Source organism: Brachycentrus maculatus, unplaced genomic scaffold (assembly GCF_059751285.1).
Source record: "Brachycentrus maculatus isolate JH-2025_06_01 unplaced genomic scaffold, ASM5975128v1 h1tg000315l, whole genome shotgun sequence".
Taxonomy (NCBI): Eukaryota; Metazoa; Arthropoda; class Insecta; order Trichoptera; family Brachycentridae; genus Brachycentrus; species Brachycentrus maculatus.
The window spans coordinates 3,839,027-3,983,205 of NW_028281064.1; the positions used below are offsets into that span (position 1 = coordinate 3,839,027).

At 34.3% G+C, this 144,179-nt stretch overlaps 10 protein-coding genes across 16 annotated transcripts; 4 read left to right on the forward strand and 6 right to left on the reverse strand.

Annotated features, from left to right (window-relative positions):
* Positions 1-521: 521 nt before the first annotated feature.
* in (inturned planar cell polarity protein) lies at positions 522-14,361 on the reverse strand. Of its 2 annotated transcripts, XM_088268167.1 has the most exons (13): positions 13,991-14,361; positions 12,660-12,832; positions 11,189-11,382; positions 8,667-9,671; positions 7,861-8,120; positions 7,140-7,230; positions 6,446-6,626; positions 5,360-5,633; positions 3,870-3,981; positions 2,462-2,547; positions 1,700-1,882; positions 1,008-1,160; positions 522-924 (listed from the first exon to the last, which is right to left on the reverse strand). In XM_088268167.1, the coding sequence occupies exons 1-13, from the start codon at positions 14,134-14,136 to the stop codon at positions 819-821; spliced, it is 2,964 nt and encodes a 987-aa protein (XP_088124293.1). In that variant the 5' UTR covers positions 14,137-14,361; the 3' UTR covers positions 522-818. The 2 variants fall into 2 exon arrangements, with proteins under 2 accessions (XP_088124293.1, XP_088124294.1); XM_088268168.1 differs by lacking the exons at positions 522-924; positions 1,008-1,160; positions 1,700-1,882; positions 2,462-2,547; positions 3,870-3,981 and adding an exon at positions 4,932-5,137 and having other exon boundaries at positions 13,991-14,268.
* Positions 14,362-16,016: 1,655 nt separating this feature from the next.
* LOC148304516 (uncharacterized) lies at positions 16,017-42,024 on the forward strand. 3 transcript variants are annotated; one of them, XM_088268205.1, is made up of 20 exons: positions 16,017-16,538; positions 17,467-17,568; positions 18,564-18,705; positions 19,500-19,742; positions 22,857-23,062; positions 25,707-25,989; positions 26,763-26,995; positions 27,705-28,272; positions 28,386-28,579; positions 29,604-29,721; positions 31,046-31,253; positions 31,494-31,850; positions 32,991-33,258; positions 34,019-34,177; positions 35,202-35,493; positions 36,722-37,399; positions 37,975-38,121; positions 39,259-39,539; positions 40,060-40,218; positions 41,389-42,024. In XM_088268205.1, exons 3-20 carry the CDS (start codon positions 18,568-18,570, stop codon positions 41,564-41,566), a joined length of 4,710 nt encoding a protein of 1,569 aa, XP_088124331.1. In that variant the 5' UTR covers positions 16,017-16,538; positions 17,467-17,568; positions 18,564-18,567; the 3' UTR covers positions 41,567-42,024. The 3 variants fall into 3 exon arrangements, with proteins under 3 accessions (XP_088124331.1, XP_088124332.1, XP_088124330.1); XM_088268206.1 differs by lacking the exon at positions 22,857-23,062 and having other exon boundaries at positions 16,028-16,538; XM_088268204.1 differs by lacking the exon at positions 17,467-17,568 and having other exon boundaries at positions 16,028-16,538.
* Positions 42,025-51,691: 9,667 nt separating this feature from the next.
* LOC148304517 (BRCA1-A complex subunit Abraxas 1-like) lies at positions 51,692-55,445 on the reverse strand. The gene is made up of 3 exons (XM_088268189.1): positions 55,237-55,445; positions 54,214-55,143; positions 51,692-53,371 (listed from the first exon to the last, which is right to left on the reverse strand). The coding sequence occupies exons 1-3, from the start codon at positions 55,318-55,320 to the stop codon at positions 53,282-53,284; spliced, it is 1,104 nt and encodes a 367-aa protein (XP_088124315.1). The 5' UTR covers positions 55,321-55,445; the 3' UTR covers positions 51,692-53,281.
* Positions 55,446-56,540: 1,095 nt separating this feature from the next.
* ebo (exportin ellipsoid body open) lies at positions 56,541-77,790 on the forward strand. The gene is made up of 16 exons (XM_088268157.1): positions 56,541-56,680; positions 56,825-57,103; positions 58,358-58,624; positions 60,117-60,347; positions 60,934-61,104; positions 61,688-61,837; positions 62,458-62,660; positions 64,095-64,250; positions 65,166-65,251; positions 66,595-66,775; positions 67,906-68,175; positions 69,114-69,381; positions 70,713-70,976; positions 74,559-74,765; positions 76,057-76,229; positions 77,398-77,790. Exons 1-16 carry the CDS (start codon positions 56,630-56,632, stop codon positions 77,606-77,608), a joined length of 3,168 nt encoding a protein of 1,055 aa, XP_088124283.1. The 5' UTR covers positions 56,541-56,629; the 3' UTR covers positions 77,609-77,790.
* Positions 77,791-85,113: 7,323 nt separating this feature from the next.
* On the reverse strand, positions 85,114-116,992 carry kar (monocarboxylate transporter 10-like protein kar). 3 transcript variants are annotated; one of them, XM_088268161.1, is made up of 5 exons: positions 116,935-116,992; positions 116,245-116,578; positions 90,310-91,443; positions 90,026-90,103; positions 85,114-85,289 (listed from the first exon to the last, which is right to left on the reverse strand). In XM_088268161.1, the coding sequence occupies exons 2-5, from the start codon at positions 116,525-116,527 to the stop codon at positions 85,264-85,266; spliced, it is 1,521 nt and encodes a 506-aa protein (XP_088124287.1). In that variant the 5' UTR covers positions 116,528-116,578; positions 116,935-116,992; the 3' UTR covers positions 85,114-85,263. The 3 variants fall into 3 exon arrangements, with proteins under 3 accessions (XP_088124287.1, XP_088124286.1, XP_088124285.1); XM_088268160.1 differs by lacking the exon at positions 116,935-116,992 and having other exon boundaries at positions 116,245-116,674; XM_088268159.1 differs by lacking the exon at positions 85,114-85,289 and having other exon boundaries at positions 87,985-90,103; positions 116,935-116,975.
* Positions 116,993-118,910: 1,918 nt separating this feature from the next.
* Ufl1 (UFM1 specific ligase 1) lies at positions 118,911-124,681 on the reverse strand. Its single transcript, XM_088268236.1, has 6 exons — positions 124,499-124,681; positions 123,431-124,422; positions 122,028-122,475; positions 120,815-121,273; positions 120,066-120,277; positions 118,911-119,385 (listed from the first exon to the last, which is right to left on the reverse strand). Exons 1-6 carry the CDS (start codon positions 124,573-124,575, stop codon positions 119,237-119,239), a joined length of 2,337 nt encoding a protein of 778 aa, XP_088124362.1. The 5' UTR covers positions 124,576-124,681; the 3' UTR covers positions 118,911-119,236.
* A 1,004-nt stretch (positions 124,682-125,685) lies between these two features.
* AIMP1 (aaRS-interacting multifunctional protein 1) lies at positions 125,686-128,436 on the forward strand. The gene is made up of 3 exons (XM_088268238.1): positions 125,686-125,833; positions 125,916-126,428; positions 128,122-128,436. Exons 1-3 carry the CDS (start codon positions 125,765-125,767, stop codon positions 128,407-128,409), a joined length of 870 nt encoding a protein of 289 aa, XP_088124364.1. The 5' UTR covers positions 125,686-125,764; the 3' UTR covers positions 128,410-128,436.
* A 1-nt stretch (position 128,437) lies between these two features.
* On the reverse strand, positions 128,438-135,489 carry CCT8 (chaperonin containing TCP1 subunit 8). The gene is made up of 6 exons (XM_088268237.1): positions 135,333-135,489; positions 134,695-135,252; positions 131,764-132,138; positions 130,698-130,924; positions 129,528-129,723; positions 128,438-128,916 (listed from the first exon to the last, which is right to left on the reverse strand). Exons 1-6 carry the CDS (start codon positions 135,390-135,392, stop codon positions 128,692-128,694), a joined length of 1,641 nt encoding a protein of 546 aa, XP_088124363.1. The 5' UTR covers positions 135,393-135,489; the 3' UTR covers positions 128,438-128,691.
* A 500-nt stretch (positions 135,490-135,989) lies between these two features.
* Positions 135,990-136,653, forward strand: Ggamma1 (guanine nucleotide-binding protein subunit gamma-1). Its single transcript, XM_088268252.1, has 2 exons — positions 135,990-136,088; positions 136,172-136,653. Exon 2 carries the CDS (start codon positions 136,274-136,276, stop codon positions 136,484-136,486), a length of 213 nt encoding a protein of 70 aa, XP_088124378.1. The 5' UTR covers positions 135,990-136,088; positions 136,172-136,273; the 3' UTR covers positions 136,487-136,653.
* Positions 136,654-137,895: 1,242 nt separating this feature from the next.
* Positions 137,896-143,323, reverse strand: LOC148304524 (DNA fragmentation factor subunit alpha-like). Of its 2 annotated transcripts, none has more exons than XM_088268250.1 (3): positions 143,161-143,323; positions 142,347-142,839; positions 137,896-139,941 (listed from the first exon to the last, which is right to left on the reverse strand). In XM_088268250.1, the coding sequence occupies exons 2-3, from the start codon at positions 142,829-142,831 to the stop codon at positions 139,830-139,832; spliced, it is 597 nt and encodes a 198-aa protein (XP_088124376.1). In that variant the 5' UTR covers positions 142,832-142,839; positions 143,161-143,323; the 3' UTR covers positions 137,896-139,829. The 2 variants fall into 2 exon arrangements, with proteins under 2 accessions (XP_088124376.1, XP_088124377.1); XM_088268251.1 differs by lacking the exon at positions 143,161-143,323 and adding an exon at positions 142,920-143,120.
* Positions 143,324-144,179: the final 856 nt, after the last annotated feature.

A 144,179-nucleotide genomic window follows, 5' to 3' on the forward strand; every position in this document is an offset into this window, starting at 1 on the left:
GGTATATATTACTATCTATCCTTAGGAACTACTTTAAAGATAAATAAAATAATCACATTATATTATTAAATATTTTAATATTTATTACAAAATAAATAAATTCTTCATGTCTATTTTAATAAAATTAAAAAAAAACTTTTACCTTACTTCATTTTCTCTAAATGAAAGTAAAAATGGAATGAAATATAGTTTATTATTCATGCAGATGAGTGTTTTATATGTATAAATAATATAAAACAAACAGACATGTTCAGTTGACATTTTGTTGATTCTCTTTCAAGGATCTATATCTCAATTTGCAGATATTACGGTGACATGTTTGGACTTCAAAAGACTTGTACATACAAATTTCTACAAGCGTGTATGAACAAGTCTGTAGTCCCGAATACTTTAACTATATGTAGCTGCTACTCTCCCTCTCCCATATAGCAGTAATACTGTATTAGCATATTATAGTACGAACATCTTTAATAATACCACGGCATTTTCACCCTACAACTCATCACTAAATTATTGGAGTATTTTTTTAAATTATTTTTTATTTATTCATTTATTATAAGAGGTCGAGGGATCTTGCATCCCTAATGTCACTGCGACCATATTAGATCTATTGTGATCTCCCTCCGTGTCAAAACTCACTCTCAAATGAGTCATGTAGCTCACGACCTGTCTTGATGGTAGGAGCTTCACCTTCTCAGAGTCCAGTAGTAGTCCTCCAAGGATGTGAGCGAGTGCGTCGCAATTATAGAGAATGTGGATGGGTGTCTCGTTATCTTGGATACAAAACATTGTAGTATTAGATAATGTACTGAATAATATTAATAATTTAAACCGAGTCTGAAAGCTATCTCCACTATGTTCTGCGGAACGGATTCATGACAACAGACGTACACTTCTGAAGACTGCTGATTTTCAAAGAGACGCCTGCAACAAGCATGTAAAATATTTTTGATACATGGTAATACAGAATGAGTTTCAAAAAAAGAAAACAGTAAAAAAAAACTCACCCTATAACCCAGTAGCTAAATGAATCCCCAGATTTTTTACTTGATGAAGTTTGTCCAAATAATTTACTTGGGACATCAAATAGAATACCATGTTCTTTGATTGCCACCAAGGATTTGTTTACTGAACTCGACGGTGACAACATTTTCTTGAACCTAGAATAAAAATAAAGTAACAATATTGATTTGTAATTTTTACTTTCCCTAAGTACTTAAGCATAACTAATTAAGTTTATTTGTCTTTATTACTGGCAACTCTTTGGCAGTATAATCGCAACTGAATCGTACTATGCAATAGATGCAGATTTTTTTTCTTTTTTTTTTTGCATTTCACAATATATTATAATTACAAGATACATAATGAAAGAATACAATAAAAATCAGAAATATAAATAGATTAAAAGAAGTAATATAAACTGCAAATATTCGATTTTAACAGAAATCAAAAAGATGAAAATGTAAAAAGTTAACAAATAAGTATGTACTACATATATGAGTTATAAGTTTATAACAAGAAGCAACTAAGATCTGTTTTTTTTTAAATAAATAAATTAAACAAAATTTTAAATCGATACAAGTTTAGATAATTAATGTCTATCATATAGTCTTTGTGGAATGAATTAAACAGATTAGAAGCTATAAAAAATAAAAGGAAGGATTGATTGAAGCGATCGTTTAAAGAAAATGATGGTTACCTTATAGTGTTTTGTAACAGGGTGTGTATTTTTTGACTTGCACGCCTAAAGTTTGCTAGAATATGTTTGAATAATTCACTTTCTGACTGTTTTTGGACGTGGACAGTTGGCGCCAGTAATATCCCTCTTTCACAATCCAACCTTATGAAATGAAGACAAACATTGTCCGTTCCAGCTGTTATTCTGTAAATAATAACACAAACATATAATAAATGGCTAAGAATTGCATAGGGGCTATTCTACAAAAGTAATTACTGATTAATTTTTACAAGTAAAATAAAATTTTTACAAGTAAAAATTGTAAAATAAACAAGTAGAACTAACTAGTTTTAATTTTACTGCAAAAAGTTTTTCAGGCAATCCAATAAATGTGAGTAAGTGTGTGAGGTTCACAAATTGCCTTGACATTAAGTTTAAAACTTTCACATTTCAACTTCTCAACATGGATGAAGAAGAATATGGAAGTCTGAGTATTTACAGGCCTTATGATCTGTCATAGACTGGTTAAGTGGAGAAACCCAGATTTGTGAACAAGGATTTGGACATACCCAAAGATGTTGTTTAAAACATTTCAATGAAATTAAATCCGTGATTTAGAATCAACCAAGTGTGTATTTATCCGTATTAAATGATATAATAAAATAAATGATTTGGTCAGTTTTCGCACTATCCACACAATATTATGGTAAATATACAAAAGGTGTAAATCTTTTGACGTTTCCTTTTGTGCCATTTTAAAAAATCAAATAAACTCCAACTTACTTAGTTGGCAGCACTAGGTCCATTTTCTCCAGAAGGGATTGGCTCAAATCAGATAAATCATAACCTCCACTGTATTGACTGTTTGCCTGGAATAAATTAAATGTCATTAACGAAAGGAAGACTTTTTGGAGAAATCATGTGGGATAGCAGCAGACAGCAGCATAAGAGGTAACGAGCCGCCAGGAAGACCACCTAAACGATGGAGAGAAGCTGGTCTTCCACCTCCCAGGAGCGGACCGGAGAATAACAGGACACAGTCCTAACCATAGAAGACGAGATACAAATCACTATAGACTGTATTTCAGTCTCCTTTTTTATAGCGAAAACAGGATCTGTCCAAAGTTTTGTGAAACCTTAACCTTTCCCTTACGGTGCTAAAAACTTTACGCGTGCAGCAGTGATATGCATTTTGTACACCTTATGAAAATGTCATTTAAAAATGGCAAAAAAGTGAATATTCCTAAGTATTGCTTTTATTGACCATAGTTGAAGTTGAAATGTATCAATTTTGTAATGGTAAGTATCTAAAAATGAAAAAAAAATACATCGCAAGTAGCCGCCATAGCTGGTGTTGCGGCACGACCACCTGAAGCACGACATGCACATTTCACAATTTGGATGGGTGTTTTTTACGCCTGCGGACCGCTGGCGACAAGATTTGAAAATCATATATATATTGTAAGGACCTTAACAAAACATATTCATGTAAAAACATTAAATATGTAATTCATTCATTTCTGACTTTAAAATGAGGCCGGCGCAGAAGGTAAAAATACCCTTCCCGTTCTTAAGCATCAATCAACTGAACGGGTAGAAATACCTTTCCCGTCCGAAGTGTGGTACGTGTGTTGAATATTTTATACATATATGGAAACTAAACAAACAAAAAACATCAATTTTTAAATGTTGTAAATAAATTATCTGGTCAAATTATAAGCTTAATAATAAAAATGAAAATGGTATTTTCTGGCGTTTCTCATGTGTGTGATTATAATCCGGGATTCGGATCTCACATACTAATATAAGAGTTTCTGCTTAATAAAAAGCTTCTTTACATCTCACCAATAGATGTCTCTAGTGAAGTTTTAGTGATTCATGAACAAGGTTTCTAAATTGGTTCATATATATAGAACTTCCAAGAATTTGAGTAGTGTGGTTGTCAATAATGGGTAGAATTGGTGAATGTTACACGTGTGTAAAGTGATCACTCAAACCAGCCTATGACGGTCGTAAGCCCCGTAAATGCCCAGACTTCCATATTCTTCTTCATCTTTGATGAGATGTCAAAAAATAATATAAAAAACATCAACATAGTTACTTTTAGGAACATATGTTGTTCATGAAACCACTCTGTAAAATGCTTCAGCGTTAGAAAACTAATCAATTGCATTGTATATTACTTAGATACCTCACAAGCGTCCCATTCTGCGTCTGAATCTGAAGAGAGGGAGTTTCGGTTGAGTCTCTCTTCTCTTTCTCGGGCAACCCTTCTTCCTTCCACCCTCTCTTCGCCTACTTCACTAGAAGAAAAAAAATTATATATGTATTAGTCAAAGCCTAAAACAGGTCGTAGAGGTTAGTCTTTGACTGATGTGGTTTTTCTCAATTGGCAGTGTCCAATGCCTTTAGACAAAGCCAAAATAGATTATAATTTCGCCCTTTGACTGACATGTTTTAATAATATTGGCAAACCCATGGCAAAGCCAATATATTATTTGAAAAACGAATGGGTGGGAATCGGTACTGTAGTCTAGAAATTTATGTGATACCAATTCATTTTGCATAGGACTTGCTTGCGTTACTTTTTTTCTCAGCTGTCAACACAACCTCAACAACAAAAACAATTTATGTATTAATTTTAAATCAAACACAGATTTTTTGAGTCTACTAAGTTGTATTTTATTAACAAAAACACATAAAAAATCATATTGTGACAATTGTTTCGCCTTGTTAGGGCATTATCAAACGAATGTGAAGATCAAATGGACTACGGTCCTTATGTAGCTATACAATTCTAAGTGACAGTTTTAACACGTGCAGCAATAATTTATGGGAGACAACAGTAGCTAATGGGGGATGTAGGTAGGTACCCTTATATTTATTTTCTGGGAAAGGAAGAATTTATTGACATGGCCACATTTTGGAGAATTAATATTTTAAAGCTTAATACAATTGTTGGTAATATTATTTTTAAGAATTTATATATGTAGATGTAATTATTAGTTTATCAATAACGCATCATGCAAGCGTTTACATAGAGAGAGATGATGTACAGTAATAGTCTATTTAAATATGTTTAGCAGTAGTGAAGACATAAGGTTGGTTTGTTCATTAGGATGAAATTAAAATGGAGTTCTACAAATTAATTGCCAAATCAATAAATAACAAAAACAATCTTATTTATTTTCTCAGCTGTCATAAATTCCCCCACGCATAGTCCCTTTTTCTTCTTCTGTTCATGTCGTATCAGGTCCCCCTGACACTATCATTTGAGAGCAATTGTCCTTGTCTTGGGCAGCTCTAAACAGCGCCTTGGCGGTCCTGATCCCTATACAATCTCTTATGTTTTGGAGCCAAGAGATTTGTCTTCTGCCCACACCTCATTTACCCTCTATTTTGCCTTTTATGATTATAAAAGACAAAATAAAAGGTCGATTTGCATGGTTCCTGGGTAATCTATTTAAAAAAAGTGGAGAACTAGCTAAATAAAATGAATATAATATAAAGGTGGAGACTGACCGGAGCATTTTGTCGTAATGTAACACGTTACGATGCGAGCATTCAGGCAGTCAGTACACCGAATCGAGCGCTCCATCCATAGTTTTGGATGCTCGGTGATGCTCGCCGCGAGCGATGTTACGACGAAATGCTCCGGTCAGTCTCTACCTTAATATTCACCTAGTACTTTTCTGGCTGCCCGAGTCTTCAGAATAGGTAATGTCCAAATTGGACATGGAACTTGCATTTGGGTTGTGAGACCTGGCCCACTGGCTGTTGTTGACGTTACTTTGTGACTGTGTAGAAGAGGATGTTGTGAACGAATCATCATTTCCCAATGTGCTGGTGCTAATGTGTTCGCTAGAATGGTGACGTCTCTTCAAAATCGATTGAATCTCTGGAGATTTTTTGGAAACCGGGGAAGGAGCCTTCTTATTGAATGCAGCGGCAAAACCTAAAATATGACAATTTGTACATACAAACATATCCATATTTATTTTAAATCAAGTCAAATAAAATCAAAATGAGTAGATAAATATAAAATTCAGTTAACACACTAAGGACGGGAAAGGTATTTCTACCCGTTAGGTAGATTGATGCTTAAGGACGGGAAGAGCATTTTTACTTTCTGCGTCGGCATCATTTTAAAATCAGAAAAGAAGGAATTATTTAATGTTTTTTATGAATATTATATACCAATCTCTTTATCAAGGTCTTAAATATATCGCTCACTTCTTTTAACAACGTCATAAATCAAAAATTGTCAATTTTCAGCTGTGCATGTTTTCGGAATGCCCAGAAAATGCACTATATCCCAGGAAAAGAGGCATATTTTTAACTTAATATTTACCCGCTACAGGGCAAAAAGTGTTGTTTTGGCATTTTGAAGAAAAGGTATTGTTTAATTATTTTTTTAAATAAACTAAATAATTTTCAAATGGAGAAAAAACCTTCAGGTTTTACCTAAAAAGATCTGTTGCACAGTAAAAAGTTGAATAAGTGGCTTTATATTAATTTTTAATACATTGTATTATATTTTTAAACTTTAAATACGTTCTCCTGAAAAATCAAGTTTTTTGATTTATGACGTTCTTGAAAGGGGTGAGCGATATGTGCATAATTATCAAATTCCGTCGCCAGCAGTCCGTAGGTGAAAAAAATACCCGTCCGAAATGTGTTGATATTTTTAAATGCATTTTCTGAATTTATGGGTTGTAATTAATATTTGCTGAGATGTTTAGTCTTGAGAAATAGCCATATTATTACCGGAATCTTTGTTATTCTTAAGTTTCGGGAGTAAGAGTTCAGGCTGCGTGAGGACTTGAGGTCGAGCGTTGCAGACAAACCACTGTTGCAAGAACTTGTCCAAGCCAACGTCCATCAGCAGATCCAAGCAGCTCTCGCACTCTTCCACGTAAAATGGCTCCGGCAAGATTCTACCCTCGGCCTGAAACATTCATACATTGATAGAACATTATCAAACACTCTTAAGTCTGTCCTAAGAAGACGAAACGCGTCACGTATTAACATACATAAATAAATGTAGAATTCAATCCAGCAAACCTTGTTTTATTTTGGATATATTACCCAACAATTCAATATGGAATTCTACCAACTGTCTGCAGTTTCAATAAACATTTATATAAATTCAAATTCAAAGTGTCCCAATATTTTACAATGATAATATTGCTTCTATACATATTAGTAATGTTGCGAGGCGTTTGTGAAAGGGAAGTCTTAGATAGATATAAAGAAGTCTTTACAACATTTTGAGTGCACCATAATACTTGTTCACAAATCTGGATTATCTCCACTTCTCAATAGTGAAAGTCTGGGCATTTACAGGGTTTACGCAGCCTATGACGGCTCATAGCCTGTTTTAAGTGCCTTTGCTGTTGCAGGCCCGATGGTGTGAAATGGTTTTCTACTAGCAATTAGAAACAGTGATTCATCAACTCACCTTCACGGTAGCTAAACCTGCCTCTAATAATGTTACGAGAAGCAATTTTCCTTTTCCAATTATGACAATAAACCATCGACCGAATGGAATTCTAAAAAAAATATATATTGTTAGATATTTGAAAAAAAAATAGTTTGGAAATAAATTCGACGCCTTAGTACAATACATATAAGTGATTTTTTTACTCTAATATTTATTCAATATTACCCAGGAATGGTACCTAAGGCGGAGGGCTGATCACCTTACCTTCATGTTAATGATCAAGATAACACTGCGTTTATATGATGCAGTGCCCTACGCACCATTGGGATGCGGATAAGGGTTTGAAGAAGAAGAAGCACAATAAATGAAAAACATATTTTGACACATAATAAAAGGACCCCGACTCCTGCAGATATAGTAAATTCATACATTAAAATAAAATTTCAGGCGTCGCAGTCTTCCAAAGCATAGTAATAAAAATTAGGTTAACCCTTCGTGTATCAAATTTGTTACATAGCCAAAAGCTAGTGATAAAACATATATCAATATCTCATAAGGATAACCATTGCATGTTGTTGCAAATTTGATACATAAGTATTTTCTTGATTGTTCTGTGTTAAAAGTTTTTCATTATTTTTAAATTTATTTTTCCTCTAATGTTGTTGGTAAGATACAATAGATTTTTTTTTAAATGGTTTAAATAAAAAATTCATGCAATGAAGGGTTAAAAAATTATTACTTATAGATTTCAATTCCGCTAGTCTGTCTTCCAACTTCTTGCAGTCCCCTGTTGCAACTGCTGACATACACCTCCTTCCACACAATGAGATTCTGCACACTCTCATCTCTGGAGATGGACAGGAAACCTTGCATCCGCAGGAAAGAATGTACGTCTAGCAAGTCCGACTCCTGAAGGTGAGAAACTAGGAGGTGACCCGAGTAGTATAAGCAGGTTCCGATCACAACAAACAGTCGCTGACAGTCAAACGGATCATCATTCTGTAATGTTTAATGTAATAATTATTTTCGGTTATGTTTAATGCTTTTGTCTGCCTCTGTAGTGTAATAACACTGCGTAGTAACACTGCGTTTATACGAAGCAGAGCCCTATGCACCATTAGGGTGCGGATAAGGGTTTTATTATTATTATTATTAATCTAGTTGCAAAGTCAACTTTGATGCCGAACACAGAACTAAACTACAAATAATTAAAATCAGATACTACAGAAAGATTAACCAGAATGGATAATAATTAAATTTCCCAGATAATCAATTTCCAGTTTATTGCTAGAATATTGAAAAATGTACAAAAAGTGCTTTTTAAGCTTTTGCTTTTGCTCTTGCCACTTGAAAAGCAAACTGAAACCCAAAATAAAAATAAAAGTAACAGCTACATTTTTTCATAAAAGAGTGATTTCAATGACTTTTTAAATACAAAACGCCTTATATAATTCGCTACTTGGTTGATCTGACCCCGGTTAATTTAGAATCTGCTGTACCTCATTTGTACATGACAATACGAGACCAAATAAAGATTTAACTCACCCATTCTCTGTAATCCGCCGCTTCTAACTCGGTCAGAGCGTCGTCAATTTGTAACTGAGCTTCCCAGGGTAAATTCACACCCTGCGCCATCGGGAGACATTGCTCGAATAAAGGTTGCGAAGGTGCTTCGCTGAGAAGTCTTATATTTTCTAAGCGAACGCCATTCTGGCAATCCCACCCGTAGCCGCAGGTCAGTATTTGCGCAAACAATCGGGAGAACAAATGATCCAACTTCTTAACATTCGCACCGCTCTTAAAGCATTTGTCTAAAGTTTGATAGCAAAACTCCAACATTCTGACGAGTTCTCTATTTATATGTTTCAGTTCGAACAAGTTACACTTTTTATCCGGCAGTGCCAACAGTAAGAGCTCGTTCCCTCTCGATGTATACGCAATATTCACAAAACAGTCTTTCACAAATACTGTCGAAGAGGAAGGTCTCCATTGCTTGGAAATTTCGGGTATCAGATGGTTCAAAGTCACAAAAGTGCCACGCGATGTACAGAGGAAATTATGCTTCTCGGGACGCGGGTAGCAGTACAAGACTCCGTCATTCTCCGGGCCGTCTTCCGACAACCCTTCAGAAGTCAGGTAAAGCACAGAAACGGGCAAATCTCTCAGTATTTGGGTGAGGACGATCTCGTGTTCGTTGGTCGCATCGGTGAGATGCCTGACCAGATCAGAATACGAACTATTAGACTTATTGAGAATATCGGGAGAAACTTCAGTTGCGGCAACTCTCTGTAGAACCAATTTCACTTGCATCTTTTCTTCCGGATAATTACTAAGAATTTGTTCAATATTGTCAGAGGTGACATCTTGGTTGTCAATCTTCTTCAGCCAGTCACCGATTTTGATTTGCCTCTGATTTATGGCCTGACCTTCTGGCAAGATCCCCGAGACCATTACGCGTTTCCCGTCGTCAAATGTGTTGGTAGAAATACCGAACAAGGATTCTATTTGACTAATTCTTCTACCATACTTTAGTCTGTTTGCAAAATCCACCTAAGAAAAGAAGTTTATAAATTATAAATTTCAAGCAGTAAATATTGTAAGGTGTTTTTCTGTTACGTGTAACTAGACTTTTATTATTATAAAACAATTTTTGGATTGTGGACAAAAACATCTCACAAAATATTGTAACTGATTTTAAAACCCCTTAAATAATAATAAACACCTCCAAATGGTTATTATTAAAACACTTAGTACTTAACTGTGACTGTAAAAATGTGTAAAATGCAAAGCGAGATAACTGCAGACATAAGAAACAATAAACAGAGGTAAATGGAACACTTTATACTAGAGTAAGTACGAACCGGGGTAAGTATAACAGGGGCAACCACAAACAGGGTTAGGTGAGAAAAGGCACAACTGTTGAGCGGGTTTAATAGCTCTGAACTGGGATGACTTTGCAAAGGATAACAAAGAATACTGGCACGGAGCTGTCTTCAGACTGGGATCAATGCAAAGAGAGATTACTGTGACAGAACAAATATTTTGGACCTTGTAACTGCAAACTGGAGTAACAGATATGGCAGTGGTTCTGAACGTTTTTGAAGTCAGGGAGCACTTTTAATTTATGTACATATTAAAAGTTGTATTTTATTGTAAAAAAATCACATAAAAATCAATTTTGTGACAATTGTTTCGCCTAACAAATGTTGACGAATGAAGACATTCGTTTGAAAGTGCCATAACTAGGTGAAACAATAGTCAGAAAATGTATTTTTATGTGTTTTTTTAACAAAAAAATACTACTTAGTAGACTCATCGGTGTTTGATTTAACATTTAATACATAAATTAAAATGGAATTCTACAAATTAAATGCCAAATCTATAAATGACACTTTTAATCATATGGAAAATTCGTGGTATACTAAAACTAAAGATTCAAAAAACATACAACGATAACCTTTATTAAAAATTAAACTGATTATTTTATTACAGACAAGGTAAAGTTTTTTATTAAAAAAAGGTATATTATATTAATTAATGCAGGTATAATTAAAGTCTCTGTTATCGTATGTGGTTTTAACTGAACAGCAATCAATTCAGCAACCTTATATGAAGCTAGCTGTGCCTATGAAATTTTCAGTTTTTTCAAAATATTCAACTTGTTTAGCACACAACTTCACTTTGCAAGGGTGCTGCCATCTAGCCATTATACTTGCAACTCAAATGCCACAGTAAATGAGCCAACATTAAATTTGGGTTTTCATAATTTCGCGGAGCACTTGGAACTAGCGTAACTAGGAACACCTAATGATATTTTACACATGCAATGACGTTACAAAGGTTATATTTATTTATAAAAATATATAAAAGATAAGAAAAAGACTATTATACCATTAACCAAATAAAACAATAAACCTTGAGTGTAAGTCCCTCTCCAAGCACAAGAGCTCAGTCTCTTTTTTGGAGAGGCACAGCGAAACTAAAATTATAAGTTTGCCATATGTATAAATGTATATAAATTGTATTAAATTGAATAAATAAAAAAATTTATATTTGAAAATAGGTACCTCCATAACAAGCTCCTTGACTTCTCCCTCTTGGCTTTCAATGAAGGTTACTTTGGAAGCACTAGTTGCATCCGTGTTAGAGTGTTGGTTCTTTACCGGTTGATGTTCCTGGTTCTGTCCGGATTTTTGCTCTTTATTAGATTTGGGTTTTCCTCTAGAACTATTTCGGCGCTTCAAAAGTTTTAATAATTTCCCTTTTATAAAAATTAACATAAAACAAGTGAGTAAGAATAAATAACCATTTTCCGAGGAGAATTGCTGGTTAAAAAGCAAAGCCGGTTGAGAGAGGCATGCGCCTATATCAAATTCTCAGAGTGCATTTAACTCTTACCACTCTGTAGGCCAGACATTCTGGCCCGTATGATTCTAGTAGGCAGCTCCGTGGGCCACAATGTGTGGCCCGGCGCAGGTATAACTTTAATCACTTTTTTCTCTATCACCCAAGTATATTCTACGAAAAAATATTTCAGATAAATACAGTTAATCTTAATTAACATGGTCATACGAATTGCCAGACAGAGTGTCCCAAAATTAGGGAACCAAAATATTTATTTTGATGGTAGAAAAACGTTGCATTTTTTTATCAGAGTGGCTGATCAGTTATGAGAAAAAATGGTCAGAGTGGAAAAGGTTAAAAAGTAAAAACAATGATTGTGTATCAGAGTACATTAAATGCATACATAGAAGACACATGGATGTGGAAAAAGCAATAACTATGTGTTAAAAAAAGTGCTATTATGTTTTAATTGCTCTGTCCATCCCTTCTGTGAAATAGCGTAAAGATTAGATCTTCTCCGCCTTATTTCTCATTACTGAGGGTTGTGACCCTTGTGGAAGCAATGACTCTTCTCCAGTTATCCCTTGACTACACTGCACGTAGCGCTCCAACCACCGAGGTGTCTGCTGCTGCCTTAACTAGATCGGTACATTGTGTGGGGGATCTTCCTCTCCCTCTCTTCCCCTCCAGGCTACCGATCACAACCAGAAGGATCAGTTAATTAGTTAGCTTTATGATTGGGTGTTTACACTCTGGGGTGTTTGATAATGTCCTAAGAAGACGAAACGCGTCACATATTAACATATACATAAATAAATGTAGAATTCAACCAAACAAACCTTGTTTAATTTTGGATATATTAGCCAACAATTCAATATGGAATTCTACCAACTGTCTGCAGTTACAATAAATAAGATTTATGATTGCCTATGTTAGGAAGTATGTTTATTTCATGTGCTAACTTTGATATTTTGTTTATCAACAACAGTAGAAGTCAGGTACATTTTATTTAAACATTGAATCTGTGAGTTTGTTTACCGACCGATCTTCTTTTTATTCAGCTGATTAACTGTCCGAACAGTTTGATCAGTTTGATCTGATACCCGAGTATCAGATCAAACTGGTCGCTAAGTGAATACTAACTGTACTTCTTAAAAGACAACTTATACAAATGGTTTCCAAACACAATATTACCTCTGGAACTGCGGCGAACAGACTGCCTCGTGAAACCTCCCCTGTCTACTGCTCCCGAATTACTATCGGCCTTGGAAAGAAGAGCAGCTTTCCCAGCACCTTTTTTCAAGTCACACACAATGTAAACCAACTCTCCGTCTTCCTGTACACTAGGATCCCATTCTGGTACCGAACTAAACAATTAGACAATCAATAAATTACTACAAGAACATTCACTAATACAAATATAGTCAAGTAAAATCAAGTCCTTTACTTATGTGATTTCGACTTACGTGAATTTGTACATACCGCTCACTCCTTTCAAGAACGTCATAAATCAAAAAACTTGATTTTTCAGGAGAACGTTTTTAAAGTTTTAGAATATAATAAAATTTATTTCAAATAAATATCAAGCCACTTATTGAACTTTCTACTGTGCAATATATCTTTTTAGGTAAAACCTGAAGGTTTTTTTCTCTATTTGAAAAACATTTGGTATATTTCAAAAAATAATTAAACAAAACCTTTTCTTCAAAATGCAAAAACAACACTTTCTGCCCTGTAGCTGGTAAATATTAAGTTAAAAATATGCCTCTTTTTCTGGGATATAGTACACTTTCTTGGCATTCCGAAAACATGCACAACTGAAAATTGTCCATTTTTGATTTATGACGTTCTTGAAAGGAGTGAGCGATACAGGATTATTTTTCAAAGGTTTTTTTTTCGTCAAAAGTCGTTTGTTTACATAAATTTTTATTTTGATGAGATAGTCAGAGAGAAAAAGAGAGAAACGGCACTGGCACATCGCTCATTCCTTTCAACAACGTCATTTATCGAAAAACTTGAATTTTCAGGAATCGTTTTTAAAGTTTAAAAATATAATGAAACATATTAAAAATAAATATCAAGTCACTTATTGAACTTTTTACTGTGCAACAGATCTTTTTAGATAAAACCTGAACGTTTTTTCTCCATTTGAAAAATATTTAGTATACCATATTTAAAAAAATTATTGAACAATATCTTTTCTTCAAAATGCAAAAAGAACATTTTCTGCCCTGTAGCGGGTATATATTAAGTTAAAAATATGCTGCTTTTGCTGGGATATAGTACATTTTCTGAGCATTTCGAAAACATGCACAACTGAAAATTCACGATTTTTGATATATGTCGTTGTTGAAAGGAGTAAGCGATATGTACTTATATCCTTTAAAACTAGCGCATATTATTACATACCATTTTTAAAAAAAATATCTCAAAATTTTTTTTCGACTTACATGAATACATTTGGAACAAATTGATCACGTAAGTAGAGGACTTACTGTACATAATAAAAATTTAATATTTGATACCTTTCAGAATCAGAATAATAGGAACTCGAAGAGCCACCCGACCAATTATCATCGCCAGAACTTGATCCTGAGCTGAGGTCTTTGCGAAATTTGTTAGTAGATGGAATATTATTCACCAATAATGGCTTTCTCTCCTGATTTTCCATTATTTATTTTTACAAGTTGTCGAATACAAGATTTTGTTAATCACAACTTCATGTTCTGGCAAGCAAAAACCAAACTATTCTAGTAAAATACTCGACGTGAGTTCTCTCGCTCTACGTTTTAATTTCAACCGGCATCAAATGTGACAAAAATCTTCTAATAGAGCTAATTGTATTTATAATTGTCAAATCCCACAGGTACCAAACAAAAACAAAGTTTCTGGCACATTTCTGGTGCCTAGAGCATAGAGCATATTATTACCACTTACAGGTGGTTGTCGAGGTGATGAAATACGTACCTACCTGCTGCGATTATGAAAATAAATCGATTATTCAACATTTCATTTGATTATTTTAATAATTCCAACATTCAATTATTTAAAAAAAAATATGTTTAATAAGATCTACATATATATATATATATATATATATATATATATATATATATATATATATATATATATATATATATATATATATATATATATATATATATATATATATATATATATATATATATATATATATATATATATATATATATATATATATATATATATATATATATATATATATATATAAATATGACTTATGTATGTATTTTGTTTTGAAGTATTGTTAAAAATTATAAAAATTTTATATTGATGTTCAATAAATGCAAAAACATCAAACCACAGTCCGTTCATATTTATTTTACCTATAATTTATATTTAGTTAGCCAACATTGTTGTGTTACTTGTTATACTAGAGGTGCATTAGATTGTTATACTAGAGGTAAAATAACAACTGTAGATTCACTGTACAAATTATAATTCACTAGGTACCTACATATTTTTTCACTTTGCAATCGCACAATTGTTGACAATCTATGATCTACGATGACAACAGATTTTATCTTTGAATTTTGTATGAATTTAGTATTTGTATAGTGTAAATAATTAATAATGATAACATCAAAAAGTTTACAAAAAACACGAGATAACCTATTTGAAAAATGACAGTAGACAACATTTATAGAAATATACTATTTTCGTACGTGCCTACCCATTGCAGCATTGATAATAGCGATATATTTTGTTGGAGTTGTATCTGAATAAACCTGTTTGGAAATCGTAACATAAAGGGCAGACGGAACTTTGGTTTTAATTAAAATTTTGGTTTGCGTGAGAGAAGTAGTTGACCTCGTGTATACTCCCTTTGGAATAAGGAAGGCTCTCCTTTTCCCTTTTTTATTCAATTGTATTTTCTGGAATTTTTGTCTGAAATATACGAATTTGAAAAGGTTTTCTGTTTTTTTTTTATATATCTTGTATAGTTTGTAATGCTTCATCTCAAATGCGGAGTAAAACGAAAATGATGTATGCATGTCTCTAGCTGAAATCAATTTATACATATTTACATGGATGATCTTAATATTGAATTTTCTAGAATACTTACATGGAGATTTCATTCAGTCAGTTTTTACTCACTCATTTGATACACTAGATTCTTACTTTTTACTTTGTGTACCCAAAAGTACATAATTTTTATAGTGAAAACAGCTGTGTGCAAGAATACCTCAACAAAACTTTTTCTTTAGACTCCACCATCTCGAAACACATTACATTACATAATACACGTTTACAATGAAATAAATAAATGGTGGTCATGAAATACCTGCTTTGTAATATCGATACAATAATTCTGTAGATACATAATTCAACAAATTTAAATCTAAATACCATTTGCCCTGAAACAGATAAAATATATTCTTTCGGCGGGTGAATTCAAATTCCGGCTGCGGCAAGGTCACGCTCAGCCGGGAGTACGTCACATCTAGCCACGCGAATGACGTCTTATCTAGCCTTAAAATTTGGGCCGAGTCAACAGTCTTTACACAAATTAGTTAGTCTTTGTTGGTTAGTCTGTGATTGCGTTCGGGGGTTAGCTTTTAAAAATATTTATTCAATTTAGTGAATTGACTGTCATGGCGTTGTCATATTCGGTATCGGTAGAAATATTAATTAGGCACAATGGCTAGTGTATCTAAGAAGTATTATTTAAATTTTAATACTGTCAAATGCTTAGACTAAGTTAAGTTTTAATTAGACAAAAGAAATCACATAATAGAAGGTTTTTCTTCTTTTTCTAACCCTTATCTGCACCCAGTGGTGCATAGGGCACTGCATCGTTTTGACGCAGTGTTATCTTGATTGTTAATTACACGAAGGCAAGGTGATCACTCCCGCGCTTCAGGGACCAGTCCAGGGTAATATTAAATAAATATTAAAGTGTAAACTTACTAATATTCATTTTCACCCTCCCCCTCTGGGAATTGAACCTGGGACCTCCAGCCTGGCTAAACACGCTAACCATTACACCAAGGAGGCGGACTAATTGAAGGTTAGGTCGTCAAAACACTAGATGTAAGTAATTTATTTATTATTACTTTTCTTTATAATATCGTAGATTTAAATATTTTATCCATCTCATCTGGAAATAAATTGATTGATATCTTCTCAAATGTTTAAAATATTTCCTTTCTTTACCATTAAATCACTCGAAACTTTATTGTGTTGTATGGAATTTAATTATTTAAAACCAATCTTTCGTGAACTCCACAGAATACTGAAAATGCACGAAATTATGTAATGAATATTTTTTATCAAAAAAAAAGTTTTGAGGAAATGTTTTGTTTAGTTGATTAATCTGTTTCTCTTTCTTCTTTTTCCATGTTCGCTCCCTAGGTGGAGCATATGGTCAACACGAGTCGTCTCCAAGTCACTCTGTCACGCGCCATCTCCTTGGCTTCCTCCCAGGTCAGTCCGGCGTCTCGAAGTTCCGCTGAGTATAGTCGGTGAATGGTCGTCAGCGGCCTTCCGGGGCGCCGGAATCCTCGGGGTTGGAAGAAGAGACATGAGGGGTTGATGCCCTCAGGTGGCATTCTAAGGACATGTCCCAACCATGTCCACCTTCTTCTCTTCAGGACTTCCAGTATGAGGGGCTGTTGAGTTCTTCTCCTCACATCGTCATTCCTGACGAAGTCATACCACTTTATACCCAGTATTCGCCTCAGGCATCTATTTTCAAAACTTGCTAGTTTCTTGCTTTGAGCTTTGGTGAGGTGCCACGACTCACATCCGTACAGCAACACTGTTAGGATGCAGGCGTTAAAGAGACGACACTTGGTTTTTGTCGAGTAAAGCAGTGAGTCCCAGACATTGCGCATTTTATTGAATATAGCTCCTGCCATTCCGAGCCGTACATTCAGTTCCTTCTGGACACTACCATCCTCCACCATGAGTTACACCTCCACATTAATCTGTTTACATGTTGTTTATTATTTTATTTTAGTTATCGAGTAGTTCGATGTTAACCATCCTATCCATACGAACATACGTAATACGTCCACTATATTATCGCCCTAACGCAACAAGCTGTATCCCGTACGTTCAGGTACAAAAAAGTATTCCTGCAACCACAGAAATGTTTGTGATACGTCAAATTTTTTCTACTAGCTCTATGCTACGAATACGTCATACAGAACATTTACCATTTCGAGGCATTTCATCAATATCACTGGCTACCTATATTTGCAATGTTTGCAGAATATGTCGTGATTATGTTGATTGATATATAACATTCAATAAAAAATATATTTGTAAAACTATTCCATAGAATGTCATTATTAAAAAAATCCTGACAATATCTTATGTTGAGAACCTCTGATTTGCAAAGGGTCATAAATAGGTATATTGTTTAAAAGATTATCAGGTACATTGTGAATAAGTATTGTAATTAATAAATATTATGAAAAAAAACCCTAGGATTTTTCGCCTGCTTTTTGGATAATTACCCAAACATAGGGTGGTTAAATAATATAGGCTAAATGGTGTGTTATTTCCCATGGGGAGGGACAATAACATTCCATTTACCCTATATTATAAAACATTAAGCTTACAAAGCGGGACCTCAATTATTGGCCTTACTAATTTCATATGTAAAATATTAGCTGCGTTAAATTTTTGGTATTTAATTTTATGTTATGAAAATGCAGCCTATATTTGGCAAGAATATTTTATCTAAATGTTTCTGCTAGTTTTATTAACACCCAAACATCTGATTTGGCATCTTATTTTCCGATTTTTTATGTGGATTTTTAAAGACTAAGAGCGCTTGTGCAATACACGGAATTTTACTATTTTATAATTTTTACTATTTGGCAAAAATATTGAATCATATGTCAAGTGCTTTTGTTGTAAATCAATAAAGGCAAACCAAGCTCCTATTTATTGCTGTTTCTATTACTTCTAGCCTTTACCCACACCCAATAGTACATAGGGTACTACACCATATAGAAGCAGTGTCATTTTGATTGTTGAAAACATGAGGGAAAGGTGATCAGTTACTACGCAGCCAATTTTAACAAAGATAACTTTTAACATTTTTAGGAAGATGGATGAAAATAGACGCAACTTATTGACAAAAAAGCGGAAACTTATAGTAAATGACTTGGATGTAAAATATATTGAGGAAAGTCTGATTTCAAGTGGAGCATTAAAATCAAATCAAAAGTCCTTCCTTAGAGATGCAGTAAGTATTATAAGAGATTAGAAATAAAATGACTACCAAATTTTATCACTAATTTTCATTCAAATTATCATTTAAATAAATCTAGAAAACAATTCAAATAGCCAAGTGCTCCTCACTTGCGTTATATGTCGCCAAAGTAACTTGAGTGATGTTTGGAGATGCTAATGAAAGTTACGAGACTGGTACCTTTTTGAAACGCACTCAGTTTTCCCCTTTTTGACTGAAACTTTGGTGGATCAACCAAAGGTTGAAATAATAATAATTTTTATTCCAGCTTGACTAAGCGGTGAATGCAATGCGTAGTCAGGCATATTTTATGTTCAATTGCATAGTATTAAAAGATAATCTTCTGGCTTGGCGCTGTATAGCTGCCGGCCGAAGCTGCTCCGCAAGTTTAATTATATTCCCCCGGATTTTTGCATCTAAAGTCCGTAGTTTTTTGCATATTTAGAAATATAGTGATTTGTGATAAATTGAAAAAGTTAAAAGTGAAAAATGTTCTAAAGTTTAGCTGTTGTTTGCGAAAAATGCATCAATTATGCATCACTTTAATGCAACTCAAGATAGCTTGTTGCGTGACGTGGTCCATTTCCGAGAAATGGACCGTTTCCAAGAGAAGTGCTTTCGCAAAAAAACACGTGTTAAATGCATCCCTACGACCATGTCAATACAGTGAATACAATAGACAAAAGCGACCCAAAAAAATCTGCTTACTCTAACTTCTATTTGTGCAATTTATTATTAAAACTTCGCCAAATCTATAAATAGTTACGATAATTACCCTTTTTTTACAGACAACAGACAGACCGGAAAAGGTTAGAATATTACTAGATCTGTTGATCCAAAATGGTAACCAAGCGTTTGACATATTTGTTGATTCTCTAAAAAAGGACTATTATTGGCTGTGGGAAGCACTGCAGCGTCCAGAAGAGGAGACGTATACCCCAAATGAGTGTGTGCAGGAAGTATTTGAGGATGTGCTTAGCAGAGGAGATGTACCGAAGCTTCCCTTACATTATGTCCGGAGAGTTGAATTGGTAAGTCCAATACTATTTACTCATGCGGGTGCACTTTTCTTGGCCTGAAAATTATTTTCCTAGCTGAAAAAAAAATTCTTAGCTGCTGAAAATTCAGGCTGTCAAAAACTGGACTCTTTGGAAGTCTACGTGCAGAACTATCCTAACTGCGTATAATTTTTTTTACAGGTGAAGCAATTAAGCTTTTAAAAGTGAGTTCTCTCAATCATTTAGTACTATGTATTTTCTTTTGAATATTTATATTATTTATTGATTTGGTATTAACTATATGGAGTAAAATGATGATTTAAATATAATAATAAAGCACTTGTACAATACAACTTTTTTGAGTTTATTAATATAAACACGACTATTTTTGAGAGCTACAGACGTTCTCATACAAAGTTTGTATTTTAACCTGTTAATGAGAACATCTATAGTTTTCGAAACAAGTCGTGTTTACATTAACAAACTCAAAATAGTGGTCTTATACAAGTGTTTTATTTTTAAATTTAGATTAATAACGTTTATTTATGTTAAGAACTTTTTGCACAACAAATCAGTTGATTCCCAATAAATGAAGAAAAATAAAATTGAATTTTATGTGATTTAGGATTCTGTATTCAGGTGACTGTCCCTATAGATTTGAGAAAAATAAAACTTTAGAAGTTAAGTTAAAGTTATCACACTACTAGATAGCGCCTCCGCCGCCGTGGTGTAATGGTCAGCGTGTTAAGCTACCGTGCTGGAGGCCTCGGGTTCGATTCCCAGGGGGGGTGAAAATAAATATTAGTGATTTTACACTGTAATATTTATTTAATATTACCCTGGACTGGTTCCTGAAGCGCAAGAGTGATCACCTTGCCTTCATGTAAGTAATGATCAAGATAACACTGCGTCAATTCGATGCAGTGCCCTATGCACCATTGGGTGCGGATAAGGGTTAGATAGCGAGTTATGTTTCCTTTGGAATTGAAAATTTATTTAAAAAAAAAACTCTTAATTATTTAGTTACTATAAAGTTTAATGCACTTGTTTTCACCTTGGTGATTATCCAACTGAAGTGTACCCTTGTATATATTAATATGCAGCAGGACCTCTATATTCCGAACCCCCGCTAATCTGAACGCCCACTCATCCCTCCCGCGCTTCTTAAAAACGGAAATCCTTGCTACCACTGAAGCAGTAGCAAGTATACCCCTTTCAAGCGCGGTATCTGCCATAAATACGTGCCTAGAATGGATTGACCTAGCAGATATTCCTGTGCCAGAGAAGATGCTTTTACGTAAATTGCGAGACAAAGCTTTTTACTTGTCACTAAATAAATCTTATATAAATATAAAAATATTAAAACCCTTATCTGCACCCCAATGGTGCATAGGGCACTGCTTCATATAAACGCAGTGTTATCTTGATCAGCCCTCCGCTTCAGGTACCAGTCCAGGGTAATATTGAATAAATATTACAGTGAAAAATCACTTGTATTTATTTGACCCTCCCTGGGAATCGAACCCGGGACCTCCAGAACGGTAGCCGAGCGTGCTGACCATTACATTACGGAGGCGTACAAAATAAATCTCAACGAAATAAATATTTCATTTCTTTAAAAAAGTTGAATAAATACACTTAAAATTTCACAATGCACAAGACGTTTTATTTTATAAAAATACCACAATATATATTTGTTTTCTTTAATAAATATACACTACAGATTCTCTGTATTAGAATCCGAACGCTCCACTAATCCGAACAGAGGGTAAATTTTCGGCATTCGAATTATAGAGGTCCTGCCGTATTATATTATGTTTATCAATATAGTAATAAATCACAAAAGATTTTCACAAACATCCATAATCAATTAATTTGTATTTAATTATAACTACGCTTTTAATTTATTGGTATTAACATAAATGTTTTCCAAGCACCTTCCCAAAACTCGAGGATTATTTAATTAACCCTTTCCTGTGATGTGTAATAGTACACATTGCTTGTAATAACTTAATATCTCTATAAATGTAATAACTAATTAGTTCAGATTCTAGGTATGAGGAATACCTCACGCATTGAATGATAAAAAAGTAACAATTACCACTTATCGGGCACATTATAAAGATATTTTGTGAGAATTCGGAAAAAATTGGATAATATATCACGAAGATAGAAGATTAAGACTATTTTATTTTCGCTATGGTTGGAAGAATGTTGGGTATTTTACTGTACTCTGTACTGTATAGATGGCTTTGAGATAACTTTTAAATATAAATTAACTTTATAACTACTTTTAAATACGGGATAACGCGAGATCTGCCCGTAACGGCTGGATAAAATTTCCATGCTAGTTTGGGAATGGTTGTTAAGGTGTTAACACACTTTGGACGGAAAAGGTATCTCTACCTGTTTGGTTGATTGATGCTTAAGGACGAGAAGGATATTTTTACCTTCTGCATCGGTCTTTCAAAGTCAGAAAAGAAGGAATTACATATTTAATGATTTTATATGAACATAATGTACCAATCTCTTTGTTAAAGTCTTAACTATATGTACATAATTATATATGCCAGCGGTCCGCAGGCGTATAAAACACCCGTCCGAAATATGTTAATTGTTCTTTACTAATAATTATGTTCTTCAATACATAGTACTTGATATTTTTTAGCACATAGATATTGTAACTTGTGTATAGTAAAAATCATGACTTCATGTTTTTTTTTTACGCAAATATTTTTTTTTAGTCTCTAGATTAATACAGTATTTTTTAAGGGCATTTCTCACAATATTGGTACTTGGGTATAATAGCAGAGTATAATTTGTGTATCATACTGGAATATTTTTCATTTTATAACTGGACCCAATCACAATATACCTTTGCCCGTGATAATGGTTTCAGTTGTACACTGGTTGCGACTGTCTTTTACGTATACTCTGACGGCAATAGCTGTCAAGCGTAAGTTAGTGCTGTAGTCCTACAGAGTTTGATAATGATGTTAAATGCATGGAAAGACCTTGCCAAAATAAATTTAAATCAATAGTGGTATTTCCCGAGCGAAATAGAATATAGTTACACTAAGAAATATGCGTTTTATTTATATGCAAATTAAATGTCTAAATTAACCTGTTAGTATTTGTTTTGAATAGGAAAAAAACATAGATGAACATCTGAGTAAACTGAAAAGGCACAGAATGGTAGTTCTACACGGGATGCCCGGAAGCGGGAAATCCACCTTAGCCATAAGTGCACTTAGAAACAATCCCTCACTTATTGTCAACACGTTTGGAAACGTTTTCTGGATTAATGTGGGGGACTGCGATTCTGAAGAGCAGATTGTGGGCTTACAGCTGAGGTACGCACTTGCATGCTGCACATTTACTAATCATTACCCTTTGGTGGAGACTGACCAGAGCATTTTGTCGTTACGTGTTACGTTACGATGCAAGCATTCAGGCAGTCAGTACACCGAGCCGAGCGCTCCATCCATAGTTTCGGAAGCTCGCTGATGCTTGCCGCGAGCGATGTTACGACATTATGTTACGACGAAATGCTCCGGCCAGTCTCTACCTTTATGTTATACTATCTATTCTAATAGTCGCTGCTCATTGCTCATAATTCAATTGAATATTTTTTTGTACATTTTATTCATAGTGATTTACTATATTTTTATATACAGCAGGACCTCTATAATCCGAATGCTGAAAATTTACTCTCTGTTTGGACTAGTGGAAAGTTCGGATTACAGCACACAAAATTTGTAGGGTCTTCTACTTCTGCTTTATTTAGGACTAAGTCCTGTTATTCTCCGGTCCGCTCCTGGGAGGTGGAAGACCATCTGTTGCCATCGTTTAGGTAGTCTTCCTGGGAGCATGTTACCTCTTATGCTGCTGTCTGCGACTATTCTCACCACTCCATCCGAACTTGCTCTTCCCATATGATATCTCCGAAATATCTTCTTTCTCTTCCCCATCGCACAACATCTTCGACATCGCAGATTTGTCTTATTTCAGTGTTTCTTACTCTGTCGCGAAGTGTTAGGCCTGCAATGGGTGTAGAGTCTTCATTTCAGTGGTACTAAGTTATTTATTTATTGTTAACACATAGGTTACATGAAAGTTTATTTGTATTTTTATGTTATCTTTGTTTAAAAAAAAAACTTAACATTCATTTAAATTGGAATTTCCTACACCCCTCGCAAGTACTTTTCAGTACTATGCATAAAGAGAAATCATTTTATAACAAATGATCATAATGTAAAACGAACTCTTCAATTTCAATGTGATTCGGCCGCCTGCATGGCTTGTTACAAAAAAGAGTCATACAAGGGAATTACAAAAAAAAAATAAAAATTAAGATCCAGTAAACTTGAACATTTGGTCAAAATTAATTACACGGGCTCTGGATATCTCAAGTGATGAAAACATGATGTCATACCAAATGTGCGTAAACGGGCTTGTCTGTTGTCTTATAGTGATAGAATTTTTTTTGTTACCTTTGATTTTTTTAATGCATTTTTATATAAAAATTAATATACAATAAGCAAAAATAAATATAATTTTTATTTATATTTATGTTTTTAATATGGTTACATTTTTTTTACAATTTAATACAATTTTATAATTTAATAAATGAAAATGACATTAACCATGATACTTTATGCACACAAACATGTACAAAAATAAAACAAATAAATCAAATAAAATACCTCGGTGTGATAATAGATGAAAATATGAAGTGGAAACCACAAATAAATCTACTAATAAAGAGAGTTAGAAAACTTATATATGTATTTGTCAGACTCAGAAATATACTATCTCTAAAGACTATTAAAACTATTTACTTTGCCTTGATACAATCAATTTTACATTATGGAATTATTGGATGGGGAGGATCCTATAAAACTACCATAAATCCTCTATTAATAGCACAAAAATGTATTGTAAAAATTATCTTAAAAAAGCCTAGGATCTATCCATCAAACTTGATTTTCCAAGAATTTAGCGCACCTACTGTAGAATCAATTTTTCAAAGAGCATCAATTTTACAAATGTTTAAAGAAAGGAAAACATTATTGACACATAATTTTAGAAATACAAGATCACAAAATAACTTAAAGACCCCAAAATATAACACTAGTGCAGCTCAAAACCACTATTCTTTTATAGGAATAAAACATTTTAATAAACTACCTGCAAGAATAAAAAATATAATCAATTTAAAATCTTTCAAAAATGATAATGACAAAAACATATAAGGCAAACTCCCTTTTGATTACCATTTATTATTTATTATTTTTACTTCTTATTTATATGAACAAACCCTGTAAGTTTATTTTTACTTCTTATTTATATGTACAAACCCTGTAAGCGAACTCCTTAACACGAGCAATCTGCTCTCTTAGTGAGGTAGCACGTAAAAAAAATATATATATATGTAACTATGTTGATTATTTTGCCATACAATGTATCTTTGAATAAAAAATTTAAATACGATTTCTATATATTTCTACTTAATACAATCTCATAATTTTAGTTGCGCTGAGCCTCTCCAAAAAAGAGACTGATCTCTTGTGCTTGGAGAGGGACTGTTTTCTTCTTTTTTTTTTGTTTGTTGATAGTATCATGTTATACATTTAAAAAAAACATTACTGGGGAACATATATTTTTATGCGGTACGAGGAAGTTACAGTTAGTTAGTTAATTTTTTTGATATCCTGAATTGATTTTTATACGAGGAAACCTATCTACCATATTTTTATTTTTAATTTTAGCATGATTTTTTGCATATTTTTGCTCACCGTTTAAGTGGTGAGTTCTGTGTAAAGTGGTCTTATTGATAATATGTTTAATTAAAATGTAACGTTGTATGTAAGATTTTAAAGGAAAGTTAAATTTAAATTTTAAGACGGAAAATTACAAAGTCAGTGCTTCAAATATAAATTACATGATCTTATTGAATTTGGGTAATACATCGTTCATCTGTCCTTCCCTTTCCAGATTATACAGAAAAATTGGTATATCCGAATTTTTCAATGACTGTAGTACAATAGATACCATGAGTTCCAGTTCTCACTCTATGATAATTGATTCGCAAAGAAGCGAAGAATTTAAAGTCTCGCTTAAGGATGCCTTTCAAAGTGAGAGTTACAGAGAAACATTGCTAGTTATAGATGACCTGAGATCCTCCAAAGTTGCCGAAGCCTTCGATGTCGGATGCAAAATCATGATCATAACGCAAGATATCACCCTTTTTGAAAAAATTGACCATACCAAAATAAAGGTGAGTTTATAAAGCATTTGTAAATTTTCGTAATATCTTGAGAGTTATGAAGTGGCGCTTCGTGTTAAATTTGTTCAATTTCCACAGCCACGACACATATAAGTATCTTGCGAGGATATTTGAAAACCTTCGAGAATCATCTGAAGCATTTCTATATAAATATATATGTATGATAGCATGTAGTGGGTCATTGCAACCCATTGCAGAGCATAGTATTAGCCTAGATCAGGGATGGCGAACCTTTTTATGCCTGAGTGCCTTTTTTATTATTTAATATATGTCGCATGCCATTTGCCATGAAAATAAAGATGCATCAAATGTTAGTGTAACTTCAGATTTTTAATATAAACAAAGCATAAATACATAGAAAAAAATAATTAAGTACTTGTTAACAGCAAAATAAAGTAAATAAATAAAAAATAGACTTAAATAATAGTAGACTTAAAAAATGTAATTAAAAAAATGTAGAACCCTTAAAACATCATTATTAGTGAGATTTATGTTATTGGATGCCAGATGCCAAATTTTTTATATCGGGTTCATAGCTGGTAGCTTTTAATAGAATACAAACATTAGTACTTTCATCTATTAAATGTTATGAATTTTTTATACTATTTCTAAAACTTTTTTGAATTTTATGTATAATCACTTTTATTTTTTCTCTTCATTCGCGCGCCATAGGTTCGCCATCCCTGGCCTAGATAATGGACATTGCAGTATTGTCCGGAATGTATCTATAATTTGCAATGTATTTATCCCCCACTTGGTTCCAGATACCAGATAGTTTGGAAGAATCCGAGTCCTTGCAGCTGATTTCTCAGTCCGTGTGTTTGGGAGTGGAGCAGTTACCTCATGAGGCGCGTAAAATCCATCACATCTGTAGCGGGGCCCCTCTACTCATGGCTATAATCGGAGGGATGCTCGCCGACAATAAAGAGAGGCTGCAGCATGATCGCAGCCATTGGAAAGATTATATCAAAAAGCTGAATAGCAATGACTTTTTTGTGTTAGTATATTCATAAACTCACAATATTAAAAAAAATATATTTATAAAAGTTATGTAATTATTACACACACATACACACATCAAGTTTGTTTTTTAATCGAATGATTAATCTGGAACTCCAGTAAGACACACAACTCCAGAAAGACTCGCTTCTTTCAAGAAAGTCGTAAATGAAAATACTTGATTTTTCAGGAGAACGTTTTTAAAGTTAAAAATATAACACAATGTATTAAAAATAAATATTAAGCCACTTATTGAATGTTTTACTGTGCAACAGATATTTTTAGGTAAAACCTGAAGGTTTTTTTCTCCATTTGAAAAATAATTAATAAAAATAATTAAACAATACCTTTTCTTTAAAATGCAAAAACAACATTTTCTGCCCTGTAGCGGGTAAATATTAAGTTAAAAATATGCCGCTTTTGCTGGGATATAGTACATTTTCTGGGCATTCCGAAAACATGCACAACTGAAAATTGATAATTTTTTATTTATGACATTCTTAAAAGGAGTGAGCGACATGTTCACCAGCAGTGACTAATGGATGTTTTTTACATTCATTTGAGAATGGTCCATATCTCTCCAGCATTTCATTACTTTAACAGTCATAATTAATACATGGAATGAATACCATATCATCTTTGTAGCTATCATTATACCTTGTTTACAATATTTTTTTCTTTACGCAGTTGAATTAATCTTTTTTCAGCACTAAAATGTTCAAGAATCAAACTGGCCATTCAAAATTGACAATAGAAATGTGTATAATGTCACTGGGTGATCAGAAAAGCAGAATAGCATTTGAGTCTCTCGCAATCTTACCAAAGAATGTAAAGGTATCCACGCAAGCCCTGAGCGTCATTTTGGACATGCCCGAAGCTGAAGTAATACCGTTGATGAAGCTGTTGATGAAGAAATCTCTGGTCATCGAACATTTCAACATAGATCTCAAGAGCTACCAGTACGAAGTTCACGACTTGATTATGATCTATTTAAAGTCCGTCCATTCCAGCGAAGAAATAAAAAAACTGCACGCCGGTCTGATCTGCAGATACGAGGCTATGTGCTATGAAAAGTCCCTGGTTCATTTACCCGATGACGGATACATAGCTTACTATATCAGCCATCACATTCTGTGTACTGGAAACGTAGACAATATGTGGGATTTGTTCAATCTCCTCTACACCGACATTGTTTTTATAGGAAACAAAATTCGCCTTGCGGGACCATCTCATGTTGTCCGCGACATGTCAGTCCATTTGGATAAAATCATACGGGTAAACAATTATCTGTATTCATTAAGAAACTTACGCAATTGTAATTCTCGCCTTATGTACGGCCGTAATCATTAGCGGGATAGATTAATATATAATTTTTTTCATTATTTCAGAAAGCCTCTGAAGGGGATTTTTTAAATGAATTAAGCAAATTTATTTCCAACCACGGACACGACCTGCATCGCTATCCCAACACTGATATTATACAAAGTATTCTGCAACACAGTCGGAAGGGAGTTTTGGGTGAAAGAGCGCAAGAAATAGCAATGATGGGAGACAACAAGAATTATCTTTACTTCCAATTTCCGTAAGGCAGACATCTTTAATTTGGAATTCCTTCGGCAAAAATTATGTTGAGGCACTTGAACCAATCCTCATCATATTTTATTTTAATTTTTGGCAGTCAGTGAATATGTATATCGTAGTCGTACAGGAGAAAGTGACCAACTAACAATAACGTAAAATTTTCAGTAGGGCCATTTAAGTCACTTTTGCTTGGCAAGAAAATAAACATCAATGCAGTTATAGTAATTTTTAACAAGTCAAAATATTATAGTTACAAGTTTCAATTCCTTCGGGTTTTTTTTGCTGAGCAATATTAAGGTAGTAAGATATCAAATAGTCCATGATCACGTTTTTGTAAAAAATGCACTTGGTCACTTTCTCCTGTATGACTACGATATCTACACCATACGCTGACAAAAAATTATTCCTCAAATTCTATAGATTTGCTATAAATTTTTTTTGTGAATTTTTAGGTTTTAATGCAATAGTGAACACTTGATTTTAAATATCAAAATTATTAGTTTATTCCGCTTCTGTCATCTGTATCCCATCAAATATATTCCAATTCTATGTCGAAAAAATTTCAATTAAATATTCAGATCAACTCGCCTTTGTGTTAATGCTGCATCGATCCGAGGCGATACCTTATACACCATCTAAGTGCAGATAGAAGTTAAATAAAATAAGAAATTTATGTTTTGTTAACCAATCTGAAGAAATGCCTGTAAATGGGTAAAAGAGCTATACAATACATAAGAGTATTGGTGATTTTATCGACAATTTTTTCACAAATTTATTTCTGTCACTGCAAATGAATAACTTTATATTTTAATACTTTTATGTAATATGTGATTATATTACGGAGGAATACAAAAATTCTTAGCCCGTATCTACTATATTTTATATTGATATTCTCATTTTTAAAGTCGAGTTGTAGTAAATAAATATCACCGGGAGGGAAGGTTAAATAAATATGAGAGTGAAAATCATTTATACTTATTTTATATTAAAACAGCAGTTCATTATTAATTTTAGTTTTATTACAGAGGTGAAGACGATCTCGAAGACAGTAATAACTTCTTCCTTGATGTTCGAGATGCCATTTCTGTGATCAAATTTTGGCTGGATTATATACTTGTCGGTAACTCCAATGGAAATATTGCCGTAAGTCTGATTCCCAACATTTCCCTTACATATTTTTCCCTAGTCCAAACACTAATAAAACATGACTGTTTAGTTTTATCCGCAGTTGAAGGGAAGGGTCAGGATTTTTCCATAAGAGTTTTTAAAGATAAAACTTTTTTCTTTGTTAAAAATATGTAAAAATTAGATTATTTCGCTCACTCCTTTCAAGAACGTCATATATAAAAAAAACACTGATTTTTCAGGAGATTGTGTTTAAACTTTAAAAATATAATAAAATGTATTAAAAATAAATATCAAGCCACTTATTGAACTTTTCTTCAACAGTTCTTTTTAGGCAAAACCTGAATGTTGTTTCTGCATTTGAAAAATATTTAGTATATTTAAAAAAATAATTAAACAATACCTTTTCTTCAAAATGCAAAAACAACAATTTGTGCCCTGTAGCGGCTGCTTTTGCTGGGATATAGTACATTTTCTGGTCATTCCGAAAACATGCACAACTGAAAATTGTTGATTTTTGATATATGACGTTGTTTAAAGGAGTGAGCGTTTTGTATTTTTACCTTAAGGTTTATTTCATTAATTTGCAAATAAAAATTGTTCACAATCCTGCTGGAAACAATTCATAGAATTTTTTAAACAAAATCTTGAAAAAATGTAATTTGTAAAATAAACAAGTATTTGATGCAAGAAAAGTCCAAAGGATTGGTTTTTTTTATTACACTAAATAACATTGCCCTTACCTAATTAACTTTTTTCACCTTGTGTCTATTCAAATATTCAAATTAATGAATTGTTTTGTGTTAAAATTTAATGCGGATATGTAGGTACAATTATATTACTCTAATTAATTTTTTTAAAGAACTGATAACTAGAATAATATTGGGAGTGCTAAGAATTAAACCGATAGTTTGTTTTGTAATACATATTATTATCGTTGTTGTTTATTAAAGACTATAACTCAAAATCACAAAATCCATCAACATTTAACACCTCTTGCCATCAATTTTGTAAAATTTCAATCCCCCTTTTGAAAATATTAGATAAGACGATTTTTAACATCTGAAGGTGGAGACTGACGGGAGCATTTCGTCGTAACATAACGTTGTAACATCGCTGGCGGCGAGTATCTGAAACTATAAATGGAGGGCTCTGCTCGCTGTACTGACTATACGAATGCTCGCATCGTAACATGTTACGTTATGACGAAATGCTCCTTTAAAAAAATTAATCAGATGTAATCTTAATTAACTACCCAAACCTAATTATATGTTTGGATGATGTTTTTCACTATAAAAACCATCATCATCTAATATTCATATTTAGCTTTATTAATTTTTAGTTGTGGGATTCACTAGAAAACAAAAAATTAAAGACATTTCATGGTCACACTGCTGCCATCAAGAATATTGCTGTAAACCACAAGGAACCATACAAGATGGCCTCTACCAGTAATGATGGCTTTTTGAAGATATGGAACTTGGATGACTGCAATGAGGAAAATGGAGTAGAATATGAGAATGGAGTCGGTGATGCTGACTCTGAGATTGGTATGTTGGATATTAGAAGTTTAACCGGATCCACGCGGCTCCCATAACCGTATGTGTTTTCATTTACTGTACATCTATCTTGCGGAAAAGTGTTTACATACAAAGGCACCAATGAACGATGTAATTCATGTACTAAACATCTATCTTGCGGAAAAGTGTTTACATACAAAGGCACCAATGAATGATATAGTAACTTGCAGAGAATCGCAATCAAGTCAATAATTTTGTTTTTATTTTCAGGCAACTGCTTCCACGCTCATTACGACACCCAAGACAGTCTGGTGACAATCGTCCATCCCCGCGGGACACTTCATGGCATTAGTTGGAGTCGAAACGATGACCTCCTCACTCACACGGACACCTCTCTGGTACTGTACGACTCGAAGGGCTCAAAGATCAGGGAAATTACGCTGCAAGCCAATTGCATAATTACCTGCAGCATTCTGTCCCTGGACGACACGCTCGTCATCTGCGGATACCGGTGCCAGATGGAAAAAAATAATAGATACGGGATAAACTTATACAGCGCGAGTTCCGGTGAAGTCATTATGACATTCACCGAGAATGCTCCCATCAAGATGCTCGCCTTGATTCCAGGTATTTTCGCCTATAATTATTAAACATTAATTTACCTTTGATATTAGTAATGTTAGTAAATAACCACTCACCGACTACTTCTGTCTACCGGTTTCGAGACGTACCCGTCTCTTCGTCAGGACATACACTACAATTTAACAATCATGCGAACAACACTACACCACACCCACTTAGTACTATTCACATACACTATCACTACACATGCAAAACATGCAGAGCGAGTTGTTAGTCCCACCATGCTTTTGGGAAACTAAATAATAAAGTAAAAAATGTAATATAAATATACGCAGGTTGGAAACTATATTAGGATTCAAAGAGAAGGGGGTAGGTTCTGGGAAGTGGGAGGATTATTTACTAACATTACTAATATCAATTAAAATGTTTGACCACAAAGTAAATGCTTTGAATATAAATAATATTAATTTACCTTCTTGTACAGAAAGAATATAGTTACATTAGTGGGTTTATTGTTAACACATTGTTTGCGGGAAACGCTTAAAAGCGTCTTTTACATACCGTTGGTAGAGAGCGGGAGACGCTTTTAAGCGGGCTTATTGCTAAAAAGTAATGTCTTCCCAATAACCAAAAACAGACTAGTGATATTGGTCAAAACGTTAGATACTTTATATAGCTGTTTGCAATCATAAGGTAGATAGTGCTTGAACATTAAAAAAAAACATTAATTACAAATTACTGCTGTGTTAATTAAACAACCGCTTTATGTTTTATGAAATATTGATGAAAATTAAAAATTTATGATATCAAGGAAGGCAAAGGAAAAAGGGAGTTTAGGGAAGGAGTTAGAGGGTAAAGCTAAGGGATGAGGTTCGATGGACAGTTAGGATTCTAATAATAGATAGTAATGTCTCAGATGTTTCTTAAAAGTTATCAATTATTATTAATATATACTACACTTGTACTCAACACACACAACTCTAGTATTCTTATTTTTATTACACACATCGTCTAAACTCACTAAACATCATTTAATACACTCACTCTTTTTTTTATGAATGTAACTATTTTTTTATTTTATACTTTTACTAAATGTAAAGCTGTACAATTCCCAAATATGTAAATTAAAAAAAAAAAAAATTAATACGTTAGATCTTATTGTAAATTTTGTTGTTTGATTCGTAGGCCACCCGAAGAGTATTCTGGCACTGACCAGGGTTCACCTCCAGGTGCACAAATGGAACCACATAGCCCCCAGCCCAAGCCAAGCTCGCTCCAACGTCACTCAGACCAAGATAGCCGACATTGAAGCTTTGCAAAACGAATACCAGTTTCAAACGGCTTGCGTTTCAGAAGACGGGTCCTATATCTTCATTTCGACGACGGATTGCAGGATACTAATTTACAGTTTGAAAAAATATTGCTTTGTTTCGGATTTGAACAACCGTAGAGGGTAAGATAAAATGTCGCTTATTATTATTATTATTGTTTATCTTTATTCCAAACCTTGAGGTAAAGTGTGGAAGCCTCGTAAGGTTCATATGACATATGGCTCACTCCTTTCAAAAACGTCATAAATCAAAAATCGTTAATTTTCAGTTGTGCATGTTTTCGGAATGCCCAGAAAATGTACTATATCCCAGCAAAAGCGGCATTTTAACTTAATATTTACCTGCTACAGGGCTGAAAATATTGTTTTTGCATTTTAAAGAAAAGGTATTGTTTTATTATTTTTATAAATATACAAAATATTTTTCAAATGGAGAAAAAACCTTCAGGTTTTACCTAAAAAGATCTGTTGCACAGTAAAAAGTTCAATAAGTGGCTTGATATTTATTTTTAATAAATTGTATTATATTTTTAAACTTTAAAAACATTCTCCTGAAAAATCAGGTTTTTCAATTTATGACGTTCTTGAAAGAAGTGAGCGATATACGTTATATAAAATACAACGAAAAAAAAGTGGATTATAACATAAAAATTATTAATACATATTGTTTATCCATTTGATAATTTTTATAATTCAAACCCAAACCTTGAGGTAAAGTGTGCAAGCCTATAAAGCTCATGTGGTTCATATATACAATTCGTACCTATCTTCTTTGCATGCATAAAATAATGTTGATGCTGTCATTTTCCTGAAATCAAACAAATAAATATCCGTGTGAACTATGCAACTTCTTTATCAAATTAGCTGTAATATACTTTTTTAGGGTTGTGATGAGTATGGACACAAAGGGGTTTTGGGACAACGACATAAACAACACTAGCTACTACCACAATCTCATCACCAAGAGCGGGGAGGACATTCACACAGTCAAAGTTTGGTGCCTATTATCTTCGCAAATTGCGCAAGACACCGCATTATTCAAGTACGTATATTTTCTAGCACACTTACTGCTGGCTGTCTCTGTAGTGTAGTGTTTACCGAGCTTATAGCTTGTGTCGGGTTATATACCTTACTTGCTTACTTATCTATATCCGCTCCCTATGTGGAGAATATGTGCTCCATCTGTCGGTTGCCAGCTCCCTTGCATCCTCCCAAGTCAGGTCTGTGTCCAAAAGTTCAGGCAAGAACTGCCGACAGATTGTCAGCAGTGGATTTCCTGGACGGTAGGAACCTGATGCCTCGTAAGAGGGGTAAGCTTGATTAAGGCTCTCGGGAGGCATGTAAAGTATGTACATGGTCTAATTACAACCTTGGGTTGCTGCGTTCTACGCCGTATTTTCTCGTTCCTCGCAAAGTTGAACCACCGCACGCCTGAAATTCCTCATATATATCTATTTTCAAAGCTGACTATATGGCTGCTCTGGGCCCTTGTAAAGTGCCATGTGACAGCCGTGTAAGAGAATAGGAGTGATGTAGGCATTATGTAGGCGGCATTTGGTCTTCACCGAGTACTAATCCAATCTCCAGACAGCCTTCATACTGTTGAATGCGATGCCTGTGGCTGCCGTGTTTTTATTTATATGGATAGATAAAAACATGCGCATATTTGAATGCAATGTATTAAAATTTCAAAGCAGTCGGTGAATATCTTAAGAAGATTTATGATTTTAAATAAAGGGACTATATTTAAAAAGGAACTATATTTTTATTTTTAAGTAAAATTTACTCAGTAAATACTACTATTTCTTAAAATCCACTGTGACACGTGTTTCGATGCATTCCGCATTAATTTCAAATACCACGGATGCGGTAAAGTAAATTTTTATTAAAAATGGATAAGTTTTACCACAAAGTGACTGCCGAATCAATTATTTTATTTATGTAAATGGGCGGTTTAACAGGTCTGGCAACATAGAATGAGTAAACTCTCTTAAGGCACCTACCCGGTCAAGTGGAAATTTATCTGCTTATGTCGTTGGATTTGAAATTATATATTTTGTTCACAGAAAAGCGAAGCTATCCTTGAAGTTTGACTGTGTATTTGATAGAAAATTATTGAGTTCTCCGATTATATCCAATGAGCATTATCCGGAGAGTGCGAGCACACCCGTTCGGAGATCTCAAACATTGGAGAAAACTGCGGACAGTCCCAAAGTGAACGTTCAAAAGACCACCAGCTTAGACCGCCACACACTGCGACCGCTCAACTTGGTTATCGGCAACGGCTCCAGCAATTCCAACCAGCCTGTACCCAATAATCCATTCATCGCAGTTATCGATAAGAGCAACAAGATACAGGTATTTATTGTAACTGCAGACAGTTGGTAGAATTCTATATTTTATTGTTGGGTAATATATCCAAATATAAACAAGGTTTATTGGATTGAATTCTACATTTATTTATGTATATGTTAATAAGACGAAACGCGTCACGTATTAACATATACATAAATAAATGTAAAATTCAATCCAATAATCCTTGTTTAATTTTGGATATATTACCCAACAAGATACAGGTAGGCGCGTTTCGTCCACCACATTTTGTGCCATGTTGTGTTGTGTAATGCTTGATTAAGGCTCTCGGGAGGCATGCGGAGTACATGGCCAAGCCAACTTAATCGCCTTTTCTTGCAACAGTTGTGACCAAGATTTGGTGCGTCCTACGCTTAATCTCTTCATTCCTCGCAAAGTCAAACCATCGCATGTTAAGTACACTACTGCTCTGGGTCCTTGTAGAGTGTCATATCTCGCAGCCATATATTATAAGATAATTAGAGTAATGTGGACATTATATAGGCGGTGCTTGGTCTTCACCGAGTACAAATCCGATCTCCAGACAGCCTTCATACTGTTTAATATGGTGCCCCCCGAGCCAAGAACACATTCCTAGTTTTATATATACTGCCATTATCCAAACAGATTTTCTTTACTTCGGGATCACAAGCTTGTATGAATACAGTTATGCAACCCCGAGTGCCGTTGCGGCTATTCTCACTTTCTCTCCCTTATTACCTTTCCCACATATTAGTAAGTCTTTCATCCTGCGGACAGGAGGCAGATGAAAATATGAAATGATTAAATAACATTTTTAATTCAATAAGGTACTGACTTTTAATCCTTATCCACACCCAATAGTACATAGAGCAACGGGTTGCATAGATGCGGTGTTATCTTGATTGTTAGTCGGGCAAGATAATCAGTCTTGCGCTTCATTTACCAGTTCAAGGTGATATCAAATTGATATTAAGGTGGATACTGACCGGAGCATTTCGTCATAACGTAACACGTTACGATGCGAGCATTCAGGCAGTCAGTAAAGCGAGCCGAGCGCTCCATCCATGGTTTCGGATGCTCGGTGATTCTCGCCGCAAACGATGTTACGATGTTATGTTACATCAAAATGCTCCGGTCAGTCTCCACCTTTAAAATGTTATAAATCACTTTTATTCATTTTGATCCCCCCCAGTTGAAGTCTGACCTCCGGCACGGCAGCCAAGCGTGCTTACCGTATTATTTTTCATTTTAGATTTTAAAAGGCAAAAAACTGGTGGGAGAAACGCCCCTTTCGGAAGTCATAACGAGCGTGAAACTGTCGCCTTGCGGGCATTACTTAGCGTACGGGCTGAGGAGCGGCATAGTCAACCTGTTTTACCTGAACTTGGGGCAGAATGAGAAGATAATGGAGCTCAACGACGACGTTCAGTACCTGGAATTCCTGACGTCCAGCATTCTGGTCGCCGCCGGCAAGCACAGCGGGCTGATGATGTACGAGATCGTAAAGTCGGGAGGGAAATCCGCGGCTAAGATGTTCATTCTGAGCGGCAAGCAATTCGGCTCCCAAGAACTAATCAACGAGCTGAACGGATCTCGCCGACCGTGGGACAACCGGAGAGATTCGGACGAGTACAGTAAGAAGTCCTCTCCGCCTCCGCTCTCCGGTGCGTCTACCATGGATCGCAACAGCAACCGTACGTTCCCGCACATAGAACCCGGTCTGTGCGCAAACCCACGCTTTGTGAAGTGTTTCTGGTTCTGCGATATCGGCATTGTGAGCGTAGCGCTGGACGCAAGCGTCAAGCTGTGGAGTTTGCATCCGTCCTTACTAGCAGTTCTCGTTTGCCGGCAAAAGGATTTTTCCTTAACCTGCGTCACACTCCGCAATGAGAAGACCCTGGTGCTCTGCGACTACTCGGGCCGATTTCTGGTGAGTTCTCTAAATAAATTGTCTTAACTTAAACCGTACCCGCTCCCTATGTGGAGCGGGTACGGTTTATAGAGTCCACGAACTATCTTCGAACTTTTCTGTCGGTTGCCAGCTCCCTTGCATCCTCCCAAGTCAGGTCCGCGTCCTACATTTTTTAGCACACTTACTGCTGGCTGCCTCTGTAGTGTAGTATTTACCGAGCTTATAGCTTGTGTCTGGTTATATACCTTACTTGCTTACTTACTTATCTATATCCTCTCCCTATGTGGAGAATATGTGCTCCCTCTGTCGGCTGCCAACTCCCTAGCATCCTCCCAAGTCAGGTCCGCGTCCCGAAGTTTAGACGAGAACTGCCGACGAATTGTCACCAGTGGTCGTCCTGGGCTTCGCGAACCTGATGCCTTGTAAAAAAGGTAAGCTTGATTAAGGCTCTCTAACCAACTGAATCGCCTTTTCTTGACAATAGTTGTGACCAAGATTAGGTGCGTCCTACTCCTTATCTCTTCATCCCTCACAAATATATTTTTTCAATGCCATTAGCATAGTTAATTATTAATGCCTGCCGTCTTTTCCAGATCTATCAATTACTGAAAAATACTGATGGTAATTCTTTGTCCGCAAACTTATTTCACTCGGACACAGTAAAAGGATGTATTTCAAGCTGCGATGTTTCGGCAGATGGTAAAATAATGGCTTTGGGCCTAGAGAAGGGTGATATTGTGGTATGCATACTTTCATTAAATTACCCAACACCATTTTTTTAAATATTTTATTATTTTAAAAAAATAAAATAAAATTGAACCTAATAACACAGGCCAATATGATTTTTGTACTTTAAAACTTAATACCTGATTAAAACTACTTTTTCTTCCATCCATAGTAATAAGTAGCTTAGATCTATGTTTTTGTTTTTTTTTAATGAATTTTTAAATTTGGAAATCTGCTGCTAAACACCTTGATGATGATAATGATAATTTAAAAAATTAAAAACGTCAGCCATCGATCTCTGGGTGATAAGTCTGGGGTGAGAAAAAAAATGAGCCGACATATTGTTATGCCTTCTTTCCGATCTTCTCGGGCTAGAGAATGGCCAAGATGTCAGGCAGAACGCCCTCCCGAGCGATGGTCATGCTGGAGAGCAGCTTGTTGAGCTCCTCATCACTGTGGATGGCCAACTTCCGACTTCCAGACTAGCGCGGTTCAAACGGGACTTGGCTTTTATTCTCTTTTTGCTTTTAATGTTATTTGCATAATTAATTGGTCTGTATATTCCCGATAGTTACCTAAGACAGCGTCGGCATAGATTGTTTCTCATACCTATATACAGGACCAACCTGCCTATGGTTATGCCTGTAGGAAGAGCTACTGCTATACTGAACAATATCACACCGGATATTGATGTGTTCCATGTATCTAAGGGGGTATTCCGAAACGGGATTCTTCTACAACTTTAACAACTGTCTTTTTACTTACTTTGTAATTTATGTTTTTAAGATATACGTTTTAATGTATATATTTTGTTATGTATATATTAATTATTGAATAAATTTATTTGATTTGTAATTTATATTTGAAGCACTAACTTTGTGATTTTCCATTTTATAATCAAAATATAACTTTGTTTTAAAATCACTATAAATATTTTAATATAATTAATTATAATGTCTACCGGTTTCGAAGCTAACTGCTTCTTTTTCAAGACTGATTAGCATTAATCAGTCTCGAAAAAGAAGCGATTAGCTTTGATTGCGGTAGACATTATAATTAAGTTATTATAAAATATGTATAGTGATTTTAAAATAAATTAATATTTAAATTTTATGATTTCATTTGATTAGATTTGAAAATATCATTTCCAGCTATGGAACATCGCAAACAAGACTTATATCCACACACTGTCTCTTCACAAGAGCAAAGTTGGGTTTGTGAGATTTTCTCCGGGTCCCGTAGCTAGTGGTGTGGAACTGGCGCCCCCCATTTCCCCCTTTGCCCTGAAGACCTTCTCCTTCCCCTCCCCGGGAAGCTCTGACGGGGCCGCAGCAGAAACCCCCATCGTCCTCGTCTCGTTGGCTGGACAGATCGCTTGGTGGAATATCTCCCATATTTTAGCTACCAGAGTGCAGAACAAACGTCGGAGCAAGTGAGTCCAGTTATTCCAATATAATCCCATTATTCCAATAAACTGCCTGGTTTAAGTAAATTGACAAGCTTTGTCCGCCTCCGTAGTGTAATGGTCAGAACGCTCGTCTACTGTACTGGAGGTCCCGGGTTCGATTTCCAGGGAGGGGTAAATAAATAAATATAAGTGATTTTTCACTCTAATATTTATTCAATATTACCCTGGACTGGTACCTGAAACAGAGGGCTGATCATCCTTCCTTCAAGTGTTAATAATACAAGTCTGAGTATTTACAGGGCTTATGACCTGTCATAGACTGGTTAAGTGATCACTTTACACGCGTGCAACATTCATCATTCTACCCGTGATTGACAACCACACTACTCAAATTTTTGAACTCGTATCATTAATCTCATGACAATGTACATATGAGTTCACAATAGCCATCAATTTTGGATAGAGAAAGCTTTTATGTGAACAAATATTTTAACGCAATCAAATTGATGTGAATATCTATTATTATTTAATGTTTTGTTCTTAGGGGAGGCAGCATTATTCACCCCATCTCAACGCCAAAATCTATTTCTCTGCACGATATTCATGGATTCGCCGAAAATGATGCAAAAAATTCACAACAGAATTCCTCCACTGCATTCTCATTTCCCGATGTGCAATGGGAACGGTTGTGGAATAGGAAAAAGTAAGTTCTCAATACCTGTCTTTAATAATTTTTCTATATTTCGTGATATTCTTAAAATTCCCTTTGACCCCTTAAAAACATTGCCTGTTTTCTTACAAAATACATTAATTTGATCAAAATATTGATAAATAATGCTTGAATTTTCAGTGCTATTCGAAAAAAAAATAGTTTATGTAACTCCTTAACCCATTCTCCCATTCTGTTCTTCTCCGTGTTTTTTATTTGACTGTTTAGATGCTGAGATTTTTTCTCATATGGATACTGAAATTGTAAGACTTTTTTTGTAAAAATCGTCTTTTGTATTAGGTGTGATTAAACATCTATAATTATTTTATATGAAAGAAGTTGGAAGTCTGAGCAACTATCAAATAGTAGGCTTGCGACCTACCATTTGGCAAATACCAACTATAGATGAAACATCTATCTAATCTATCTGTATTAATTTTGCCATGAAAGTACATTGAGAGCTGTGAAATTGCAGTAAAGTCTAAGGGCGTTTGTCTACTACACGGAATTACATGGAATTTTACCGTCCGGCACGTCAGTTAGCGTTTTAAAATGATGATTGGGTTGGATTGATTTTGTCCATCTTTCTTTGGATCGGAGCTCTTGATCGGTGCGTGAACACGTTGCGCGTTAATTCAATCATGCTAAACTGTAGTCGTTTTCATTTTTCAAAACCGGACTGCCGGACAGTAAAATTCTGGGTAGTGGACTAGCACCCTAACACACAGGTTCTTAACCTGTGTTCGATCGAACCCTAGGGATTCAGCGAGTCCGTCTCCCGCACCCGGCGATGGTCAAAACACAGATCCGACTTATTGTACGATATTATGAAAAATGTATTAATTTATCCAATAGATCTAGTATAGTTTTTGAAAGGAATATATAAAATATTATGAAAAACTATACAACATACAAAATATTCATTTGTCTAATACATGTAGTATATTATATCAATCTAGCATTTTTTTTTTCTAATATGAAACTGGTTGTGTACGGTACCTCCAACACAGTTAAGAACCACTGGTCTAACACATATTAACATAGGCTTGCTAATTTTAAATTGCAAATATGTATTATGATACTTCATTTGGAAATCAAGCAAACAAATTGGCAGTATAACCGGATGGATTTATATGAATCGATGGTAATTAATTTTTTTTTCAGATGCAAAGTAAATTGCGCCCGTAAGGATCTTCTAGCCTGTATAAAGTTAGTGGGAGATGCAGCCGATAATTTAATGATAGATGATAAGTTTTCCAAATTTGTGACTATTGACCAAAGCGGAACGTTGTACATTATGAACGTGTTAGATAATAATAACAGTAACAATAATGGATCTTGAGATTGTACCATCGATATAATGTTGTTCCAAATAGACTGTCAAGGTTGGTGCTATGTGGTTTGTACGAAGAGCCATTTTAAAGGGTCCTAATATATAGGGTATAAGTCCTCTAATAAGTGCATTTTACAAAATTATATTACGTGAATTAAAATGTTATTATTGCATTTAATTTGCGTTTTTTTAATGGTAATAAAAAAACACAGTAAATATGTATAAGGAAAATTTTCTTGAATTTTCAAATGAAGAAGATATAGTATATTGTAGTAAAAAATATTGAAAACCTGTTTCCCATTTAATAATTCATCAACATAGCAGTTGATGTTGTGGTGTTGCAAGTAATATAAATTTTTCTGATTATTTTTTGCAAAATGCCATAGGTTTTGAAATTTTCTATCAGCGTTTAGAGGACTTATTGTATTTTTAATTTAAGTTTTACTTGGTAAAATAAATAAATAAAAGGAATAAACAGCTTCTACCCCCTCTTCAACCTTCAACGTCCCAAGGACACAACTCTAAGATTTAGAATTAGCTTCACATACGGTGTTTGAAAATGATGCAGAATGCATCGAAACATGTGTCGTAGTAGATTTTAAGAAATAGTGGTATTTATTAAGTAAAACTTAAATTAGAAATGGATAGATTTTACCACAAAGTGTCTGCCGAATCAATTAATAAAAGACTTATTGTATATTAGGATATGTTCATAATATAAATTTGAAACTTTTTTTTAACCAAAAGGACACAATTAGTTACTTTTGCTACAATAAAATTTATGCTAAAAAAGATTAATGGGTAAAATTAAAAATATGTATTTTACATAAATCAATAGAGGTTATTTTTTTTAAATTTCCAAATCTTGAAGCTATTTTAGCTGGTCAGAGGTCATAGTGGACAACTTTTGAGACCTTTTTGGTTACTAAATTTGAATGTTTCTTTTGGTTACAAAATGACCATTATGATGAAATATGAACATAATGGCCAGTTTTTGTAGCTGTTTATGAATTATATTCTAACTAGGTTTATTTAACTCGATGTAAGGTTGAACTGAACACAATGAATAATTAGGGCAGATTGTCACTGGGTGATTTGGATGTCTGTGCATTAGTGACATCTTTGTGATAGATTTAGAAACAAATGTATGATTGTGATTAAAAATTCGATTCGCCTATCACAAAAAAAATACATTCTGAGATATATGTATTTTTTTATCTTGTGACATATTACTATGGTTACCGAATCGATATATTAGCGATACTTTAATATTATTATTATTTTATAAGTTTACTGTTTAATCAAAGTATTTTTTATTACTGTTTAATAATTTTACTTTGCAATTTTGATAAAATTTAGTACTATTGTCTTGTAATGTACAGAGAAACTTATTTGAGTTTGTATCTAAAAATACATATTATTTTTCCTTATTGATACAAGCAGCATAGACAAGTGACTGACAAAGATATGTGATATTCGTATTTGGAATGAAGCATTAAAAACTTTTTTTCCAAACAAATGGACCGTTTCACTTGTGGTGACTTTGTTTGACAAAGGATTTTGTGTAAAATCACAGAGTACGGTGCGGTACGACACAAGTATGCTTGCGCAAATTTACATAATTGTAGCAAAAAGTTTAGATTTCTTTGCGAAATTGCCAGGTTTAATTACCATGGGAAAATATAAAGAAAATAGGTGCATACTTACCTTGAAATACATCATTGAACCGGTTTATTTTTTATCACATTTTATTTTTGGACACACTGGGTCAATTCTGCAATGAAAACTTGTAATTTTGTACATTCCTGCGTATCTTGATCAAATCCTGAACAAATTTTTATTTGAGTTATTCTACTATACTGAGATTTTCTTATAAAGCCTGTAAGGTCATTTGTTTTAAGCTGTTACCAAGTGCATATAGAAAAGTAATCCATCTTCCGAAGAGACATACAAATTAATACTAATTTGAATTATCTCACAATTTCGCCACAACATTATCGTGAATCTCATTACATAATCAATATATGTACGTGAAGGACACAATATTGTAAAGGATATATTTTAATAAATACATTTAAATAGTTACATGGAAAAGATGCTTAAAAAATTTATTCTATTCATCAGTTTGCCTTTTTCATTGTATGATTTATGAGTTTGCTCAACAAGTACATAGTTAAATTTTATCTCTACATTAATTTTATTAAAAAATATTTTGCGTATTCTTCAGTAGCTGATTCATGACATGAATAGTGTTTTTTCAAATAACTTAATTTACTTGAATTGGTTCCTAAATTGAATTTTACAAATTTGTTATTATTATTTTATTAATCTGAATTTAGTTTATAGTCATGTTGGTACAATGTACTGGTTTTTTGATCATTGGCTCTATCCGTCCCAATTTAATTTCTGTTTTGGAATACAGAGTGCTTAGTCTTCTCTGTCAAAAGCACCCGAGGTTTCAGTTATATCAAAAAAGCAGTTAGGAGTAATCTCCATTTTTTTAAATTATTTTTAGATTTTAATGTTATTAGTTGTTAACTGCTTCTGTCATTAGATTTAAGTGCATATTTGTTTTCCACTCTTGTAAAACCGACTTCAATTTATATAATTTTTTTAATGAGATAACACATTTGGGAAAATAATGATAAAGAAACATGTCAACCTTTACCCGGAAAAATATTGTGATTGTTTTGTTTTTGTAAAGTACTTATCTTCCGCTCTGTTTTATAATGGTTAGCACATTTAGCTACCTTGCTGGAAGAGAACCTAGAAAGGTTTGATTCTCGGAGGGTTCAAAATAAATAGTGATTTTTCACTCTAATATTAATTTATACTGCTCTGAACTGGTAGTACCTGAAGCGCCGGATGGATCACCTTGCCTTGGTGTAAGTCACGACCAAGATGACGCTGCGTCAATACGATGCAGTGTCCCATGCACTATTGGGTGTGGATAAGGTAAAAAGAAGAAATCTACCTAGAATAAATATATGCTTAATCTAGATAGAAAATTTTAAACTTTGGAGTGTTTTTAAATTTCTCCTATGTGTATTTTTCTCTCTCTATGGATAGGTATATTTATTTCAAGTAAATTTACTAAAACAAAATGATCTTTACAATGTTTTGCCGGGAAAGGGTTTATATATGACACACATTGAGATTTTTTTTCCAAATAAAATTAAAACTTTAAATTTTTGTCTCAATTCAATGCACATTGAAGTATGAAAAGCAAACAGATTTTAAAACAGTGATTTTATTGCATAAACAGGAGCCTTAACAATTTTTTATTATATTTATATATATATATATATATATATATATATATATATATATATATATATATATATATATATACATATATACATATATATATATATATATATATATATATATATATATATATATATATATATATATATATATATATATATATATATATATATATATATATATATATAAATATATATGCATATATTGTATCAATTAGATGATTAAAAGTTGTGACTTGTCATTTTTCAAATTGATGACTGGAATTGTGCCTTATTATTATTACAATATAAGTAAGTTAAATGTTCTTTGCTCAATTTCATCGAAATAATGAATCATATAAGATTCTTCTTGTTTTATTCTGATTTGTGTGTGTATCAACTGGGTACATTTATGTTTATTATGTATAAAAAGTATGGAGTCCATTAATAAATACCTCTAGCATAAATGATGGTCGCCAATGTGGCACTTACAACGTTAAAAAACATTTTGATTTTATTTTTTCACAATTTATCAATATGATGTTTACAATTATGTAGTGATTTTATATACTCTAGGTTGTTACATTTCACTTTCAAAAGGAATTTTCTTCAATTTTCATTTATTCTTATGACACATCTTTTCTTGTAATTAACCAAACAAATTATCGGTTAATCCTCCCCGCCTCCTCACATTCCTCGTAGAAAGCAACTGTCACATGTGTATCGCATAAAATACACGCATCTCAACTGAACACGACAGATACTTTCCATGCGAAAGACAGATAAGTGTGTGATTGTCAAATTTAAATGTGATTCTTTTTCAGACACATTTTTATAAAGCATCGAGTACTGCGTAATGGATGTGACACATTGGATAAAATTGTATCAATTCATTTCCTATATTCTCTGCTAGTGAGTAATTTTTAGCCGTGTACGCTTATAAACATAATAAAATTAATTTATTATTAGATTAAAACCAATATTTTTAGCTTTTCCACTTTTTTATCTGACCAGCGACCGGGTTTCGTCGTTACCGACATCATCAGACTGGTGATGTCGGTAACGACGAAACCCGGTCGCTGGTCAAATAAAAAAGTGGAAAAGCTAAAAATATTGGTTTTAATCTAATAATAAATTAAAAATGCAATTCCATCACGAAGTGTCAGTGGATAATATAAATATAATAAAATTATTTACTTAATTTGAAAAAAAATAAAAATTCATAGAATTGTCCATTATTTTCCCCCCACAAGTACAGAGAATATGACTACTTCTTTTTAGGTATTTTTATACGCATTTTAATGAATCCGTAATTTTTGTGAAGGATAAGTCAAGATATCTGTAAATAGGATATTAGTAAAAAGGTCACAATAAAAAGACTTAAATATTTAACAATGGGACAGTGTGTAATTAAAGATTGGAATCTGACAGTATTCTAAATGTAGTTTGAAGAATTAATTTTATATACGCACATAATGACCATGTTTTAAATTATATTTATACATGGTTACTAATTAAAACACAAATATAATGAACACAAAAAAATCTATAAATTTTGTGAATTTACAACGCATTACTTACATAGTATTTTATTTACATTAACATTAGCGTTGGTGCGTTTTAACCACCCTACACATACGAATGTACGTGATATGCACGGTTTTTCTTCACCATTCCGAGCTAACCTGTATGACCTACAGAGAAAAGATATCTGTTCCGAAAATATTTAATGCGTACCGGATACACTGAAGAATTTTTGTCAGGTTTCATACCTGACAATATTTTGTGACAACAAACGTGATTTTTTTGCTTGTTTATAAAAAATATGCCTAAAAATAACCCGAAGGTAGGGTGGTTAAAATGTATAAAATAATAAAAATATTCACAAGGTTATTTTATAGGAATCACCTTATGTAAATTTTATTAGTCATATTTTTGCACAATACTCAAAGATTTTATTTTTGATCAGAATATTACAGAAATCAGCATTACTTTATTTATTTTAATGAAATAAAAACATATGGAATATACTTTAGACAGTATTTACGGTGTCTTACTTATATTAAGTTGGCAATTTAGAAGAAATTAAATGATCAAACAAGATCTGGAATAGTATTCCCATGATATAAAGTTATTTTTATTAACCTGTCCGGGAGTATGGCCGTACATGTACGGCCATACCAAACTTTTCTCAAAGGAGTTTGGACGTACATGTACGGCCGATACAAAATATGATTTATGACACGATTTATATCAAAACATGTTAAAAACATGATTTATCGATATTTCGATAATTTTGATATAAATCATGTTTACTGGGGTAAATATCTTTGTTTATTCAAGAAAACATGTTGCTTATAGCATCGACTATAATATAAAAATTTAAAAGTAAAAAAAAAAAACAAAAACAAATTCACTCCTCAGATACAGTTTTGTCCGGAGAAACTCACACCCAGACAGGTTAAGCAATTACACTTAAATATTTAACACAATTTAAAAAATATTATGTTAAATATTTTCTACTTTAATAGAGTCGTTTTATACTGATAAAAAGTTAAAGAAGGTAAGGTTTTATACGAGATCTAAAAATTATTATTTCAAGTATGGACCTCATAAATTTAATTTTAATTTTAATTTCGCACCGAAACTGCAATAATTTTTACAGGATCATTACGGGATTGCAATATATAACTGTAATGTAAAAACAATCTTACAAAAAAAATCCTATTTTTAAGTTTCATATTGAATTCTTATCCAGCACTAAAAAAAATGTTTATAATATAAAAAACAAGTTAAAATATTCATAGCACGAATAACTTGTTTGCATTGGTTTGGAATGCCGTTATTCCTTTTGTGCTCAGCATGACAGCATTGGTTTATTTACTTGTTTAGTGAATATTTAATATAAATACTAGTATGTGAGATCAAATATATTATTACATGTATGCTCTTTTACTATAATTTTACACAAAATAAGGATACCTGTTTATATATTTATATACAAATCTAATAACGAGTTACCATTTCAACAACTTTAACCCTCTTTACGCAACTGTTATTATTCTTTGGCTATTTGTTTAGCTTTTTTCTATGTACGAATGTACATGATGCCAACATTAAAGTATTTGTTGGTTAATTAATTTATTTAATATAATTACAAATATTTGATATTGATCCCTAAATACATTTTCAAACCAAAGTGGTTCAAATAAAGTATTCAAACATGTCACAAATTTCTCATCATATGAAAAGTATTATTATTTTGTAATAACAGTTGCCCAGTTGTACCGCTTATACATGACTTTTATACTACTTTCATACCTCAGGATGCATTTCTTTTTTTGTATTTTTGTAAAAATAAGTAGCAATTATATTGTAGACTTCCACATTTTATAATTAAAAGGCAATGTCAAACACGATGATTTATAATCATTAGTTCTTTGTCTCGTGCAGATTAATTTTATACTTTAAGTATTCACATAAGTATCGAGGTTCGAAATTAAATGGAGCGATTTACTTTAAAAAAATATTTATGCTGAAGATAAAAATAATAAACAGGGTTTATGTAAATAAACAACATAAGTTGTCACACAAAAGGCTGACGAGGTTTTTCTATTTTAAGATTTAAAAGTTTTTCCCTTATTTGGGGATACTGATTGTGAATCAGGAGTGAGTTTTGCATATAACATTAAAATCAAATCTTCTAAACTTAAGACAAAGGTTTGCAGCGCGGCTGTGTTAATTTTATACCTAATGTAATAGCGTAAACATAAACCATAAGCATAAATGACTTTTTTTCAGCCATATTAAAAAAAAAATTAATTAGCTTTATTCCAAGTCAGAAATTAAATTTACTTTTCTGTTCATTCAAGTTGTGTGCCAAATTTGAACTTTTATAAATAATTTTAATTAAATTTATATATTCAACAGATGATACCTTTATGAAGTTTGTCACAATTAAATACCTATTGTCATTTTTAAGCCTCAATGTACTAACTTTTGTCAAAAAAGAGGATTTTCTTATAATTTAACCATTTATTATAAAGTAATATACATACTCACAATTATAAATCCGGTTTTAGTATAATCTGAAAATAATGAAAAATATTTCTCAAATACTACTTTAATATTTGTTAAAAACATTTTTTTTTAAATATTTATTAGTTGCCTTAGAAAATTCTCCTTGCCTATTTATTATGTACAAGGATTTATAGCATATGTATTTAGTTTATTTGTATTAAAAATGATAGTGGATGTATATAGTAAATAATAAATTAATAAGGTTGACCCCTAAAAACAATACAATAGACACAATGGATTTAATATCTTATATCAGTCAAGATTTGTCACATAACTCATTTATTTGTCTTTTCATCTTGTCATATTTTCTAAATAAGACACCACTAAATCTGATAGATCTTTATGTCCTATTGCCTCATATATTTTGTCAACTGCATACATTCTTTTAAAAACATTCATACTTGAAAGATAGTTTTTTGTTTTAAAAATATACTAGTTTTTTTTTATACATATCAGCATTAATTCTTTAATGCCCAAAGTATTTTATAGCATTCTCAAGATGCTGAATTTTAGTTGTCAAGTTATTATAAAAATAGTATCCTCCTTTATCAACACATCGAACATGATATATCGCTCACTCCTTCCAAGAACGTCATAAATAAAAAATCGTCAATTTTCAGTTGTGCATGTTTTAGGAATGCCCAGAAAATGTAGTATATCCCACTAGCAAACGCGGCATATATTTAACTTAATATTTACCCGCTACAGGGCAGAAAGTGTTGTTTTTGCATTTTGAAGAAAAGGTATTGTTTTATTATTTTTTTAAAAATACTAAATATTTTTCAAATGGAGAAAAACCTTCAGGTTTTACCTAAAAAGATCTGTTGCACAGTAAAAAGTTCAATATGTGGCTTGATATTTATTTTTAATACATTGTATTATATATTTAAACTTCAAAAACGTTCTCCTGAAAAATCAAGTTTTTTGATTTATGACGTTCTTGAAAGGAGTGAGCGATATATGAAATAAAAAAACAAAGCCATGGCAGTAACCCCTCATAATTTCTGTAAATAATTAACAAATTTATCATATCGTTCAGCACAATTTGATATAAAACATTATTTTAATTTCATGGGTCATCATTAACACAAGTGCAGGCACAACTGAGTTCTGGTACTAACCCTAATGTATGGAAGTGAAGCATGAAGTTAGCAAAAGAAGGAGGAAAGTAGACTGAATGCAATTAAAATAAAATAAAAAATATTAAAAATCATTCATTATATCATTAGTTAGACCACACTATGTCCATTATAAGTATCATTTTATATGAAAAAGACTTATATGTAATTTTCAAAAGTTCATCTTCCCTACATAAATATACATATGATTGAACCATTTGAAATTATTGTGAGATATATATTCTTAATAAATGTTTTTATGAAATATCTTGGTTTTACTTCTATTACCTTACGGAATGTGTGTTAAATGTTTAAGCTGCTGTGGTTTATAAGTGTGTGAATAAAAAAATGTTTTTTGAAATAAATCAGTTTGCTTCTAATAAACAGCACACACTGCATGTACATCTACACTTATAGTAAAGTTCTATGTTGCTGCATAGTGGAGGCGTGCATTCTATATAGGCAGAAAAGCAGTGCCTACCCTGGATTACTCGTGCTCCATATAGAAACAAGACCAGTGCTTACTATGCCTTATCCTTATCCAACCCTACTGCGTACCTTGATTAAAAACTCTGCACACCACTGCTGCATAGGTATGGCCATATTCGTAGACAGGAAATGAACTTAAAACGGCTATTTGTTCCTTTTTTATATGCAAGATAGAAAGTATGACTTAATTAGGGAAATAAGGGTAGTTATAAAAGAAACAAATAAAATGATAAACCTCGTTTAAACTGTAGCTTCATTGAGAAGCCACCAATTTCTTAACGTATTGGGATTTCATACGAAAACTATCATATGAACTGTGTAGTGTAAATAACTTTAACTTACTTTTATTCTGTAAAACATGAATATTCATTGAAAAATTTGACTTGAGAATATGGATCCACAATAAAATTGATTTTTTCTATTTCAAACCCTCATACACACCCGACCATGCATAGAACTATAACATAAACGCAGAATATAATATAAACGCAGTGTTATCTTGATCGTTAGCACATGAAGAAAAGGTAATCAGCCCCCCGCTTCAGGTACTAGTCTAGGGTAATATTGAATAAATATCAGGGAAAAAATCACTTTTATTCGACCCTCCCCCCCGGGAATCGAACCCGGGACCTCCAGTACGGTAGCCGAATATACTGACCATTACACTACGAGGCAGAGGCTATTGATATTTTAAGTCATAAATAAATGGCCAAAGGGAAAGTGAAAGTTATCTCTATACTTTGCAATTGAATAGTAATCTTCTACATATTTGGAATCCCTGCCCGGAGACATATAAACTGAATTTTTACCACATATATACTGCATTGATCAGATAAAGGTCAGAAGAATATTTTTTACTAACTCAGGATTGAAAATAAGGCTTTGATTAATACTACATAGGTAAATAAAACAAACACCATAAAGATTAAAATATATTTACACAACTTAAAGTACAATAAAATTAAGTATTTTACAAAAAAATATAATATTTTAATACAAACCGAAAATTGTTTAAAATGAATTGTATGATTTACAATAATATAAAAGCCCATTAAAGATTTGGAATATTTAAATTAATTAAAGATGCCAATTTGGTAAACTATGTAATAAAATTTATAAAATTACTAATACATGATTGATTTATATTTTTTTGTTAATAAGAAAAATGTTTTACAGTCGCAAGTGAATGGAAAATGACCGTATTTGTTTTTGTTTTTTTATTAAAGAGACATATTTGTGTTTTTATTATTTACACAAATATTTCAATTTCATACTATTTCTGTGAGCCTAAGCGGCTCATTATTAGAAATAGGTATCAAATTGTGATAGAGTGGGTTCGAACCGAGAAACTCTGACTAAAGAGTCCGCGACACTAACCTCGTTATATATACGCCACCTGTTTATTTTTCCATTGGCCTTCTGATCCCGATGAAGTTTTAGAATAGTTCAACCGTTTTTCCTCGTGATTGCTTGTTACATCATGCAGGCCACAACCAAGTGGTAAATAGTGAAATCCAATTAAAATACCACTAATACTATCTGCCCATTCATACTGAACTTCCAGAAATTTGTGATTATTTTGCAGGTTGAATATTACGCATTAAATAATGATAACAAAAAAACAATATTTAACACAGATTTAGAAAATATTTATCATGTATATTATTGAAAACACTCAAAAATTAATGTTTTTAAAAATATACATGATAAATATTTTCTAAATCTGTATTAAATATTTTTTTTCATGTTAAAATGTTTATCATTATTTAATGCGTAATATTCAACCTGCCAAACAATCACAAATCTCTATTCTCTGTTCCGGCACAAAACTATTCATACATTTTCATATATGTTCAGTGCCAGATCTGATTCCCTGTCACTCACTAAAGAGGGACAGGAATATGTATACAAATTTGTAAATGAATACAAGCATATTATTCTCTCCTCCCTTGTAAGAAAGTGTCTGCGTGTCTGAACCTTTGTAGGTCCAACGCTATGTCTGTCGCTAAAAAGTATTTTATTTGCACAATATCACAGTACGTACCGTGAATTGAGATGAAGACTGGACTGAAGCGGGTTTGTACTTTTAAAAGTTTATACTATATACAAAATTATTTTTTACTTCAAAAGTTCTATTATCTCTACTTATGAACTTGTAGAGCATCCTATTAAGGATATTGAACACAATAAGGCAACGATATAGAGCAAATATAAATAAATAAATAAGATAATAGTCAAGTGTACTATCTTTCATTCACCGTTTAAATCACTGGGCAGATAGTGGTTATGACATAATAATACATACATAACTGTAACTTATGAAGGAATATAAAAAAATAAAATATTTTAAGGTTAATGACGGTATTCTAACCTAAAATTAAGTATTACCCCATGTATACACGACAAACGACTATTGCGTGTTTTATATGAACATTCAATGGTGATTCTGTGTATTTTAAGGCGTTAAACTCAAAAAAGTTTGAATATCTGTTTCTAGCAGCTTAGCAGTTTTAAATGCGCATAAGTCGCTTGTCTTGTGTACAGGATCTTGAAGGGTTTGTAATATATAGCTATTATTTTAGCCAGAAGAGATACAAATTAAATTTCACTTTTCACTTCCTTAACAAGCAAATATTCTTCCCATAGTAAGAAGTGCAACGTAACTCGTTTATTTAATATCACAATACTGTAATATATTGTAGGAAAGTTTGGCAAAAAGTTCTTGCAACAACACACATACAAGTGGATCTTTTAGTTAAAACAACATTTTGGGTTACTGATTGAAAGTTTCTTCAGGCATTCGATATATGATTAAAGTCACTTTGTGGCACGGAGGGCTTCTCCCACCCTCTTGTATTGGTACTATTGCCATTCCCCTGTACCTGAAATAAAAGTATAAGGAATATTTTTTAAATATGTAAATATATGTATATATATACCAATATGGGTATACTCAGGGCTTTTTTCCATGTAACGTGGTGGAACAACGCTCCTGCACCTTTTTGCACGGATATATTTTTTTAAATTTCAAAATCAATTAGACAAAACAATGTTTGCGCTCACATTATTACAATCTATATTTACATATAAAATTCATCAAAATAATGGAAAAGGTGCTTTAAATTTTATTTAAGTGTTATTTGAATATAATTTGTTATAGTAAAAACCTTGACATGAAGTAAGTTCCAGAATGTTTTTTGTTAAAAAAAAAAGCCCTGGGTATACTTATGTACTTCATTTTGTTTGGCTATAATTACTTAGCAATCATATATTTACCATCAGAGCAAATTAATTTGATAAAAAAGTGCAAATCATCAGACAGGACTCAGTGATAAATAAGACACCTTAAAATCACATTGCATTTTTCCCTATGAGAACCAATATTTAAAGAGAGAAATATTGAATAATATTAATAAATATAACAATTCCTCTCTCCTTGCCAATTGCTTCTAGCGCCTATTTTGATGAAGTTATAAATATAAATTTGTAGAAAACAGACATACAACTTTGTTTTTAATAATTGGATTAGATCAATGTTGTCATATTGCATCAAGTACTAAAATTTTATCATTTATTTATTTTACGCATGAAATAATCAGTTTGTAAATAAACCTTTTCCCTCCATTTCAGTTTTTTTTTCAAACGTAAAATAGGGGTTTCACTGTATATTGATAAATATTAATGATTTCTATTGTTATATTCTTAAATGTAAATTTAGCCTTACCGCAGAGGTCACATTCGGCGCAGCTACTTGGGAATGAATCCTCTTGTGTCCGGAGACTCTCTGATCGCTCTTAATAGTCTTATCCTCCCCGTCGGATACGGTTCTCTCCGCGGGGTCTTCTCGCTTCAGGTTGTTCTTTATGATTTCCGTAACGAAGCTGAAGGGCTCGGGCGGGTCGGGCGCGGGCACGCAGAGCGCCTGCACGAGCGGCAGGATCACGGCGCGCTCCTCGGCGCGCGCCGCCGCGCGGTCCGCCTTGCTGCGCCTCGCGCGGTGGTGGTTGGCCAGCATGGCCAGCATGCAGCTGATGTCTGTGGACACTTCGCGGGAAGAGGCTTCCCACACCGCCGCGTCTTCGGCGGCTTTCTCCAGCGTCAGACGCACCGATTCGGCAACACGATTCGATCCGTCCTTTGTGGCTTCCATGACCGCTCTGTTGTAAGGATCGTTTTTCTCCCCGGCCGAAGTTCTTTTATATCCTGACACATTTTCTCCCAAATTCCCCGTTAAATCAGGCAGGGTTTCCATCTCGCCTACGGCGTTCACTTTATAAAATCTGTAAGCGTATGTGTAAGTGGAGTTGGTAGCGGTCTGCCTGCTGGTGATATTGCAGCACAAAAAATATCCTACACCGGATTTAGCGAAATATTTCTGCAGTCCTCTCGAGACTATCTTATCGCGTACGGTCGGTTTCAACGAATTATTTTGCCTGTAGTGATACCATCCGACGACGTTTTCGGTCACTCCTTCGAGCATATCTTCCAGAACGTCCGATTTTATCCTGCCAGAAGGGCTGTAGAACATCCCGGGCTCGGGAGTGGGTAACATGTAGGACACATTTATCGTGACATCGACTCTGGCATTGTCGGTCCTGGAATCCGATATATGATTTGTGACTAATTTTGTAACATTTCCAAATAGGAACCCCTCCTGAAATAAAGCGGATTAGAAAGAGATATTGGGTGGCCTATCTGGTGTTAGGTCAACGTAACAAAAATAAGGATTTTAATGATCGAAGTTTACCTGTCTATTCGAAGAATTTACACATTCTTTTAATAAATACGATAAAGCGGTTCCGCTAACAGAAACTCGTTCTGAAATCGCCATACTTAAACGATTTGTATACACAGACTACTAATTATATATTTATATATTTTACGAACTGCCAATTCACACCAAACTCGCGACAAATTTCCACTGTCAACCAAGAATGACATATCGATACCATAAACAACATTACGATAACAACGCCATGTTAAAAAGATTCAAAAATACATCATAGACTAGTGTTAAAATGAAGGGTGCGTTTTGTTACTTGGCTTAGTTACCTTGGCTTGAATTTTTGTTATAGCTTTACATTTATAAAATAGTGGAATTGGATTATTGTTACAGCTTTAAATTATGGTGAAATTGTATATTTTCCGCTAAAATATAAAGGTGGGGACTGTCCGGAGTATTTTGTCGTAACATAACATTCGCGGCGAGCATCCGAACATCGGATGGAGTACTCAGAACGAGCTCATCTCGCTGTACTGACTATACGAATGCTCGGATCGTAACGTGTTACGTTACGATGAAATGACTCCGGTCAGTCCCCACCATTATATGTCCTCCTCCATAGTGTAGTGGTAAGCGCGCTAGGCTACCATGCTGAAGGTCCCGGATTAGATTCCTTATAGGGTCAAAATGAATATTTATGATTTTTCAGTCTAATATATATATTTAATGTTTATTAGTGTCGGATTGTGGTCCCGTGGTTAGTGTCACGGACGCTTGAGTGAGAGTTTATGGGTTGAAACCCACTCTACCGTAATTTGATACCAATTTTAAATAATGAGTCACTTAAGCTCACAGAAATAGTATGAAACTTAAGTTTTTTTGTAAATACTAACAATTAAAAAAAAAATAATAACTCTAGACTAAAGCGGAAGGCTGATTACCTTTCCTTCGTGTATTTAACGGTCAAGATAACACTGCTTCTATACGATGGAGTGCCCTATGCACCATTGAGTGCGCATAAGGGTTGGAGGAATAATACATTTATGTGTCACCGATGTTTTTGAAAATTATAACTTTCCACATCGAAGACTCATCAGCAAACATCTTTATGTAAATGTTTATGATGAAGTTATTCATTTATTTAATCAACGATGTCAACGAGGCCCTAAATTCACACAAAAAAATTATGTACAGTATTTGATATTTATGTTTTCAAGGGAATTTCATGTTTTTTTGTAGTAACATAGTTGAACGAACCTCGAAAAATGAGAAATAGTAACTAAATAAACATTTTAATCACGGGCAACTTTTGCGTGTAAATCAGTTCAGGAATAATCCGTGGAATTCGTTTTGGTTGGTTCATTGTTATGATTTCGTATTTTAATAAAATAAATTAAAATTGTACACAACATAACCAATGACGAACCCGGCGATACAAACGTTAGAAACCGCTTCACAAATATTTTTGGTAAGAACACATTTTCCCGCAGTAAATAAGTAAATAAATAACCCTTAAAAAAATGACAGCTCCCTGACAAAAATATTTTTGTAGTTAAAATTATAAATTAGAATAATGCCGGATCCGTGATTTTATTGTTTTGTATTTTTTCAGGCTCCTCCAAATCTAGTGTCTCCCGACCAGCGCCGCGAAGCCGAGGCTATCATATTAGACTTTCGGAAAATCAAATCTCCGTATCAGCTATGCAAAGAAATATTGGAAACTTCGTCGTCAGAATACGTAATATTCGAAGCTGTCGGACTTCTGAAAAATGCTTTAATAAAAGAATGGTCGGACCTTAGTGATACGGATATCCTGTCCTTGAGAAATTATTTGATGGAATATGTTCTTCATAGGCAAATACCTGCTTTTGTACGAGAGAAAATTCTCCAGGTTTACTAATTTATTTATTTCTCTATAAAACGTGATTCAATATACCAATTTTAATGTACGTGTATGTGTATCTTTCTAAATCCTGCGAATTGGTTAATTGTCTTGTACTGTTCAATACTCAAGTGACTCAATTTTCAAGTAAATAAGTTTGTAGTTAAAATGGTAACTTATTTAGACTGTTAGATTATCCATGTATTTTGAATGATTTATTCTGCATTAAAAATAATTACAGTCCAATATTTTTGTTTTGACACAAATTTTATTTTGGTTCTCTTATTCTGAGGTAATGAAAATTAATTAATATTATTTTTTGACACTAACAACCAAACCTGCTGCTAGCTCGGTTTTTGGTAGTGTTTAGTATATCTCCTTCAAACCTTTATCCGCACCCCAATGGTGCATAGGAAACTGTATTGTATAAACGCAGTGTTATCTTGATCATTTACACGTGAAGGAAAGGTGAACAGCCCTCCGCTTCAGGTACTAGTTTAATGTTGCTGTGAGTCGTTTTAAACATTATTTGAAGCATTGTATTTGTAATCTCATATGTTGGGAGAATGACAAATAAATAGTCGATTTTTAATGATGAAAATGATGCCAATGAAATTGAAATGATGAATAATGAAAGGATGCCTTTCAATTAAAATTGATTTGCTCGCAATATTCAATTTCAATTTTCAATATGACGGTGTCAGTGATGCCAATAATCGAACCATGCTAGTAATCTGAGTGTGCTAGCTAGCGATGATAATCCTTCCGCGCTAGTAATATGAGTGAGCTAGCTAGCGATGATAATCGTACCGCGCTAGTAATCTGAGTGTGCTAGGTAGCGATGCTGATCCGACCGCGCTGGTAATCAGAGTGTGCTAGCTAGCGATGATAATCCTACCGCGCTAGTAATATGAGTGAGCTAGCTAGCGATGATAATCGTACCGCGCTAGTAATCTGAGTGTGCTAGGTAGCGATGCTGATCCGACCGCGCTGGTAATCAGAGTGTGCTAGCTAGCGATGATAATCCTACCGCGCTAGTAATCTGAGTGTGCTAGCTAGCGATGCTGATCCGACCGTGCTGGTAATCTGAGTGTGCTAGCTAGCGATGCTGACCCGACCGCGCTAGTAATCTGAATGTGCTAGCTAGCGATGCTGACCCGACCGCGCTAGTAATCTGAGTGTGCTAGCTAGCGATGCCAACAATCACACTGCTAGCTTCTCATTGTCGGCCCCCCGCAGTGTGTAAGAGTCTCTCGTCCGCAGCTCATGGCCATCATGGTGAAGCGGCTCAGCCTGCAGGACAGCGGCAGCGAGCGGCGGCGCTACCTGGAGCAGGCGCGCGCGCTGGTGGGCGCGGGCCCAGGCTCCCCTTCGGCCCTGCTGGGGGTGGCGCTGCTGCAGGCGCTGCTGCTGGAGCACGCCGTGACGGTGCGCTCCGCCGACCCGGGCCTGCCCTGGCCGCAGCACTTCAAGATCAAGAAGCAGTTCGAGGCCGCCGATCTCAAGACCATCTTTACATTTGTCATCAAGGTGAAGTACCCTATAATAATAAATATTTGAATGTTTTAAAACATTTTTGACCTTAAGCAATAAAATCCAACCGGGCAATTAGACAGTTGCCACCAGGATCGGATTACGTTTATGACTCTAAGTACTTGGTGTTGTCACCGACAATAAAAAAAGTGTTCATGCATATGGGTTTAAATTGCATGTTGCAAATTGCAAGCTTTGCCATGTCTGTAAGGATCTACTTTATTACAATAAATAACTTATTTTATAGTTTTTTAATTTCATGCTTGTTTTGGGGATTTTTATGATAGTTTCCATATTTTATATGTTCTATGCTTACTATGGACATTGTATAATAAACATTACGAGGTGGGGAATGTCAGATCAATTCTAGAGCAGGTCAGTAAAAACTAACTCTCGAATTATCAACATATCTACTAATAATAAAACTGTCTCTCAATTTGTGAAAAGGCGGAAATTATTTGTGAAATAGAACATGGCGCGAAAAATGTTAAGTGAATAAAAATGGAAAGTGTATTAAAAGTTTTCATCTTTCTCAGTGTCAATATTGTATTTTTATCTGCATTCAAAAATACCATTACGGACGCAAAAAAAATAGAAACTGTGATCATACAAATTTTGATGAAACTGTAACAATTGTTTTGTACACAAACAGCACAGGATTTTCCAATTTTTAAAGGAAAACTAGATTGACAGAAAAATATTACATGTGTGTGATGCATGAATTATGTGAATTTTGTTTCAATTGCGACATATTGTGTTATGTGACCATTCCAGATAACATACTTCATGTGATAGGTATGTTTTTTTTTTTTTAAATCCCTATTCTCGGCATAACGAGGAATGGTTATAACGAGGAAATTTAGTCGGTCCCTTCATCCTCATAATTGAGTTCAACCGTATATGTTTTGATAGGGTTAAAGGCGTGGGTATTATAGGGTATTTTTTCTTCTTTTTAAAATGACTTAAATGATTGTTCTCTGAACTATTCTGATAGGGTTCAATGTGTGGGAACGTCGTTTGCGGCGAGCATCCGACTTCGAATGGATCACTCGGAACGCTGTACTGACTATAGAAATGCTCGCATCGTAGTGTGTTATGTTACAACCAATTGACTTGTCAGTCCCCACCTTAATAGAGAGTTTGCGGGTTATTCCTTTAAAAAAAACTGTTAGCTGAAAATAGGCTCCAATATAAGAGTTTCTGCTTAATAAAAGCTTATTTTCATTTCACCAATACATGTCTCTAGTGAAGTTCTAGTGATTCAAGAACAAGGTTTTTAAATTGGTTCATATATAAAGAACTTCCAAGAAGTCAATAATGGGTAGAATTGGTGGATGTTACACGTGTGCAAAGTGATCACTTAAACCAGCCTATGACGGTTGTCAGCCCCACAAATGCCCAGACTACCATATTCTTATTCATATTTGATGAGATGTCAAAGAATAATATGAAAATAGGCTCATTGACAGTAAGATTATGTCTGATGCAGGTCCTGGAAGAGCTGGAGTCGAGTGGCGCGGCGGGGGCGCCAGGCGGGCAGGCGCTGGCGGAGCGCCTGCTGCTGGTGGCCGAGGCGGCGCTGTGCTGGGGCCACGTGTCCCCGCTGCTGCACCGCCGCCTGGTGGGCGTGTTCGAGGCCATGTACGAGAGCGACGCCCCGCCCATGCTGCGTCGCGCCGCCGCCTGGCGCCCTGTGCTCACCGACGCACGCCTACCGCAGGTTAGACACTCCGGGATGTGTTTTACACATAACACACTTTGCGGGAAAGGCTTAAAAGCGTCTTTTACGTGGCAAAAAACAACGTAATGGTGTTTAGTTACGGAGATCATGAAACTTACTTTCCCTCGAGTGACCGCGAGTTAATGGAAGAAGAAATTTAGCGACAAGTTGAAGAAGATAGTGCTACCGAATACAAGAAAACCAATCTGAAGGAGAAGAATCAATGCAATAATTTTGCATTGGAAAAAATAAATCTACACAATGGCGAAAGACAACATACCGTGTTTCTGCAAAAAACAAGGGTGTAAAAGTAAAAGGACACCCACTGGCTTGACTCAAAATGCTCTTGGTATTTAAAATGAACTAAATGGGTAATAATAAATACGGTGTTTAGAAATGATGCAGAATGCATCGAAACACATGTCACAGTAAATTTTAAGAAATAGCGAATAATTAATTAAAAATAATAAACTCACTAAATGAGATGACGATATTCATTCTGACGAATAGGTCAATAAAATATTTTGTTCTACTTTACTTTTTATTATTAATTTATTTGATCTATACATTGTATTTGCCGTAACAGGTGCTGGCGGCGCTGGCGGCGCGGGGTGGCGGTGCGCGGCGTCCCGCGCTGGCGTGCCTCGGACAGTTGGCCAGCCTGAGTGGGGCTGCGCTGCCCGAGGGGGCACGAGCCGAGCACGCTCTGCGCGTGGCGCGCTGCCTGCTACCCCTCCTCTCCGACGGAGCCGCTCAGGTGCATTACGATATATATGATATACGACGAGCTATGAATATAATTCATATGGGATTCTAGATTAATATAATTAATTTAATTTCATTAATTGATTCAGCAGTCACTTTGTGGCAAAATCTATCCATTTTTAATTTAAGTTATACTTAATTTGTTTGAGCGGTGTTGGAAATGATGCGGAATACATCGAAACACGTGTCACAGTAGATTTTAAGAAAAAGTGGTACATATTTACGAATGAATTATATTATTTTTAATTTAAGTAAAACTTAAATTAAAAATAATATATTTCCTATAGGATTCTAGATTAATGTAATTCATATAAAATTATAGATTAATATAATTCATATAGGATTCTAGATTATTATGTATATATAGGATTCTAGATTAATATAATTCATACAGGATTCTAGATAAATATAATTCATATAGGATTCTAGATTATTATAATTCAAATAGGAATAAACACAAAACTCTTTACGTTTTATGTGTTTCTTCTTTACCTCACCCCAAAGAGTTCATGTTCTGACCCAAACACAAGGTATTTAGGAAATGACTCCGTCTTTACATTTACTTGGTATAACAGGTGGCGTCGGCTGCACCAGCCCTGCGCCTGCTCACCCTACACAACACCAAAGAGCTGCTAGCGCTTCCTCCACACGACCTGGACCACTTGCTGCGCGCCATCGTAGACTACACAGTTCGACTTGTTGACATAAGTGTCTACGAAGAAGTGGTGAGAAGCTGATACAAACCTAATTTGTATTATTCGAAATATTGTTTTTAACCCTTGTCAGAACCCAATGGTGCATAGGGCACTGCATCATATCTACAGTGTTGTTTTGCTGTTGCTGTTGTGTTTCAAGCTCTCCGAGATCAACAGTTGTACGTGTGATGATGAGACACCTCAAGATGTCCCTCGCCTGTTGATGCTTTGCCCCCTTTTCAGCTTTCAAAGACAACAGCTGGAGGTGCATTGCAGGAGCCTGGGTGAGGACCTATCCGACATCGGATCCGTGATAGTTCATAAGGAACTGTCATGAGAGGTACATGATAAAAATAGTAAAGGACATTGGTACTATTAACCAAGGTCACAAAATGCTGAATCTTCTTCTTGTAGAACCTTAGGTCTGTTGATGACTGTCTACAGTCTGGAAAAAATTCAACAAATGGCTCTTTATTTATTTTTAATACATTGTATTATATTTTTAAACTTTAAAACGTTCTCCTGAAAAATCAAGTTTTTTGATTTATGACGCTCTTGAAAGGAGTGAGTGAATTACAGAAAATGGTCAGGCAGTGCATTTCCCACTCAACCATTACGAGTGTGGATGAATAATGGTGTTCATGTTGCAGGGCGAGGTAAGCGAGGACAACAGCTGGGCGTGCAAGGACGGCCTGGAGGCGGCCCTGGAGGGGTGGGTGGGGCTGCTGCACTGCGCCGCGCCCCCCACCGCCGAGCCCCCGCCCAGCCCCGCGCCTCCCCTGCTGCTGCACGGCTCCACGCACCTCTTCCAAGCCATGCTGCGCGTGCGCCTGGCGCCCCCCGACGGCACCAGGTGGGACACTACCCGCGAATGCTGACACTCTCTCTCTCGCTCTGGTTTCAATCCTGGGATTGGTTTGCAGCAATTTCCTCCGTTCTTCTCTTCCATTCTTCCCTGTCTTGTGCGGCTCTTTTGAAATGTGCATATGGTGAGCAGCGCACGTCCACCAACAGGTCCTCCAGGTACTCTCGGCGTGGGCGTCCCCTAGAGTTTGTCCCCAGGAGGGACACTACCCGCGAATGCTGACACTAAAACTACCATATTTCTCACTACCCGGAGTACCCGGATATTGTGAGAAATATATTATATATCATAATGTGTGAATGGGAACAGAGAATTGGAATATGTTTTCATGCGCCAACATATATTTCCTAAAAATATCAATAGATCTACCCGAAAGAAATCCCTTTTTGCAAATCCAGGCAAAAGACAATTTTTACAATTACAATTCTTGCAAAGACACTTATTATGCATAGCTCCAAAACTGTTTTATATCCATAAAGACCAAATTGTAAATAAAAACACTTGTTTTTTACCACTTGAGCATGTATTATATTTATTTTTAACGACTAGTTTGGAAGGTACAGATGCTTTCATAAAGACTATATGATATGTAGACACTAATTATTTCAATTTATTTCGGTTCTTCGGTCAAGATTTTGCTGAAATTAAGTAGTTTCTTCTTTTAATTTATACCTCATATTGTATTTTTTAATATTAATTTTTTTGCTTTTTGTGCTCTGTTAAAAATAAAATATTTGTAATTTATATCAGCACTTTTAATATATTTTTATTTTTGATGTATTATATATATCTATTCTATTCTTTCCCTTTATTATAACTTAAAATAAAATGTATATCCACACACAGGCCATCCTTTATGTTTTTTTTTGCACTTGTAAAATTATATTATATGAGTCATTAAAACTGGGTGTTGAGTCACTTTCTCAAAAGTTTTTTTTTCTCTTTTTTTTAGAATTTCATTTATTTGTCAAAAATAAAGAAAATTCTAAAAAAAACACACATTTACATTCTTAAATACAAAAATATTTTTTTTGTTATTGCAGATATCCATCAAGCCACCATATGTGTCTTATTAGTGGAGTTCTTTTACATATGCTTTTTTTTAAATATTTTTTTAAAATGTTTTTTTTATTTTTATATGGTGCGAAGAGTAGTGTGGTAGTCAATCATGGGTAGAATTGGTGTATTTAAAGTGATCACATAAATCAGCCCATGATGGTCGTAAGCCCTGTAAATGCCCAGACTTCCATATTCTTCTTCATCTATGTTGAGATGTCAAAAGAAAATGTAAAAAAATATTATCTTATTGGAGACAATCCAGATTTGTGAAGTATTTGAACACACTCCAAATGTTGTAAAAAATGTGTTAAGTATTGTTAGATTTGACATTTTATTTAAGATAATCAAGTTCCCTTTGCGTAGGTTGAGCGGAGCCGAGGACGAAGCTGAGGTGGAAGAAGAGGGGTCGGATCTGGAAAAGTACGACTCGATGCTGCAGCTGGCCGGCGCTCTTGGCCGCGCCTGCCCCGACCACACTCTGCCGCTACTCTGCGGGATACTAGAGAACAGAAGTGCTAGGTCGGTTTGATTCACAAATCTTGATCTACTATCTACTATGTATGCAATAATGATAATACTCGTACATATTGAGTGGGTGTGTGCAGTATACATATTTAGCTAATAACAGATATTACTGAAAATTAGGTAAAACTTACTATAAATATTTGTATCAAACATATTTATATATGGTACATCGTAGGCCGTATATATTCTAGTTCGTACTAAACACGACAGTGCTTAAGGGTAAAGACTGGCCGGAGCATTTCGTCGTAATGTAACATGTTACGATGCGAGCATTCAGGCAGTCAGTACAGCGAACTGAGCGCTCCATCTATAGTTTCGGATGCTTGCTGATGCTCGCCGCGAGCGATGTTACGACGTTATGTTACGACGAAATGCTCCGGTCAGTCTCCAACATAAGATTATTACTAATAATAATACTAAGTTGTTTAGAAAAATAAATACTACTTACTTACTTCAGCCTTCTTGTGTCCAGTTTTGAACAAAGGCCTCCCTCTTGGACTTCCACAGTTCTATGTTGGATGCGACTCTCCTCCAGTGCAGTCCCCCCACCTTTTTAGTGTCATCGGACCATCTTGTCTGAGGCCTACCTACGCTTCTGCGTCTTGTTCTAGGCCTCCAGTCAAGCACCTTTTTCATCCATCTATCCTCAGACATACGTGCCACATTACCTGCCCAGTTCCACTTTAGTTCTGCGATTCTTTGGGCTACATCTTTTACGTTGGTCCTTTCCCTTATCCAAACATTCGTTTTTCGATTGTTGAAAAAACAACAACAAACCTGATTGCATAAGGCGTGTTTTATTAGAATTTTAATTTTAGTGTTTAAAGTGTTAAATTTTTTAAAAATTAATCAACACATTCCACAAAGTTAATGCCGAATCAATGAATAATATCTGTGTTTTTATTACAGAATGCAAGAACTCCTCCAATCCGGGGAAGAAGGACCAATCCTGTGTAATGTGTATGAAGATCTTCATTGGACACTCATGTTTGCCGGTTAGTGAAGCTAACTAACTCCTTAAATACTTTATCGCTAATGTATTGTACCGAATATACTAAGGAATAACTAAAACAAAATGCTAATCTGTAACACTAGGGTTAAAATAAGTACAGTACACTACCGATTTTCCGGGATGGATGGTGAAAAACAAATCCCGTATAATCGATTTCCCCGTTAATCCGAAAACATGAAAAAATAAAAACAAATAGAAATTTATACCTACTTGCTTAGTAAGGTGCACATGTTGATACAACTTTTTTTTAAAACCCTTATCCGCATCCAATATACTTATATTTATTTGATCCCCCCTTGGGAATCAAACCCGGGACCTCCAGTATGGTAGCCGAGCATGCTGGCCATTGCACTACAGAGGTTGATGCGACTAGAGATAACTAACCTAAATATGGATATTTTGCATTTGAAAATGATTTTTGATCACCTTGGCTTTATGTAAATCAGCGCTCCGCAAGCGGCTTTTCTCATATATGACATACCAAAATTCTTCCTAGAATTTGGTGGCCCACCAAAAACTAAAATAAATATGTAAAATACATAGACCAAATATTATTTAGTTATAATAATTATTCTACGCTACATTTTGAAAAATAGACAATACATATTAAGAAAAATAAAATAATAATAACAATACATATTAAGAATAAAATACATAGTAAAAACATGTAAAATGTCAAATATGTATAATGAATTTGACCGCAACACACCAGTTGTGGAGCACTGATGTAAATAACATACGATAAGATAACACTATACCAATACGATGCAGTTCTCTATGCACCATTGGGTGTGGATAAGGGTTAAAAAAAAATTACATATCGCTCACTCCTTTCAACAACGTCATATATCAAAAAACTTGATTTTTCAGGAGATCATTTTTAAAGTGGAAAAATATAATAAAATGTATTAAAAATAAATATCAAGCCTCTTATTGAACTTTTTACTGTGCAACAGATCTTTTTAGGTAAAACCTGAATGTTTTATCTCCATTTGAAAAATATTTAGTATATTTAAAAAATAATTAAACAATACCTTTTCTTCAAAATGCAAAAACGACACTTTTTCCCCGTAGCGGGTAAATATTAAGTTAAGAATATGCCGCCTTTGTTGGGATATAGTACATTTTCTGGGCATTCTGAAAACATGCACAACTGAAAATTGTCGATTTTTGAGCGATATACCTTTCCTTTCCCAACTATCTTACCTGCAGACAAGCACAAGCCTCTAAAATAAAGGCTTTCCGGGTTATTCCTTAAAAAAAAGTATTGTTGCTAGTTGTTTTTGCGTGCGAGTGTAGGTACCTTATTCACCCCCGTAACTGCAGGTCACGTGCTGACAATGGAGGGGGACGGCGACGGGGAGGGGGAGACGCCCGCCATCCCGGGGGAGCTGCTGCGCTACACGGCGGGGGCCGCGGGGGACCCCGACGCCTCCATGCGCCTGCTGGAGGCCACCGACTCCGCCCCCGACCCCGCGGACCTGCAGGCCGCGCACCAGGTGGTCAGGTAGGGCCAGACCTATTTATTTATTTATATAATTGCTACTATCTCCAAGAGGTTTGATTACAAATTAAAGTTGTTTTTTTCACTGTAATATTTATTTAATATTACCCTGGACATGTACCTGAAGCGAAGGGCTAATCACCTTTCCTTCATATGTTAATGATCAAGATAACACTGCGTTTATATGATCCAGTGTCCATCGGGTGCGGATAAGGGTTTAAAAAAAAAAATTAAAGAGACGCGCCAAATCGGTCACAAAGAGATCGGTCACGTGTTGGGATAGGAGGGTTTCCTGCACCTGATAATAGAAGAAACAAACGCCAGAGGACTTATACGAAGACATGGGCTGTTCGACATATGAGGAGCCGGAGAGGAAGTGTCATTTGTTGCTGCAGACCAACCTGCTGTATTGAGGAAAAGAAGAAACTTTACAACAGTCTTTCTCAAAGTGGGTGATAACGCCCCCTTATAGGCGCTGGTGGCCTAGAGGGGGAGGTAAGAGGCTGTTTTTGAGTAAATTCTAACCTGATATCAACAAACTGAAAAATTATCAGTTTCATCCTTCACATTAGGTTAGTTTTAAAACTAAAATTGATTACGCTTGTTTTAATTTGAATAAAAGATACTCTTGATATTATAAAGTTGCGTTTTAATTTCTCCCACCGGTAAAAAATAGTCGTTTAAAATTGTGGTTGTGAAAAAAAAAAAAAAAGTCATTGTGGTTTTAAGATGTGGTAAAGTAGAAAAAAATTGGGGGGCGCTGAAAAATAATTGATTTTCATAGTGGGCTATAGACGAAATAAGTTTGAGAATCACTGCCCTACACCTTTTGAAATATATAGATTAAAACGTCTTAAATTTATCTATTTTATTTATATTTTGTATATTAAATGCATTGATAACTTTGTGGTATGATAATAAAATATATTTATATGATGCAGTGCCCTATGCACCATTGAGGTGCGGTTAAGGGTTTGAAGGAAAATAAAACACTCTTCTTATCATCCATTGTTTACTTTGTGTAATACACACTTTTATAAACACTTATTCGTGACTACCGGTTTTATTTACATAATTTTCTCAGTTCATTATTAATTATTGAATAAATTGATTTGATTTGATTTGATGTTCAGGTTGACGAGCGGCATGCTGCGCGTGTGCTGGTGGTGCGGGTGGGGCGCGGGGCGCTGGCTGGGCAGCCCGGCGCTGGCGGCCGACTGCCTGTGGCTGGGCCGGCGCCTGCTGCGCGCCTTCTCCTGCCCGGGCGCCGCGTGGCTGCCGCGCGGGGCGGGCGCCGCCGCGGCCGCGGGCGCCGGGGCGCTGCTGCGCGCGCTGCACGCCGAGCCGCACGTGGCGCGCCGGGCCGTGCAGCTGCTGCTCACCGTGGCCACCAACCGCCAGCAGTGAGTGGATGCTTATTCCGGGGGGGCGCTTTGCAACCTCGAGTGCCCTAGCATTTACTGTCATTCTCTTTTTCCTACCTACATTTCTATTCCAATATAACGATATTCCTCACATTACAATTTCTATTCCTTGATTATTCCTTCCTTTAAAAATGTTATTATTCTAATTTTATAATCTTCGATAACAGTTTGGGCCAAATGAAATTCCGATCCGTGGAGTCCTTTACGACCCGAAAATGCCAGCCAAGCTCAAGGGAAAAGTCTTCCAAACAATCTCTCTCTAACTATGCAATATAGTATTCATATTTGAGGAATTATTCAATTGGCTTTTGTTGTTGTTAAATCTTACTATTTTTATAATTTTTTGATGTATTAGCTGTAATAATTCCTTAATAAATTTAGATAAAAAAGAAATATATGTATCACTCAAGTATTAAATTTGATTTCATTAATTGATTCGGCAGTCACTTTGTTGTAAAATCTATGTTTTTAATTTAAGTTTTACTTAATAAATACCACTATTCCTTAAAATCTATTGTGACACGTGTTTCAATGCATTCCGTATAATTTTCAAATACCGTATTCTTCTTCTTCTTTTTCCTCTTTATTTAGGACTATGTAATTCTCCGGTCTGTTCCTGGGAGATGGAAGACCAGTTCGGCTGTCAAAACTTCAAACACAGTAAGGGACATTTTTTCGTAGTACGTTTTTTTTTGCATTTTTGGACTTAGTAGAATCTACTTAGTCCAAAAATGCAAAAAAACCTACTACAAAAAAATGTTCCTTACTGTGTTTTGAGTTTGGACAGCCGAGCTATCTCTCCATCATTTAGGTGGTCTTCCTGGGAATCTGCTACCTCTTATGCAGCTATCCGCTGCTATTCTCTTTTTTATAATTAAAAACACATAAAAATCAAATTGTACATATGTATGTACCAGGCTAACGGACGTGGCCAACTGCCCGCTGCTGTGGGAAGCGATTTCGTGGGGCGTGGGGCCCGCCGGGAGCGGGCTGGGCGCGGCGGCGCGGCGCGGGCTGGCGCGGGCGGGCGCGCTGGCGCTGGCGCAGCTGCCACCCGGCGCCGGGCGCCTGCAGCGCCTGCAGGACCTGCTGCGCCCCGCCGCTGCCGCGCTCGCCTGCGCGCCTGACGACCCCGCCCTGCACCGGGCGCTCGACGTCTACGCTGGCGTCGCCGACGGAGTACTGGTACTAGTTATTCCCTTCCTTTACTATGTTGCTCTCTGTCGCGCACCATCTCCTCGGCTTCCTACCAGGTCAGTCTGGCATCCTGAAGTTCCGCTGAGTATAGTCGGTGAATATTCCACTGAGTATTCAGTTCAAACCCTTATCCGCACTCCAATGGTGCAAAGGGCACTGTATTATATAAACACAGTGTTATGTGGATCGTTAACACATGAAGGAAAGGTGATCAACCCTCTATTTCAGGTACCAGTCCAGGGTAATATTGAATAAATATTAGAGTGAAATAATCACTTATATTCATTTGACCCCCCCTGGGAATCGAACCCGGGATCTCCAGAACGGTAGCCGAGCGTGCTGACCATTACACTACGGAGGCGGACAAAACTGAGTATAGTCGGGCCACAAAATATAGCCGGTGAATATATAGCTGAGTATAGCGGTCTTTTGGGGTGCCAGAATCCTAAGGGGTTGGAAGAAGAGACACGGGGGGTTAATGCTCTGGTGGGATTTTAATGACTTGACCTAACGATGTCCATCTAAATTAATTAAACCAGGATAAGAGAAATATGTGAGATCCAATACTTTGTTAGGTGGGGAAGACAATGGTATGCCATCTAGACTCCCCCACATTGCATTGCACCAACTCCCGGGCAGATCGCTAAAGAAATGGATTGACAACTGGGAACAAAACTGACTTGATCAAACTTTCGAAGGAGATGGGAGCGCATTATTCTCAATAAGTAGTGTTCTTACGGATACCTTACTTTCAAAAGATTTTGTCGAGTGTACCCGTAATTTAATTAATCTGTTAATCGGGCAGGACACATTAATACGTCAAACGTAAACAATATCGGGTATGGGTAGGACATATGAATACGTCCTTAAAATATATGTTGCGCCCTGGAACAGGCGGGACGAATATTTTTCGAACAACAAAGGTATTAGTCATCCATACATGTCTCCACATGAATTTAAGACACGGAGTGAATCAGTATCATTTCGTTATTGAGAGTGGTAGACGTGTTCTGGCTGAACAGTACTGACACATCCTAGTGAAAGAGTTTGCGCCCGTTACAAGTTGCGTAATTGGACAGCGGACCGCCCAGACGGGTTAAGGTGTACTGGAATGGCAAACAGATTTAAACTGTCAATTTTTTTTTAAATTGTAAAGCGCATATTTGGCTCCTTGGCTGATTGATAACTTTGCTAATCACCGTCACAATTGCCTTAACACCAGATAAAAAATAGGAGTAATATTTAATCTGTAAATAAAAAGAAATGTCCATAGTTGAATGATGATGGTTCTTATTGAATGTTAATTTGTTTTGATCCAGTCGAGCACGGCCGAGTACGTGTGGGAGTGCCTGCGGCCGTGCCTGGCGACGTGCGGCCGGCTGGCGCGCGGCGGCGGCGCGGCGGGCGCGGCGCTGCGCGTGTGCGCCGCGGCGGCCGCGCGCCTGCCCGCGCTGCTGGCCGGCTCGCCCTCGCTGCCCGCGCTGCTGGAGGCGCTCACCGCGCCGCTGCTCGCGCACGCCGCCACGCCCGCGCCGCCCCCGGCGCGCACCGGCGACACCAGCGCCGAGGACGAGTTCTGCGAGGTAAATCAGGGAAACTGGCAAGAGAAGGAGAGTAGGGACAACGGCTAGTTGCACACCCGTGTTCCCACTAGCTTGTGTAACTTTAATATTATATTTTGACATCGTATGTTTTTTTTATTATTATTTGTTTTTAAAATAATAATTGTTTTTTTTTCATTGTATTGCATGACTAAGTAGGATAATCTTTTTTACAACATTTTGAGTGTGTCCAAATACTTGTTCACAATATCTGGATTATCTCCAATTACAGGAGTTATTTTCATATTATTTTTTGACATCTCATCAAAGATGAAGAAGAATATGGAAGTCTGGGCATTTACGGGTTTACACACGTGTAACATTCACCAATTCTCCCCATTATTGACAACCACACTACTTAAATTCTTGGAAGTTCTACATATATGTATGATCCAATTCAGAAACATTGTTATTGAATCACTACAGTATCTACTCAATGAATTAGGGCCACCCATTATTTTTTTGAATACTCTGAAATCTTTTGGATTATTATATTTATTTTACATAAATACTTTAAGTTTTCTATTGACATCTAATATCATGTATATTACCTTCAATAATATGTAAAATATACCTGGATTATTTAAGCCTTTATAAAATTTCAAACCCTTTTTCTGAGAAAGGTCCCTAATTAGCACAGGTAGACAGATAGTTGAAAGTTCAAAAAATAGTCCTATCTTATTTATTAGTGAAGTTTCTTGAGTTCTGGTTGTTGTTTTGTTCAGAGAAGTTATATAGTTATCGTGTCTTGTGAAAAAAACTTAATTTTTAATTTTAGTTCATAAAGTATAATTTTTTTTTGTAAACACAAGTGTTTTTTTTGAAAAGGACAAAATGGGAAAAAGTAAAGATATTTCCGAGGAAAAAAAGTCTAGTGTTATAGTGCTACTGAAATTAAGAATACTATCTATTAGAGAAATTTCAAAAAAAGAAAACGTTTCTCGTCAAACAGTGGACTAAATTTCAAAATCAATAAAAAATCAGTCACCCGCCACCAGCAATCGGCGAAAGAACTGTCGTAGGATTAGAAAAACAACACCGAGGACTGATCGAAAAATCGTTCAAAGTGCCTTAGAAAACCGTAGTGCATCAGCAAAAACATTAAAAATAAAATTGGAAGAAGAGGGTATAAATATATCGGTATCAACACTGAGGCGACGTCTTTACGAAGTAAATCTGAAATGCAGGCGCCCTGTAAAAGTACCAAAATTGACACCACGAATGAAAGCGGATCGATTAAAATGGGCCAGGCTACATCGAAATAACTCGGTAGATGATTGGAAAAAGGTATTTATTTAAATTGAATTTTCAACATATCATTTTAGTAAATAAACTTATATATTTGAATTAAACTTAAATTTTCATTATTTTTCAGGTCATCTTTAGTGATGAGTACCGGTTAGAAGCCGTGACAGAGAGCCGTCGATTCGTCAGGAGAACACCAATGGAACGTTACGATGAGGCCTGTGTGGTAAAAGTTATCAAACACCCCCCTGCAACAATGATATGGTCATGTATTATTAACAATTTACCTGGGCCGTTGTTTTTCGTGGAAGGAATAATGAACCAAAATTCCTATAAGCAGGTCCTCGAACGAATTTTATTGCCCTTCTACCATACACTCGACCCAACAGAAGGTCCATACACCTTCATGCAGGATGGGGCACCTTGCCACCGGGCTAAATCAATAATAAAATTTTTGTCTAACAAAAATCTGCCTTTGCTCCCCTGGCCTGGAAATTCTCCGGACCTTAATCCTATAGAAAACGTATGGAGCATGTTAAAAAATAAGGTATACTCATTTCCAAATCCGACAGTAGACTGTCAAAAAAAAAATATTAAAAAAATTTGGTCAGAAGACGAAGAAATAAAAAACATGATAAAACAGTGCATTTTAAGTATGCCAAAAAGAATTGAGGCAGTTATTTCTGCCAAAGGTGGAAATACTAAATACTAACTATATTTATATGAAAATATATGCATAATTTAAGCGTAATAAAGTGTTCATGTGTAAATAAAATTCAATGTTGTTTTATTCAAGGTTTTCTCTGAGTTATTCCTGTTTGAATTGAGAAATTGCGCGAAATTCTGCGTGGCCCTAATTCATTGAGTAGATACTGTAGAACTTCACTAGACACATCTATTGGTGAGATGAAAAGAAGCTTTTTATTGAGCAGAAACTCTTATATCAGTATGTGAGCCCCGTTAATGCCCAGACTTCCATATTCTTCTTCATCTTTGATGAGATGTCAAAAAAAATAAAAATAAAATAATTGGATAATTTTTGTTTGAAATCAGACATAATTAAGATTCTTATTATTTTTTGATATTTCAACATAGGTGGAGAAGAATATAAAATTCTGGGCATTTACAGGGCTTACGACCGTCACAGGCTGGTTTAAGTGATCATTTTACACACGTGTAACATTCACCTTCTCCATGTCCCCTCTTGGCCGCCTCCGCGGTGTAATGGTTTGCGTGTTTAGCTACTGTGCTGGACGTCCCGGATTCGATTCCCAGGGAGGAGTGAAAATAAAAATTAGTCATATTATTTTTTGACATCTTAACATAGATGAAGAAGGATATGAAAGTCTGGGTATTTACGAGACAATCACACCACAAAAATTCGTGGAAATTTTATATAAATGATTCAATTTCGAAACATAGTGCTTGAATCACAAGAATTTCACCAGAGACATCTATTGGTGAGATGAAAGTTAAATTTTCCCTTAAATTTTTATTAAGTTCTTTAACCATGAGTTCTAAGAAAATTAATAATAGGAGCCAAGCAACGTGGAAAATGGTTAGGATCATCATAGAGGTGAAAAAAGAGATTGTTGATAAGTATGAAAGTGGCATACGTATCCGGGACATGGCTGCAGCTTACCATATGCCGAAAATGACGATTACTACGATTGTGAAAAACAGAGACATTATTTAATCGCCTAAAAATATGATTTTTTTTCGTGGGAACAGATTAATCATTTTCCCTTTATTTCTTATGGGAATATACGTTTGGCATACGTCCTATTTGGTATAAATCTCATGATCTGGAATGGATTAAGGACGCATACCGAGTTTCCACTGTATTTGGTCATACTCAAAATGTTGTTAATAAATATTAGTGTTTTTACACTCTAATATTTATTTAATATTACCCTGGACTGGTCCCTGAATACTATGTATCACTTACTGCATACATTATAGATATAATAATAATAATAATAATAATAAATCTTTATTCCAGCTTGACTAAGTGGTGCAATACTTAGCCATATATAAGAATAAAAATAATGAACACAAAATAATACAAACGAAAAAGTACAATAAACAGCCGAAAGTTTTTGCTTCATGCATACCAAACCGAGTAATTATACTGTAAAAATTCCATCTCAGAATAGGAAAGTATAAAGATACGTACTTTAACAATCACCTCTCCGAACCCAAATTATTTCAGCAACTGGTACGAACCCATAGCAGCTCACATAACTGTTTGCGCTATATCTCGAAAGAACCGTTAAGGGGGGATCTGTTTGATTTGAAATGGTCCCGGTGTTGTTGCAGGAGCTGTCCCTGGTGATGGAGATGGGCAGCGGCGTGGTGGGCGCGGGCTGGCTGCAGGAGGCGGGCGCGGAGGGCGCGGGGCGCGTGGCGGCGCAGGCGGCGGCGCGCTGCGTGCTGGCTCGTCTCGCGCCGCCCTCGCCGCACCTGGCGCGCCCGCAGCTGGCGCACCAGTACTACCGCCTGCTGCAGGACCTCGGCGCGCGAACCGTCAGTACACTACTCACAACAATTTCAATTTAAATTTTATTCAACAACAAAAAATTAATATATACATAACAAACAATATTCAAGGCGTATATATTAAAAGTAAGCAACAAGACTTAAAGGTGTAGGAGAATCCCGCTTCGGAAAACTCCTTCGGACACATGGAACAGATTAATATCCAATGTGATATTGTTCAACATAGCGTTAGCTCTTCCTACAGGCATAACCATCGGCAGGTTGGTCCTGTGTATAGGAATGTGCAACAATCTATGCCGACGCTGTCTTAGGTAACTATCAGGAACATACAGACCAATGTTCCGGATAATTTCAGGATTATCGATCATACTGCGCAACAATCGATAAAAATGCGTAAACACTTACCTACATATATTACACATACATATATCTAATCAAGATAGTACACCAACGACCGCAAGATTTTGATTTATCAATATCGAATAAGGTAATTATTGTGATTGTGCAAAAATTACATCTCAGAAATAGGATATTAAAAATTTAGGATATACTCGGTAGGGTCGCTTTTGTAGCTTAAGTGGTTTGGTATTCCTCCTTAACACACTTTGGACGGGAAAGGTATTGCTACCCGTTCGGTAGATTGATGCTTAAGGACGGGAAAGGTATTTTTTACCTTCTGCGCCGCCCAAAAAATAAGGAATTATGTATTTAATGTTTTTGCAAGAACATTATGTACCAATCTCTTTGTTAAGATCTTAACTTTACATGCATAATTATCAAATCCCATTGCCAGCGGTTCGCAGGCGTAAAAACACCTGTCCGAAATGTGTTAAGACTTTGGGTTTGGGGGTGGGTATAGAGTGCCGGAGGTTGACCTGTCGATGCGGGTGGTTTCCTAATGGGGCTGGGGTTCCCTAGTAGAGTTACTAACTTTCCTGCCGCTGTCACCCTGGGTATGAGAAGATGGTGGTGAATTTTACACACTTGTTAATATTAACTTACATGCCCCGCTGACAGTGAGGGACTTTGAAAACATTAGTAACACAAAAAAAAAATAATTGACCGCGAAATTCTTTGCACGATTGATTAAATACCGTAATAAGATCTAAAAAAATAAAAGTAAAAGTTTTTTTGGAATGGAAACTGAGAAAATTTGTAAAATTTCATCGGTTAAAAATTCTGGAAAATTTCTATACCAGACCTGGAAATGTGGCGGAAACCTTCAGAGTAGAGTTGAGAGGATATTGTTTGATTGCTGCGAAGTTTCCTTGTAGAATATTTATAAGAATGATCAGATGTTCGGATGTACTTTGTGCAGATCTGTTCCTTGGAGGATGAGTACTTCAACGCGGCGGTGGCGTCCATCGGGGAAGGAATGGAGAGCGGCGCTGGCGCGGGGCCCGTGTGCGAGCTGCTCGGGGAGATGGCGGCACTGACCAGCGAGGCGCAGGAGCCGCGCCTCATGCACGCGCTGCACACACTGACCGGAAGGTACACAATTCGCACACGTCCACGGGGGACATTTATTCTTAGAAACTTTTTAATCAGTTTCTGACATTTTTTAAATTCCATCAATTGATTTGGCAGTCACTTTGTGGTAAAATCTATCCATTTTATACGGTGTTTGAAAATGTTGCAGAATCCATCAAAACATGTGTCAAAATAGATTTTAAGAAATAGTCATATTTTTTGGAATTTTTTAAATGTTTTTCGCAGATACTTAGTGGCACATTTATTTTATTAAGTTTTTTGAAAATATCTAACATCTCTAAATGTTGCTACAGTTGCAATATTGCTTATTATGTTACTACTAAGGCTTTACTATTTATGATTAAAGTTACTTTAATTTCACGCAATTCTTGAGTGAAAAATTCTAGGCCAAAACACTAGCTATCTCATTAAACATGAGTATATACTATTAAACTGATTGCAATGAAACTTACAAGAGTTATTGTGTGCATGCTCTCGGTGGTTTCTGTAAAAAAAATGGGAGCAAAAACAAAAACGGGATCAGAAATATGCTAAAACTATTTTCCCATTTTGACGGTTTTCTTACACCATTTTGACATTTGGAAACACAATCTAAATAATTTTAATTTTTTATTGTTTTTGGAACATACGGTAAACCTGGAAAAAATTATTTCTCAGGTTTTTGTTCCAAATTCAAATATTATGAAAATGTGTCCTGTTTGATAGATTTGAATATGTGTAGGTACCTATACCGGTTAACCTGGGTAGGTATAATTTATTTGTGCATTTATCAACCTGTACACATATTTTTAAATTTGCATTTAGAACGAAATTGAATTTAAAACAAAGGAAGTGAGATTCTACTATTTTTTTACTGTTAAAATGGTGAAATACACACCAACCCGAGAAACAAAGAACATTTTATATGCAAAAGCACTTCAATAAACATAAAGTATTGCAATGCATGCAAAAAAACCACATTTTTCACTCAAGAAAATTTATTAATAAATAAACAGAAAATATAACTATGTACTATAATTAAAGTTCTTAATAATATAACATGATTAAATGAAATTTGCTTTTTTGATGGGAATTCTGGAAGTTGACATTGCAGTCAATGTGTTAAATTAAAAATGGGTCAATTTTATTAATAGAAGGTGTGATAATAATGCGGTGCTCCCCCTTGCAGGCTCCTGACGCTGAGCGTGAGCGGGGCTCTGCAGGAGGTTACGAGGCCCGTCTCCTCCGCAGTGTACAGTCTGCTGTCCGCACAGCCGGGGCTCCGTGCGCAGCTGCCCCCGGCGCTGGCACAGCACCACTTCGACGGCCAGCGCCAGGACAGCCTGCGCTTCCGGGACGACTTCGAGAAGTTCATCGCCGAGATGCAGACCGCTCTGTAGTGCTAGTCCACCACTTCTGACAGTTTACCCGCGATACATCGAGCACTTCCCGCCCAAACGCTGTAGGAAGAATTTAGTCCTTTTTACTAGCTCACTTTGCGGTACAGCAATGCGGTGTTCGGCAACCTTTTCCCAACTACGACGCACCAAAATCTTTCCTAGAATATCGTGGCACACCAAAAGCTAAAATATCTAAACCATTGAAAAATTATTTAGTTATTATAATTGTTCTATACTACATTTTCAAATTATCCCATTACATACATATTTTTTTAGACATTGAAAATTTCAATAAGCTTGTATATGTAACATCAAGTATCTAAACCCGCTCTGCGGACTTATCGGTAGTCTCATTTTTCATGAAATGTAAGGCTCAATTCCGAACCATGGGGGCCCTAAAAATGACTAAGCTTCTTTGCCCTTTGACATGTAGATCTGCTCCTATTCTCACTAAATTCACTTGACACACAGTGAGATTCTATTTAGAGTATTTTATTTATTTAATCTATTTTAAATTCCTCTTTTATTGTTAGTATTTAAGGAAATACAAATTATTTCCAAGTTTGTATGTTAATTAAAGTATTATTTTATAAAAAAATAATCATTTACACTGTAAATTCATCTTTTTAAGCTTGGACAAATCCTAAGAAACTTATGCAGCATTCTTTCAAATGCATCTCTTTATATGCTGTGGAGTTTTTATTTTTATTAAAAAAAAAGAACACTAAATTTTTGTATGTATTAATAATACCTGCCGTATAAATGGCACATTTAGCCCGTGCCACTCAATAATAGCAAACAAATATTTGAACCACTACAGACTTTATGCTATTTAGAAAATCTATTAATTTTAATAAAATAACTGTTTACATAGGTCAATTTTACATGATTTTTTGCTTCCGTTAAGAGGCTTGTTACCATTTTTTTTAATTTTTTCATTAAACACGCAATCAGTGTTTATGAAAAATTGCCTGTCGAATGCCTATATTATTTATTCGTTAGCTAGCCATTTTTAAATAGTTTAAATATAGATAACCTTTGTTTTGTCCTTTGTAAAGATTTTTATTTCTCATTTCTGTATTGAAATGTCATTAGTGTACCATGACAATAGTGTAGTATTTGTTTTATTATCAGAATTGCTCATATACCTAAATGGCATCCATAGTAGTACATACTATGATAGTACATACTTTGATATAAAATCACATATTGTTTTGAAATATATATTGTAAGGACAGAAGGACTTACTTTAAATGTTTACACACCTGTTAACAATGAAACAAATGTTTTTTCAACAGTTCTTAAGCTTTCTAAACTACAGAAAAAATGCGTCACAGACAGATACAAAATGTATAAATATAAACTTAAGTGAAACCTCAATGAACGTCTGTTAAAGAATATTAGATATTAATTTTTTCCAACGTCCCTCTTCAAGTATTTTTTTTTGGGAGGTTGGAGTGCCAAATAAATAATTTGAAAAAAAAAACATTTTGACAAGAAGTTAACTACATAATAACCATTAAAATCCCTGGCGATTTCGTAAAACGTGTTCATTGGTATCGGTCAAGTGTAGTTAACGGAAGATTAATAAATCATTATAAAATTGACTGTAAATATAGCATTCAAACAGTTGTTTATTGAAATAATTCAAACCAGATATCACACGAGTGTAAAACAAGTCAACAACGGTTAATGTATGCATACAATTATCATTTCATTTACATTTGAGTCACTTTATCGGATGTAAACATGCTTAAAAAATCTTAGGGAAGTAAAATACGGGAATTCATATCCATCGTTTTCTTTTAAATCTTACAGATATTTTTGAATCAGTTAATAAATCATATATATTCAGTGCAAAAATTCTATAGAGTTGTTAAAAAAACTCCAGGGGTGCTTATAAATAAATTAATTGATCGCCCGTGAATTAATAAACATTAACATTTTTACTTATATAGATATATATGTAATGATTTTTTCCTCGTGGAAGCCGTCCTATAATATGAACTCCCTTTATTACTCTTCCTAAAACAATCTACACAGGTATATAAACAAATAACAATTTTCACCGAGACACCAAACGGCTGTGATAAATGAATATAACTTTCTTCATGATTATAATTATTTAATTTTGCAGTCAGTAGATTTTTTAAAGATTATTGTGGCATTGACTCGATTAAATTTTGACCATGTTTGTGGCAGTTAATGAAGCTTTTTTTACCTTTTTTTTTTTAACTAAAATTTTTATTATATTTTCAGATAAATTAAAATTTAACACATTATATTTCATTTGAGGTCGCAATATAACTAAAAATGTTGTAAATATTTTTCATTTCAATTTAATAATAATATAAACTCTTATAAATGTCGCCTCCGTAGTGTAATGGTCAGCACGCTTGGCTACTGTTCTGGAGGTGTCGGGTTCGATTCCCAGGGGGGGTCAAATAAATATAAGTGATTTTTTCACTGTAATATTTATTCAATATAACCCTAGACTGGTACCTGAAGCGGAGGGCTGATCATCTTTCCTTCATGTGTTAACGATCCAGATAACACTGCGTTAATATGATGCAGTGCCCTATGCACCATTGGAATGCGGATAAGGGGAGTTAGAAGAAGATTCTTCTCAACTTTATAACTTTTACTTTTATAAATGTCGAGATATTCATGCACGCTGTCACAAGAATTTAAACTGTATGTTACGCGAATGGAAAATATGACATTTACAAAATCTATGATGTGTAATAGATGTTGTGTTGTTCAAAGGATGTAAAAGTAGTTAAAAAATAATAACTTTAAGAGGATATTTGAAAATAAAAAAAATTATTAAAAAATATCTCTTGCATAACTCCAAATTTCCACTGTCTGATAATTATAAGAATTAATAGATTTAGGAAGGAAATAATTCATGTCTTAACTTTTTCTTAAAAACATATTCCATATTTAATTGACTTGCAAAATTCACAAGGATTGGTGTTTGATATTAATTAAGATTGCATTTCCCCTAGATATATAAATAATGTAAATGTGAAAAGTTATTCTCTGATATCTTCCAAACAACATTTGTTTTTTTTTTACGTTGAATTTGTAACCATGTAATTTATGATTAGTTTTAATTTACATTTGCAAATATATTCATTATATGTATTATTTTAACATTACAAGTTCCTAAATGTTTAGCTTTCGATACTCAAAGAATTGCTATTCTTTAGTCTAATTCTTTCACTAGAGTCAAGCAATAAATATTGGCCATAATAATGTTTTGTATTATTAATATTAATGATTATTAAATTGATGTTAACTAATTTTGAATTCAGTTTGTGTATCTTCCTTAGAATAGTTTCAACCGACATTTCGCTCACTCCTTTCAAGAACGTCATAAATCAAAAAACTTGATTTTTCAGGAGAACGTTTTTAAAGTTAAAAAATATAACACAATGTATTAAAAATAAATATCAAGCCACCTATTGAACTTTTTACTGTACAACAAATCTTTTTAGGTAAAACCTGAAGGTTTTTTCTCCATTTGAAAAATATTTAGTTTATTTAAAAAAATAATTAAACAATACCTTTTCTTCAAAATGCAAAAACAACACATTTTGCCGTGTACCGGGTAAATATTAAGTTAAAAATATGCCTCTTTTGATGGGATATAGTACATTTTATGGGCATTCCGATAACATGCACAACTGAAAATTGACGATTTTCGATTTATGACGTTCTTGAAAGGAGTGAGCGATTTATCCTCTCGGTGAAAAAGTTACTTTAAACTTAACTTTTCTGAATATTTTTTTTGGATTCTTCATTTGTAATTTTTTTTATAATTGTAATCTGGAATGTGATATAAAAAATTACCAGCGGACTGTTTCATAATTGATTTTTAAAAATAATATTGAAAATATGAAATGTCCTTTTGAAAATAATATTATATTATATCATCCGATTGTGATTTATTATTTTTGTATGAAACATTTAAAAAATCTCTAATGAATTGAATATGAAAAAGGATTTAAAGTGCACGAAAAGCAATATTTTCACTGTCCCCAATTTTTTTGTGTTTATTCAACAAAATATCTTTGCAATTAATTGTAAAATGAACTATTTTAAGATCTTCCTTTAGCGTGTAATTCTATTTTTTTTATCTAAAATATATAGATATTTGTCTAAAATTTGTGTTTTCAAAACCAGTTTAAAATTATAATAATATTAAATTAAACTTTTTAAATTGACAAATTGAAATGAAATGATAAATCACAATAATGTTTTAAATGTATTAAAAATACTTGAAGTGTATTTTTATGACATAATTGGAGGCGGCCAACTGTTGGTTGACAGAAAAATTATATCAAAGCGGCGTAGTCTCACCTCTTTTGTCTCTCTATTCCCTTTCAAAAGCACATATCGAGTGTAGTTTTTTAGATCTGTACCGCGCAAAAACGTTATTTCGCGGGTCTTTTTAGTACCCAAATATCAAATCCATTTAACATTGCTAAAAAGCCATTTTTATAATTGATTCGAGTGTTTTTATCTCTTTGAAAAATAATGTATTTTTCGTGATATAAATGTATGTAATAAAAATATACATAGCCATTTAGTTCTTTCACAAAAATATTTGTTCACACTTTTTGTGTTGATTCGCGGTCATGCAGTTAGTGTTGCGGGCTCTGAGTCAGAGTTTCTAAGTTCGTATCTTCTCTACGACAATTTAATACCTTTTTTACAATAATGAGCCGCTTAGGCTAACGAAAATAGTATGAAAGATTCGTTTATAAAATAAAAATTTAAAAAAATTGTTTAAAAAAAAATTGTTGACTAATTACTTATTGGGTACCTGAACCAGTTTAATTTTCTGTTAAAATTGTATTTGAAATTATGTTTTTTTTCTTTTTTAAATTACCAATTGCCTTATGAAAAAATCTTTCCAATCACTAATAAGTATAAAACCAAGTGCTTGTTTATTTATAAATAATTTTAAAAAAATACTCATATGATTTATGATAGATGATCTTTATCATCGAAATATGCAGGAGGGAGCGGGATAACTGGTGATTTTAAATAGATTGAAAAAAGTATTTAATATTTTTTCACATTGTCACCACGATTAAATAAAAAATTATTTATGAATTGTTCGTTTCCATATTATATCTTTTGAAAATTACATCTTATAAATAAAGTCCTAGAGAATTACGTCAGCTTACTTATATGTTTTATTATATGCTTTGATTTGGAAAATATTCAATACTTTTTATTTTTATGGTCATTTTATTATCACCCATTATGTATTTTGTCAACCCTGTAGATTGATGTGTACTAACAGTGAAAATAATAAAGGCATACCTCGTAATACATTGCCTTCATCCTATGCCCACTTGTGATTTTTACATGTTAAAACTTACACACATTACTTACTCTGTGTTAAGCTGTGTCTACACACCTTGAGGTATTCCTGTAACTTGTATTACAAAATTTAAAATCATAATCCACTGGCACGACACGGTATGCCTTGCCATACGCGTCTGAAAAATACATTAATTTAGTAAGTGCAAAAAAATCACCTGGCTATAGTTGCATACGCCTTGTCGAGCCAATGGGTCACAAGTTAAAACCTTGCTGTGTATATAGTTGGGAAACAGTGGTTAATCTCAGATTCAGTTTTTTTTTTATAATTTATTTACTAAAATCAATTTTCACAAATAATACATTTATCAAACAAAACAACTTCGTTTTCGGACAGTAAATGCTCAGTATTGTTATGTCTTAAGTTCTAATACAAATAAGTAAATGCATCAAACAATATTCGATAAATAAAATGTAGCGTTAGCAATATATATTACGTATATGTACCTACAATGTGTATTTGTCCTCTCGGAACTAGTGTATAAAGTTGATAGTTATTGTATAACTCCTTCGAGCTTATGGCACTAAAAACTTAAATTAACGATATAAAGAAACGATATTTAAATAAGTAATTCTGCTGAATATTATGGCACTAATTGTGCTATACTTCGGAAGGTTCTTTTGTAAGTAAGTACTGCATATTTTGTAAATAATTTTAGCATTTAATAACTACTAATGTTAATATATTTATTAATGGCACTTTCCCACTGAACTTTCTCTCTTAACAAGATCATTCTCAGTTCTCACAATAAGCAGTATCATCCGTGTACAGAACTATATGATGATGAAAGGCATTTTCCAGTCCAATTGCTGCATTAGTCACTAATAGTTACTTGTTCATTAAAGACGCATTCTACTTTCTGAGATTACAATATACAAATACAAATTATTTACATTCGGGGAAAAATTACTATGTAAGATATTCCAATTTCAAAATTTAACCAAATGAAAAATCACACTGTTAATACAAAACTTTATAGATGTTCGATTTTTAAATAATAAATAACCACTTAAACTTTTACAGGAAAAAACCAAAGTGCCACTTTTGATTTTAGTATTTTTTTCTGAACGGAGATGAAAAAAAGGTCATTCATAAATGCAAATGTACTGCTGTTGAACTCACCGCGTGTATAAGTACTCTCTCTAGGCACCGTTATTCATCATATGTGTAATTTGTACTGTACTGAAAATGCTAAACACATATCATTTTAAATCCATGCCTTAATATAGATTTTATATTCTCATATAAACTTTTAGCTTTTATAACATGGTGTATATATTTATGTATCATATAGTAAATAAAATGTTTAATTAATCCATCCAAAACTGTACTTCAGAACATGCTTTTCATTTACCCTCAAACAGCCGTTAATATTTTACATTATTAAAAAAGTAAAACCATAAAAATATTTATTTTTTCCTTCCCCTACATCTCCTAAACATTAATTTTTTATAATACATTGATAAGTTTTTTCGTTAAAAATAATAATTCCATTACCTATATCTATATTATAAGTCAGTAATCATATTCTTGAAATGTTTCACGGACGGTATTACACTTATCACTGTCATAAATTATTTAGTACGGGAATAGATCCCATAAAAAAAATGCGCAACATGTGATGATTAAATACATTAATAAAATTGAAATTTTGTCAAAAATCTAAAAAATAACTCGTAAATACATATGATATAATTTGTTTTTAATCTAATTTAATCACTAATGAGCTATTTTAGCTCTTCCATTTTTATTACGCTTATTTTTAAGATGATTTATGTTTCATAATTGACCTCTCAATCTTTATAAAAAAAATTATGAAAAAAATATGACATTAAAAATATTGATAGGTACCACAATGTTGTTGCTGTTGTATTACTTTACTATAAATTTAATTTTTATATTACAACTTAGTAAACTGAGAACAGTAAACATATTAACTAATTAAAATGAAAAAATATTAGATTCAACAAGCAACTTGAATTGAGTTAACAAATTTGAATGAATTTATAATATACTTTCTCGTAAAAAAATATGTTCTCAAGTTTATACATGAACTTCCTTTAAAATGATTGAAATTCATTTCCACACATTTCCATTAACAATATTAACATTCTGTCAGACACATACAGCACATATTTTTATCACAGTTTCATTATAATTTAGATGAAAAGTGAAAAGATAAAATATTATGAATTTTTCAACATGTCCACGTATACTGTATACTTATACTGTAGTTTTTTTCTTCTTATTTATACCTCTAAGTGTTGGTTTCCTTTGAAGAATCTGTAATTGAACAATACCATATATACATATATTTTTTTAAATTTAATACTTTTATCAAAATCTACATACCAATACGCAGCGACGTGCACAGATAATTAATTAGGGTAGGCAGTAGTGGTAAGTAGTAAGGTAAGCTAGGTACTACTTACTAGGGTAGGCAATAGAGGTAGGTAGTAAGGTAAGCTAGGTACTACTTACTAGGGTAGGCAGTAGAGGTAGGTAGTAAGGTAAGCTAGGTACTACTTACTAGGGTAGGCAATAGAGGTAGGTAGTAAGGTAAGCTAGGTACTACTTACTAGGGTAGGCAATAGAGGTAGGTAGTAAGGTAAGCTGGTACTACTTAGTAAGGTAGGGTAGGTACTGGTTGCGTTTTTATATGTCACGCGGGTAAGTTATGGTAGGCACTGCTTTTCTGCCTGTATGGAATGCACGCCCCTGCCTATACGCATCTCTCATTTCGCAAATGAGTTCCTTAATGTAACTTTTTTCAGAATATCTTTGATATCCATTAAAAATTACAATCTGTAGGTATATGTAAAGCACAATACATACTTTTAATTTAGCTTCCTGAAACTTTTAAAACCTTAAAATTATATTGAATAGAATTTTATCTTATTTTATAATTACATTATTAGAGCGGATTCAAATATGTAGTGTGTTATCAATACATATGTTGAGCTAATAAGCGATATTCATTTGAACCAAATTTGCATTTCTTGTGGGTTAGTCGAGAAAACTCTTAGTGTGGAATTAGGTTAGCAGCTCAAAGCAGTCAGGGTTAACTGTATTTAGCTGCCAAAGTTGGGCATTCGACAGCTTAAAAAAAAACTCATTCTATGCACACTAATACTAGTAGAACAGTCATAATTGGCAGCTGCAGTTGGCTTGCGATTTAGTGTGGTGAATAAGATTATTTTTTTTATTAAACTGCAGCATGAAGCAGTAAAGCCGACTTTTTCACACTGCTAGTCTATTTCCTGCTTTATTACTAGATTTTTTTACACATCCCTATTTAATATAGGTCCTTTATAGTAAAAATTAGTAAGACGAATTGTTGACTAAGATTAATAAATTAACTATTAAAAGATAAATGTAAGTAGAAATAATATTTGAGTGGAAATAGATAAAAAAAAATAATACAAATGTGACTTTTGCTGAGCTTTTATTGGTTAGAACTAAATCTACATACTAGATTAGACATCCAACTACATATATACTGTCAAACTAAGCACAAGAGGGGGTATTTGCATTCAAAGTGAATAGGAGAAATACAGGATATTTTGCAAATACATAAAGGATATTTTAAGACTCTTTTTGTATTTATAACAGCCCAAAAACCATATGTAAAAATAAATTCAATACTTGTAAACCTTTTGTTTTAACTTTTATCCTTTTTAATATGTTTGTAGTTTAATTTTTATCTATACATATATGTGAGTATTTCTTATAATTGTTTTATTTGTAACTTAACAGATAAAATAACATCCATACAACATGTAAAATTACATAATGAAATAATGGAATTTAATACTATCAGAAGGCCTTTATAATTACTATTTTCCTTTTTTAATTAGCTGTAAATAAAAAATTGATATTCCTACATTATAATAAATATTTTTAAATAAAAAAATTACAAATGTAAATTAATATTCTAATCCAAATGAGAATATATTTTTTTAGCAGCTCCGGGTTTTAAAAAGAAACAATACCCTTTTCTCAAATAATTTGGTAACCACTGTCATAACACATTAAAATTTATGGAGATAAGTTTACAGAATATGATAAGATAATACAGAACAGAAAAATAAATATAAGAATGTCAATAAACAATAATTTTAGAAAATTTATGCATGTTAAGACAAAGTTTAGAAAGAATGAATACAAACAAATAAAGATGGAAAATACAGAAAATAAAATGATATTCTTTTAACCATTAGTACGGCACTGCATCAGAATAAAAGTGTGTTAACTTAATCATCCATTAAATGATGCAGTGTAAGAACTCTTAGTATTAATGCAGTCCCATTAAGAATTGAGCCTGGTATTACATGGTAGCCAAATGTATTACTATGTAACTGTTACAATACACAGGTTCATCAAAAAAATAATGCCAACATTAAAAAAATTATGGTACCGAAACCCTTTATGTTAAACAGGTAATTCTGTCACTGAACGCTAGCTGGTGAACGTAAGTTTTGTTTTGGAGGTGGCATGATCTTTCTATGCATTAGATGCGCAGTAGCCAAGGTCGGCAGCAGGGGCGCCAACGCGTTTGTATTGGTATCTCAACATAGATAAAGGAAAAACGGATATCTGGGTATTTACAAACAAATTGAACAATAGACAGCGAATTGTTTTTATGTAAGATCCCAATCCATCTCGCTACCTTCGCGAAATACACGGTGCATTGAACGCACGCTTTCCCAATGACCGCATTGGTAGAGGAGCCCCCATTGTCTGGCCTCCAAGAAGTCTTGACTTTACCCCTTTGGAATTCTTTTTCTGGGGATACATTGAAAACATCGAGTACACAGAGAAGATTCGGAATTTTTATCAACTGCAGGAGCGAATTTGCCGCTATCCTGAAATCATTGCACGAACATCTAGACATCTGCAGAGCGATGTCTAGTATAAATTTAAAAAATATATTTTTCTGCATATTTAAAGATCAATATCATTGAATTACCACCAATAGTTTTTTTTATTTTTTATAATAGTTATTTTAAATGTCAGCGTTATTTTTCGATGAGCTTGTATAACAGAACAAAATTTTAATTAATGATGTAGTTCATTTAGTGAATTTATGAATCAAAAGATTTGGAACCGAGTCATTGTAACAATCAAATGAAATCCTTCAAAAAATTGTTTCCGTAATTGCTAAACACAAGATTATTTATTGATTAATTGTCATTGCTTTCTACTTTTGTAAAAAAAACACAAACATGAAGTGGTTAATTAGTCGAATACTAATTTTCTGAATTGAGTGAACTAATTTAATAACTTTCTTAGGTTTTTGCAGTTGTTCAAATGTTGATAATGTATTTCTGGGTCAGATGTCATTATGTCAATCCTACTTCTTGTCGATGTTTTGATCACCGCTACAAGGACCATTTTCTATTTTAGCATCTAGCGCTCCGAAGATGCCCCCTATAACGGTATCGAAACGTGAGCAAGTATGATCAACACAAGGCATAATACGCTATTAGCAATTGAATAACTTTAGAGGAATTGGAAAATTAAAAGCAAAGTAATAGTCTAGGATTTGTTTCTTTTTCTTATTTTAACTTACATTTATACAAGCACCATTGCAAAGATCACAGAATTAAGGTCGATGATTAAAAGATGAGATTGCATTTGCTTATTAATATTAAGGTTATGTGTTAATTTTCCACTAATTATAACTAATATTTACAACATAAACACACAACATAGACATAAAATGTCATCAGCTTTATTTGTGCACAATAAATTAGTATCACAATAAGTTATTAACTATCTACGCTTATACTTAATTAAATTACGAATTTTGGATTCATTAGTACTACTGTATTTGGATTTTTATATACAAAAACAATTAAATTATTATGAGCGGAATTATGTTTTTCTAAACAAATATTTTCATAAAATATTATCTGTTGGTAGTCTGCCAAATTATTGAATAATTTGTTTGTGTTACTGTTAATTTTTTTGGTTAAATAAAATTACTCAATGCAATAAAAGGAATGGAAAATTTAATGAACTAAAGTGGTGTATTATATAAATAGACTGTTCTGATTCCTATCTTAAAGCTATATTTATATGAATTTTGAAATAGACCAATGTTCTAGTTGAATCCAGTATACTCCTGACCAATTAAGCAATCGATATTGACAAATTACCAATACTGTCAACCCCTTTCCAGTTAAAAATTGTAAACATCATTAGGGAAGATTAGTTTGTATTAGTAAATCAACTCAAAATAAATATACATACCTACTAGTTTTTTTCTTCAGATCTCGCATGTTTATTTTGAGCAGATTTACTAAAACAATACTATCTTTACCTAACCGATACAAGAAAGGGTTGATAAAGTAAACAATTATAGAAAGTATTATTTTGAGAAATAAAAAGACTTTTTGTTTTTTGATCCACTCACATTTGTTAGTGGATCAAAAACCAAAGTCTTTTTATTTCTCAAAATAATATATCAATATGATCCATAAAGTTAATGCTTCCAATATTCAAAACAAATTATAGAAAGATTGAATATCGGCAGAGAAAAACATTACTGACTCAAAATAATTTAATAAGTAATATAAAGTTATTTAGACACACGCTTTACCGCATAATTACTGCGGTGGGTGTCAAGTGCGGGTGAAAAGGTAAGCACCGCACTCATTATATGTGATAGGTCATGCGTGTGACGGCTGCAATTCAGCTTTTCCTTTTGCGAGTAATGAATCAATCAACCAAGGGAATGGTTTGATATTTGGAAGTTTGAATTCCCCTGGGAGACTCCGCAAAGTGGTATTGGCGCCTGCACACGGGCCATACTGAGAGCACATCCATATTGTCACTGTTAGTGGGACAGGAGTAAGTGTGCGGAGAGTCCCGGGGGCTGTTGGTGGAGGCCGACAGAGAAGGGGAGTCGGCGTGGCGGTGCGGCAAGCGGGAGTGCGGGTAGTCGCTCGGTGCAATGGGCAAGCTCGGGGTTAGGAGGGTGTATGAGGGTCTACAACATTTCCTTGTTAATCTACCTGGTGCCGTTATCGCCGTCAGTGCTTCGGTTTCCCCATTGTTCGGAAAGCCGTTCGTTTTCAAAGCCGCGTTTAAATCTGAAAACAAAATGCCGCTGATATACGATACGAGACTATGTCTATAGTACTACGATATGAGACTAAGTCTATAGTACCATATAACAATCTATAAGGGAAAAATTATTACCCATCGATTGATTCAAAATAAAAATAAACTCACTTTGATGGATGAGTTCGATAAGATAATAATTTATTGTTTTTAAATTTATCTAAAAACAACTCACCATTTTTCCAAGCGTTTGAGTTTGCCACGTGTCCGTTAGGGCCGTTAGGGCCGTTAGGGCCAGGCTTGCCATTCACCACTACGGGATCCTTGATGTAGGTCATGAGGAACATTATAGACGCTCCCACCAGGGGAGGTATTCCCGACAGCAGGAAGGGCAGCTTGTAGGACTGGGTGTGGTCATATATCAGGCCGGCTATGGGGGGGCCCATGGTCAGAGGGACGGAGCACAGGCCCAGCAGGAACCCGATGCCCTGAGTGCCGCCCTTCTGGCCGCACAGGTCGAAGGCGATGGGCCCCAGGAGGGAGATGAAGCAGCCGTCGAAGAGACCCATCCCGAGAGCGATGGTGATCAGCACTCCGTAGCTGGGAGCGAAAGGCAGGCACATGGACAGCACTCCGATGCTGTAGAAAGCTATCTGCTGTAGGAATATTCTATTCACTCTGGGGTGATCGGCTATGTAGCCGAACACGAGTCTGCCTATGCCGGAAGTGATCCCGATACACATGACGGGCACGTTACTCTTGGAGCCGAAGGTGACCTCGACGAAGGACGCCATGTGGACGTACGGAATAAAGTAACCGAACAGAGCCGACGGAATGGCTATCACCCAAATGATGTATCTCTTTCTTTTCCAGTTATCCACGTGGATGACGGACTGGAGCACAGAGCGCGGGTTGGCTCGGTCGCGGGTCTTGTCTTCCGGGACGGGCAGGGGCTTGAAGAGCAGCGCGCACAGCATGACGAAGGCGGACATGAGCGCCATGACGCGCAGCGCGGCCTCGAGCCCCGAGCTGGCGATGAAGTACTCGAGGATGACGGGCATGATGACGGTGAAGACGGAGCTGCCGGAGGTGACGACGCCGTTGACCAGGCCGAGGTAGCGGCCAAAGTAGTGGCCGAGGATGGCGAGCGAGGGCGTGTAGGCGAGCGCGGCGCCCAGCCCGTACATGAGACCGTAGGTGAAGAAGAGCGCCGTGACGGAGTGGCAGAGGAAGGAGGAGAGCAGCATGCCGCCCGCCGCCAGCGCGCCGCCCAGCAGCGTGGTGGCGCGCAGGCCCAGCCGGTCCGTGAGCACGCCCGCCACAGGCGACAGCAGGAACATGGTCCCGATGGACAGCGAGCCCACTAGAGCTGTAAGGGAAACACAATTTCAAACTGAAATATGAACCAAAGGCAAAATAAATGGATGGGTAAATGATCATGAGGTAATATCGTGGGTATACTGGCAAAAAAAATCGTTTGAATAATCCCTGTTATTTAAAGCTTTTAGCCTGAATAAAATACCCGTTATTAAACTTAAAGTTGAAATTACTCTTAAAACCACGTATATATGGCATTTCAAACTACTTCATGTATTTCGCCAGTTTAAAGAACGTTAAAAACTTTATCATTTGCATCATTAAGTCAATATTGATTCTTTTTGAGTTATCGTTTTTTGCCAGAACACCCACGATATGATGAAAAATGTAAAACTTTCTTTATTTTTTATTTTTCTTTCTTTTTTGTATGTATATTATGTTAAAATAGTTTTTTTTTAATTTACATATCGCTCACTCCTTTCAAGAACCTCATAAATAAAAAAATCGTCAATTTTCAGTTGCGCATGTTTTCAAAATGCCAAGAAAATGTACTTTATCCCAGCAAAAGAGGCATATTTTTAATTTAATATTTACCCGCTACAGGGCAGAAAGTGTTGTTTTTGCATTTTGAAGAAAATGTATTGTTTAATTATTTTTTTAAATATACTAAATATTTTTCAAATGGAGAAAAAACCTTCAGGTTTTACCTGAAAAGATCTGTTACACATTAAAAAGTTAAATAAGTGGCTTGATATTTATTTTTAATACATTGTATTATATTTTTAAACTTTAAAAACGTTCTCCTGAAAAATCAAGTTTTTTGATTTATGACGTTCTTGAAAGGAGTGAGCGATATGTAAAAAGAACTCCACTGACAAGACACATGAGGTGGCTTAGCTCTGCAAAAAAAACGTGTTCTTTTTGTTTATGAATTTTGAAATGTATTTCTATGCATATATATTTAACAAATAAAAGTTTTTAAAAAAATAATTAATTCAAATTATTTCATATTGAACCAAACAATTCTTTCAATCAAAACAAATTGATAAAACTGAATTTTTTTATTCAGTTTTAAAATAACACAGTGCTAAATCCCTTGCATGTACCTACTGCTCAGTAAAGTAAACACCAGATAAGAATGCCTATGCTCTATAAAGAGTAAGCATGATAAAAACATGCAAAAATATTATAGTCAATTTTTATCTTTACTTAAGGAAAAATTTTAATTGGTTATGTATTGTATAAAGTCTTTGTTATGATTTTTGGAAGTATATTTTTTGACATCTTGAATCGATTTGTATACAAATACAGGAAAGTCTATCCCCCATTGTATTATATTTAAAAATATACTTCTTTACATAGTATTTATTGCGTGGAACGTATTCACCGTATAAAAATAATTTACAGTGTTCTATATTAAATTCTTCTTTGACCCTTCTCTGCATATCTTCTCTGCCAAATGGTGCATAGGGCACCACATCACATTGATGGTTGTTAATTAAATAAAGGGATGTTGATCAGTCCTGCGCTTTAAATTTGAGAGAGGCGAGGAATTTATTTGAAGGGATACATATGAAAAACGTCAACGTAGTCAAGGTGAAGGACATTATTGCTTTACTGGAAAGCAAATGGAGAAGGAAAAGTAGGCTGCAATAGAAAAATAGTGGTAAAAGCTTCATACCTGTACTCTTACTAGCTTGTCACTTGGTAATTGGCAATACAAGTTCCTATATAATAGTAGTAGAAGGTATATACCTCAGAATAAAAATACCCTTATTATAATTTCCACATAACTAAATGCCTAACCATGTTGGGAGCTCTTGAACATTAAAATTTAAAACGCGTGGTTATATAAGAAAAAAATATTGCATTTATTAAAAATATTATAAAAGTGATTTATTAGTAATGTAATCACAAATTCATGACCTTTGTCATTTATTAAAAATGATCCATAAATAAAACTGTTGATAAACATTATTTCCAAGGTCAGGATATATAAACATTTATAGTATTTGGAAACACAACACAAGGATTTAAATTAAAAACATTAATTTACTTGAGATATTTTCTGTTACATAATACTTTTTATTCAGTCACTTTACTGATGTCATTTATCAACAGGGATATTTTTATTAATTAAAAAAAATTATGATTTAATTTCATAAGTAAATAAATGTTTTAATTTATGGTGTGTTACGAAATCAATTTCAGAGAAATAGAATTTTTAAAATAATTTTTTAGAATATGATATTTTTTTAAGTTTGACAATGCAATTTCGAAATGGCTAAAACAAAGGGTATTTTCGACCTCACTTAACTTAAGGTCCAGTATTCGTTAAGTCGCAACTTAATTGTCTCTAAATCCATGAAACATTTTACGTAATTTATTTTTTTCTTAAATCGCCGTTTTGGCATTGAAAACATAAGTTTTTCTTCGAAATAATTATATGGCTGTGAAAAGAAAAGAGTTATTGAAAGGTAAAGAGTAAAAAAAATCAAAAATGATTTTTTCACTACCCCCGTTTTTTCACATTTTTACATTTACATTTTCCATCCATTTAGGTTTTTGTATGCAAAAAAAACTCACGTAGGTACATGATTTTCACAAAAAAATGTTTTTTTTTCAATGCACCGCATTTATATTTCCCCTCCATTTAAGTTTTTGTCTTCAGTCCCTTAAAAAACGTAAAATAGGGGTTGCACTGTATTTAATCTATCATTTCGCGAATTAAAACACTCAAATTGACAGTTACAAAACAAACTACACGCATAAAATAGTCTCGCTTTATAAGAGAATCAACTCAGATCCTTTCCAATTCTACGGTAATAGCATGACGATAACTATACAAATTTGTGGAGGTCCTCACCAAAACGATACATTTCCACTATAAATGATTTATCAGGAATTCTAGCTTGTAAATTTTTTACATTTTAGTGCGATTTAATGGTTTCATATTGGTTTAACACGGGATTAGTCACGTTTTATCACAACTTTAATTAAGATTTCGATAGAATACAGTAAACATAACCAATTTGCAATTAAAGGAATTTTCGTGCAATATTGGAAATGTAACTTTTTGGTGAGGATCTCCACATTTGGGTTCCGATTTATTTAATTTCTACTATTTTTCTAAAGGGTGTAAGGTAGGTAAGTACGAGAACACGCGTGGTAGGTATTTCAGGAAATTTTAATCGGCAATTTATCAGGATATTTAGTTAATAGGTCGACCAGACGAGAGACGCAGAAATTAGATGACGGGAGATAGGACGGATAATTAAAGCCAATTGACGATATTGGCAGACTTCGATTCAGACCAGACGATGATAGATTATTAGATTCTACTTTGATGAACCGAAACCATCAAATTTATTTTTTAATCGAATCCGTACGTGAAGTGAATTTAATTTGGAATCGTGAAACCATTTTTAGTTAAACCAATTGAAAGAAAACCTTTTTTTCTTTAGCTCCTTGTTTTTATTTGGGAATTATAATTGAAAACTGTCCCACCGCATTCCCAGATCTGATACAGAAGCATCTAGGCTTCCTGACAGACCTTCTCTGGCGAAGCAATTTTTTTAATGAATTTAAATTTTTTAGTTGTGAAATTTATTGAAAATATGAAACAAAATTGTATCCCGATTTTACTGTGAATTTACATTTAAAAGCTTTCAATATCCCTGTCACTATCAACTTAAATAAATACAAGTTTGTAAAACCACCACCGATTTTCTAAATTTTCTCTGGTGTAGGCAATGAAAGGAATTAGTTGTTAATTAGTTCAGTTAGTCAGCTAGATCCGATTCCGACGTTGGGCGGTACACAGATGCCTCCACAACCACAACCAGCACAGCAGACAGACACGGAACAGTGGAAAGACATTTACAGAAAATGATCAGTCATCGCATTTCCCACTCAAGCATTCATTATTCATCGACACTATTACGGATACCTTTTACAAGTAACGTTATATTTTTTTGGTAATTGCAGATAATGAAGTGTTTGATCCCAGTAATGTAGACTCAATTGGATTAAAACAAAACAATAGTGTTCAAAATCTATAGAGCGATGTGAAACGTAGCACTACACTACGACCGTAGTGTTCGATTGTATAAAATGTGTGTAGCGTACTTTCAAACAACGTAGCACTACATTGTAGCGCTACACACAGTATGGACCCACCGTTTTAATTATGCATAGGTTATTGGGGTTCATTTTATCGCGTGTTACTTGCACACAGTAGGTTTATAGGAGCCTATGCAATTTTCCAGGGGTTCCTAAATGGTTTTCAGACGAAAAATGTACCTACATATTATTTTTTGACATCTCATCAAAGATGAAGAAGAATTGGGAATTTACGGGGCTGACAACCGTCATAGGCTGGTTTCAGTGATCACTTTACACACGTGTAACATTCACCAATTCTACCCATTACTGACAACCACACTACTCAAATTCTTGGAAGTTCTATATATATGAACCAATTTTGAAATATTATTCTTGAATCACTAGAACTTCACTAGAGACATCTAATGGTGAGATGAAAATAATATTTTTACTAAGCAGAAACTCTTTTATTATTTTACCTACATATATATATTGACTATATTTTTTACAAATGGTTTAATAATTTTGCTCGTATATTTTTTTGCATTGTATACAATATTTTGGTATCTTCTTCCTTCTTCTTCAAACCCTTACCGCACCCCAATGGTGCATACGGCACAGCATCATATTAACGCAGTGTTATCTTGATCGTTAACACACGAAGGAAAGGTGATTAGTCCTCCGCTTCAGGTACCAGTCCAGGATAATATTGAATAAATATTAGAGTGTGAAATCACTAATATTTATTTTGACCTCCCCCCCCCCCAAGGGGGAATCGAACCGGGGATCTCTATCACGGTAGCTAAAAACGCCAACCATTACACCACGGAGGCGGACATAAATAGATTAACTATACTTTTTTAAGATTATTTTTTCAAATGGTTTAATTTTGCTCGTATTTTTATGCGCTGTATTCATTTAAAAAAAAATAATAAAACATTAAAAATAAATCTTCATAATTCTGATTGATATTTCTCAAAATAAATATATGTAATGGTGGATTTGTTGAACCCGCGTATATGCAGATACAAATTAAATTTATTAATCCGTTTACTCAAGGAACTCGTAAGCACCTTCATTTACGTCATCTGCCTCCCAAGAATAATATTCCATTTGTACATCTAAAAATCTAGAGTAAAGGCCTTATCATTATAATTAACAACTTTAGAGTTAACACGGCATCAATCCGATGTGGTGCTCTATGAACGGATAGGTGTTAAATAAATAAATCGAAAGTACGTCGTAATAAAATATGATCGAAACGTGGTACCATATCGTGCCGATAATAATGAATAAAATGTATATCTACCTACATTGTTTACTTTATCAGGCGTTAATTATGAACTCTGAACTTTCAATAAAACTAATCAGAACATTAAACGATATTTTTTTAATTGGTTAAGCGAAAATTGTGTTTTAATTTTTCAACAATAATTTTTCATCGCATTGTTAGGATGTTGACCTCGACGAAGCTAAGAATAAGGTCGTGGAAATTTCACGCTTTGCTTTGCTGTGCATACAGCGCATTTAATTTATTTATGTATTCAATATATATTTTATTATTATTTTAATGTACTCGAGCACTGGAATTAACATTTAAGAGTGATATACAAGTATCAAGATATATTAGCAATATGGATGTTCAATAATGGGCAGAATGCAGGGGCGTGCATTCCATATGGTCAGAAAAGCAGTGCCTATCCTAACTACCCGCGTGACATATACAAACGCAACCAGTACCTACCCTACCGTACTAAGTAGTACCTATCTTACCTTACTACCTACCTCTACTACATACCGTATTGCAAATTCAACATGCAAAACCCATCGGAATCAAACCAGGTGTTTTGCGAGTAGAAAAGGACTTACTGACATATCGCTCACTCCCTTCAACAAAGTCAAATATCAAAAAACTTGATTTTTCAGGAGATCGTTTTTAAAATTAAAAAATATGATAAAATGTATTAAAAATAAATATCAAGCCACTTATTGAACTTTTAACTGTGCAACAGATCTTTTTAGGTAAAACCTGAAGGTTTTTTCTCCATTTGAAAAATATTTAGGATATTTAAAAAAAAATAGTGAAACAATACCTTTTTTTCAAAATGCAAAAACAACACTTTCTGCCCTGTAGCAGGAAAATATTAAATAAGTTAAAAATATGCCGCTTTTGCTGGGATGTAGTACATTTTCTGGGCATTCCGAAAACATGCACAACTAAAAATTTACGATTTTTGAAATATGACGTTGTTGAAAGGAGTGAGCGATATATGATATTTTATCATACTCTGCGCTCGCGATGTCTGCTAGCATTAAATGATTTTAGTAAATCGTGATTAATATAAGATATTGAATCCATTGTGTCTATTGTATTGTTGTATCTATTGTATTGTTTTTAGGGATCAACCTTATTCATTTTTTATTAACTATACTCATCTACTATCATTTTTAAGACCAATAAATTAAATATGCTATAAATAGAGCTTTTTGTATTTTTAAACAATCCTTGTTCATAAGGCAAGGAGAATTTTCTAAGGCAACTAATAAAAATTAATTAATTTTGTTTCTGATGATTTTTTTGTGTACAACAATGTTACATTTTAATTAATATTTATGCCATGCAAATATTAATAATATCTACATTTTTCAAATGAAAATAGAGTAAAAATATCTCTAGTTTGAATCGAGTACTCGGTGGTATAAATTTATCCTCAGAAAGCTATTTTCAGCGTCGAGTTAAAATAGCTCTGACTTTCGTGTTATGCGCTCTTCCTATAATATCACATTACCTACTATTAACTGCCACTGCGGGGAACTTAACCTCAAAACTAATCCGTAAAAAAAAACAATATTAGACAGTAACAAATATTTTGTTTCGTATTTTATTATATGCAAGTGCTCGTATACCATTTTTCAGTTCCTGAAATAAGGTTACCGAAGCTACTGTATTACCCAAAACAATGTATGGAAGGAATGTGTATTTGATTACGCATTTTTATCGATTGTTGCGCGGTTAGATCGATAATCTTGAAATTATGCGGAGCATTGGTCTGTATGTTCCTGATAGTTACCTAAGACAGCGTCTGCATAGATTGTTTCACATTCCTATATACAGGACCAACCTGGCGATAGTTATGCCTGTAGGAAAAGCTACCGCTATGCTGAACAACATCACGACGGATGTGTTCCATGTCTCTGAGGGGGTATTCCGAAGCGGGATTCTTCAACAACTTTCGAATTAGTCAATAACAACGCGTTGGTTTATAGACGCCTTTCGCTGATTGAGCTTTTCTGTCATATTAGACAAAAACAAAAATATATTGTTTACGTTACCATCCATTATTAGAGCTTTTTGCATTTTTTTTAAAAATCGATGATACAGACAGCCTTTCGCTAAAAGAGCTTTTCTGTCACATTAGAAAAAAACGACGATTTGGTTCATATTTATATTTATCAACTATATAAACTAATTTCGAAATAAATTTTCCGACAGAAATTTACGGTCTTCCACGTTATAGCAATAAGTCAACTCTGACTCGTAGTTGTATTTCTAAAGGTGAGGACTGACCGGAGCATTTCGTCGTAACGTAACATTCGCGGCGAGCATCCGAACGTCGGATGTAGTACTGGGAACGAGCTCGGTTCGCTGTACTGACTAGACGAATGCTCACATCGTAACGAGTTACGTTACGACGAAATGACTCCGGTCAGTCCCCACCATAAGAGTATTCTGATTGGTTTATCCACCCTAAGTTTGTACACAATTCACTCAAAAGTACGTATGTACATTTATAGTAAAAAAATGAAAGGTACACACTAACTAGCAATTCATTGGAAGTAAGTCTTCAATTGGCGGTAGTGCTTTTTACAGAACATTAAACTTACTCCTAAGGCTTCAGTATTCCGTATTTTAGAGTATTTACTTCCAAGTGTGGAGTCATTGAACCATACACGATTTGTATTTTTGAGTCGCGTCACACGATTTTTAAAATGACAAAATTCTTTCAAACTTATCCACAAAATTTAATTCTATAGTCAGTCGATGAGACGACTATATTTTTCTTTAAAGCTGTCATTTTTCATGTGTTGTATAGTATCTGTCAATGTCAGACGTATTGAGTAAATAAAACAATATTTTATATAATATAATAACAACTATATAATTTTAAATGAACACACTTGTTGTTTACTACTTGAGTATTACCTATATTTAGTTTTAACGACTAGTTTCGAAAGCTACAGTTGCTTTCATTGACAGGTGAATACTGATAATAATAGTAATAGTAATAGAATTTTATTACTATTCACCTGTCGATGAAAACAACCGTAGCTTTCGAAACTAGTGGTTAAAAATAAATATAATAAAATTTGTGAAAAAGTGGTAAAAAACGAGTGTTTTTATTAACAATTTAATCATGTCTTATCACAAAGTGAATGCCGAATAGTTTTTTCCACACATATTCGACCAGTGACCGGGTTTAGTGATTACCGACATCAGACTGGACATCACTATCAAATATATATTTTATTATATAAAATGCAGTTCCACCCAGAAATGTCAGTACAAAACTTAAATCTAAAAATAATATTTTTAATCAATAAAGAAGGTATAAAAAAGGGTTAATCAATGGAAATATATAAAATTATAAATACTAGTAAGCTTGTAGCTTTATTTCACATATAGGATCGAAAAAGCTCAATCTTTAAAAAGACGAACACAGTACCTAGGTACTGTGTTCCAGTACTACTGCTGTGTACACTAGTCTTATAATGCATGTACTTTTGTTGTAATATACGTACTACTGGTAAAGCATATTACTGGTATATCGCGTGTAAGAGGATTGAGACTTGATCGATCGACGGAAAAGCCAATTACGATAAGTACGGTATGGTATTAAAAATATCAAATTACACGGATCCATTGGACAGCCAGGAAGTGATAGGTGATATCGGGCGCATATTGCAAAACGAGACTGCGGTTTCGTCTGCGTTGGAATACGAACATCTCTATTTACCTATGTACAATGTATTGTACATATTTTGTATATTTATTTAACCGTCTTCACTTAAGCGTCGCCAGGGGTGTGCATTGAAAATTTAATCAGGGAAAGGCAGTAGGAAAAACAACGTATAAATTTATAATAAAAAATAATAATTTTGATAAAAACACACCACAAACGGATAACCTTCATCCAAGTTAACATAGAAACCATTTCTACAAAAACAGCAATTTTTCAAATACTAAAAGGTGACAAATATTTGAATTTAAAAAAAGTTTATCTTCGAGATTCTTAAATGATTTTTCAACTCCAAAATGCAATACCAAGCAATTTCAACAAAACATCAAATATTTGGGAATTAAATATTTCAATAAACTCCCTAAAGAAATTTAAAAAATAGAAGATATAAAAATTCTTAAGAAAAAAATTAATGCCCATTGCATATAAATCTTGAAAAAATATATAAAAAAGACTATTAGACCATTAATTATATAAAACATTAAACCATGAGTGTAAGTCCCTCTCCAAGCACAAGAGCTCAGTCTCTTTTTTGGAGAGGCACAGCGATTCTAAAACTAAAAGTTTGCCATAAGTATAAATTATGTATAAATGTATAAATGCCTTACGTATAAATGTTTAGAAAATGTATTATGTTGTCAGCACGCTCGGCTACCGTTCTGGAGGTCACGGGTTCGATTCCCAGGGGGGGTCAAATAAATATAAGTGATTTTTTCACTGTAATATTTATTCAATATTACCCTGGACTGGTACCTGAAGCGGAGGGCTGATCACCTTTCCTTCGTGTGTAAACTATCAAGATAACACTGTGTTCATATGAAGCAGTGCCCTATGCACCATTGGGGTGCAGATAAGGGGTTTATTATTATTATATTATTATGTTGTGCTTAAAAATGTTACTATATATTAAATAAATAAATTAATTAAAAAGTATCGAATCCCTAATAATGGGTGTCTAATCGTCCTTAGGTTGTAGATCCTTTTGTCATGGGCAACGTATCCTAGGCTATGGGCTTCAAGTCACATTTTTTTCTGTCATACACTACTAGCATTTTTATAAAAAAAGTTAAAAAGTGAAAATGACTAACCACACAGTAAATTATATAAATATTGATAATAAATTATAACACTTATAAATGTTATAACATGGTGGAGCAGGTGGAAATGTTCAAATATCTGTATGTGAACCAGTGTGATCAAACGGATCTACGATGTGAAATGATGGGGCAAATAAACAAGGCTGGCTGGCATCTCAGGATGACTGAAAATTATATGTAAGTGCCTTTGAGATGAAGATCGGCAGTAAAATTAAAATACATATTTCAACATAACATTATATTTTAACAATATAAAGAAACTTGTGTGCGACTCATTATGACATATCGCTCCTTTCAAGAACGTCATAAATCAAAAATCGTCAATTTTCAGTTATGCATGTTTTCGGAATGCCCAGAAAATGTACTATACCCAGCAAAAGAGGCATATTTTAAACTTAATATTAACCCGATACAGGGCAGAAAGTATTGTTTTTGCATTTTGAAGAAAATGTATTGTTTAATTTTTTTTTTTAATATACAAAATATTTTTCAAATGGAGAAAAAAACCTAAAAAGATCTGTTGCACAGTAAAAAGTTCAGTAAGTGGCTTGATATTTATTTTTAATGCATTGTATTGTATTTTTAAACATAAAAAACGTTCTCCTGAAAAATCAAGTTTTTTGATTTATGACGTTCTTGAAAGGAGTGAGCGACATGGGATCGAATGCAGAGTGGACACCGCAGTAGCAAAAAAAATGCGCTAAGAGTGTCAGAAATTAAGACTTTAAGGAGCATTTCTGGCAAAGAGTCTACGAGATAGAACAAGGAACACCAGAATAAGATAAATATGCGAGATCGAATATGTCGTTAGGCGAGGAAGGCAACGACGAAGACAATGGTAAACGCATACGAGAAGAATAAACCATATAGACACCCCCACATTGCACCGCACGGCCAACCCCAAGGTAGACCACCAAAGAGATGGATTAACAGCAGGGAATCGATATCGCAGGAGGCTAACCCCTCTAAACAGGCCACAACGCCTAGATCAAGAAGAAGAAGAAGAGTTTTTAATATAATCAGGACTATTATACATACATATTATCCGTTTAGGAAACGTTCTAGTCGACCACAAGGCGATTCAGCATTGTATCGGATGACAGATCAAATTAATTCTAGTTTTGTTTACGATCCAGAATTCCAGAATAATCTCTCTAGATTAAAACGTCTCAATCTGAAGTGACAGTGAGTAACCCGAGACATGGGTGGTTGATCTTGTTATCAGGGTGTTTCGATGTCCATAGAACTAATTAATTATGTATTACGTAATAATAAACTTAAATTACGAACAAGAGCCTTCGTTGGAATCAAACGCATAGGGTATTAATTTCATTATAAAAATTATGAAATATGTATGTTTGTTATATCTTCAGTCGGTTATTAATAATATCGGTCGGGTTTGAAATACACAGCTTCTTCTGTGTATATATATATATATATATATATATATATATATATATATATATATATATATATATATATATATATATATATATATGTGTGTGTGTGGGTGTGGGTATATTTATATTTATAAATTGGCGTACACAATTATCAAAAACAAACTTGAATTAAAAAAAATCATCTTAACAACAAATACAAAATCAATGCCAAAATGTTGCCTCCGTTTTATCAACTTACTCCGCAATAAAAACGAAAAATAGGTTTGTTTACAAAAAAGTATTTTTGTGCTTTTAAAATTTTCAGCGTCGTGGATGAACATAAATTTACGAAAAGCTCTCTTTTAACGTACACAAGTATCCATTACGCATTTAAATTACGATTTAGAAACTCCCGAGATGTATTTGATGAAGACAACACAAAGAGATTGTGGTTCCTTTGTAATATGTTCCACTCGTATAGAGAAGCTCAACTGGGCGTTGATTCGGAAATAAAGAGGATATTCGCTAACAAAGAATTCATTCCACCGGAGATCACCGGAGAGGTCACATCTCTGTTCATACCCGATTTTTTTAAAGAATGTATATTGGATGTTTTTTTGTGTTTTGGAATATATAAAGAAATAAAATATATATTCTTTTTTAATTCCTTACCTTTCAATGACTCTTTTCTTTTCCAAATCAATTAAATAATTTCGAAGAAAAACTTATTTTTTCAATGCAAAAACTGGCGTTTTAAGAAAAAATCAATTACGTAAAATGTTACTTGGATTTAGAGAAAATTAAATTGCTGCTTAACGAATACTGGACCTTAATGACACGGAAAAGAAAAAAATATTTGTTACAACATTTTGAGTGTATCCAAATACTTGTTCACAAATCTGAATTATCTTTACTTTTCTTTTTTTTCTAACCCTTATCTGCACCCCAATGGTGCATAGGGTACTGCATCGTATAGAAGCAGTGTTATCTTGATCGTTAAATACACGAAGGAAAGGTGATCAGCCTTCCGCTTCAGGTACCAGTCCAGGGTCATATTAAATAAATATTAGAATGAAAAATCACTAATATTTATTTTGACCCTCTTGGGAATCGAACCCGGGACCTCCAGCATGGTAGCCTAGTGCGCTAACCACTACACTATGGAGGCGGACATAGTTAATACAGATTTCTCCTAAGTTGAGATAATCCAGATTTGTGAACCTCTATTTGGACACACTAAAAATGTTGTAAATAAAATCAAAACTGATCAAATTATAAGCTACATAAAAAAAATCATGTTTTCAGGCGTGTCTCAAGTATGTGAATATAATCCAAGATTCGGACCTTGCATACAACAAAAAAAATAGTCCCTTCTTAATAAAAACTTTCCTCGTTCCAACATAGATGGCTGTTGCGTACTCACCTGCACTAGGTCACGAGATTTATCAATATATCTAGGAGTTTCAAATTTTTCAGTAGTATGGTTGTCAATCATAGGTAGAATTGGTGAATGTGAAGATCACTTTATCTAGCCTATGACAGGTCGTAAACCCTATAAATGGCCAGAATTCCATATTCTTCTTCGTCTATGTTGAGATGTCAAAAATGTAAATGAATTTTTATTTTTCTACCGCGTAGAAGTTGAAATTTTCGATACTGCGTAGTTCGCGTTTCATTTCCATTGTAATTACTGCCCTGGTCAGCAGTAAGTCGGGCTTGAATTCAATATATCGCTCACTCCTATCACGTCATATATCAAAAATCGTCAATTTTAAGTTGTGCATGTTTTCGGAATGCCCAGAAAATGTACTATATCCCAGCAAAAGCGGCATATTTTTAACATAACATTTACCCGCTACAGGGCAGAAAGTGTTGTTTTTGCATCTTGAAGAAAAGGTATTGCTTAATTATTTTTTTAAATATACTGAATATTTTTCAAAAGGAGAAAAAACATTCAGGTTTCACCTAAAAAGATCTGTTGCACAGTAAAAAGTTTAATAAGTGGCTTGACATTTATTTTTAATGCATATTATTATATTTTTAAAATTTTAAAACGATCTCCTGAAAAATCAAGTTTTTTGATATATGACGTTGTTGAAAGTTGAGTGAGCGATATGTGTGTATTATTTATATTTAAACACCATTCAATCGGCATTAGTTGCACCATGCTTCTCTACCTAACTAACGCGTGATAGGTCTTCAATGGCGTACAATAGAGAGTGATTCAGTGGTGATTTTCGTTATCTTACCTCCATATGTACATCATTACACTGTGTGTATCTTTGGTAGAGAAAACACAGAGGATCTCTGCGTCGCTTCTTTGTCCAATTGCAACATTCAAATTTAGTGGTGTCTTATTTAGAAAATATGACAAGACGAATAAGACAAATTAATGAGCTGCGTGACAAATCTTGATCGATATAAGATATTGAATCCATTGTGTCTATTATATTGTTGTATCTTTTGTATTGTTTTTAGGGATCAACCTTATTTATTTATAACGAACTTTACGCATCCACTATCATTTTTAAGACATATAAACTAAATATGCTTGAAATCCTTGTACATAATAGGCAAGGAGAATTTTATAAGGCAACTAAAAAATAAAATAAAATGAAAAAAAAGCCCTGTGGATTATCAAGATTAAAGAATTATAAACGAAATATATTGGAATTTCCCAATCCTTATCTATTAAACTACTAAACGTTTTACATATTTTCATGATACTGTGTGGTGATTGGTAATATCAGGAGTGTATAAATTGCACAAGCTAGTACGAGTACATATATGCAACTCTGAAAATTCCTTCTCCATTTTCCCAAATAGCAGTTATGTCCTTCGTTGTCATCCGTATCATATAATATATATTCCACTTCAAACCAAAGAGTCTGATGCGCATAACTTGTCTTATATACTCGTAATTAATGATCAAATTGATGCGGTGCCCTATGCACCATCTGGTTGCGGATAAGAGTCAAAGAAAGAAGAAGATGAGGCAAATGGCGATAAGTATGCAATGACAGGGATAATACTACTGTCACACGATAATACTATCATTAGAATCTTAACTGTCCATCAAAATTTTTTAACGATAAATTACAAAAATATTTTAAGGATAAAATAGTTTTAAACAAAAATTGTCATGAACATTTAACTAGAAAAAAGGATAAAATAAGACTGCCATTTATGAAAAAAACAGAGTCGCAAAATTGTTTAATGTATAAGGGTTTAAAAATGTATGATGAGGTGCCTGAATGTATGAAGAATGAAAAGAGTCTGAAAGAATTTAAAAATAAATGTTGGAGGTTGGAGTGAACAAAATAAAATAAAATATCCAATAGAATACTTATTCAGTATTATGAAACAAAAATTAAAATCCTAAAATATGAAAAATTTAAAAAGTGGCACTCATAAAACTGATCTTAGGCGTAGATGTTTGAGAAATTCATAAAAGTGGAAATATCTGGAAAACTAAGGCACTTTTACTGAGGTCATAATTTATTTTTTTGGTGAGTTATAAGCTGGCCTAACACCCCTTAAAAGGAATACGTAGGATTATGGGACACCTGTACATGGAATTTTAAATGAAAGTCGAAATAGTGATATTTGATAAAAGTAGACTTTCATATGCCCATCTCAATAACAGCTTCATCTACTAAATGTTGAGATATCAATAAAATATTGATAACCATCATTATTGTGTGTGTGCGCAGGCTCGCAAGTGTGTGTGTGTGTGTTACTTATATATATTTTTAACAAGGGCACATCAAATTTACGCGTTTATCCTCCATAATTCTGGATTGAATGATGAAATTGTTATTTATTTTACATAATAAAATCGCATTTTTAATTTTCAGAACAATTTAATGATTTTTAAAAAACAATTTACGACACTGATTTATAAATATAGGGATTTATAAAATATCACTGATTTATTAAAACATTTTGGAGCTCTACAAATTTAAATTTCCCGCAATAAATTGATGGTGGCACTCGCCGCGTGGCATGTTGCGCCATCTTGTTGAAACCACAGCTCTGTCACATCAATGTCATTCAACTGAGGTATGAAGAAGTCAGTAAACATGGTTTTGACAGTTGATTTTTAGTCAGTACGTTTTGCCATTTCACCATGAAAAGACTGGAATAAATAAATTTGTAGAGCTCTAAAAAACGTATATGTATGTGTATGTATTGTCGATAGTGAAATATAATAAAAGATTCAAAAGCAGTCGACGTTACAGGGACTAATTTTATCCCAAAGAAACAAATCGAAATGTCTTTCAACTTCTGTTTTGTGTATGTCTCCATATGGCAACAATCTCGGGTCAAAGCTCGGAGAGACTTATATTATTATATTTACATATTATTGTCGTTTAATACAATTTCCTGATTACGGGGGTCAAGGATTTTTTTCATAATAAAATGGATATCAGTGATTTTAGTTCGAGTAATGTGTAAATTGTGTGCACACGCGAATTCAATATCAACAAAAAAAAATTGTTTGTTTATTTTAGTAAAAATGCGACATGCGCAAAGTTCTTTCAATGTTTTTCCTGTAAGTAAAGTAAACGCGGAAGTTGTAAATTACGGAAGAATTAACGCAATTAAAACGATTGCATTTTTTATAAAGTTTTTTTTTTAAATATGTGGGTAGAGTAAAAGACTGACCTATATTTCCCGAACGGTTATGAAAATGTAGACTTATTTTTGGAAACTGTGTCAAAATAGAAACGAGCACCTGTAGTTAAAGTGTCTAAATAAAATTTTGTATGCATCTTACGACATTTTTTTCCGACAGAGAATGATCGCACTGATATTTTTTTAGGGAATCTGGCAGATGATAAATATACATACATAGAATGTTATAAATGCCAATACTATATGTAGTCCTAATTTATTTATAGACTTGGCGTTTAATTTGTAAAACTCCATTTTAATTTACGTATTAAATGTTAAAACCAAACACTGAATTTTTGAGTAAACTAAACTGTATTTTACTGTTGAAAAATAAAATTGTGACAATTGTTTCGCCTTGTAATGGCATTTTCAAACGAATGCGACATTCGTTTGAAATTGCCATAACAAGGCAAAACAAGTGTCACAAATTTATTTTTTATGTGATTTTTAACAATAAAATAAGTACAGTTAGTGGACTCAAAAAATCTTTTGATTTTAACATTTAAAATATAGAACTTGGCACGATCAAGTATGCCAAATACTTGAAAGTGGTCAGGTTAGGAGTCGAAACAATCGGCGGGTATGTATGAGGAGACGCATGAACGTGGAAGAGGCGAAGAATATTTGCAAGGACAGAGTGGTGTGGCGTTCTATTCTCTCTGCCTACCCTTGCGGGAAAGCGGCGTGATGTTTAGTTAATTAGTTATATAAACTATAATATTATTATATTAAAACACTATAATATATTACGTGGACTATTAGGTAGACAGAACGGAAGCGGCTGGAGGCTTTTGAGATGTGGTACTACATTTAGGGAACAACGAGGTACTGAGCAGGGCTGGGGAGTCTAGATGCTTGCCAAATACGGTAACAGAATAGTGAGCCAAATGGATAGGCCGTAATATAAGACTCTCAGGCCTACTTCTTTCGATTGTGGAGGGCATGTGCGAAGGAACAAACTACAGAGGATGACCCCGCTTAAACCATATGGACCAAATTATTTAGACAAGCGCTGTAGCGAGTCGTCGAATTGAAGAGACGTGCGGAGGATAGAGACGGGTGGAGACTGACGATGAAAGAAGAAAATCGATTTTCTTATTTTGTTTTACCTTATGTTTTTTATATTTTCTGATTTATTGTATTTTCTCATTTGTTTATTTTAAATATGCTTCTTACCTTGTGTTTTCTAATTTACTTATTTTAAATATGCTTTTTGTGCCTATTTATTACACCTGTTTATTGTTTTTATATTTTGCAATGTATTAGTATTAGTTTTGGTTATTTAAAAAAAAAACTTTATTATTTGTGTTCCAGTCTTGTTAACCTTAATCCCATGTCCCAAAATGAGAAACAGAAATTACTCATAGGGAATATTATATGCTTATATGATTTATGTATGTAATATGTTTTGAAATAAATAAAATACATCCACGAAGACTATATTACTTGAATAAAAAGATGTTAGTAAAATAATAATAATATATATATAACAAAAATAAAATAAAATAGGATAGTCGGAAGCATTTAAAAAACGAAATGTAGAAAAAAATTAGAGATGGTAAGAAAAGAGGTACGATCTTTTTAAAATAAATAGAATTTTTTAGGTTAAGTATTACATAAAATTATATTTCATTCATTGGTAAACATGTCTTTGAAAAAAAATTTTTATATACTCATTGTTTTATAAACATTATGCGATCAGAAGTGATTGTTTAAGCCAGCCAAATACCAGGTCGTAAGCCCCGCATTACTCAGACTTCTAACTTTCATAAAAAAGGGAAGAACGATGCATGTTTCGTATCAATTTAAGACAGCTTTAAAATCTCATCTGACATCTCATCCGTAGGGTGAATAATCCAGTGTCCAACATAATAAAAAATTGTATATTTAAGGTAGGGGAGAGTGCCTATGGATGGGACGTTTTTGATTTTGCCTCTCTAGTTCTTCTCTGTAAAATAAATCACAAAAAGTAAACGTGGTTTCTCTTTATTCAATCTTTTAGCTACAAATATGCCATACTTTGTTTTCTAAAAAAATTAACCTAACTGCCTGAAAAATCGATTTCAAATAATGTCCTAAAATGTCCCATTCATAAACACCCTCCCATGAGAGGGACACCAGTATACCATGAATGGGACATTAATTATAATGCTAGATTGATGGAATAATTATATTTTAAAACAAAAATCATCTGTAGACACTTTCGTATAATACGTAGACACATGTAAAAGAAATTTTATTAAACATTTTTGGCAAAAAAAGTTCAGATATCTTAATATTCCACAATTTTCATGGGCCACGAAATTTACATTTAAACCATTGCATAAAACTATATTGATATTCTCCTTCACATATGTGACACTAATTATCCTCCTTTCCTTTTGTTTTTGTCAGTGATACACCTTCTATTTCAACTGATTTATCTGAACTGATCTCTGCCATCACTCATTGAAATATTTTGTTGAAAACTGAGTTTTTTTAAAACTCTTTTAGCGTTAGGCTTATTTTTTGGTCTATCTATAGGTTTTCATTTTCCATTCTTCAATTGTATTTTCAAAAACTTGTCCTTTTCTGAAGTGTCAGATATTATACTTGATTTCCCCTTACTGATTTATTTCTGTACTGTAGAACATATTCTTCCAGCTGAATTTAAATACGTGGAAAGTATTTCTTCTCGCTTCAGACTAAACTGACTAACTAAAAAAACTAACTTACGATCACGCCGCTTCCCCGCAGGGGTAGCAAGAGTGAATAGAACGCCACACCACTCTGTCTTTGCAAACGTTCTTCGCCTTTTCCACGTTCATGCATCTCCTCATACATACCCGCCGATTATTACGACTCCTAACCTGACCACTTTCAAGTGTTTGGCATACCTGATCGTGCCATGTTTTTCTCGGTCTTCCTCTGCTCCTTTTTCCAATAACATTCGCCTAGTAAATTTGTTTAACCATTCTATCCTCACTCATTCGTTCTACATGTCCAAACCATCTCAACACATTTTTCTTAAATTTATCGATTATGCTTATCTCAGCTTTACATTTCTTCCTTATTTCACTATTTGAACATCTATCATACATCGTTTTGTCGCACATTCTTCTGAGAGATCGCATTTTGACTGCATTCAGTCTACTTTCATCCTTATTTTGCCAACTCCATGTTTCACTTCCATACATTAGAGTTAGAACCAGGACTCCGTTTTGCACTGCCAGTTTAGCTTTCGCTGATAGGCTCTTTTATTTCCTATCAGCCTTTACTTGTTGGACATGTCTATATAGAGAAGATTTTCCTATTGCATATGTCTTTGCAACCGACCTAATTTTTTGCTTTTATTTAAAACCTCTTCTACAGCAGCTTCAATTAGAACGTTGGTGATTGATGGTTGGTGAACGATGGCGTATTTTTGGCATTATAACCTAAAAACAATATAATGTTTACAATGCGTGTAATACAAACGAGTACAAACGATTTTTAATATAAATTAAAAATATTCGCCATGAATGGGACAATTTTCCCTTGAGTGGGACCGTCCCATTCATGATCACTGCGCGCGTCCCATTCAAGGAAATGCGTGATTTTTAGAAAAATAGATAAATCGATACATTTATACTAAAGTAAATTTGATGAAACATACTTTATAATATCCTGAGAGAACCAACTTAAATAATTGTATTTATCAATTGCAGCACTTATCAATACCTATATGTACAAACAAAATCAAATTGCAGTATATAATTTACTTTTTGACGCAAAAAAATAGTAACACGTCTTACTCGCTTCACTGTCAGTCGAGAACTGAGGTTTAAGGATTAATCTGTCTAATATCGTAGCGTTCATGTTGGGTAATTTTTAAATTTTTTTTGTAACAATAGTTTGGGCTGGAGGACGATTGTCCCATTCATCCTCTGTCACACTCATGGGCACTCTCCCCTATATAAAAGGTTGTATATTTAATGAAATAAGCGTGATAAAGGGGGAGTAGGTACATGATAATGTTATATTATGCAAAAAAAGAGATAAAAAATATACGGATTTCATTGTCACCACCCACGACTTTTGTGTTATCTCCTCTTGATAAAACGATACATTATAATAATGCGTATAATATACATGCACAAACAGTAAGAGCGCTTGTGCACTACACGGAATTTTACCGTCCGGCAGTCCGGTTTTTTTTATAAAATAAAAGCGACGACAGTTTTTGCGTCATAGAACTTACGCGCACCGTGATCACAAACCTAACAATCGGACCGATACGAAGAAAGACAGCCAAAAGCACAAGCCAATCTTCCGTTTTATCATGCTAACCGGACTGCCGGACGGTTAAATTCCGTGTAGTGCACAAGCGCTCTAATACTTCTAATTTATCCGATTTTATACGAGACCCCGTTGGGAGTTTATATATCAACGACCAAATAGGGTCGTCGGCTCTTAACCCTTTGTGCTCAGTTGTTGTCGTCATGGTGACAGAAAACATTCCAACTCCGATGGCGCCACAGCGGCGACATAAACAATAGGTATACTACATTAAATAAGAAAATCGCTCAAATGGTGGTGCAATTTTTTTATGGATGTAACTATGTAACTCATACATTGTATATAAATTAATTTAACAAAAATAACAACGAAAAATCATATATTTAGTTACAATAGAAGCAGAAGAAGACCATTAAAAACTTGGAATGATCTAGTATGTCAAATACTTGAAATTAGTCAGGTCAGGAGTCGGAATAATCGTCGGGTATATATGAAGGGATTGTTTTCACTCTAATATTTGTTCAATATTACCCTGGACTGGTACCTGAAGCGGAGGGCTGATCACCTTTCCTTCGTGTGTTAACGATTAAGATAACACTGTGTTTATATAATGCAGTGCCTTATACACCATTGGGGTGCGGATAAGGGTTGGAATATATGAGGAGATGCGAGGAATGTTTGCAAAGACAGAGTGGTGTGGCATTCAATTCTCTCTGCCTACCCCTGCGAGCAAGCGGTGTGATGGTACAGGGACAAAAAATATTGGAGATCTCTGTTCTAAATAATGTATAGCTTGATCAGTAAGTTTTACGATACAGACACAAATCAATCTTTGTAATTTCGAGATAATCGAGTTGGATAATATATTACAAAAATGGCGCTTTGTGAATTATTTAAAATCATTTATTATTACTTGAACGCCATTAAAAAAGAAAAATTCCAAGATATTTTTTTACTCTAAACGCTTCTAAGATTTTTTCTATACAAATTACAGTAAACCCCCCTATAACGTTGAAATAAGTACCGCGTTTATCGATGGGAATGTTGAGGGAGGTTAAAGTTTTTAAATTGTATTTTAATTGTCCGCCTCCGTAGTGTAATGGTCAGCATGCTCGGCTACCGTTCTGGAGGTCCCGGGTTCGATTCCCAGGGGGATTTAATAAATATAAGTGATTTTTTCACTCTAATATTTATTCAATATTACACTGGATTGGTACCTGAAGTGGAGGGCTGATCACCTTTCCTTCATGTGTAATCGATCGAGATAACACTGCGTTTATATGACGCAGTGCCCTATGCACCATTGGTGTGCGGTAAGGGATTTATTATTCATATTATTATTTTTATTTTAAATGACTCATTTCAGTCTTTTCCGCTGGTTAAAATGTAAAAATACAATTTAAAAAATTAACCACTTATGTATAACATTCCCCCTGATAGTGCGGTAAATATCTTAACGTTTACTGTATTGTACTTTGTGATTATGTGTATGATGAAAAAAAAACCAAAATAAACTATCATGAGCTGGTTTTAGTAGATCGTTCGATACCATTTTTTATAAATGCGAATTTTTGAAATTGCAGCCTTTTAATATGTACTAGGAAATCGAATATTTAGGGTTGGTGGGGTGTTTTTTTATACTTATCATTTTATATAATTTTAATTTTTTTTAATTTTTGACTACTTCTTATTTGATTTCTTGTCCGTAATATCAAATACATATTTATCAGCCAAATTCATTTGTTGTACATAGAATCATATACCGTATATAGAATTTCCCAGGAAATATATAGAATTTTCCATATACCAGGACATTCCACTGCTTACTGGACGAATTTTTTTTTTTGAATTACCTAAAGTCCAAATGACTCTGAAAACTAGCTACGGCTTATGCAACACCGCTTATCATGTCCCTACTCAGGCTTCAACTTTATAAGTTTCATAGCCTATGCCTACTCGTGAGTGGATTTACTCTATGTTTAAAGTTACTATAATTTCATGTAATACACGAGTGAAAATTCTAGGCAAAAACACTCGCTCTTACTGCCCGAAGCCGGATTTTATGATCTTTATCCCAAACGACGCCGACGCCTGCCGTCTGTTTTGACTGTTGTATTATAAGTATATAAGTATGTATATATATAAATATGTATATAACTCCTTCTCGTCTTTGTTTTCTTCTCTATTATTATTATATGTTGTACCCATGGTGGTAATTTTCGGCAAAAAATTACATACCTTTACAACATTTTAAGTGTGTCCAAATACTTGTTTCCAAATCTGTATTATCTCCAATTAGGAGTTATTTTTATTATTTTCTTGAGTATGAGGGAAGAGGAAAGCTTTTATTAAACAGAGACTCATCCCAACATAGATGGTTATTTTTTTTTTTTGGAATCTGAGCCCACCATCCACCCGCAGCAGTTATAGAGTCCTGAGGGACTCTCTGTCAGCTGCACATAGAGGAAAATCTTCAAAATATTTCTGAAGAAATAAATATTGCTCTATTCAATTAATGAGGGGGGAGGAGGATGTACGGACAGAGGCCGACACTTCGTCCCCACCCCTCGGGATCCCCTCATTACCTCTTTTAATTTTAATAAAATAAAAACAATAAGAACACAACAACAAAAAAAAAATAACAATGTTTCCAAGAATAAAAAAAAAAACAGAATACAATTTAAGACGAACACAAACAATGACTTAAAGACTAAAGTAATAGAGAACTAGTAACTAATATTTAAAAACGAAAAAAAAAACACCGTTATATACATTAAGAGAAGAAAAAAAAACCATTAATAAAGAAGGACTTCCTGGGTTAACAAAGGCAGAGGATCCAAATACCACCCCCGTAAGGGGAGGACAAAACACAAAAGAACGTGTGCGTTCCGCTCGGAAGGAAGCACAGTCCTGGCCGTATCAGCATCCCACAGGAACAGCAGCCTGTCCCACCAAATCAATCTCACCTAGGCGTCCGCGCATCTGAGGAGTTCCCAACGAGATACCCAAGTCCGGACAAACCGACGGAAGAGTGCAAAATTCGTACTGTTGGCCATCAGATCCACATTCCACGCTGGTCGCATGACCCCTGTCAGACCATTCAGCATCTCATCTCTGGCGTCATCCAATAGCACACAATGCCACAGGATGTGTTCGGCCGATTGATGTTCATCGCCGCAAGCACAGCCCGAAACAGAGGAAAATCCAAGCTTATAAAGCTTGTCTCTAAACTCCCCGTGACCAGAGACCATTTGTGCAGTATGATGATCAAAAACCAAAAACTCGCTACACATCCTGTGTCTGATGGAAGGTAAAAAAAGACCACGTCCATCTCCCTGTTCGTGCTATATCCCATCTATTCTGCCATTGATTGAGAGTTAAGCCTCGCATGACGTTACATAACTCGCTAAATCCTGCCTCGGAAGGGCGCAGCACGATACCGAAGTATTCCAAACTCTCTCCTTTCCTCACATACCGTTTTGCTACTGCCTCTCTGGTCTCCAAGTCTATCGGGAGAACTCCTGCGAGCACAGGAAGGGTCTCAGACGCCACAGTCCGATATGCCCTTGTCAGTGCCAGCAAGGGAACCCTCTGTCCACGAAGCAGTGCCAGTCTAGCCACCCCGATATCCAAACGATGTACCCATACCTGAGCCGCATACGTAACCTGAGCCACACAGGATCCACGATATAGTATCCGCAGGGCTGGAGAACGAATACCCCATTCAACACAACTTAGGCGACGCAAATGGAAAAACAAATTTTTAGCCTTTACCGAGGCGTTCTTGATGTGCGTGAGGAACGACTGAGATCTGTCCAGTTGAACACCAAGATACCGGACATGGTCCTGAAACCTGATGCTCTTCCCGTCCATCTTTACAACAGGATTTCTCTCCCTATAGATGGTTATTGTGAACTCGCGCATACTGTGTTACGAATTTGATCAATACACTAAGACCTCACTTTGCGTCGTAGATATATTCCAAAATATCGGGACGCAAACTGAAACAACGCAAAGTGAATTGCTATTTTTCATTAGAAATCATATAAACATCATACATAGCGAAAACGAGTCTTAATTCAGTAACGACGCAACTTCGAAAAAACGCAAAGTGAAACGACGCAAAGCGAGGTCCGAGTGTATATCTAGAAGATTTGAAAATTTGAGTAGCGTGGTTGTCAATCATGGGTAGAATTGGTAAATATTACACGTGTATCAAGTGATCACTTAACCAAGCCTAAGGCAGTCGTAAGCCCTGTAAATGTCCAGATTTCCATACTCTTCTACATCTATGTTAATTTGAGAAAAAAAAATTACATACCTGCTTTGCTGGAGGCTTCTGTGTCTCCAGCTAGCTCGAGCTTCTTGTGCAGATGGAAGTGTATGACTCCGAAGGTGTTGATGACTCCAAACAAGATCCCATTGCAGAGGAACGAGCCGACGAGGACCAGCCAGGCTCGGAGTCCACCGTCGGGAGGCTGGCGAAAATGCACGTCAGCAACGCCGTTACTGGCTTCTTTGTTACCATTTTCTACGTTCTTCGGAATCGTCAATTCAGTCCCAGATTCCCCCCTGATTAAATCAGAGTTTTCCATCACCACCATATTATCAACAAAAACAAAACAAACGCTTTCTCGGACTACCAGGTAGTCTTGCTATCGCATTTACCGCAGATTAATTGACATAGATTAATTGAATCGTATTATTATTTTATTTTTTAAAGAAAGGCACGATTTACATTTAAAAAAAAAACCAAGTGAAAAAAAATCAAATCATACAGTCGTGTATGCAAAAATACAACAAAAAATTAATACAAAAAAAAAACAGATTTTTTAAGTATGATTATTTTAAATATTATATAAAAAATAACGCTCTTTATTATATTAATCGATCACTATAGTAATGATTTTTTTTAAAATTATTTCAGTATGGAGAAAAGTTAGAGTTATTGCAGTGAGTAAAAATAAAGTAGCCGCGATCGCCGAATCAAAAAATAGCAACTGGAGCTAACGGCACTGTTGGCCACTGGACAACCGAGACACACTCCCTCAACCGGCGAAATGCGAGCAGCGACTAACGTTTATCTCCTCGTTCATTTCCTCGATGTACTGGCACGTGGTTTAAATAAAATTGTTCTCTTCTGTTCTCCGTTCTTTATTGTGCATTGTGTAGTGGTTATTTGATTTAACCATTCGGTGGCATGCGGATTCATTAAAAACCATTAACTCAATAGGCCCCTGGCGACGAAAAAAATCGAATAACTAACCATACATAACGTCAGCTGCGTACTGATTTAACGATAAGTTATTTAGTACCTACTCCACAATCTCAAATTATGTCACAGAGTTCATCGTTTTAATTATGCCATTTTAACCATGCTTATCGCGAATAACACATAACAACAAACGCACTTTAGTACATCAATTTATCATTCATGCATCGATGCATGTCACGAGTACATTTCGGGATCGATTGTATATTGCACACATCTTAAATAAGTACGAAGTCAGATCTTGACTGAAAACTATTGCTGACTTGTTAAATTTTAGAATATAGAACGGGCACCCGGCGAAGAAAATTCAAATCGATCGCGAAAATTGACCTTAACCTTGAACCCAGTCCACCAATCAGAAGTAATTTGGGTCAGCTGATGTAATACCCGTCACAAAAATGACATTTCAGAGTACGTAGGTACTTTCTCAAAAATGTTGCAAGTCGGATAATTCTGAACCAAAAATTAAAACTCGTCAAAACACTGTAAAATCTAGGTAATAGGGACAAATAAATTGCTACACAATATTTCATTAAAATCAGAATATAGATGAAGATTTTTTTTTGAATTACCTAACGTCCAAGTGACTCTGAAATCTAGCTACGGCTTATGCAACACCGCTTATCATGTCCCTACTAAGGCTTCAACTTTATAAGTTTCATAGCCTATGCCTACTCGTGAGCGGATTTACTCTTTATGTTTAAAGTTACAATAATTTCATGTAATTCATGAGTGAAAATTCTGGGCAAAAACACTCGTATGTCGAGATGGTCCGTGCACTCACAAGCTAACAACACATCATCAGCTTGGTTTAAATGATCTCTCTATACAATGTAACATTCTACCCATAGTTTATCATATTCCTCAAATGTTAATTTTATATAGTACATATAAATATGGTTTATATATATATATATATATATATTGCAAGTAACAAATCGCTCACTCCTTTCAAGAACGTCATAAATCAAAAAACTTGATTTTTCAGGAGAACGTTTTTAATGTTTAAAAATATTATATAATGTAATAAAAATAAATATCAAGCCACTTATTGAACTTTTTACTGTGCAACAGATCTTTTTAGGTAAAGCCTTAAGGTATTTTTGCCATTTGAAAAATATTTAGTACATTTAAAAAAATAATTAAACAATACCTTTTCTTCAAAATACAAATACAACACTTTCTGCCCTGTAGCGGGTAAATATTAACTTAAAAATATCACAATTTTGCTGGGATATAGTACATTTTCTAGGCATTCCGAAAACATGCAAAACTCAAAATTGACAATTTTTGATTTATGACGTTCTTGAAAGGAGTGAGTGAAATGTTTTGTGAGAATAAACTATTATGCACATGTACGGTACAATTTTACAACTCAAAAAAGTAAAATAATTATCTTTTCCTTTTTTGCCTTAGCTGGGATGCCTAACTTCGGTAATTTTTAGGTTGGTAAAAAACATATATGTACATTCATTTGCATTCCTTTTGGTATCATTAACATTCTGCTAATACTGATGGGTAACCAGACTCAAAATGCCAAAGTCACTAATGACTATTCTAGTATGGAAGTAAAGATATCTGCACTACAAAGTTATACCATTAACTTTCATATGTAATCTATGCCTAGATAGCATTTATTTGGTAACTTCACATTGAAAAATCTTTTATTAAAATTAAAATTTGGGCTAAATTTGAAAAAAATAACACACGCAATATATTATAATGTATAAAAATATTTTATTCATTTACCACATCTGTAATAATAACAAACAATAATAATAAACATATAAGGTACTAAACAAAGAAAAAATATATATACAGTATTAAACTATGACATGTTAGGAAGAATATTTTTTCTAACATTTTTTTCTTCGATTTTAATAATTTGTAAATATTGTAAAGTTCACAATATTTCAACAAATACAGGCTAGCATAAATACTTTAAACTTATATTATGATACATAATATTATGTATGTATGTATACACAAAACTTTATTACCAAATGGCTTCTACTTTACAATTATTTTACAGATTATAGATTTATGCATCTGCTGCTTGAATGGTCTGTGAAGGTTTCTTGAAATTCAAGGCAATTTGTTTAATTTTTGGAATTCTTTCTTCAAGAGAGCTTAGTACTTCGGTTCTTTCTGGCTTGTCCTCTTCCAAGTTGAGCAGTTTCATTACTAAATCTAAAAATATCAAGGAAAACAAATAAAGAAAACAATACTCAACAAAAAAAAACTTTTAATTAAAAGCATGGTTAGGGAGATATTAAAGATTTTATAGTGATAATTATAAAAAAGTAGAACCATTTGTGCTAAATATTCAGATTACATGATAGTATAAACTGTTAGGTGATCAGTCTCACACTGCAGATGTCAACCCAAGACAACCTACTCAATAATTAAAGTGGAAATACACATTATTCAAGGGGTAATAGAACCCATATTACATTAACTAGTATTTAAAACGGGTAAGCAACTAAATTGATACAATAAATTTTCGTTATTTCGAACATTTTCGGATTTCAAATAATTTTATAAGATTAGAGTATAAAAAACATATTTTTTCTAATCTTTTGATTTCCGATTTCCATAGACAATTGTAATGTTGTCAATAAAAAACATAATGATTACTTAGCATTAAAAATTTGCTAAATTCAAATATGATATCGATTTACGATTTTTGTAGACAGTCGTTATGTTGTCAATAAAAAACATAATGATTACTTAGAAACATCGCTAAGAATTAAAAATTTGCTAATTTCAAATATGATATTGATTTAAAATTTAGATGCAATAAATTTCAAACGAATATCTACTGTACATATACTACCACAGAAATACTATAATTTAAATTGTAAAAGTACCATGAAATGAAGACAGCTCCTTCCTTTGTTCTTCGGTTAGGTGCGGTTTTAAGAATGTCAGAATGATGGCAACATGGCGTCCAGAGGCGTGCAGCATTGTTTGAGTTGAAATTGTGAAAATTGCCAACACAGCGAGATGAAGTATCAGGGCTGAATCCTCACACAGTTCAAGTTGCTCAAGGAGACCATGTTTGTGTGACAAAATTAGGGACCTAAAACATTTAAAATAAAATAAAAATTATCGATATTTTAACAGAACACCGATAAAAAATAAGTAAAAAAATTGTATTTTTTTTTTTATAATCTATATTTAAGTATTAACTTAAAGACTTGAAAAAGAAGCAGTTAGATACGAAACCAGTAGATATTATAATTAAGTCATAATAAAATATTTATAGTGATTTTAAAACGTTATATTTTAATTATAAAATTAGAAAATATATTTTGGGGTATGTAATTCCTAAGTACGTAAAGCATCTTATCACATAAACAAAGGTTGTAGCTCTAATTACTTCTTACAAATTTTCAACAGATGGCAGCCCTAAAAGAATGTGAGTGAAATATGAAATATTTTTGCCAAATGGATTACACAAACATACAAGTTTACAAAATGAGTTAGTACATATAAAGGTTTCACTTAAACTAACCAATGACAACCTATAAGCCCTGTAAATGCTAAAGCATTAGATCTCCAATTCACGAAAAATAAATGTTTTCGGAGATTATATAGAAAAATAATGAGTACATACCTATCCTTTTTTTTGTCAATCTTCTTCAAGACCATACTGCAAGCTTCGAGGCAGTTTTCCGCACACTGCAGGAATTCATCGACATTCTGACCGATTAAGCTTTTATTAAGTGCTATTAATACACCCTTGTAATTATCGGGGACATCGTTAACCATCTTATTTCTTTGATCTGTTGTCAAGACCTCCTCCGACACTTGCAGGCCACACTCATTCGCGACATATTTGAAAAATTCCGAGGCTATGTCGGTGCCTTGGGTTTTGAGTAAATATTTAACAAATTGGGGTTGTTGATCTGCAGGGAAGGCTTTTACACCCTTATCGTAGTGCTTGATATCGTTGATGAGAATGTTGAGCTTGTCTTGTAAAGAAGAGTGAGTTTGCCGTCTACTTTGAGAGGTATTCTCAACAGTGCTTTCAAATAGTTTTTGGGCTTCGACCACACCTGCTTTGTTAACAGACCTGTAATTAAAATAAAAATAATATTAAAAAAATTATAATATTGTAATTATTAATTACCATTCCTAACTTTTATCCACCTCGTTAGATTGACAAAGTATTAACTTGATCATTAATTATATAAAAATCAAGGTGAACCATCCTGCGCTTTTAGTACTAGTCCAGAGTATTAAATAAATATTAGGGTGTAATTTTTTTTATATCTCTCCCTGGAATTAAAACAGGTATTTCATGCACGATAGTTAAAAAAATTAACTGTTACACTATAGAGGAGAACAAAATAACTGTTCCCATAGGTTAACATAAAAAAATTCATTAATTGATTCGGCAGTCACTTTGTAGTAATATCTATCCATTTTTGATTAATAAACACTGTAAGGCGTTAAAAAATGATGCGGAATGCATCGAAACATGTGTCACAGTAGATTTTTAAGAAATAGTGGTATTTATAAAGTAAATCTGGAATTAAAAATAAAATAAAAAGTACTAAAAACAAAAGCAATTAAATGGAAATGGTGACTTTCAGCGCTTGATTCCCGACAGATATTCAAGAAGTGATTATACAGTAACCTAACCTAACCTTAGAAAAGGGTTTCTTATTTATGAACCCATTTTTTTTGCAATTGGTTAACGAGTTTTAGTTTTTTTACATCCAGAAGTCGCTATAAACAGCTGTAATTATATTTGCATTTCAATTCATTTTTGGCAAACAAATAGTAGCAGTAGTTACAGATCAAAACAAAGAAAAAATACTAACAGGTGAAGATGTTCCGCTATATCGGTTCCCAAGTATTCGGTTCCATCTTCTTCGAGTACTTTGGTGATGCATTTCTTTATCTCCTTTACGGAGAGCAATTCCAGATTGGAGGGGCTGGCTTTCTTAGCACTCACGGCTGGTCCTTCATCAGAATCTGAATCAACCTGTTTGGCCCTCTGATGTTTCTTGACAGACTTGGTTTTGGTTTCTCGACCCTGCGTCCCCCCGCCCCCTTTCCCCCCGACTGCCTTCCTTCTCCTCTCTTCCCTTCGCTCGGCTTTCATATCCACGTGAGTGGGGTGGTCGATTTCGACGGTTTTAGAAGATGTTACCTGCTTTTCCGCACACAACCTTTGGTATCCGCCAGATTCCACAAAGGCCTTGGCTTTCTCATTTACTAATGTGTAACAAGGAGTAGATATTTTCTCCACATAGTGAATGCTAACAACTGAAAAAAGAGACAAGTGAAAGTAATGATAATTACAATACTAAAGAGAACTGCTACATTTCATCACTAAAATGTTGGGAAAATACAGAATATCCTTAATATTTGAAACTATTTTTTTATACAAGGCATTATGTTAAGTAACAAAACATAAGAAGTTTTCAGTTCTGTATTAACATTTCTACATTTTTGTGGAAACAAAACAATTATCAATCATCAATTAAAAAATATTACTAGGTAATGCAAAGCCGAGCTTTTGAATTTTTAACCTTAACAGTTTTTAACCTTTTTATATTTATATATTTTTTTTAAAATGAGAAAAATTTTGGAGTTTTTATTATTTGCATAAATATTTCAATTTCATACTATTTTTGTGAGCCAAAGCGGCTCATTATTAGAAATAGGTATCAACTTGTGGTAGAGTGGATTTGAACCGAGAAACTAAGACATAAGAGTCCGCGACACTAAACACGGGACCACAACCCGACACGACTAATTCACGAATTATGGACATTATCACAGTTGATCTTTCACTGCACCTAATAGTTTATAGACCACCATGCCGTATTCCGTAATGCTAACTTTATAAAGGCGAGGTGATTAGTCTTTTACATTGAATTCTTGGATACATGCTTGGATTCCCAGTTTTATGGAATTTAAAGGGACACACATGATATAAGTCAAGGAGCTCAGGGAGAAGGAAAAAACTATTATTTAGGAAAAGAAATAGAATAGTATGTAAGATAAGGAGAATAGTAGCAATGGCTAGGGCACATAGGGTCGGATACCCGTATTCGTCAAAGCTTGTGTAATTAAGACACAGCAATGTATACCAAGGATATTTCTATAAAAAAATATACTTAACAAATTCACTACAAATTATTGTTTTTTCTTCTCCTTTTTATGCGAATTAAATAATTAAAGAAATATCAAAAATTAAAAAAAAAAAATTGTATACCTGAGGATCCAAATACAAGTAATGATTTCTGGAGTGATGGTGTTAATGCCTTTGCTATCAAATTGTCAATATCTTTTTCCCCAATTACCGACGGCAACACAGAAGTTATGTCCACAAAACTCTTAGTGGCGTTACACTCTTCAATAGCTGTTGTCACTTGCTCTATTATTTGATTACCAATAACGCAAGACTGGAGGAAGGTCATGTCTTCATTAGGAAGAGTGCGTTTGATAAAGGGTTTGGGGTCGGATATTCCCATACGCACGAGGGAATCGTAGTCCAAGTAACCGCTCTGTTTGTATGAGTTCACAACCCACTCTACTTGGGATTTACTGTAAACGTGAGGGATGTACTGAGCGCTCGCTTGTTTTCCTGTTACCGCACCGGCTGATGATACCTCCTTCATCAAAGCGAAGAACAGTCTCTCGGATATATCGCATTGATTAATAATGGCTGCCACAGGAGTCGGTTTTGAGAGAGCCGCTAACGCGCCTCGAATTTTAGCTTTAGACCTCGCAACGAAAGCTTCGGTAAAGAATATCCTCGAATCCACGGGATCTTGTTTTGCGTGAATCAACTTTCCGAGCTGTTTTTCAAGAACAGAGTGCAAGAGAAAATCAGCCGGTAAGTCGTAAAGCAGCGTCAATTCGCTGACATTGATCTGACCATTTTGAATCAACTTTTCGTTTATTTCCCTGGCTATTCTGGTGATGTAATTGTCATCTAGCAACTGTCCTAAAACCATGCGGATACTTTTATTTGTTTGACAAACATCTCCCACTCGAGCAGCCACTTGAGAAAACTCTATGTTTAATTCTTTCGCTAAGTCGACGAGGTTGACTCTTCCACCTCGGACGTAAAGTTCATCTTTTATTTCTCTGGACACTTGTTGAGGAGTCAAATACTCCTTGCCATCATTGGTGAATATAACTTCCAGCAAATTTAATTCTATTAGTTTTGTGACGATTTCGATGCAGTTTCTATCTGAGAGCCTATGAACAAAAATGAAAAATAATTAGATAAAAATTATCTCAAAATAACGAAATTTCGTGTTTTTCTAACATATACCTTTGCAAGGTGGAACTTAGTTGAGCTTTTTGGAAATCAGCAGCTAGTCTTTTAACTTCTTCCCAATCTGCAGCCATCGTGATAAATTTGTAAATATGTTTTTTTTTTTAATTAATTTATATTAACAGCAATATTCGGAAACACTTTTCTAATCTTTCCAGATGCGAGATGCCAAATTGTTTCGATGTGTCAATTTGATCAGAGATGGGCTATCACAATCGATATATTGTTTTCCGAATTCCGAATGCATGATAATTCATGAAGAATTTCTATTCGGAATAAATATAATGTAGGTAATAGGAACGTAGTTTTTTTTCTAAAATCATTTACATAAGTAACTTTATTGCTAACTTGTAAAATTAATATGTTTAAAATCATGCTTCAGCGAGATATCGAAAAGGAAAACTTGCCAAAAAAGAAAACTAGAGGAAGAAAAATTTATCGAAAGAAAAAAACTAAAAATCTTTCTGCAAAGGTAAATTGGCAGTGCACAACGGAGTCTTTGTTTTAACTCTAATGTATGAAAATGAAGCATGAAGTTGTAAAAGAAGGATGAATGCCGTTGAAATGTGATCCCTCAGATAAATATGTGGCAAAACGATGTATGATAGATGTTCAAAAGGTTAAATAAAGAATGTATGCAAGGCTGAGATAAGCGCTATAGATAAAATAAAATAACGTGTATTGAAATGGTTTGGACATGTGGAATGAATGAGTGGAAAAAGATTGGTAAAACAAATTTATGAGGAAAATGTAGATGGAAAAAAGAGCAGAGGAAGACCGAGAAAAACTTGGCATTATCAGATGTGTCAAGTAGGTACTTGAAAGCGGTCGGGTGAGGAGTCCAAATAATCGTCGGATATGTATGAGGAGATGCGTTCATGTGGTAAAGGATAATGATGTTCGAATGATGAAGACAGAGTGGTGTGGCTTTTTATTCTCTCTGCCTACCCCTGCAATGAGGCGTGATGGTAGAAAACTTGCGTGTACAGCAAGCTAAATGCCATGTATTTATCATAAGTAATTTATCTATGGTAAATATTACAATAGAAGATAATTGTTTTATATTCATACAAAAATAGCCTTTACGTGTGGGTCATAAGTACTGTTTTTATATATTTGAAAATAAATTTGCGGTCATGATTTAATCCAAGTCTACAACATGTGAAGATGTGGTATAAAATTATAAAATTGAAATATTGTTTCAAATTGCATGGTTCACGAATTGCTAGCACGTTTCCAACGTTATTTGAAAAATTTACTGCAATGGCAGACTGTAAATTGGTATCCAACTCGGCTAACGCTAAAAAGCTACTCGAAGCTGTCAAAAAAGAGGTACAATAATTTCTTTGCTATTATTAAAACTAACCATCTGCTCATTTTCATAAGATAAGTAATGAATTTTAATTTTATTTAGTTCGAGGAATTGAAACAACTAAAGATTCAACTAAGAATTAAAAGTTTGCAAGAAGAAAATTCGGCATTACAGGAACAAGTTGACCGTGCATTAAAGGATTTAGTTAGACTACAAATACTAAATGGGGTGAATCAAATACCTTTGCCTGTTGAAGAAGGGCTTCTTAAGTGTGAGAATATTAGTAAGGATCCAATAGTAGACCCTAAGCCTTCTAAAAAAGAAGTGGAAAGTAATACCCCGGCCAAGGATGCTAAAGTAAAAAAAGCAAAGCCCGAGAAGCCTGCCGCTGCACCGGTGGTTGAAGCCCCTATCGACGTTGGCAGGTTGGATTTGAGGATTGGAAAGATCATAGATGTTCAGAAACATCCTGATGCGGACAGTTTGTACGTTGAAAAGATAGACTGTGGCGAACCTTCTCCCAGAACCGTTGTGTCTGGATTAGTTAATCATATACCGATTGAGCAAATGCAGAATCGAATAGTAATGGTTTTGTGTAATTTGAAACCCGTCAAGGTAAGCTTATTTTTTTATTTACAACATTTTGAGTGTGTCCAAATACTTGTTCACAAAATCTGGATTATCTCCAATTACGGCGTTTGTCCACTACACGGGATTTCACCGTCCGGCAGTCCGGTTTTGAAAAATGAAAATGACTACAACAGTTCAGCATGATCAAATTTACGCGCAACATGTTCACGCACCGATCCGAAGAAACATGGACAAAAGCACAAGTCAATCATCGTTTTTAAACGCTAACTGACGTGCCAGACGGAAAATTCCGTGTGAATCCGGGTAGTGGACAAGTGCCCTATTTTCATATTATTTTTTGACATCTTATCAAAGATGAAAAAGAATATGGAATAACGTTTCGGAATTGGTTCATATATGTAGAACTTCCAAGAATTTGAGTACCGTGGCTGTGTGTTACACGTGTGTAAGCCTACGACGGTCGTCAGCCTCGTAAATGCCCAGACTTCTATATTCTTCTTCATCTTTGATGAGATGTCAAAAAATAATTACATATTTATTTACACTAGATTACAAAAACGCCCTCCAAATTTTCGTTCGCCTCCATGGCGCAATGGTAAGCGTGTTTAGCTACCGTGCTGGAGGTCCCAGGTTCGATTCCCAGGGGGTGCGAAAATAAATATTAGTGATTCACTCTTATATTTATTTAATATTATCCTGGACTGGTCCCTGAAGCGCAGGAGTGATCTCCCTGCCTTCATGCAAGTGACGATCAAAATAACACTGCATGAATACGACGCAGCGCCCTATGCTCCATAGGGTGCGGATAAGGGTTAGAAAAGAAGATTACAAAAATGAATAGTTATACAACCTAGTATGGGTACAGGTACAAAAACTTAGAGTGGTCTATCCATTACTGCTATTTTCCTTTGCACACATACATACATTATTTCTCCATTTCTTTTCCCATATAGCAGTAATGTCCCTCATCTATATCCCATCAAATGCATTCCACTCCTAAATGCAAAATGCAGTGATCACCTTGCTTAATACAACTAGTGATCAAGTTATGTAAGCCCTATAGACCAGAGGTGTCAAACTCAAAAGGTAACAAGGGCTGCATAAGATATTTTGGGTACGCCGGCGGGCTACAAAAAAACTCAAAAATCTCATTTTTATCTAACTTTAATCTATTATCAAAGACAGTCACATAAGGTACAATAGATCCAACTTAATGATTTTGTAAAAGAATATCATATGTTCCCGTACAAAAGAAAAACTCTGTGGTAAAATCTATCCATTTTTAATTAATGTTTTACTTGCGGAATGCATCGAAACACGTGTCACAGTAGATTTTAACAAATAGTGGTATATACTAAGTAAAACATTAATTAATAATTCTATCTATTTGAATGTTCGGACACTGCTCGTTTTTGATATTCTCAATTCGTATTTCATTTTAGATTTTGAATGTTTTTACTTGCACACTGCAAAAAAACTGCTTATCTTTATTTTCGCAGTATCCACTTCAATAATACTCTCCCCAAAACCTGACATTTAAATATCAACTTTTGCCATAACACAATATCAAATTATGTACTTATATATACAAAATATATCATTTCAGTAGTTTCAAAATTAATTTTCATTAAAATATTTTTAGTGTAACATATCATGTTCCTTACTAAGGCATTTGTTATGGTAGTTGTACATACTAAAATAGGAGTACTTTTTTCAGATGAGAGGAATTACATCTGAAGCCATGGTGATGTGTGCATCATCTCCTGATAAAGTCGAGGTTTTGGATCCACCTTCAGGCGCTGCCCCGGGAGACCTGGTCCACTGCGAAGGCTTCCCAAGAACTCCCGACGCCCAACTTAATCCAAAAAAGAAAATTTTCGAAACGTGCGCTCCCGATCTCCTCACTAATGACAACAAGGAAGCTTGCTTCAAAGGAATGCCGCTTTCTGTCATCGGAAAGGGTAACATCATTTCCCAAACGCTAAAAGGTGTGAACGTACGCTAATGAAACAAATAAAAAATAAAACTCCAAGTAGTGTGTTATTTTATTTATTTTTATGATGAATGATTTCCGAAACTTCATTCCAAGCGTCGGAACATAAAAAAAATTTGCTCGAACTTTGTGTGATGATTATTATGGTAGCGTGTTAAATTAAAATACTTTTTTACCATCCGTATTTTGCGGAAGTTTTTTAAAAATAAAGCTCTAATTGGACATCAGGAAGGTCTCCTAACGTCTGAGAATGGATAAATAGTTATTGGATAATATATCAGGTCCTCCCGGGACTTAAGATTCGTCATCGCTGTTGTTTCCTCCCGCCTTGGGTTTGGGTCCTCCGGCTCTCTTGGCCATGATGATCTGATCGATCTTGAGGATGGTGCAAGCCGCTCCGCAGCCGTACTTGAGGCCCCACATCTTGGAAAGGAAAAGATCAAAAATTTTCTTTTCCTTGGCGTCGCAGTATGAATCTGACTCCGATTCAATGTCGATACCGGCATTCTTCTTACCCTCCTGTGAATGACAATATTCTTTCATTAGTAACATGATTATTTTTTCGTCATCAATGAATTTTTGATGCCGAGTGCTTATAAAAAATTGCCATTTGCCAAAATTGCTCATTGGTGAATCTATTTTTAATAGTTAAACAAAATGTTGAAAAGAAATATAGTTGCATCAAAGCGATTAGCATTCATTTTAATCTTACAAATATTTTCGCTTATTTTTAAATCTTTGAAACGTTAGAATTTAAATATAGCATTTAAATTTGAGATGTATGATTATCTTTTCAAAAGTTTCCTACCAATGCCATTCATAGCATGATGCATAATTTAAAATGCAAGTTGCTGCTAAAAAAGAAAACTGCTGAAAAAGAACTAAGACTGTCAAGTTGAAATGGCATATTTTTTAAAGAGTTAAATGTGGGTTAAATTAAAAGGGTGATTAAAACGACGATTTTAGAAGCTCGAAGTGTTGGACGAGAGATATCTGGGATTTATAAAATAAAATAGAGAATCTTGTACATTAGGATACATAGAAAAAGTAGTTTTGCAACAAGATGAGAGTTGTCACAATAGCCAATTTCCGATAGATGGCACAAGAAGAAGACCGGAGATATGACTGACCTGGTGAGCCACGTGGAGGTTGGCCAGGACTTTGGTGGCCGTGGTTCCCGAGTTGTCTGCGATGGCCTTGGGGAAGGACTCGAGGGCTGCGGCGAACCGACGAACGGCGTACTGCTCCAGGCCGGGCAGGGTGTCCGCAAACTTGGTGAGGTGGCGGGCGAGCTCTAGTTCCACCGCGCCCGCACCTGCCAAGAACCTGAGAAGACCGCAACATTAACCAAAAAATTCAATAAATTTAAAACAAGTACCGTGCAGGGATTGATGAGATGTCAATAATTTATTTAGGCACTGCTGGTTCTTCCTTTTTTTATTTGATTTATATACATTTATTTAAATCACAATTTATACATATTAAGAACTTTTTTTTTTTTGCAGAGACCCACCAAGCCATCTTGTGTGTCTTGTCGGTGGAGTTCTTTTTTTAATACATTTTTCATTGTTTTTAACGATTTTAACTTAATATACACACAAAAAAGAGAAAAAAAATATGACTATAAACATTTTACAATTTTCATAAAATTAACTCTTGATCATTTACCCATACCTTTATTTTGCCTTTGTTCCATATTTTATTTTGACCTCTAACATCCGTCGGCAACAAATTAAAAATGTTCGGAATGATATATGTATTGCAGTGTTCGACTCCCATATTTATTGTTAATTCTTTTACACCTTAAAAAAAAGGAATAACCCGCAAAGCCTCTACTTTTGGAGGATTGTCTGCAGGTAGGACAGTAAGCATAGGGAAGGTAAATTTGAAAAATACATCACAAACACCCAGACCAATTGAAAATATTTTTTTGCAAAAATTCATTTTGCACTTGGCAGGAATCAAACCCACGATGCCAATTTTGCAGTCTACTCAACTACGCCTCGGCGCCTGTCCGCCGACGCACCTAAATGGTGCATAGGGCATCAATACAGATTGTTATTACATATATTGATAATATGATCCAGCTTTGAGAGCTGAATGTGTTTATAGAGATACAGATGATGCATGACAAGGAACTCAGGGTGAATGGCATCACTGCTACATAGATCGGAGAGGAAATAGAGAAGGGATACTAGGTAGGAAAAGAATGCCATACAAGTAGTAACTTGTGTCATTTGAATAATGGCAAATGTGTATGATTCCCTTGCGGTGAAGGTCATTTGTGGAAATCATTTTACCTTCCGTCGTTGGCGATTCCCTTAAATGTGTTGACACCATCGTCAATGGCCCGCTCGATATCGTCCATATAGTTGTCGGTAGCACCGCGAACTACGATAGTTGCGATCCTGGAACTGGCTCCTTCTAGTCTAAAGACGACTGTCGTGGTCTCTCCGAACTCCTGGACATTGATATGGTCACAGAAGCCCAACTCTTGGGCAGTGGGGGCCGTCAGCCGGGGTAGGACCTGAAGATAAAAAATAAATTAAATGCATGAACTTAATTATTGGAATAAATAAAATACATACTTCGAAATTGAGATATTAACACATTGCTTGCAGGAAACGCTTGAAAGCATCTTTAACATGCTGTTAGTAGAGAGCGGGAGACACTTATAAGCTTTCTATGTACATATTTGCTTACTTTTGGTAGAGCGTTAAAGACAAAAAAACAAACATTGTACAGATCGGAATTGGGTTTGCGGTAACATGTGATTAGGATACGACCCTAATTAGGGTCGGGGTTGATGAAAAAACTGCCCGACAACAATGTGTTAATTACTTTAGAAATTCATATAACTCGAGACAAATCTATCAATTTACGAACGTATTACAAAACTGGTGTAATCATCATATTTTTTTCTTTGTATAAAAAAGTCAAAAGAATCATATTCAACACCTTCCTTCACATATTCTTAAATATTGGTGATTTTTCAAATTAATTTTATCCCTTTCCACTCTGACCATTTTTTCTCATAACTGATCAGCTACTCTGATCAAAAAAATGCGACATTTTTTAACCGTTAAAATAAATATTTTTGTTCCCTTATTTTGAGACACTCTGTCTGGCAATTCGTATGACCATAATTAATTAAGATTAACTGTATTTATGTGAAATATTTTTTGGTAGAATATACTTGGGTGATAGAGAATTCAGTGATTAAAGTTATACCTGCGCCGGGCCAGACATTGTGGCCCACGGAGCTGCCTACTAGAATCATACGGGCCAGAATGTCAGGCCTACAGAGTGTTAAGAGTTACAGTAAGCTTGGGGCGATTTTTAAATAAAATAAAAAAATTAACTCACAGTGCCACCGACAGCTTTACTTAATCTTCTCAGATCGAATTTAGAGTTGAGACGGACAGCCATCATCTTGTATTTGTTGATGAAGTGCATAGCCATGTCTCCGAATTTGGAGCCGGCCACGATAACGGTGGCGCCGGTTTCGGAGATGGCCTTGATCTGGTTCTCCAGGAGGGACTCCTCCCCTCGGCTGAAGTTGAGGAGCTCGTCAGCGGTTTTGATGAGGACGGTCCCCTTGGTCTCAGTCTGGCTGATGTCCACGGGGCAGGAGAACAGCGCGACCTTGGCATTGGTCAGGCTGGACACGTCGCCCTCCACCTGTCGCTTGAACACCATCCCCTGCACCACACTCGACTGGAGCAGACCGGAACCGAGAATCTAGAGAGACAAATCATCGCAGATAATTACTCAAACTGTCTTTAAAATACAGTGAAACCTCTCGTAACGAGTAATTCGCATAGCAAACAAAAAAATGTCTGCACCACACTCTATTGGAGCAGACCAGAACCGAGAATCTAGAGAGACAAATCATCGCAGATAATTACACAAACTATCTTTGAAATACAGTGAAACCCTCCATAATGAGTAATTTGCATAACAAACAAAAAAAAATGTAAAAAATTGCTTCTTCAACAAGCGAACTTTTACATAACAAGTTACAAGGAAAGAGCAAATCCCCCTTTTCACAACATTCACTTGTGAGCCGGGACTTCTGTGCCAGTCAAGACAAATAAAAGTAAGATTCTGGAACGAATTATGCTCGTTATTAGAGGTTCCACTGTGTGGCCATTCCATTTATGTACCAAATGTGGGATTATGAGCTCTACATCTAACACAACTAAATTCATATTATAGGTGTCTTAACACACTATCTGCGGAAGGGTAATTTCACCATTACTGGTGGTGATCGGCGGGAAGGGTAATTTTACCTTTTCAATCGACTCATCGTAAATTGCGCGTAAGTTATTTTTACCCATGACTTTTGCGACATCTTTTGATCTCATATCAATGTATATAGTATGGTTGAATGTTATCGCTTCTTTTCAGAGATGTTCATCTCTATTATGAGCGCGAATCCGCCCGCAGATAGTGTGTTGACTGGAGATGAAACATTTATCATTTTTTTTTTATGAAGGGAGGTAAAAATCTGAGCAGCCATACTTCAAAATCTATGAACTAAGTGGTGAACATTACACAAATGTAAAAAGTGATCACTTAAGCCAGCCAAATGCCAGGTCTGGGATGCTCAGACTTCCACCTTCATTATAAAAAATGATAGATGTTTCAACAATGAATATATCATTGATAGAGTGAATAATCCAGTGTCTTTAGGTCATTTTTTAAATCTATTATGCTTTAATTTGTTTAATGCAAGCCAGTTTAATAATAGGGTTTTGTTTGATTGCTTATCTGAAATGTTTTTCGATTAATGAAAAAATATAATTTTACGCTGAAAATGTCAGACAATACCATCAACATTAAGAGTTATGTAATTTAGTGTTTCTTCTCTAAGAGAATGATGGATTTAATGCCGAGTGGTCATGTGAATTCACTTCACTTCAAACCCTTATCCCCACTTAAATGGTGCATAGGGCACTACTTCATATAAAAGCAGTGTTATCTTGATCGTTAACACACGAAGGAAAGACGATCAGCTCTCCGCTTCAGGTAACAGTCCAGGGTAATATTGAATAAATATTAGAGTGAAAAAATCACTTTTATTTATTTGACCCCCCCCCCGGGAATCGGACCCGGGACCTCCAGAACGGTGGCCGAGCGTGCTGACCATTACACCAAGGCGGCGGAGTGGTCATGTGAATATGGCTGTAATAATGTTATGTTAATGTAATGTTATAGCTGACAAAAAATTCTCCTTTATCCACATTCAATGGTGCATAGGTTTTAAAAATAATTTTTAGATTTTTTACTAGCTATTGATTTTAATAGCACATGAGTACCCAGAAAACCGTTTTATATTTTAATAAGGGATTTTTTCTTTTCTTTTTTTAAACCTGCTAGTACTGGTGTCGGAAAACTAGTGCTTTTAAATCTTACTACGCACAAGGCAAGCGGTGTTGTATAAGCCGTAGCTAGATTATTCACTTTAACAGTAGGGAATGCAATATTTTAGGGACCTCTTTTCTTTAGATACAAATAGATTTGCACATATTTTTTTTTTAATTGTTTGCACATCATAATTTAATGACCTTTATGGAAGAGCATTTTAACTGTTCTTTGGTCAAATAAACTGCTAGCCCGGGCTGTAAATTTTATCTATAGACATCTCGCTACACTGCACATTATGGTATTATTTTTTAAAAAAAAAGAGAAATATTTGTGTTTTTATTATTTACAGAAATATTTCAATTTCATACTATTTCGGTGAGCCTGAGCGGCTCATTAGAAATAGGTATCAAATAGTCCTTTTTTTTTTTTGAATTACCTAACGTCCAAGTGACTCTGAAATCTAGCTACGGCTTATGCAACACCGTTTATCATGTCCCTACTCAGGCTTCAACTTTATAAGTTTCATAGCCTATGCCTACTTGTGAGTGGATTTACTCTTTATGTTTAAAGTTACTATAGTTTCATGTAATTCATGAATGAAAATTCTAGGCAAAAACACTCGCTGACTTAAGAGTCCGCGACACTAACCACGGGACCACAACCCGACAAATTATCACTAAACCAGTCTGCTTAAATACATTTTTCTACTTCTTCTAACTCTTTTCTGCACCCAATGGTGCATAGGGCACTGCAACATATTGACGCAGTGTTATCTTGATCCCTAAATACCTAATGCCTCTTAATGACCTGAGCTAGCAGTTTACTTGGAATTAGTATGTAGTTTTATTTTGCACCTTTCAATGAAATGTTGATGATTTGATGGATTTTTACAACACCGAAAAAAGATATAATGAAGAATTGAATTACCTTGCAAACCCTTATATTGTCTACATTAAATGTGGTCTTTTCTGGAAGTATTGATACACATGCTTTAGCAATTAAATCACTAAGGAAGTCTTCTTGTCCATACTGTTTAGACATAATCGAAGCTTTAAGTCCAACTTTGACGGCTTCCAAATCCTTGCAGTCCTTGATTTCGTAGCAAACGAGTTCGGGCAGAATTTCCAAACATTTGTTGAGGGCACGTTCGTAGCCATCTGCTATTTCGGAGGTCGTTATACCTAACCGCAAGAGGTCTTCGGCAGCTTCAAGCAGCGCTCCGGCGAGGACAATTACAAAATTTGTGCCATCTCCGATTTCCGCGTCTTGCATTTGACTTGCGAGTACGATTAACTTAGCTGCGGGGTGTTCTACATCCAACTCTCGGATAATAGTACCAGCATCACTCGTGACAAACTGTTTGTCAATATGATTTATGATCATTTTATTCATCCCATTCGGGCCGTAAGCAGATCGGACGCTCTGTGAGAACTGCTTGCACGCGGTTATGTTCCTATACACAGCCTCTTCCAATCCAGAATACATCTGAAAAATATTTTAAGGATCAGTCTTTGCACGCCCTTTAAGGTTTTAATATTTCATCAAAAATATTGAATGATACTTACGCGTGCACCATCTTTTAACATTTGGGCCACTCCTGGCGCCTTTGGTACGTGAAGAGCCATTTTCAGTAGTTAATAACGAAAATATCAATTAATAAACGAATAACCACGTTGTGTTCAAGAACATTCGAACGCCGGCCCACGAGATTTATGTATCCGTGACGTTAGACGACCAGGTTGACAAACAAAGCGATTTTAGTAGGTACTATATAGGTAGCCAGCAAACGTGTGTTCTTGCCAAAGTTTTCGACTCGTGTTTTCTCATTCAAAATTGGAATGTGTGGATCCGATGAAAAAATTCCGGAAGTGGAATGTTTTTCTTCTAAAACAACTGTGTGCTTCGTATGTAGTTTAAAAAATATATTTATGGGACATATGCATTTGGAATATCAAAAAAGGGAAACGTCAGCCGAAAACGCGGATGGAAACGCACGTTCGCTAGCTACCTAAATAATGTTCTTTTTTTTCATCACTGTACCAATTAGACAAATTTTTATCAGATAAATTAATTTTATAGTATTTTATGAATACCTTTGATTAAAATATATAAATATTAGTAAAATTATTTAGGAAATTGACTTTTATTTTATTCTGAATTTTTCTAGTGCAACGGTAAAAAATGACATATATTAATATTCGAAGATTGGTATCATGTTAAGCGGCCATTTCTGTTATTTGACTTTTCTGATCGCTGCTTGTCCCCGCCGTCCTTCGTTGGAATATCTCGTTTTGAAAGTGATTGCGACTGTTTACTGTCACGTATGTCATTAATTTGATGCTAAAATGAGTAAGGTTGTGTTGGATTTGTTGTAGATGGTAATTGGATTTTTGTTTCGTTACAGTGACAATCAGCTGCGAAGGACACTAGATCCTCGCCCCACCCTATTCTCCTTGTACGGATTTGTTGATCTTCCTTCAACATAGGCCTCTCAGATACCGCCGTAATGGATATGATGGTGTCTACGTTGCAGCAGCAGCGTGCTGTGACGGAACAGCTGCGACGGGAAGCTGCAATACAGCGCATTCCTGTCTCGAAAGCTGTCGCGGACATTGTCAAGTTCATTACCGACCATGAGCAGGAAGACTGCCTGCTCGTTGGTTTTACCAGCCAAAAAGTGAACCCGTTCCGCGAAAAGAGCTCCTGTACTGTATTGTAATTTATTATTTAAATATTGCGTGTGAATGAGATAGTTCGTTTAAAAATAAATAAAATGTTATGATTGTGATTCTCTCGAATGCTTGCTATATAAAAATATATGATCAAAATAATATGTAAACCATTTTTATTTTACTATCAATCAAATAAAGGTGTTTAATAACTTTATTACATTGTTATTTCTTCGTAGGTAGTATTATTTTTATGTTACGACATTCTTTCCAAAATATCTATGTACCTATTTAATAAAGTTTTCTCTCAGAAGCTTTTTTTCATTTAAGTCTCCTTTTAGACTAACACAATTTTGAGATGTACCATCATTAGGTGGACAGATAGATATTTCTATTTTGTGAAACGGCACATTCGAGAAACCACAATAAGAATTTTCTTCTTCCTGGCTCCATTCCAACTTATCGTCTTTGTAGATTGTTGGGGTCAGCATTCCTCGTCTTCAGGTTGCAGGTCCTTCTAACATGGACAACGTTATCTTTCTGTGACATCCATGAATTCTTTGCTCTTCCTCTAGTAGTCTTTCGAGGAAGATCTACGGGGAAAGCCTGGTTCACAATATGAAAACCACAATAATTGATTATCAAAATTTGAGGCATCACAAATTCCCTTATGATTTTTTTCACAGCTGCCAATTTGTCCAACGCAATGGACATATAGCCTAATTTTGAAGTACACACAAACAACTGGGCCGCAGAAGAAAGCCATAATTTTTAGTGGTTTAAAAATTTGTGTGTAATGTAATTGGGAAAATTAACTGCAGAACTATGATTAGCAGAACCAAATTAGGTAAGAACACTCATCAAACTTCTTCCTCAATCCCTTATCTGCACCCCAATGGTGCATATATAAATGCAGTGTTATCTTGGTTAACACATGAAGGAAAGGTGATCAGCCCTCCGCTTCAGGTACCAGTTCAGAGTAATATTGAATAAATATGAAAAGTGAGTAAAAAAATCACTCAAATGTATTTATTTGACCCCTCTCTGTGAATCGAACCCGGAACCCCTAGAACGTTAGCAGAGCGTGTTGATCATTACACTACAGAGGCGGACTCATCAAACTTCAAACTAAAAAATTATGTTGGACTGTGTAATTTATATTAACCCTGCCAGGAATCCAACGCAGAACCAAACATAATACATTCATTTTATCCAGGAGAGATTTTCAGAGAGAAAAGTTCCAACATTAACGGTCATTTTTCATCAATCTGTTAAGAGGTATTTTAGATATAGAGAGTCCTTTGGATGTAGAAAAAGGTCCGGAAAATATGGTATTTATAGTTCGTGGATACTGTAATTTAAATCTCTATATTTTCCGAAGCATATAGTTTACCAAATGTTAGTTTGGTGTGCATTAATATAAAAAAAGGAAATATAAAATAAAGGGTAAAAGCAAGACTTTTTTGAGATCAATTCCTTTCTTTATTAAAAGCCATTCTGTTTTACATAAAATGTAGGAATTGTGACAAAATTGTTTTGGGGTTTTACTATGATATAGCTGTGCATACAAATAATTTTATTCTTAATAACATGGTAATAAAGGGGTTAATAACTAGGGATATTCGTATAGGGTTAGTAAATTACAATAATTATTTCCTATGTATGTAAATATACCATAAGAATGTCTTAATATTTTGGTGTCAAACATTTTGTGATAATGTATTTAAAATTCTAGCAAACCATCAAATGAATAATGTGTAATGGGTGAATATTTCGATGAGAAGTGAATACATAATTATTCGTATTTCGTTTATAATATTATATCCATTACCCGTTCCAAGTTCTTAAAGCTCCTAAAAGCAAACTGACACATTCATATTTTATCTTTTTAAGATGGTGTGGGGTCCATTTACTACACATGTTGATAATAGGGAAGTAACTTTATAGTCCTATAATATGATAAAACTCTATTGGTTATTTAAACTAAACTAAATGATCATTCATTCGCTGTAATCAATAAAATATATGTATGTATGTGTACACATGTATGGACACATTCAATCACGTCTAGAGTTGAAATTCTGTAAATAAACTAATTTTTCTGTGGATCTAGCATATTTATTCTTGTTGCTAATCAAAGGAGTATACTGATGGTGTTTCTTTTTAAAAAATCTTTCTCAATCCCTAGCAGATTTACTTTACTTTTAAAGGAAAGTAAGACTATCGCTCTTACCAGCTATTTTTACTTTAATGGTTGAGCAATTGTTTTTTCATTATTTGTGGGCTTGTAATAACTAGAGACTAATGCCAAAACATAAAAAAACTTTTAACAACTATCAGTCTTGAAAAATTAACAAACACTTTCAATTACAAAAAATTCTTCATTTTCATTCTCTCCATGGCTTACTGGATGATGCAATAAATTCAGAAATATTACAATTTCGTTGTAGCATTATACAGTTTTATATTATTTAACTGCGACGAAACATCGAAAATACAATATTTCCATCTTATAAATAAAGTTCACAACAAAGAAGTTAATATAACACTGTGTCAAATAATAAAAAAAATTCTTAAACATCATCAAGATACCAAGTATACAATTCAAATAAACCCATAGATTTAAATTTTTTTCTTCATATGTAAAACTATCATTCAAAGTACAATTTAAAAAATAAGTAGATATTATCAATCAAACATAACAGCTAGAAACTAATAAAATACATATTGACACATTTTATGTATACTATCATAAGCCGAAAACCAAAAATTCTGAATTTATTGTGTATTTTATCACACCTCCAGTTCCAGCAAAACAAAAAATGCAATTCATACAAATTTTATAAATGAACTACTGTATACTGAAATGTTTAAATATTTCTCCTGTAAAATTGCACTTTGTGGCTTACGATAATATTCATAAGAGGGGTCTATATGAATATGGTAAGATGTTTGGTGAAACATTACACATATTCATTACAAAACGTGCATACCGTTGTGAGGATATTGTTAGAAGTTTACAGTGTGTGGATAAAACTAAATATTACACTTAATTCGAAGCATCTCACAATATGTACTAAAAATTGTGAAAGGGGTTGTGATTTTAGAAAGGTGAAAATTGTGTACATAAGTGTTATTATAATAATTTTAGTATTTACCATCGCATTAAAACCTTGACAATTGATCATTTTACAGGGTACAATATTCTTACTTTCATCAATTAGAAAGTGCAGGTCAGGTTTGAGGTGTTTAATCGAGGATATTCAAATAAAAGGGAAATAACTGTAACATCCAATAAACCATAGGGGAATAATATGATCAGTTCATTATTTTGAGGAAAACAACACTTGGGTAGAGGAGTATTTGTGTTGATTGATGAAAGTATTTAGGAGTCTAAACTCTCTCTTGTTTTGCAGACAATTCGTCGGTCCCATTAGACACACTCTGGTGGTACAATTTCAGTAATTCCATCGCGTCGTGTGCCTGTCGTTTTTCCAACAGGATTCTAGAAAAAACATAATGTGTACATGTAATCAAACAACTACAATTAAGATATAAAAAAACAATAGTAAACCGGAGATATCTGCAATACTAGACTACTCCGGTTCCTATCTTGGAGCTATAGAGAGTATATAAGTAAATATCCCATAAGTTAAAAGATTAAACTGTTATTGACATTTTACTTGTATTTTTATGGTTTTTAGGATATAATGATCAACTAAATATTATTCCATCCTTAATGCATTAAAAATATATCTCAACCCTTTACATTCTTATACTGAGTGTGACTGAACATCATATTTATTAAGCTTACTATGATATCGAGTTTAGTTCGGCATTATATTTAAAAAATATATTTACACTAAAATTTAACAATACAAAACTAATGTAAAACCTCCTTTTTTTAAAACTTTTTTTTAATAAATTAAGGAATTTTTGGAAGATAGAAAATAATTAGCTAGAAATTGAGGAGTGCTAAGGGTTAAACCCTTGTGGTTTTTAATTTTTCAATTCTGGGTTTCATCAAAAATAGTCCTAAATGAAGAGTTCATTATAATTGCATACTAAAAAAAGTCCGTTTATGTAATGTAGTATGGGAGGTTAACAACGTGGCTTTATGAGCCAAATTACTTAAGTAATAATTCCCAATGGAGCTGCTCTACTTCACGGCTGGAATATGGTCTCTAAATATATACTAAAACTATATTATATGACTAGCTCAAAACCACTGCTTGAGTAATGAATTTGCTACCAGATATAAGCTGTAAAAAGAAATGTAAGTAAGAAATCTTAATTTAATAAACAAATGGGAAATTTTAAACCATGATAATAGTTGTGGTAAGTTATTTTAAATTAAGCTATGGTTAAAAATGGGTAAAAAGGACCTCTGAATGCAATCTTCTATAACATTACACATTTGGAAAAAAATGTAAAAATGGGTTTAAAATGGAACCAAATAATAGCAGACCTAAGTTTTTTTTACAATAAAAAAAACATATTTTGTATTGTAAATAAACATTGAGTGCGAAACTCTGCTTGTAAATTATAAATATCTTATTTCCTTTCCACAAAGGTGTTTCATTAGATTAGGGAACAGAAAAAAAATAGCTTGGTGACCGGCCTGGTCGCTACGGTGAGTGATTGATTTTCACAAAATCACATTCATGGACTGACTTTTTTGAGATTTTCCTTAGGGTAGGCAATTTCACTATGGCAAAGTACAAGAGTTTCTTTCAGTTGGTGGTGTTACTTGTATTGGTTGAGCTTCGTTGACAGCTTCTAAATGACTAATGAACCAAGTACATTATCCGAATAAGAAGTAGATAAAACAATTTTTTATCTTATTTATTTAATTATATTTAAAAAGAAATATTTCTGTTTTTTTAATTTAAATTTTGTTGAACAAAGCAGTCCGTAAATAAAATAGGAATCGAGTTATGGTAGAATGGGCACGAACACAGAAACTTTGATTAGGATTATGCAATACTATAATAAAAACCATGGGAGCACAGCCCCAACTTAAATTATATATTTTTTTATATTTCATAAAAGATTAATGATAAAATAATTGTATGATAAGAATTATCAACCAGATAAATAAAAACCTACAAATGTTGTACAATTTATATTGACAAATAAAAATCGGAATTTGGGCTGCCTTGGGGAAAATTTTTAATGGACAAATATTGTTAGAAAATCATGACGTAAATATCAAAACACATGTCATTCAAAATATTTCATAATCGGTGGAAATAAAACACCCCAAAGCTAGTTCTAAACCAATCAATGAAAATTTACAGGTTTAAAAAAAAAAAAAACATGCAAAATATGTAGGCAGAACTGTAAAAGTGTGAAGTAATTTATAAAAATGTATTTGAATAAAGATTTGAATTTAAAGAATTCAACCAGAAATAAATTATTTTGAAAGTTAGCATTTTGAGTTTTTATATATCGCTCACTCCTTTCAAGAACGTCATAAATTAAAAAAACTTGATTTTTCAGGAGATTGCTTTTAAAGTTTAAAAATATAATACAATGTATTAAAAATAAATATCAAGCCACTTATTGAACTTTTTACTGTGCAACAGATCTTTTTTGGTAAAACTTGAAGGTTTTTTCTACATTTGAAAAATATTTAATATTTAAAAAAAAATAATAAAACAATACCTTTTCTTCAAAATGCAAAAACAACACTTTCTGCCCTGTAGCGGGTAAATATTAAGTTAAAAATATGGCTCTTTTGCTGGGATATAGTACATTTTCTGGGCATTCCCACAACATGCACATTGAAAATTGACGGTTTTTGATTTATGACGTTCTTGAAAGGAGTGAGCGATATGTACTTTAGCTTTTCAAATCAAAATGTAAAAATAAAATAAATATGTGAAAATAGACAAAAAAATTACATACCTTCCAGATGCCTCTTTTAATTGTTCCAGGAAAATTTTGTTATCTTTTTCCGAAACAATGTCGGCGAGACTGTCCGGGTCCATGTCAGATAGCAGCTCCAGGTCCTGTCCCCCCAACAGAGAGATATGGCACAAGTTGTGTTGCAGTCGGCCCACCAGACTGGCGACCTGACCTTTGGGCTCCATCCCCGCATCATCCGTCTGGTCCAGGCTGATGTGGCACTTCGGCACGTTCGGAGACCATCTCTCCGATCCGCGAAGCACCATCAAACTCGTGTCTGGCTCCAGAGTGGCAAAATACTCTTCATCGTCCACTTCCGTGCCGTCCGATTCTAGGACTACAGTTATGGCGGTGTTATCCGCGATAAACTCTAACTTTTCGGGGATCTTCGACATCAAGTCTTCGAGAGATGTCGCGACGACCCCCTTGCGCTTTTCTCTCTCCAAGTCGCAAAGCTTATACGGTTTGCTAATGTCATTTTCCATTTTGAAAACTAAAACAAAGAAAAAAACCAATTACAAAACAAAACAAATAACAGTTCGCGAAAATAAATTGCGTAGAATGTAAATACACCTTTGTTTTTACTTTATGAAGTAACTAATAATTATTCTGCAAGTAAAGGATTATAAATTAAAAATAGAGATACAAAAACGTAATAGTTTCAAACTGTGTATGCGAACGTGAAAAGTAAAAAAAAAATAAACTCATAAAATACTTTGTTTATAAAACGAAAAAAACAAATGGAAGATCGAGAGTTGTCAATTTGTCAAAACTGACAGTTGATTGTTCGAGCAGAGACAATATTTTTACTCACTTTGAGCAAACTTAAAACACGATGGTCACTTTCGAAATATTTTTATTAAAATTTTGTAATAATTCGCGGGGAAGCAAGTGTCTGGCACCGCCTCCTAGACGAGATGAAAACAAATACGGCCCGCCCAACAACCCGAGTCCCGTGCGTCTTCCCGCTTTCTGATGGTGGGCGGCCGTGGGAAAGGACTACGATAGTGAGGAGAGGCCTGCGCGGGTGGAGGGGTGGACGATCCGTCTAGACGCGGCGCGCGTCGTATTCAAAGGTGCTTCGTAATAATATTCTAATTTTCTTATTTGTTAAATCAATAGTAAAATATTGCTTTCGTAATATCACACAAAATATTAGCTTATTCTGCGGACCAATTTCTCTGAATGTTAAACAGGTACCTACTTTTATATAGGTGATTTACTTAATTATTGTGTAAGAAAAATCAAGAAAAGCTGAAAATATAATTCAATCAGTTTTATTTCTTCTTTTCTATGCGCACTTATATAGTGCATAGGGCATCACATCGGAACGACGTGGTGTAAACTTGATCGTTAATTATGTGAAGGAAAATCGTATAGTTTAATGATTTCTGGCGAAAAATCATTTAGTATGGGTTCTGCAAGTTTCGGAAGTTTTTTTTTATTATTCTAAGATGATGATGCGATGTTGCGATGTCACCACGTAATCACATTTGATTTGGATGATTCATAATGACGATTACACGGAGATATGAAAATGACGTAATAGGTTTCAGGTTGGCAATTCAGACTGAATCCGATAAAAGATATAATAAATTATAATAAACAATAAATTACGGGTATAAATAAAGTTAATTCAATAGGTTACCTTTCTACTATATTAATACGCACTAACATTGTGACGGATGAAAACGACGATTTAAATTTCACGTTTTGAATATCAAAACAGCATCATTTTACAAAATATTTTAAACAATTTTGTGTATTATATTTCTTTGATACAATATAACAATAATGCTGTATTTTGGCATTTGGTAAATATGTATATGGAAC

Coding starts and splice junctions, on each gene's coding strand:
- kar (XM_088268159.1), bottom strand. CDS start 116,527: ATGGTGGTGATGGAAAACTCTGATTTAATCAGGGGGGAATCTGGGACT. Junction 91,444..116,244: donor AGAAGCCTCCAGCAAAGCAG/GTATGTAATTTT, acceptor TTTCCCTTACAG/CTCTAGTGGGCTCGCTGTCC. Junction 90,104..90,309: donor CTCAAACGCTTGGAAAAATG/GTGAGTTGTTTT, acceptor TTTTGTTTTCAG/ATTTAAACGCGGCTTTGAAA.
- LOC148304516 (XM_088268204.1), top strand. Junction 34,178..35,201: donor CAAGACACCGCATTATTCAA/GTACGTATATTT, acceptor TTTTGTTCACAG/AAAAGCGAAGCTATCCTTGA. Junction 37,400..37,974: donor ACTACTCGGGCCGATTTCTG/GTGAGTTCTCTA, acceptor CGTCTTTTCCAG/ATCTATCAATTACTGAAAAA.
- AIMP1 (XM_088268238.1), top strand. CDS start 125,765: ATGGCAGACTGTAAATTGGTATCCAACTCGGCTAACGCTAAAAAGCTA. Junction 125,834..125,915: donor TCGAAGCTGTCAAAAAAGAG/GTACAATAATTT, acceptor AATTTTATTTAG/TTCGAGGAATTGAAACAACT. Junction 126,429..128,121: donor GTAATTTGAAACCCGTCAAG/GTAAGCTTATTT, acceptor TACTTTTTTCAG/ATGAGAGGAATTACATCTGA.
- CCT8 (XM_088268237.1), bottom strand. CDS start 135,392: ATGGCTCTTCACGTACCAAAGGCGCCAGGAGTGGCCCAAATGTTAAAA. Junction 135,253..135,332: donor TGTTAAAAGATGGTGCACGC/GTAAGTATCATT, acceptor AATATTTTTCAG/ATGTATTCTGGATTGGAAGA. Junction 132,139..134,694: donor ACAATATAAGGGTTTGCAAG/GTAATTCAATTC, acceptor TTGTCTCTCTAG/ATTCTCGGTTCCGGTCTGCT.
- ebo (XM_088268157.1), top strand. CDS start 56,630: ATGACGAACCCGGCGATACAAACGTTAGAAACCGCTTCACAAATATTT. Junction 56,681..56,824: donor CCGCTTCACAAATATTTTTG/GTAAGAACACAT, acceptor GTATTTTTTCAG/GCTCCTCCAAATCTAGTGTC. Junction 70,977..74,558: donor CCGAGGACGAGTTCTGCGAG/GTAAATCAGGGA, acceptor GTGTTGTTGCAG/GAGCTGTCCCTGGTGATGGA.
- Ggamma1 (XM_088268252.1), top strand. CDS start 136,274: ATGGATATGATGGTGTCTACGTTGCAGCAGCAGCGTGCTGTGACGGAA.
- Ufl1 (XM_088268236.1), bottom strand. CDS start 124,575: ATGGCTGCAGATTGGGAAGAAGTTAAAAGACTAGCTGCTGATTTCCAA. Junction 121,274..122,027: donor ATAGCGGAACATCTTCACCT/GTTAGTATTTTT, acceptor TTTTAATTACAG/GTCTGTTAACAAAGCAGGTG. Junction 119,386..120,065: donor GGAGCTGTCTTCATTTCATG/GTACTTTTACAA, acceptor TGATATTTTTAG/ATTTAGTAATGAAACTGCTC.
- in (XM_088268167.1), bottom strand. CDS start 14,136: ATGGAAAATCAGGAGAGAAAGCCATTATTGGTGAATAATATTCCATCT. Junction 1,161..1,699: donor CTGTTACAAAACACTATAAG/GTAACCATCATT, acceptor TTTTTATTCTAG/GTTCAAGAAAATGTTGTCAC. Junction 925..1,007: donor TTTAGCTACTGGGTTATAGG/GTGAGTTTTTTT, acceptor TGCTTGTTGCAG/GCGTCTCTTTGAAAATCAGC.
- LOC148304517 (XM_088268189.1), bottom strand. CDS start 55,320: ATGGCGATTTCAGAACGAGTTTCTGTTAGCGGAACCGCTTTATCGTAT. Junction 55,144..55,236: donor TAAATTCTTCGAATAGACAG/GTAAACTTCGAT, acceptor GCTTTATTTCAG/GAGGGGTTCCTATTTGGAAA. Junction 53,372..54,213: donor CGCCGAATGTGACCTCTGCG/GTAAGGCTAAAT, acceptor CTTTTATTTCAG/GTACAGGGGAATGGCAATAG.
- LOC148304524 (XM_088268250.1), bottom strand. CDS start 142,831: ATGGAAAATGACATTAGCAAACCGTATAAGCTTTGCGACTTGGAGAGA. Junction 139,942..142,346: donor TTAAAAGAGGCATCTGGAAG/GTATGTAATTTT, acceptor TGTTTTTTCTAG/AATCCTGTTGGAAAAACGAC.